Source organism: Phragmites australis, chromosome 6, assembly GCF_958298935.1.
Source record: "Phragmites australis chromosome 6, lpPhrAust1.1, whole genome shotgun sequence".
NCBI lineage: Eukaryota > Viridiplantae > Streptophyta > Magnoliopsida > Poales > Poaceae > Phragmites > Phragmites australis.
The window spans coordinates 13,452,091-13,596,269 of record NC_084926.1 but is presented as its reverse complement, the minus strand read 5'-3'; the positions used below and the strand labels follow the sequence as shown (position 1 = coordinate 13,596,269).

General features: G+C 42.7%; 6 protein-coding genes and 1 pseudogene across 14 annotated transcripts; 2 read left to right on the top strand and 5 right to left on the bottom strand.

The window, feature by feature from the left end:
- Nucleotides 1–40,813: 40,813 nt before the first annotated feature.
- LOC133921778 (BTB/POZ domain-containing protein At2g24240-like) lies at nucleotides 40,814–42,756 on the bottom strand. Its single transcript, XM_062366803.1, has one exon. The coding sequence runs from the start codon at nucleotides 42,264–42,266 to the stop codon at nucleotides 40,896–40,898; it is 1,371 nt and encodes a 456-aa protein (XP_062222787.1). The 5' UTR covers nucleotides 42,267–42,756; the 3' UTR covers nucleotides 40,814–40,895.
- A 2,060-nt stretch (nucleotides 42,757–44,816) lies between these two features.
- LOC133921776 (sister chromatid cohesion protein PDS5 homolog C-like) lies at nucleotides 44,817–52,988 on the bottom strand. 5 transcript variants are annotated; one of them, XM_062366801.1, is made up of 15 exons: nucleotides 52,514–52,987; nucleotides 50,846–51,049; nucleotides 50,591–50,772; nucleotides 49,895–50,021; nucleotides 49,602–49,793; nucleotides 49,164–49,214; nucleotides 48,883–49,096; nucleotides 48,410–48,771; nucleotides 47,817–47,921; nucleotides 47,088–47,170; nucleotides 46,607–46,658; nucleotides 46,413–46,481; nucleotides 46,307–46,335; nucleotides 45,657–45,719; nucleotides 44,817–45,573 (listed from the first exon to the last, which is right to left on the bottom strand). In XM_062366801.1, the coding sequence occupies exons 1-15, from the start codon at nucleotides 52,637–52,639 to the stop codon at nucleotides 45,099–45,101; spliced, it is 2,334 nt and encodes a 777-aa protein (XP_062222785.1). In that variant the 5' UTR covers nucleotides 52,640–52,987; the 3' UTR covers nucleotides 44,817–45,098. The 5 variants fall into 5 exon arrangements, with proteins under 5 accessions (XP_062222785.1, XP_062222784.1, XP_062222786.1 ...); XM_062366800.1 differs by having other exon boundaries at nucleotides 48,410–48,876; nucleotides 48,988–49,096; XM_062366802.1 differs by having other exon boundaries at nucleotides 48,988–49,096.
- A 21,405-nt stretch (nucleotides 52,989–74,393) lies between these two features.
- Nucleotides 74,394–75,377, bottom strand: LOC133921775 (temperature-induced lipocalin-1-like). The gene is made up of 2 exons (XM_062366797.1): nucleotides 74,894–75,377; nucleotides 74,394–74,777 (listed from the first exon to the last, which is right to left on the bottom strand). The coding sequence occupies exons 1-2, from the start codon at nucleotides 75,281–75,283 to the stop codon at nucleotides 74,592–74,594; spliced, it is 576 nt and encodes a 191-aa protein (XP_062222781.1). The 5' UTR covers nucleotides 75,284–75,377; the 3' UTR covers nucleotides 74,394–74,591.
- A 3,322-nt stretch (nucleotides 75,378–78,699) lies between these two features.
- On the top strand, nucleotides 78,700–89,401 carry LOC133921774 (calcium uptake protein, mitochondrial-like). Of its 3 annotated transcripts, none has more exons than XM_062366796.1 (9): nucleotides 78,700–79,204; nucleotides 79,486–79,553; nucleotides 79,646–79,869; nucleotides 80,000–80,083; nucleotides 81,706–81,919; nucleotides 82,766–82,942; nucleotides 83,010–83,129; nucleotides 88,717–88,989; nucleotides 89,089–89,401. In XM_062366796.1, the coding sequence occupies exons 1-8, from the start codon at nucleotides 78,880–78,882 to the stop codon at nucleotides 88,927–88,929; spliced, it is 1,425 nt and encodes a 474-aa protein (XP_062222780.1). In that variant the 5' UTR covers nucleotides 78,700–78,879; the 3' UTR covers nucleotides 88,930–88,989; nucleotides 89,089–89,401. The 3 variants fall into 3 exon arrangements, with proteins under 3 accessions (XP_062222780.1, XP_062222779.1, XP_062222778.1); XM_062366795.1 differs by having other exon boundaries at nucleotides 82,763–82,942; XM_062366794.1 differs by lacking the exon at nucleotides 83,010–83,129 and having other exon boundaries at nucleotides 78,743–79,204; nucleotides 82,763–82,942.
- A 1,378-nt stretch (nucleotides 89,402–90,779) lies between these two features.
- On the bottom strand, nucleotides 90,780–100,794 carry LOC133921773 (uncharacterized). 3 transcript variants are annotated; one of them, XM_062366791.1, is made up of 16 exons: nucleotides 100,591–100,793; nucleotides 99,625–99,986; nucleotides 99,428–99,556; nucleotides 98,781–98,988; nucleotides 98,326–98,472; nucleotides 98,003–98,077; nucleotides 97,754–97,825; nucleotides 97,553–97,624; nucleotides 96,825–96,896; nucleotides 96,381–96,452; nucleotides 95,650–95,721; nucleotides 95,293–95,364; nucleotides 92,499–92,642; nucleotides 92,044–92,115; nucleotides 91,385–91,531; nucleotides 90,780–91,271 (listed from the first exon to the last, which is right to left on the bottom strand). In XM_062366791.1, exons 2-16 carry the CDS (start codon nucleotides 99,832–99,834, stop codon nucleotides 91,087–91,089), a joined length of 1,749 nt encoding a protein of 582 aa, XP_062222775.1. In that variant the 5' UTR covers nucleotides 99,835–99,986; nucleotides 100,591–100,793; the 3' UTR covers nucleotides 90,780–91,086. The 3 variants fall into 3 exon arrangements, with proteins under 3 accessions (XP_062222775.1, XP_062222776.1, XP_062222777.1); XM_062366792.1 differs by lacking the exon at nucleotides 100,591–100,793 and adding an exon at nucleotides 100,293–100,436; XM_062366793.1 differs by lacking the exon at nucleotides 92,044–92,115 and having other exon boundaries at nucleotides 100,591–100,794.
- Nucleotides 100,795–117,178: 16,384 nt separating this feature from the next.
- Nucleotides 117,179–127,242, bottom strand: LOC133921772 (uncharacterized). The gene is made up of 10 exons (XM_062366790.1): nucleotides 125,862–127,242; nucleotides 124,283–124,762; nucleotides 123,902–124,203; nucleotides 122,394–123,122; nucleotides 122,028–122,306; nucleotides 121,612–121,773; nucleotides 120,583–121,518; nucleotides 120,281–120,496; nucleotides 118,465–118,725; nucleotides 117,179–117,869 (listed from the first exon to the last, which is right to left on the bottom strand). The coding sequence occupies exons 1-10, from the start codon at nucleotides 127,141–127,143 to the stop codon at nucleotides 117,519–117,521; spliced, it is 4,998 nt and encodes a 1,665-aa protein (XP_062222774.1). The 5' UTR covers nucleotides 127,144–127,242; the 3' UTR covers nucleotides 117,179–117,518.
- Nucleotides 127,243–133,322: 6,080 nt separating this feature from the next.
- Nucleotides 133,323–134,799, top strand: LOC133920476 (uncharacterized; annotated as a pseudogene).
- Nucleotides 134,800–144,179: the final 9,380 nt, after the last annotated feature.

Below are 144,179 nucleotides of genomic sequence, written 5' to 3'. Positions count from 1 at the left end.
GTCTGGCATTAAGGCTCGACAAAAGCTTGAGACTCACGAGCTAGCTGCCACTTATTAAAATATAAGAGAAGAATAAACGACCATTGTTTGGCTCGGCCCTTTCAATCTGGCTCTGCCACTTATTAAGATATCATGTCATTGCATTTTTTGAAGGAAAATTAGTAACTTTCAATGCTGATAAATTCAAGTACAAACTGCATTTGATTAACTTGATGCATATATCTTCTTTATATATTTTGTTTGCAACTGGATATGCCTAGTGATATGATCATATAACTTGATGTTTTATTTTAGGGGTTATCCACTAGGTGGTTTCGTAAATCTCTTACAAGAACCACAATTTCCGCCGCCATCACCACCACTAGGAGAAAATTTTCACTTTGTTGGAGCTCCTCATAACTTTGCTCCAATATCACCACCTCCACCACCATGTACCAAAGGGACTCCATCACCATCAGCACCATCGGACAAACAAGTACATCACAAGAGAAAAGAAATGTCACCATTGACATTGACAGTGACGATGGTATCGAGGACAATAGGACTGCAAAGAAAAGGCATTGGACACATGAAGAGGAAGTTAGATTGGTAAACAGATCACATAGAACTTTTTTTTTGAAATATGATACATGAAGAGAAATTATGTTCCCTTTTACCAATTTGCTTCTTTTGTATTTTGTAGGTGAGTGCTTGGTTAAACAATTCTAAAGACCCGATAAGCGAGAACGACAAGAAGAGTGATAAATTTTGGGGAGATGTCACTCATTAGTTTAACAAGAACAGCCCAATAGAACGTAGAAGGGACACTAACTAACTGAAAATCCATTGGTCACGCCTTAAGGCATCCATCAATAGTTTCAATGGCTATTGGAGTAAAACAACAACAGTGTATAGAAGTGGGATGTCCGATGATCAATTGATGGATGAGGCACAAAAGATGTATGTAGAAGAGAATGAAAAACCTTTCATGTTGGTGGATTGGTGGAGGACTCACAAAAACCAACCGAAATGGTGTGCATATGTTGCACAAATGGAGAAAGAAAAAACCAGAGCATGACAGGGGGAGCGAGTAACACTTATGATGCTAAAGACCCAAGATGGACAGCGTCCCATTGCGAGAGATGCAGCTAAGGCCCAACTCAATGGGAAGCGTAAGCTGGAAGAGGTTCTGGATGGTATTGTGCTCCTTGGAGAAAACATAAATAAAATAATTGGAGTGCAACAAGAGCATAAGAAGGAGCACGAAAAGGTGACATCATCGGAGAAGCTTGAAATGGCAAGTCTTGCACACATGGCTGCAAAGGAGCAAAAGGAAGCAAGAATGCTTGAAATTTATAATTCACTCCTATGCCAAGACACAAGTGGGATGACCAAGAAATTGAAGGCCAACCGAGAAAAGGCATTGGAGAGTATGTGACTGAAGCTGTTTGGTAACAACGGTTGAAGCAATAGGGCTGCTAAGTAATGTAATTTATCATTGCAATAGGGTTGCTAAGTACTGTAACTTATCATTGCAATAGGATTGCTACATTCTGTAGTTTATCATTACCATTTGAGAACTAGTCTATTGAGTGAACATTTCTTATTATTTACATGATCATGTATGTGTCAGTATACCATGGATTCAGTCGACTTTCTTGAATGTGAAAGCTAAAGCATTCTTCATTGTGTAGCCAATCGACTTTCTTGAATTTCAAAGCTAATGCATTCTTGAATTTGAGCACAATTGCATTATTGAGTGTGAAAGCTAATGTATTCTTGAGTGTGAACACAATTGCATTATTGAGCGTGAAAACTGGTGCATTAGTATGAACATGATTGTAAACTAAACGAATTCTCTATGACTCATATATATTCCTGATGACAAGGCCACTGTTTATATGCATTGTCGATGCATTAGGCGAGTGGTCTCCTTATTTCACTACAAGAGTGGATGCCCTTAATCACTGAGGACTCTCACCATTACAGAAATGTACAACAGCTATTTGCCAATTGGCAAATGGCAGCGTCGCAAACCATCTCGATGAATACTTGAAGATTGGCGATGGTACTGCAATGGAGTCTTTGAAGAATTTCATCAAAGGCATGATTGCCATTTTTGGTGGACAATATTTGAGACGCCCCACTATGGACGATGTTGAGCTTTTGCTGAAAATCCGCGAGAGTCGTGGCTTTCCTGGCATGTTAGGGAGCATTGGCTGCATGCACTGGCATTGGGAGAAATGTCCCATGGCATGGAAGGGACAATTAACTCGTGGTGATAAGAAAGTCCCTACAATAATACTTGAGGCAGTGGCCTCTCATGATCTCTGGATTTGACATGCCTACTTTGGTGTCGCTGGTTCTAATAATGATATCAATGTTCCTAATCAATCAACTCTATTTATCCAAGAGTTGAAGGGGAAAGCTCCTCGAGTACAATACTATGTCAACAGGAATCAATACAACACTGGTTACTACCTTGTAGATGGGCTGTATTCGTTAAGACAATATCCTTGCCCATTACAGAGAAGGACAAGCTGTTTGCAGCAAAGCAAGCGGAGAGAAAGGATATTGAATGAGCGTTTGGTGTCTTGCAATCTCGTTTTTGCATTTTGTGTCAACCAGCTCGTCTATATGACCGAGGAGATCTTGAGAAAATTATGCTAACTTGCATCATTCTTCACAATATGATAGTCAAAGATGAAAAAGAAGAGGATATTGAAGAGAATCTTGATTTGAACGAGACTCCAAGTACATCGATTGTCCTAGCACCAGAACTCCCATGAAGAATGCCCTGCGTTTGAATGAATACTAGAGAAAAATTCTAATATTCAAGCTCGCCCAACTCATATCCAACTTAAAAAGAACTTGGTTGAGCACATTTGGAAAAAGCTTGGGCATGGTTAAAATAATACGTCTAGTTTCAGTTATGTGATTTTACTAATGTATTTCTTTGTTTACCATATAATTTCATTGCACTCTATGCTATATGTAATCTATTCGTACCGTATGAATATTGAAGTAAATTAATTTATTTTAGTTTGACCATATATTTGCCAATGTGAGGTTTGAATGTAAAAGACCGCAACATATCATGTTGGATCGTTCATGAATCTCATAGTACAAACCCGTTAGTACTTGAAGGAAAGCAATACAAGTGACTGCATAATCCATATGAAACATTTGATCATAACATCATACAACAATTTAATGCCATTAGGAGCCTATGAAACATGAAAGTGAAACAATACATTGGAGGTAACTATTTCAATCTTCAAATCAATACTCTCTTTCTTACGTGGCACTCTTGGAAAAACCAAAATCAAACTCCACATTGGGAGTAGTCTAAAGATGAGAGAGAAGAAAGCTTGGGAGTGATATTCAAGACTAGGAAATTGTGTAGCCTGTATTGTGATATATCATAGTATGAAGTATTTGTTAACAAAAAGACACAATATTTAATTGCTTTTGAGACCTAGGAAACAACAATACGATATTGTGCATTATTGAAGTTGTTTATACACATCAACTTAATGCTCTCCATGTAACATGACAATCAAGGATACAGCAATACGATACTGTGCTTTGGGATTAGTCTAGACCATTATATTGTATTGATAAAAAAAAATGGAGGCCATGTCTGCCGTTCTGCTGGCAAATCGGTCAGGCTTTTGCATATTGCACATGTGGTGGAATTAAGAGCAAAAAATCCAAAGGATAATACTAGGGCATTCAATTCATGCATTATCGAATATTTCCTCTTATTCGAGATGTAAGTCATTTTAGGATATATGTTGGCCAAACTTTTTAAATTTTAATCATTAATTTATAAATAATGATGTGGATCGATAACATAAAAATTGTACTAACAGATCCATCATCAAAATACTTTCACAATATATAATTATATTTTTGTTTGAATAACATGTTTTCATAGAAATCACTAGTTAAAGTGTCATATTATAAACAATATCAATATCCAAATGACTTATATATTTAGACCGGGAGGGAGTAGGCCATAAAAGGTTGCTTTTATTTACCAACAGTTTGTTCCAATTAGTTGCTTATATTTACCAACGTTTTTTCCCAATGATGAGCTACAGCCTACAGTGCGATCTACTGTGTGACCCATACGCTGTTTGGGACGCCTAGCTCCGGAATTTTCTAAGCATAGTTCTAGAATAGGCAAAGTCCACCCATCCTCTTCCTTTAGGCTTTCCTATTTTGGTTTGTTCGTAACGGTGATCAAGTGCTCACATGCCTGCATATACGGAGCACAAAAGGGCACTGTCTCCTACACATGGTGTACTGCGGTACTGACCTAAAAGATAAGTCCGGTGCTTCGATGCTTCGAGGAAAAAAACGGCGAAAGCCAGAGAGCTCACTAGCTGTCGATCAGGGGTTGGACAAGGCCAGCTAAACCACTAGTTTAATCCAATGGCATTTGCCATGCTTTATGGTTTAGGCTCTTTTTAAGCCATCATTGGAGCTGAACAAGCCATGTTGTAAATTTAATATATGGTCGACCAGGTTATATTAGTTCTGGTCCACCAATGTTTTTAATTTGTCGAAACATTTGTTGTAATATCATCGTCGATCTAACGGGATTTCGTTTTTTAAGGTAGAACGGGCTAATAACATGACAGTTCATGCACGCACTTTCAGAATAGAATCAAATTTTGGTGAAGACACGATGATCGATGCCACTTGAAATATCACGCCAAGACACGATTAGCTAGAGAACAGCACCAATTAGGGGCCCATCTGCTTGTAGTATAAAACGCTGCATTTGGGACTACTTATTCATGCGGTGCTTTTGGATTGGAGCCAGTTGCTAATCAGTTCCTTGATTAGCCCAAAGTGAAATTAAACCACAGGTTGAGTCCCAAGTCCCATCAGCCACAAGTTGGATATGTTCAGCTATGCAGATTATGTACTATGATTTTTGAGATGTGGATCTGATCGAAACATGTGGGGCTTAAGATGACTACACTTGCTAGTCAATTGTCCCCACACTCTATCAGCTTGTGAGCTAGGGTTGCAGTGTCATTATTATCCACAGTAGTGTCATGGTACTTTTATTTTTTTATTAGTAGAGCTCTCAGAGCAGCTTTTTGGTTGGAATCAGAGAGCTCCGCTAAACAATAGTTTTTAGCTTTTAGCTTCCTGAGTAGAATTCGTGAAAATAATTATCTGAAATAAACTAGAAACTGGAGAGCTAAAAAAACAGTTTCCCCCGATTGATTTTTCACATAGAATCACTTCATCTATATAGTTTATTCTAGAGAATCACTTTCAACCACAAAATCACTTTTCTCAGAGAATCACTCTTCGATCTCCGTAGAGAATTTGAATCATAAAGAGCTCTACCAAACATGCCCTTATATTAAACGTTCCAGATTTTCTCTAATCAACCAGGTGTCATCACAGAATGTGTGGCGAAAAACTACCCCCAGTTTGAACATAGGAATCAATAATTTTACTATAGTAATGCCGCAAAATTCCCGTGTTCGAACAGAGCCTAAGTTCTGACCACAATTTATAAAGCTTCTGTGTTGTAGGTAAAATTATCTTTTAATTTGAGATTGCGAGCGATCTCTCGTAGACTAGCATGTCACAATTAATGACCCACATCAAATTTGGATTCCTGCGGAGTATGCTGGGTTGCACACAGTAGGATGTGCGTTTCGTGGTCCATTCCTACTCTTTCAAAGCAAATAAAATTGAGATGGATCAGCGTGGTCCATCGAACGCTTTCCTAGTATTTCGAACGGCTCGGATTCTAATCAAAGCTCGATCGGCAGATCCCTTTCAAAATCAGACTGAGCGACGAGAGACAACGGACGCATCGATCGCCACAGTCAATGATGACGACGCGAATACTTGTATATATGTATATATATGATCGTGTAGTCTAGTCCTACCTGTATATATGTATATGTACGCTTGCACGGCGACTGCTCGACAAGTGTACCAACGGTATCTTTTTTTTCCCTCTGGAAACACTTAGGAGCTCCTCAAGCCTCTTATAATTTTCAGTATGGAAGAGGAAGAAGAAAAGAAGAAGAGGTGGAGAAAAAATAAGAAGATAGAAGAGGAGGAATAAGAAGAAAGAAGAAACAGTTAAATCCCCTTAAAATTTAACTCTGTATCCGTCATTGATTAGGGAGTTCAGGCTGTATGCAGCCCCATCGAACCCGGCCATGCATGGTGACCGGCGGTGGCGTTCAGGCTGCTGGCTGGGACGAAAAGGGAGTTGGGACAGTACAGTACAGTACAGCGATGATCATATGCGCAGCTGCTATCTTCTCCATGCAAGTTGCAAGTGGCCCATGAATGGGATCAGCTGATCAGGTAAGGCGTAGCGTATCTGAGAGATTCGATCAGCAGCTGGCTAGCTAGCCAACAGGCAACAGCACCCATGCAGGCTATGCAGCCATGGACCAATGATCAGTGCGCTTCCTCAAAAAAGGAAATGATCACTGGTCAGTGCGTCTGTGATTGAACATTGCTCAGGACGGACCGACGGAGCCACACAGTTACTGCTGGCTGGTTCCATTGCGATCTGCTAGCTGTTGACAAACAGTGGATCGGACCGGCCAAAGGATTTTTTTTTGCATGGGTTGATATTCTTTTTCGATGGGGTTCGATGGGTTTTTTTTGCAAAGCAAAGGTTTTTTGCATGGGTTCCATGGGCCACCGCCACTGTTTTTTTTTTTTTTTTTTTGCGTGGATCAGCGGAGTATGCAGCCCCATCGAACCCGGCCATGCAGGGTGGCCGGCGGTGGCCGTTCAGGCTGCTGGCTGGGACGAAATGGGAGTTGGGACAGTACAGTGCAGCGCTGGTCATATGCGCAGCTGCTATCTTCTCCATGCAAGTTGCAAGTGGCCCATGAATGGGATCAGCCGATCAGGCAAGGCGTAGCGTATCTGAGAGATTCGATCAGCAGCTGGCTAGCTAGCCAACAGGCAACAGCACCCATGCAGGCTATGCAGCCATGGCCAATGATCAGTGCGCTTCCTCAAAAAAGGAAATGATCACTGATCAGTGCGTATGTGATTGAACATTGCTCTCAGGACGGACCGACGGAACCACACAGTTACTGCTGGCTGGATGCATTGCGATCTGCTAGCTGTTGACAAACAGTGGATCGGACCAGCCAAAGGGTTTTTTATTTGCATGGGTTGATGTTCTGCCGATATTTGTTTCACCCTAGCTCAAATATTATCATGCTCTCTGAATCCAAATTGTGGCAGTGTTGCCGTACCGCTAGCTACTGTAAAAGGAAAAAAGCCAGATGATTCTCGCTCGTCTTTTTGCTGATGTCTTTGTGCGCAATAGTTGAAAAGTAGGGCTAGCATAAATTCTTGCCTCAGTGAAGGGAGCCTGATCTGAGTTTGGTGCTGTCATTATCTCCACCTACCAAAATGTTTCCTCAACCAGATTCTAGAGCAGCACTGCTTCTCTGCTTCACTGCCTCACTGGTGAGGAGGACGACATCGGTATTGTGCTATTGTCATTGGCCTGGCCAGTGGCCACCAACCATGCGCTGGACCAATGCGAGATTGAAAAACTCACTGCTACAGAACCGATCAAAATTAACACTCTATTACTATCGTTAAATAGTAACCATGACTAAAGATGTATCAGCATAGGTTCTTAATTTTTCACGCGTGAAAAATGAGTGAACACTGATATATCAATATCGGTTTCAGTCACGAACCAGTATTGATAGTCCTTTTCAGTACCGATTTTATGTAACAAATGGCACTGATGGGTTGACCCGACCCGAATTTATAATCCAATCGGATTTTGGCTCGATCGACCTCCTGTCCGGCTCTCTCTCTCTATGTTGTCTCTTCGCGTTGGCTCTCTCACTCCCTTATCTCCTTGCCTCCGGTGCTCTCGCTCTCTGCTGCCTTCGCCTCTCTTGATCACTCTCTGCCTTCTCCCCCACCGACGGTCCTGCTCCTCCCCCCCCCCCCACCGTAGCCCATCCCCAACGGCAACAGAGGCCAGCAGAGGTGGAGGCTAGTGGCGGCGAAGGCAAAGGCCACTAGAGGCGGAGGTAGCCATGGCGAGGACAGGGGAAAGCAGATATGGGGTGGTGGTCCGATCGATTTTGTTTTGATTTGATTTTTGGACTGCAATGTGTATGTGGAGCTCGGTGTGGTGGGTTTGAGCTCAGCCGACATGTAAGAAGGGGGCAAGGGGAGGCGCAGAGGAGGGCGGTGAGGAAGACAGGGAGCTTGGCGGTAGCTGCAATTGTGACAGCGGAGCGGTGGCGACAGTGGCGGTAGGGCAGCGACAAGTTTGAGCTCGACCGATAGGGAAGAAGGGGGCATGTGGAGGCGTGAAGGAGGGCGGTGAGGATGAAGGGGAGCTCCACAGTGGTGGCAGTGGCGGTGGCGGAGCGGCAGCAACAGTGGTGGAGGGAGAGCGGCATTCGAGCCGGCTCGAATCGAGCCAGCTCAGATGCTGCTCCCGCCGTCGCTAATTTTCTCCTTTTTATTCTCTAGAAATGGCAATAGTACTGGGTGGTCAACCGGCACATATACTAGTCAAGTATTAGTGTCAAGTAGAGTACCGGTTGACAAACCGGTAGCGAACCTATTTTTCAACCGGCACTGATATGCCTTTCTGCAGTAGTGTCTCTTAATGGTTTGTATTTTTTTATTTTTTATTGTAAATAAAAAATACAAATATATACATATGTTTTAAAAAATTACAAGTCTAATCACCAGTTGTCGTCCTTCTAATGAGCGGTAGGTTTAAAAAATATATATAATACGTTCTAATGCTGTCAAAATTCAAAACACTATCGAAATAGTCATGAAAATTTATGTGATGCAGATGATTCTATCATCTGGCTCTAAAAAAATTCAGACAAAAACATGATTTTTACAATGACAAACAAAAAAGAGAAATTTTAGAGAGTAATTGTTTGAGCTGAATTTTTTTTTAAGAACTAGATGATAGTATCCTCTACACCATATAATTTTTTATGACAACTTTGAATTTTGATAACATGGGAACACAATATTTTTTATTTTTCAACATATCGCCTGTCCTAGAGTATAGACTTGCAAAAAAATTTAAACTGGTGTATATATTTGCAATTTTTATTTAAAAATATAAAAATAAAAAAAGTTCGCATATAAACAGTTAGGTCATGGACTAAACACATCGTCTCGGCTCGTTTACAGCCCATTCGGCAGATTCAGGTTGTCTTGTCTGCAAAGAGCCCACAATTGGCAGGCCACATGCCGCACTCACCCGCGCCCCCACTCCGCCCCGCACCATGTGGCCCACAATCACATCATGAAAAGGTCACACGCATCAGCACATGTCCCTCGAAGAATTTTTTATATATTTTTTCTTTAATATTTTCAAAATACATGTTAGTTTCAAAAAATAGCAGGTATAGGCTACTATCGCTTGTTCAATGGGTGAGACATTGTGGGCCATAGTGGTCAGTGCATTTATTAACCGGTTACAACAATGTCTCGCCCATTCACTAGGTGAGAACTTAATCTCACCCGGTGAAGGAGCGAGATCTTTATTTCGCCTGGTAAACGAACGATACGTTCGAATTAATTTCATTTACAGTAGAATAGGTATATGTAGAATTTTTTTTAATATAACTTTTGTATACGGCAATTTGAAAAATATTGCATATTATTTTGATGAAAAGTGTTGGTTGTGCAAATATTTGTCCAAACGGCTTTAGGGAGTGCTTCATTTTATTCATAATTTTGGTTTGACGTTTCTTTATTTAGGTGATGTAAAAATATGTGAGTTATTTTTTTATAAAGTGACGTTGGGAGGATACAAAATCTAATTTATCGAACAATAGTAGTTGTGAAGGACAATTATCATATAACGCACCATGGATGTTACATACATTGATAAATATTATATGAAACATGGAGTTTATCGTCACTGCACAAATAGATCATAACTGTAAAGAGATAACGAGAACAAACATTGGTATGTGCGTTACATCTAAAGACTAACCTAATTGTGTGCCTCTATTAAACCTAACATATCTTAGGGAATGAAAATAGGTTAAGTTACAATAGATACTCTCTACTGAGTACACCTAGGATATTTGCCCTTTCGCAGGGCATCACAACCCTCCGCAATAGCGTGGTGGGCTCTCTCACGCTTCCTTTCCCTCTCTACTTTGCGTGCTTCAGCCACGGCACGCTCCTTTGTTGCCTTCCTTATGCGCTCCTCCTCCTGACACTTGAACCGTAGTTCCTCATGCTGTTGCTCGTACTCCCGGCGTTCGTAATCTTGCCTCCTTCATCGCATGCTCATGTTGACCCATCACTTCTGGTCCTCAGTTTGCTCCATATCCAGCCATTCTATGAAGTCACAGATAGGTGAAGGAGACTGAAGAAATGAAACAAGAGGGATAGTGCATGAGATCGTAGCTGAACTGAATGCTTTTATCTCTACTCTTGCCAAACAATTCTCTATCTATGTCGCTATACCGGTGGGTACTCATACGGTCCATGTCGAGACGGGTCGTACTGGTAGTTGTCACACATGAAGAAGCGTATGTCAAAGGTGGAGGAGATGGTTTGGGACTCGCGTAGCCTACAAGAGTCACCAGAAGCACATCATTGGTTCGACCCCCTGAGGGATGAAAATCCCTCAATGTTTCGCGGGTGGTCTTAGTGGAGTTGAGGAAGACATTGCAGTTGAGAGAGCTAAGGAAGGAATGGTTTATCCATGGTAGAGGGTGGAGTTATTTATGATGGCTAGGGGCTGGTGCATAGACTGAATGCATGGGCATGGCTAGGGGCTAGAGCATAGGAGTATCGTGCACAAGAACAAATGAGCAGGGGTTCCTTATGAAAGCTGGAAAAGTTGTGGCAATAATGGTTGACAGAGATTCCCTATGAAAGTTGTTGCTTGATATGGTCATTTCATTCTGCAAAGGTTCAGCAATGAGTTGTTGCCTCTGTATGGAAGGTAAGGAATCCTATGAATGCATTGGGTTTAGAAAAAACGTATTGGTAGAATGATAAATCTCGGTCATTTCAATGATGAAAGTAAAGTACATACCATATAAAGGTCATCGTAAACATTCATTGCATGTTTGTGGCTACAGTACATGAGGCAATATGCACCCATCTTTCCCTTACCCTTGTTGGACCCGAATCTATATCCGCTTGCTATGGAAGGGATTGTGTTGGACTGTGTTGAAGATGAAGTAGCTATGGATGGGTAACCTTATATACACAAGGGGGTAATACTACCATAAACATCTTCTTTGACAACATGGAGTACGGTATGTGGAATAACGACCAGTGATAATTCATTCGAGTACATATCCATACCACAGTTACACTGTCATACGACACATACATAGGAAATTTACAATTTTTGTGGTGTTAGGTATCATGGTCGATACAAAATGTAAGCATAACATGTAGACACGCCTTAGGGAAAGTAAATAGCCAGCCTATAGTGGAGTCGTACCGGAGTCAATCCTCGTCACTTGATGCTTCTTTTTTACGCGCTTATACACGGGCTTCTTTCTCACGCCTCCAATTCAGCTCATCCTCGTCCAACTTCTTCCTTTGATCCACCCATTCCTGGTCCTTGGGGGATATGAAGTCATCGATATACTTGTGAAATGGACACACCCTAGTAGGTGGCTGGACGCGATTTGTTGCCTATGGACGAAAAGTGTTAGTACATGAAGTGAATGGAAAATTGTGTTTTCTCAAAGTGATTACCTAAGAAGATTCGCTCTCTTTGGAAAGAGCATCTATGTTCAAACAATGGAAGTACCTCCTTCCGAAGGTATCCAAGTCATGGGAACACCGAACATTACATGTTTATCCATAATGGCATTCGGGCCTCGACATATGTTTTGGGAGTAAGTGGTTGTCGAACGTGTCCCTGCATGGATCATTTGGTGGATGACCTTAAAATAGTTGCATGTCCCTTCCACATCTTCCTCTTTCCGCCATGCTTAGTGTTAGTTTTGTTCAGATGGTCGAGATGGAGGTGCCTTATTTTGACAAAGGACATCGAAAACTCTGGTAAGCTAATCATCGTGCATCACTACAGCGGCAGGGAAAAACATGTGCATGAGTAAATGCTGCAGTGCCTTATATTAACGAATGTCATCGGATACTCTGTTAAGCTCATTAGTGTGTGTTACTGCAATGGCAAGGAAAAACCTATGCATGATTCAATGCTACAATGCGATGAGGTGATGGCTGGTTGTAGTTCGATAATTGATCTACAACGAGATTGTGGTGGAGATGAAGTAGTCGGTCTGTATGCGAATAGACTTTTTAGTGCTACCCCTAATAGGTCGGTGCAATCTAGTGAATAGACTTTGTCCACTACCATCAGGACATCTTCTATATAAATAGAACTCAATCGGTTCTATAATCAGACATCTCATGACTTTGAATTAGATCGATACAACAGTATATCCTCATCATCTTGATGGTCCCATCAATCCACCACCTCCACACCCCTATTTATATGTCTATGGTAGATATTTCTACGGAAACCACAATGTTATTCCTTGCACATTTTGGACCCCATGTCGACATGGAGATGATGTTGTAGTCTAAGTTTATGAGCATTTCAGTGATGTAGGTCGTTGATTCTTCCGTTGTCCACATTTCATTATTACGAACATATAATACTCAATTTCTTACCTATTTTGTCAACATCATTTATTTATGTCATCTATTAGTTTTTCCAGACGGATGATTGTGGGTTCCAATATTGGATTGACCCGTGGTTAGAACCACATATTCAAGAATACATCTATCACCTGCGCGTCATCATCGAGGAACTGAAGGAACAATTGCACCAAGAGAGAGCTAGCAATATCAGAAGACGCTATATCTTGCCTCGCATGGTGGGTCGGAGGAACAACTGGGAGTAATATCGATGTGTTCTAGTGGTCAGCCGAGGATTTAATTTCATATTTGACTTGTACTATTTTTCATTCCCTAAGGTATGTTAGGCGAAACTTTCAGTTCACCACTAGGGGTGTCGTATATGCCATTGTCCGTTCGGTCGATATTTTTATTTTGAATTTTTATGGAATGGTCATTGCACAAGTCAATGTCAAGTACATGGTACATGGAAGATATTATGACAGTAATAATAACATAGTAGCATGAAGAAAGACAAATGTAACATCATGAAACTAACAATGACATAGGAGCCTTTAGGTTACTTCCCCTCTTAGGGACAAGGCCCTTGGTTGCATCCAACCTTGGGACCCTACACCTCCTCACTCTCACCTGGTTAGCTAAGTACATTAGGGGTTCCAGTGGAACGATCGGCCGCTTAGGCCATCCAATGTGTGGTAGAGTGGCGTACTCGTCCTGGGAGGGTTGTGTCCTCAGGAGTGACGCCTCAAGTAGCTGCGATGCACCGAGCTCATCGCTCTGTCCGAAGATGAAGTCATACCCAGGGACCTAAGTAACTTCCCTGCTAAGCAACTCCATGTAGCTACCTTGCGCTCCTACATCCCGGAGATCGTCGATCTCTACACATGAAACAACGAAGAAAACATGTTAGCACCGATAAACTATGACATACGTAACAATTCGGTATGTATGAAGCAAGTGTCGTACCTGAGGTGAGGATGCGAGAACACGAACGACATGGATCCATGGTGGAAGAGTGTGTCACCCCACTGGCGGCGTAGAAGTGGTCACTGGCACTGGTGAAGGCTGGCCTAGACACTGTTACGCCATAGCGGGTATCACCGGTGCTAGAGAATGAAAGATGAGGCCACATGCCATTGTAGTGTGGGTCACCAGCCCCGGTGAAGGACTCTCGGGCCATAGAAGGGTTCAAAGAGGAAGTCAGAGTCAAAGACGTTCTCGATGGCTCAGCGGCGAAGATCAGGTGTACCGGTGGGTGCAGCGGCTCGATGAACATGGTGGACAAGCATGCCGGGAGATGAGACAATGCTCGTGCTCCTATCGTAATGTCTAAGGACGAACTGAAGCACATTGATCGAAAGACCTTTTCCATGTTCCAGATAATCCGAGCAAACACCATGATCTTCTCGCCCTAGGGATCTCGAGGCCACTATCGAGCCACAGCTTCATCATACGTGCCTCAGCATCAATCTGGTGCAGTACGTCCCCCTGCAAAGAAAAGCTTCATTTGATTACGCAATTCTTTTACCAACAATTGTAGTAAATGAGGACTCATGTAGTGTTATTCGTACCTCAAACGACCACACCTAGTCCCAATGCATTGAGTACTTGTCGCGCACGTGTGTCACGTGCCGTGGAAGCTCGACCGGTGTGTACGTGACCCGAATCCGTGTCCGAGCCACGAACCATGAGATGTACTCTGCGTACGCCTCCTCAGAGTGTGTGTAACACCCTGATGTTCAAATTTATCAATTTCTTAAAAAATTTCCAAGAATTAATTAGTGTTTAAACAAATAGAATAAGATAAAACCTATTTTAGAAATTAAAACCCAAATTGACATAGGTTACATTTTGTTTGAATGCATTCAAGCTGGAAATAGGCAATTAGGGTTTATTTGGTTTTATTTGGATTTGTTTGGTTGGATTTGATTTGAATTTTCCTTGCTTTGATTTGAATTTCAAAAGAAATAGAAATAAAAACGATAAAAGAAAATCTTTCCCGAGCTGTCCTTCCCCCTCTCCTCTTTCTCTCTCTAGCCCAACCCACGCCGGCTCACTTCTCCTGCCCTCCCTCCTGCTCTCTTCCCTCGCGGGCCGCCAGCCACTCGCTCGGCCCAACTTTGCACTAGCAGCGCCAGAACGCGCCTCGCCCGTTCCCATTTTCACCCTGAGTCGTTGTCACATGGGCTTCGCCTGTCAGGTTCATCGTCTGTGAGCCGGAGGAGGCCACCGACAGTCAAGTCCGATTCAAAATATCATCGTTACCAAGGAGTCCTAGACTACCCTGAGCCTTCCCGAGCCCACCTATATATTCACAGCCAAGCCATCATTATTTTCCCTAAGCCAATCCACCAAATTCCAATGCATCTCGCCGTCACCATAGTCGTCGCCGCCTCAATGAAGCTCACCGCCGCACCACTCCGGTGCCCTATATCTTCAGCCGAGCCCACCATAAGAGCCACTGTGATCGCCGAAGCTTCTCCCGCCTTCGCCTTGGTTCCCCGGCCACTGGAGACCTATTCCCCTTGAGTTCTCGAGTGCTCCGCCGCCTTCATTGTCGCCGACACACCTCCGATGTAGCATCGCTCTCGGTAAACCGCAAATCGGACTCCCCTTGCTCCCCTATTCGTTTGTTGCAACTCGCTGTCGAGATCTGACATCGGCGATGAGGTTCTGGTGTCTCTCCAGCGATAGCGCCACCGTCTTCTACCTCGGCGCCACCGTACCCTCTCTCCCCGGCCGCTCGACCTCTCCCAAGCCGCCGGGTTCGAGATCAACTGCCTAGATTAGATCATTTACATACCCCTTACGTAGCCAACCAGATCTTGCCATGTGTCATCACTTATCCCACTCAGCGCCCCTTGCCTCGTCACCAGCCACCTTAGTGCCACATCGGCTATTTTGCCCACATGTAAGCCAGTCAGCAGCCACGCATCAAGGTTTTTCAATATAAAAATAATTTTAATAATCCTAATAATTGATGTAGTTTTGCAGAAAAGCCCCTGTTTAGTAAAAGCCTCATAACTTTTTTGTCGTAGCTCCGTTTTAAGTGATTCTTGTGCTGTTAAATTCATTTTTCCTACCTCTATCTTTCTAGATAGGTTTTGTTTTGTTGTTCTTTAGTTTTTTGTACTATTCTTAGTATGTTTTGTTTTATGCTTTGCTGGTAATTGTGTGATTACACGACAATGCCCCGGATCAGTTTGAGAAACGTCAAGACCAGGAGCTAGAGTACACTGAGAAGCAGCAAGGAGAAGGCAAGTGTCCATGATCATCATGTACCTATGTTTTTAAATGTTTTGTTTTATAAATTACATGTTGTGTCTATTAATGTGACGGGTAGTCACCTATGTTAGGGTTTTCCCTATTTTTTCCTTTACATCCCTTGAAGCCTTGATGGTAGATGATATCAGTCTTTTGGGTAGAATTGCTTAGCCATGTTGTCAGGATGTTGGGAAGTGTCTTTTATAGGATTAGTGGACATCTACAATGGTGATGATGAACTTGTTTTAGTATCATATGTTAGTTAATTCTTGTTGTAAGCCTACATATCATTATCTTTTTCACACTTATCGAGTTCTCCATGTGCTCACCCTTGCTATCTCTCATAATACATATGTTGCTTAGTGGAAGACTTTGAAGACGATAACCTAGTGTACTAGGAGCATATCTTCTGGTCGGTGCCTGTGAAGTTGCTCAGTCGCCAATGCTTCTGTTCCGCTGCCATCATTTAGTTGCTGTCATTTAGCTAATAGGTTGTTTAGGTGAAGTATTTAATGTAAGAGTTAAATAGTTGTAAGTTAAAAATATTGCTTTTATTACTTGACCTATGATGTCCTTATGTGTGTTGAACTTCTTGGACACACATAAGCTGCACTTGTTTTTATCCGTTAAAACTAGATGTGACAGAGGTGGTATCAGAGCCATACTGACTGTAGGACCGCAAGCCTAGTTAGAATGGTCATTCTAAGATTTTTCCTAGTTCATCTAAATCCATAGGAGCTTTTCCTTAGTTATGATACTTGTTTCTTGCTATCTTTAAGGTTAGTTCTTATATCCTATCTTCTCCTTTATAGATGATTCGTCAGCTGCTCACCGCTCGTAAGTCAATTGGAGGACGTCCACCCATTCTTCAATGTGTTCTAACTGAAGAGGAGATTGATGATCCCACTTTCTGCAACATTGATCCTATTCTCGACGTTTACAAGAGTGATGGTCTTCACACTGGACACCTTCCTCGCTTGCTGTGAGGAATACTTTCTAGACTTGGACATACGCAGAAGCCGATCAACAGGGGACTTAAGAAGCAATACTCTGGATATGTGGAATGGAAGGTAGAATTCACCATCTACGACTATGAGTGAAGCGAAGATGAAGGAATGGATGTTCGTCGAGTTGTGGGCATTCACTCAGCAATGACCCCAAGAGTAACCTTCATTGTCGGTGTTTGAGATGCAGCACGTCAAGCCATATCCCTTGTTCGAGACTAATACAACAGCAAGATGGTCAGCTCTCCTTATGCATATTGTCCTCGAAGAACTCATGGGAGTGATGAACCGTTCATGAAGCGCACTTTCGGAGAAAGCCCCAAGCTACGTGAACAAGTTGAGCTCACTATGGCCTTGGAAGATGAGCTGGACTGCACCCTATGGGAGTTAGGAGATATTCGTCAATTCCTTGCCTTCGTCACTTCACTTCTCGGGGATGAGCATGATGCCAACCAAGGAAACCCGCAGAAAGTGAAGAAGAAGCCATGTCTATCCACTCACCCCCGCGCAAGAGGATCTGCCTCAATACCCCCGCCATAGAAGACGAAGGATCGGTCGATTCTTCCTCCTCAGGATCCCGCACTAGATAGGAGTCCCAACATTAGAGTCTTTAGTACATCGTTGTAGTTTCACTAGAGTTGAGCGTCGATGTAATTGTTAAGGATAATAATGATAGTGTGAGAATTGTTATGGTACTAAGTGTGTGATTTGAATCTTTTGTTTACGTGTCGGTGTGTGCTGTAGAATGCTTTGGCACCTTGTCCACAGTCACATCTTTAATATCTATAATATAATATAGTTGGGATTCCTTAGTTAAATCATTTTCTAGTCTTGCTTATCTACTTCGGTCCTTCTTTCCAACCCTAATTAGATAGCTAACACAAGAAGGAGCACCAATACCAACGAGAAGGACAACAATAACCAGAATTCACCCCCGCCTCCTCCAGTGACCTTGGAACAACAGATGGCTATGCAAACTCAAATCTTACAAGCTTTAGCTCAAACTATGGTGCAGATGCAGCAACAGCAGCCAAATCATGTTTCTCATCCCCATCAACCATCAAGATTAGGAGAATTCAAGAGAACTCAGCCCCTAGTCTTCAGTCATTCAGTGGAGCCTATGGATGCAGATGATTGTTGTTGGGATCAGTTTGAGGAACGTCAAGACTAGGAGCTAGAGTACACTGAGCAGCAGCAAGGAGAAGGCAAGTGTCCTTGATCATCTTGTACCTATATTTTTAAATGTTTTGTTTTACAAATTGCATGTTGTGTCTATTAATCTGACGGGTAGTCACCTATGTTAGGGTTTTCCCTAGTTTTTTCTTTACATCCCTTGAAGCCTAAATGGTAGATGATATAAGTCTTTTGGGTAGAATTGCTTAGCTATGCTATCGGGATGTTGGGAAGTGTCTTTTATAGGATCAGTGGACATATGCAATGGTGATGATGAACTTGTTTTAGTAACATGGAACCCTAGGACTTGGGCAAGGATTTGCTTTGATAATGGTGGTTCATGTGGTGGTCTTGCGGATACATTCCAAGCAGTGGTGTTAGGTGTGGTTGGTTATTTTCCCTGTTGGATAGTCTTTGCCCAAGTGTCACATATAAGGACCAGTTCGTGGGGCGACAACCCAAGAAATACCGTACCAACCACAAGGCCGATATGGGTAAGACTTAGCATATTGATTAGACACCTAGCTGGCATTCTTTGGAGTACCAGGATCTAAAGCAGCAAGGGACACCCGGTGAGGATTGCATTGTTGTCGGTCTTCGTGCAGGCATCACACAAGCTGCGGTACGTTATAGCCAGCATAGCTGAAGCTCAGTTGTACTGTGGGACCTCCCCCAGGTCAACATCGGTAACCTCTCTGTCATAGGGGATCATGCTCCTCGATACCATGTTGCCATAGGTCTTGGTGAACATGACCCACCCGAACAACCACAAGAGGTACACCTCTAGGTGGTGGGTGACGTCCTTGTCGCTTGCTAGTGGATGGATATTGTATGCGTATCAAAAAAGAAACAAGTACAATAATCTTCATCCATTAATAACTTTAAGGAGATGAGAAAACAATACAAGACATGCATACCACAAACTAAATGAGAAAAACATTCATCAGGTCGTGCTTCTCGGTCCCTGAAAAAACCCTGAATGGGGATACATCATCCCTTCATTCTATGATGGAGAAATAGACTAGCATCTCGTCGCGCCAACCTATGCCCATGTCCCTAGCCCCAACAATGACACCCACGTAAGGTAGGCCCATCAGGAGCAAGATATCCTCAAGCGTGGGTGCTATCTCACCACACGGGAGGTGGATCATGTGCGTCTCAGGAAGCCACCTGTCGACCAGGACCACAAGGAGGGCCATGTCATAGCTGAACCATGTTGCTGACTATGCGGCTCCAACCAACGCATCCACCTCCACCAGCCGACACAGCGGAAGTAGGCCAACAACACGCAACATGTAAACATAATACATTTAGTGACGAATGTCAATAAAAATCTATATGAAACGTTAAATTCAAATTGAACAAAACTTGGGATCATGTGCTTATCAATCCTCATGAGCTCATCCAACACACAAGCTCGTAGTACTAGGTGATCCTCAACCTGCACCGCGATGAGGTACGAACGGTGCCTAACGTCAAGTTGAGGGTCAAGCAAATCTAGTTGCGCCATATTTGCATGTTCACAAGTTATTTATATTCTTATATTCAAAAGAAACACATAGTAAGAAGTGTCGACTAGTCTAGACCTAGTTTAAACTGGTCTAGACTGGTCCTTATTTGTGGGAACTGAACAAGTAAGCGTCTAATATATAACATGACATAATAGATTGTTCAAATCATACACAAATATGTGAAAAAATCATAACCTAACATGTTACAACCTTGCACATAGTGACAGTCTCAGTACTTAAATAGTAAACTAAAATATTGAGCACATGATTATCCATCACACCACAAATTACAACATTAATCGATCTCAATGAACCGTCTAAGCCGATGATCGACAACAACAAGGATGTTTGCCCTCTACACCAGACACGGAAGGACCTACTTCTACGGGGTTCACACTTGTGACACCTACGATCTTTAAAGTGTGTCATGTTCCATTGCACTTGCTGCACCATTTCGCATGACGCCCAGCTTCTGCTTCATCCATGTCATTCTGGAGCCTCGTAGTCCTACGTTTTCCCTTCTTCTACTTCATCTTTTTAGGGTCAGGGATGAACAAACAATCGGGCCAAGGTTCCCTCATGAAAGAACTATAAATCACAAAACCATACACCTCATGGTTCCAAGTGTCGAATAGAGCTTCCTTCTCGAAGTAGTCGGAGAAATACCTCTGGGTCCTCATTCTCATCACATCACATGTGGCAATCACATAGGAGCATGGCTTCTGCAGTAGCATCAGCTTGTAGCAACTGTAAATGCGTCTACTAATGAAGATGGTGCACTCTTGGATAACTCTCTCACGTTTGCCCTCCCCCCACCTTTCCTTTGTTCGTATCTGTACTGTGCAGTTCCCATGATCTTCACCCAGTGCATCTTTGTCTTCTCCGTCTTCTCTTCCATATACTTGATCATCTTCGTACCGTAAATCAGACGAGCATCATTTAGCACCATGTTTGCCAGTGCACAGTGTTCCCTGAAATACTTGCATGCCCCTTGAAGTATGAACTATACAATCCCTACCAGCAACAACCCCATTCCACCTTTTATCATCCAGTTGTAAACCTTTGCTAAATTTGTAGTTATAATGTTGTATCTATCGCCATTTTTGTCGTAGAGAAGATCACACTTCTCCTTCAGCTCATTCTCAATCAACTCACTAAATGACCTGGTAGATGACCCGTTCCGCCATGGTGATGCTAGCTTCATTGTCCATTGGCAGAGACTCAAGAGGTACTGGTTCGTCCTCTGATCCCCTCATGGACCTCCCTTCACGCTCCTGTTTTTGTTTCTTCATCAGCTCATGTCGGTGTATCAGGAACCGGGGATCCCTGAGTCCCGAGGCCAGGCCAGCCGTTCGCCACGTGTCACCATCCCGCGAGGTCCCTCCTGCGGGATGAGGAAAATCTAAGTTCCGGGAGAAGGTGCTCGGGGCCACAGCCTCTGGTCCCCGAGCACCCCAGTTCCCCGATGACCCGCAGAACCTAAGTTCCTGGAGAAGGTGCTCGGGACCACAGCCTCTGGTCCCCGAGCACCCCAGTTCCCCAATGACCCGCAGAGTCCAAGTACCGGGAAGAAAGTGCTCGGGGAGGTGCCCGGTCGCCCCCGAGCACCCTAGTCCCCCGATGATCAGAAGAGCTAAGTTCCGGGAGAGAGCGCTCGGGGGGCTGCGTGCGGCAGCCCCTGAGCGCTCGGTTCCCCGAGGGTCAGTGTAAAAGTGCTCGGGAGAGAATGCCCGGGGTTGCACGTGGCAGCCCCCGAGCACTTGGTTCCCCGAAGGTTCGAGCAAAAGTGCTCGGGAGAGAGTGCCCGGGGTTGCGCGTGGCAGCCCCTGAGCACTCGGTTCCCCGAAGGTTCGAGCAAAAGCGCTCGGAAGAGAGTGCCCGGGGTTGCACGTGGCAGCCCCCGAGCACTCGGTTCCCCGAAGGTTCGTGGAAAAGTGCTCGGGAGAGGGTGCTCGGGGTTGCACGTGGCAGCCCCCGAGCACTCGGTTCCCCGAAGGTTCGTGCGAGAGTACCCCCGAGCACTCGGTGCCCCGACGACCCAGAAAGGCCCCCGAGGGGCCCGCCGACGATGTGTCAACCAGTCAGAGGTCCGAGGCCGCATTTAATGGGTGTGCGCGGCCTGACATCCTGACATCCCCAACTGCTCTCGCCGCAGTGTCAGTCCCTGCCATGCTTTGGCAGAGAGGCGTGGGGCCATTAATTGCACGGGTCCCGTCCCGTATCATCCGGTGTATCTCGGGATAACGTTGCCAGGATCAAGCCGTTCCGCCTGCCACCCTGCCGTGGCAGAGGAACAAGACAGGGTGGGCGCGCCGGGTGCCTCTGTGGCTCCTCGGTGGGCCCTCTCAACGGCCCCCGGCGCCAGGGCGTCCACAGTGACGGGTGGTCGGACGCGCGCAGCGTTTTTCCACCGCCCCTGTCACTTCACCCAGAGGAAATGATGACGCCTTTCTCAGTCGTGGCGTCTTGAAACTTATGCCCCTTCTTTCCCGTTCGGGGTATGTCGTGGCTGGCGAGTGCATAAAAGGATGGGCGTACAGAAAGAAGAGAAGATTGGACCGAGACATCGGATTGACTCGAAGCATCGGAGGAGAGAACAAGCCCAAGCAATCGACCGTGCCACACTTAGACGAAGAACACCGCAAGCAAGCCTGAGCAGAGCTAGAACAAGGAGCCTCAAGCTCTTAGTTAGACAATATATTCTTGTAACCAGACATATTCCTTAAGGGATCCCCCTCAGGGAAAGTTATTGCATCCATACAGGAGTAGGGTATTACGCCCCCGTGCAGCCCGAACCTGTCTAAACTCCGGTGCATTTACTTCCCTTTGCACTAGGTCGATCATCCCCCACCACCGGCCGTTGCATTTATTTCCACTTCCAATTATTTCTTCGACGAACTTATTCAGGATCATCCCCCCGGCCGAATCTCTAAAAAGGGGTCTCTCGGGATCCCTGCGACAGGAGTTCATCCTCCGACAGCTCATCCAGTGTCTTCCAAAGAGCATCAACTTTCACTGTTGGTTCTGACTGCAAAGCCTCTTAAACATGTTTATGAGGTTCTTGTTCTTGAATTAGCGAAAGAAGTTTGCACCTAAATGCCTCATACACCACCTACTCTGTAGATCTGGCCACATAGGTTCAATCAAGCAATCGACCATTCCATTTTGTAGATCCAGAATTGCCACGAGCATACCAGCATGTCAGTCATATATAAGGCACACGTTTAGCCGAGCACCAAAAATTATCCTCCTCACACGGTACAGAAACCAATACCAACTGGTGGTGTTCTCATTCTCCACAAATGCAAAGGCCAACAGTAGAACTTAATTGTTCCCATCAACCCCAATAGTAGTTAGGATTTGTATCACGTAGTTGTCGGTAAGAGAAGTGTCACGGATGCACAGGATAGTCCGATAATGCTTGAAAACTTTGAAACATGCTCATAATGCGAAGAAGCATCGCTTTAAGATATACTTATCAGGTTTGGACAACAATGCGTACTTGTCAATGTTGTAATATGTCCCCGGTTCCTTTGAGCAATGGTCTGCAGCACGTGTGGAAGATAGTTATATGACGCTTCGTAGCTATCAAACCTCATCTCAATTGCCTTCCTCTTCACCCTCCAAGCCTTGTTGTAGCTGATAGTATACTTGTACTCCTTCTCAATTTTTCTGATTATGGACCCTGGTTCGTAGTTCAGGTTGTTCACAAGTGGAGGCGTACATCACATTGGCGACAAAGGCTAAGGTGATGTTCTTGTGGCTAGGCTCAAGTTCGTCTATCGTGCAAGTGTGGTCGACCATAATCGACACCTCTTAATACTCAACTCACTTACACTTGAAGCCGTGTGTAGCAAACATGCCCTTGGGGATATTGTAGTGACCATATTTAGGGCATGTATATGATTTTGGTGATTAATGATAACATAGTCAATGGGACTAACATGTTTGTCGAGTATATGATTTAGTAGGTTTCATGGATGCAATACATGAAGAAGCTATCAAAGTTGGGATGAAGATTGATCAAATTGGAGAAGTCCCAAAGAAAGTGTACACACTGGAAGGTCTGGCGTAGAGGAGATTATACACGCCGGAACATTTCAGCTCATGGCAACTATACACGCCAGAAGATCCAGTGCATGAAGCCAGTACACGTTGGAGTATTTTTGTCAATGGGGAGAAAAACTGAAGCACGCCGAATTTTCCGGTGATGTAGAGTTGAATACGCCGGAGTATTTCTTGCAGAGAAGGTTGCAAGTGTTGAAGAGTGAACATCAACATGCCGGATGGTCTGGCGCACAGATGATATACACATTGGAGTATTTTGTACAGAGAAGAAAGTGGCTCAGTTGGTAAAAGCAATGTACACACCGGATGGTCCGACAATGGAGCTAGTGAACACGTTGTAACATCCAGTGTTCACATAAAGTTTTAGTGGGGTTCCAACAGCTAGTTTTTTGGATGATGTACATGCGAATGGTTCGGTGTGTATAATGTTGTTTACACTGGATCATCCGACGTATACAGTTTAGTTGAGCCATTGGGGCAATAGCTAGTCCATGGGGTTGAAGCTATAAATACCCCTCCACTCGGCCATTTGATGGTGCTGGAGTACAAAGAAGCTCACATACACTTGATAAGGCATCTAAACCACCAAAGTGTTTAAAGTGATCATCCAAGGCAATTAAGCACATGATTAGAGAGTAATTAGTGCTAATAGCCTAGAGAGAGTTGTGTCTAGGTGTTGCTACCTAGAGAGGGGATCAAGGAGTGATCTAAGCTTGTACCGAGTGGTACACCGACATCTTGTAGTCTTGTTGACCCGCCGACGCCTTGAGCCTTAGTGGCTCAAGATTGTTAACCCTCTAACTTGGTTTGGAGCGGTAGCAAGACTCTTTTACGGGGACGCAAAGACCCTCACTTTGTTGGGTCAAGCTCAGAAGTGAAGATGACGGCAAGTGGCCAGAAGAGAGGCTCATGTAATCAATTACCATTGACATCCATGCCCAACAAAACCATATCAACCATCCCACATTCATGACTCTACGACTGATGCAAATGGACATGAGCATGCTCATGACCGAGAGTGTGGCAATTCGAATTTTTTTTACACCCTGCAAGGGGGTATAACTTTACCCACACAAAACAAGGGTCATACAGCTTGATTGACCACACAGGCCCACCCAAGGGGGTTCCGTGTCAACCTTTTTCATACCTAGAACCACCCTGTCGGAGGATTAGCTCCTGTCGCAGGGATCCCGAGAGACCCCTTTTTAGAGATTCGGCCGGGGGGATGATCCTGAATAAGTTCGTTGGAGAAATAAATGGAAGTGGATGTGAATGCAATGGCCGGTGGTGGGGGATGATCGACCTAGTGCAAAGGGAAGTAAATGCACCGGAGTTTAGACAGGTTCGGGCTGCACGGGGGGCGTAATACCCTACTCCTGTATGGATGTAATAACTGTCCTGAGGGAGATCCCTCGAGGATGTATCTGGTTACAAGAATGTTGTGTCTACTAAAAGCTTGAGGCTCCTGGTTCTTCGGCTAGAGCTCTGCTCAGGCTTGCTCACAATGTCTCCGTCTGTTGGCTTGGTTCGTTGTGGGGTTCATCTTCTTCGTGAGTCAACTTGTGCCCCACCTTTTGTTCTCTCATGTGCGCCGACTCTTTTATGCACTTGCCGGCCGCGACATACCCCGAACAGGAAGGAAGGGGCACAAGTTCCAAGACGCCACGACTGAGAAAGGCGTCATCATTTCCTCTGGGCGAAGTGACTGGGGCGGTGGAAAAACGTGGCGCGCGTCCGGTCACTTGTCACTGTGGACTCCCTGGCAACGGGCGCCGTTGAGAGGGCCCACGGGCAGCCACAGAGCCACCCGGCGTGCCCGCCCTGTCTTGTTCCTCTGCCACGGCAGGGCGGCAGGCGGAACACCTTGATCCTGGCAATGTTATCCCGAGACACACCGGATGATACGGGACGGGACCCGTGCAATTAATAGCCCCACGCCCCTCTGCCAAAGCATGGCAGGAACTGACGCTGCGGCGGGAGTAGTTGGATATGTCAGGCCACGCGCGCTCATTTAATGCGGCCTTGGACCTCTAACGGGCGGACACCTCATCGGTGGGCCCCTTGGGGGCCTTTCTGGGTCGTCGGGGAACCGAGTGCTCAGGGGTACCGTTCACCTCCCCGAGCACTCTCTCCCGGGAATGCCTATCTTTGTCTTCGGGGTACCGGGTGCTCGGGGTACTGTTCACCTCCCCGAGCACTCTCTCCCGGGAATGCTTATCCATGTACGAGCCTTCAAGGAACCGAGAGCTCAGGGGCTGCCACGTGCAGCCCCGAGCATTCTCTCTCGAGCACTTTCGCACTGGCCCTCGGGGAACCGTGCGCTCGGGGACTGCTGCGCGCAGTCCCCGAGCACTCTCTCCCAGAACTTAGCCCTTCTGATCATCGGGGGACTAGGGTGCTCGGGGGTGACCGGGCACCTCCCGAGCACTTTCTTCCCGGTACTTAGACTCTGCGGGTCATCGGGGAACTGGGGTGCTCGGGGACCAGAGACTGTGGCCCCGAACACCTTCTCCCGGAACTTAGACTTTCCTCATCCCGCAGGAGGGACCTCGCAGGATGGTGACATGTGGCGGACGGCTGGCCTGGCCTCGGGACTCAGGGACCCCCGGTTCCTGATACACCGACACACCCACTTGCAATGCCCCTATGGCACCGGGGTTACCGCAAGAGTGTCCCGGGCACATCTGACTCTCCGCCACCTTTCTTCTCCTTTTTTTTCTCTTACATGTCATAGGGCCGCAAAGCAAATGTCAGCATAGTGTATGATATTTGGCTTACCTTACCATTAGATCAGCATGTGGTTAGTACGAAAAATGCTAGAGCCAACTATACCGCTAGACGGTGCTTAAAAAATGCAAGCGGTCTATGGTACCTAGGGTCCTCTCCCAAACTACCCTGAGGAACTCCTCTAGGGCAAAAGACACCCCTAGCACTACCCACATCTCTACTTAACCTCACTACTCATCCAACCATCAAAATCATAATCAATATTTGTGAACAATAAGTAATCCCTAAGCTTGCGAACAACGGATGAACCATTGCTCGATGTCTACCAAGGAACTATGTATTGCTAAGCATTTTGAACGACTCTTAAGTTAGACATCGATAATGTTATCAAGGCTACAAGGATATGGATAATCAACAACTTAAGGTAGAGGTAATGCATCAACATAGGTTTTACTCATAGACGCCTGACATCTATTCGATGTACATGCAAACTTACATAAAGTATAACTTACCAATTTAGACTCCACAATTCAATCAAAGGGTGTAATATGCTTAGATGCTTGTCTTGCTGCTCTGAGGTTTACCTAATACTTCCTGCACAACACTCGCAAAACTTTAAGAGGTTGGCGTCACCTTCACTCGCTTGGATCGTCGGTGCAACGCTCTCTAAATGGAATAAGAATGCATTGCATAAATAATAAACGATGAAAAAGTATGCACATGATGCATGCTTGAATAATACTAGAGTGTCGTGCATTGAAAATATTTGCAAAAGATCACTAAGTGATTAGGGTTTTAAAGTTTGAAACCCCGGACAAGCTAACCTAAGTGCACATAGTCTTGCCTGGCTGGCAGTCAAATCAACGTAGAGGGGCGGTCAGACCGCTGACTTGCAGAGAGTTTCAGCCTCTGGTGGCCAAACCACATGCATGCTGGCGGTCAAACCGGCCCTAGTGGCAGTCTGACCCTTGTATAGGGTTTTCAACTCAAATTCTATGGCCCTAACTAGCGATCAGACCGGCCCTATCATTGGTCAGACCGCCAGACTTTACCGGCAACGCCTTTTACGGGGTCACGGGCGAGGACTCCGATGAAACATTTGATGATGAAGGGTACCAAAATGCTCTATGGGACTAGTGGAGTGCTTCTAAAGTGATTTGGATAATATTCACCAAGCTAAACTCAAAATACCTCATGAATTGGATCTAGGCTAGGTTGAACTTGGGTCTAAACGACATAAGGGTCAAATCAAGCTCGGAAACAACAGGAAAACAGTAGGAAATGCCTCACCTTAGTGTATAGCAGCTTCCTAGCAGATCAATCCACTCCGGAGAAGCCCTGATTTGGAGATCAGGCTCCGGGGTGGTGTGCAGGCTTGAGGTTGGATGAGCGTGCCTTCAGCAAGGGAGAAGAGGGGAGGAGCTCGAGAAAGTCCTCCGGAAGCTTGGGGAGGTTACCACCATCGATCTCCAGTCATTGTGGACATTGAGGTGGAGCTCTCCTTCTCTCTCTAAGGTGGAGTGGGGAAGAGAGTGAGGGAGTGAGTGTGAGAGAGATAGCAAGAGAGAGTGATTGATTCACTTAAGTCGAGCCTTTGCGCTCTGGCGGTCAGACCACTAATACTCCCGGTCAGACCGCAGTAGGTCAACGTGGTAAGCCCACGTGACTGCACACCTGGCGGTCAGATCGTGGGTAAGTCCGGTCAGATCGCGAGGGTGGTTTTTTGCTGAATTTTCCTAAGTGCTCCCTTATCTTCAATCTCCACCTTTTTCTACGTATTTAGGGCTTCTCCAAAGTGATCTAAACTATCTCTAAAATATTTGAAACACATTTTGACTCAACTAGATAAACAAATACGTATAATTACATGCGATGATGATCATGCATGCTTAATTATATAATTAGCATTTTTGGACATGACAAGCTTGGTGGCTCGACTTACGTTAGGCCTTAGTGGATCAAGGGTCGTGATCGGGTGCCGTCCGGACGCTATAACCTACATGGTTGCTCCAACGTGGACTAGGGGTTCCGTTATACCATCGATACCATAGGATATAAATCCCTTGCATCGAGTTTTCTCTCTCTACCTTATTTACGTTTTCGTATTTACATACTTGTAATTTATCTTTTTAAATAGGTTGCAATCTCTTTTGAACGATAGAGTAGACACACTAGATAAACCTAGAGCATATTTAGAAAGAAATTGATATAGATTTATCTTATGAAGTTTTTAGAGCCAATTAGTTTTAAGTGTTCTAATTCACCACCTCCCCTCTTAGGACGTCACCGATCCCTACAATTAGTATCAGAGCCTCGTGCTCTTGATAGGTTTAACTGTCTAGAGTTGTGACGTCTAGGGTTGGAATGGATATCGGTAAGGCTCTACTTTTTGCTGGTACTAACTTTCTTCGTTGGAAAACTCTAATGACTTATCATTTGCAAGTCAAAGGTTTAGATGTTTGGAGGGTCACCGAAGAGGGGATGAGATTGTGTCTCACAAAAAAGGAGAGATAATGCGATGCTATGGCAAAGAGTTTTTTTTATAATCGTGTTTATTCTCTCACCAATCCATATGATATTTGGACTAATCTCATTGTAATACATGAATGCGCAAAAGATATGCGCAATGAAAAATATCATATTCTAGTCTCTAAGCTCAATAGTATAAAATAACTTGCCCACAAAAGTGCTAATAGCATGTACTCACATTTCAATATTCTTATCAATGTGATAAATGGGTTAGGTTTGACATAAATTGGAGACGGTCAAGTGGTGAGAATGATACTTCAAGCTCTTCTTCCAAAATATAAGTTGATAGTCTCTATCATCTACGATAAGAGTGACATCAAGAAGATGACTCTAAGCCAAGTAATCGGTAAGATCACCGCCCATGAAATGATAATGAATATGGAGGTAGAAGCTTCTTTCTCATCCGACGTCAAGAACCTTGCTTTCACAAGCAAGCAATCTCCATATTTACACCTGAAAGAGAAGATGAGGAGGCAAGAGCAAGAGTCAAGTTCAAGTGATGAAGATGATGGAGATGAAGATAAAGAGAGCTATGAAGATGATGAGCAAAGCACCTCAAGTGATAAAGAGATTCATCTCAAGGTCATCAACTCATCTCACAAGTGGAGAAAAATATCAAGACGATCAATGCCAAGATTGATCATTGAATCTCCATAAAATAATTGGTCAACACAATTGATCATATCAATAAAGAGAAGATGGTAAAGAACAAGAGGGAGACAAGAGGGAGAGGCAAATCATTTGCAAGCATAGAAAGATAGGTGAGTGAAGATGACGATTCAAGTCAAGTGATGAGAGCTCTAGCATCCACTACTCTAAGAGAAGCTCTTTCTTAGGGTCGTCGTCACGTAAGTCATCACACAAGTGATTTATGACCAAAGGTATGGAAAGCGATATAAGTGATGATGAGTCTGATGAGGATTCACCCTCTAAAGAAGAACTTTTTGAATTTATAAATGAGCAACAAAGAGTCTTAAAGAAACAAGCTAAGGAACTCAAGAAATTTAATACACTTAAGGACATTCATGCTACCTTTATTTCTAATTATAAATAATTATTGAATAAATTCAAATTTTTAAACAAGAAGCATGAAGAGCTTAAGGCAAAACTTAAGTGCATTGAATCTCAACCTAAGGATCCTTTTAAGTAATCTACATCTCTATTCAATTTCAATGCTAAGGTACATGCTTTCACTTCTTGTGATGATTTGAATTATTTATCTAGCTCATCACTTTGCAATGAGATATGCGTTGAGAATGTATTTGTAGAACCATCTAATGAACTCATTGCACAAGAGAATAATGAGCTCAAGCAAAGAGTAAAGAAGATCAAAGAAGACTTAGCAAGATTAAAGGGAAAAAGCATGTCTAACATCCTCAAAATAACCATAAAAATATGGTGAACAAGCTTTCGGAGGGGTCCACTGTGACATACTTCAAGTGCCATCAAGAAGGTCACAACTCTTTCCAATGCAAGCAAATCAAGGAGACTAAGGAGAAGAAGATGATGAAGAATCTCTCCAACAAGATCTCCAACCTCTACACCAAGCCCAATTACAAGATCAAGATCAAGAAAAACTACTACAAGCTCAAGAAGAATGATAATGGTAAGGTGCTTGCACATATGATTAGGAGAAATGATCGAAGGTGGAACCAACCCATTTGGGTGCCCAAGGAAGTCATCACCAATATGAAGGGGACTAATCGGTTTGGGTTCTAAAGATTACTTGAAGTCCACGGCTCTTCAAGGCACTACTACAGAACACCACATATGTAGCACCCTATCAGTGTTGGTTCCATAGTAATCGGCACTGAAGACGTATCAGTGCTGATTCTTAAACTCCCACGCGTGAAAAACAGCTGAGGATATAAGAACTGGCACTGATACTCAGCGAATCAGCACTGATAATTGTTACTATCACAATTCATCTTAAAAAATTCATAACTTTTTCACACGAAATCAGATGGGAAAAAACTTTATATGAAAATTATAGCTCTCGATGATATCTACAACTTTGTAGTTGAAATTTTTTTAATTTAAGGTCATTTAAATACCCAAATAATTATAATAAAGTTACAGTAGTTGTCGATGATAGCTCACATTAAAAAATTCATAACTTTTACACGAAGTCGGATGGGAAAAACTTTATATGAAAATTGTAGCTCTTGACGAGATCTACAACTTTGTAGTTCATCACTTTTTATTTGAGATCATTTAGATATCAAAATAGCTATTCAAATGTTCGGTCAGAAGATGTCAAAAGGATTTATTTTTCTTCTATACTCACGAACAGACGATAGCTGAGATAGTTAGAGGTGTCATGCGTACGCACAGGCTGTGAGGTCTTGAGTTTGAGTCTTTGTTGCCGTATGCGAGCGAATATCATGTGACTTTGTGAATATTGGGCATGGTCGGGTGGGCAGCCTCTGGTCGCAAAAAAAAATTTGAAACTTTTTTCAGCCCAAAAAATGTTGAATCGAGACCGACTATCAGTGCCGATTGTAGCCACCAACGGCACTGATAGTGATTTTCAGTGCTGGTTTCATACCCAGCACTGATAATCAGTGACCATCAGTATCGAGTAATCAGTGTCGGTTCAAAACTCGTCACTGATGATGATTTTGAACCGGCACTGATGAGGTGTTTTGGTATAGTGAGGATTTGGAGACTTAGTTCACAAGATGAAGTGAAATTTTAAGCAAAGAATCCAAGTGTATAAAATTGGGCATATTGATGAAGATAATGATCATCATATACCCTAATCCTCATCCAAAGGTAAAAGATGTAATGGAACTAGATGTAAAATCCTTTTAATTAATGAGTATATTTGCATTGTCTAGGATTGCATGCACTTATCTCAATTTATTGCAACGTCTAATGTAGGTTTTTATATGGTAGGTTGTTTGTGTTTCTCTTGCTAATCCATGAGCAAGCTGTATGGTTTATTAGTCGTAGGTTCTTTTCATGGCACTAGTTTTACAATTGGTATTCTTTATGTACCATGAGTCCAATCTATAGGATAGATTCCTCATTGTTATCAATGACAAGTGCATATCTCTCATAAGTATTTAACACTTGTATATACGCATTTAAGAGAAGTATATTCTATGGGTTGTGATGTTAAGATTAACATATAGAGTTGTATCTTTTGTAGTCTCATAGAGTAATCTACATGTCCTCGGAGGTATGCAATACTTATTTGTCAATTGATATCATTATTAATTTATTTGTTCATTTAAGCTACCTCCATACATAATATGGTTTAAGCTTCGGATCTTATCATATTATGTGGGTTTTATGGATTGTGATCCATGTATTTTCATTTTAACTAGTAGCATATCTTTGAATTAAACCCCTTCAATCGGTATCATTTTATTGGATCATGGTTCATGAAGCTCTCTCCCATGTTATCTAACATTTTTTCCTTGAGTTCAACATGTGTTAGTAGCCCTTTTTGAATATTGTTAACAAAGGGAGAGAATTTTGATGACCCAAACAAGTGCAAGATGGCATGTCTAGTGGAGAACAAGTAAGGAAGCAAGATGTCTAAGGATGACGAGGTTGAAAACGGGGAGAAGCTCTTGCATAGGTCAAGGGAGATAGTGACGATGGAGAAAGGGGGAGCCACAACAAAAGAGAGACAAAGTGAATACAAAGTAAAGGTAAGAACAAAGGTTAGTTTCCTCACAATTGATATTATTTGTTGTTCTTACCATACATCCAAGCAAAGTGGTAGGGCATTGTTCATTATTTCTGCTATTTACTTTTCGTACTATCTATTTGCCACTTGCTTTGGTTATATTGTCATCAATCACCAAAAAGGGGAAGATTGTAGCAAACATACCCTTGGATATTGTAGTGACCATATTTAGGGCATGTATATATTTTGGTGATTAATGACAATATACTCAATAGGACTAACATGTTTGTCAAATATATACTTTATTTGGTTTCATAGATGCAATACATGAAGAAGCCATCGAAGCTGGGACAAAGATTGATAAAACTGGAGAAGTACTAGAGAAAGTGTACACATCGAAGGGTCTGGCGCAGAGAAGATTGTACGTGCTAGAGCATTTCAGCTCATGACAATTGTACACGCCGGAAGATCAGACGCATGAAGCAATTACACACCAAAGTGTTTTTGTCAATGGGGAGAAAAACCGAAGCACGCCGGATTGTCCGGTGATATGGAATTGAATATGCCAGAGTATTTCTTGCCGAAAAGGTTGCAAGTGTTGAAGAGTGAAGATCAAAACGACGGATGGTCTAACACACTGATGATATACACAACGGAGTATTTTGTGCAGAGAAGAAAGTGGCTCAGTTGGCAGAAGGAGTGTACACGTCAGATGGACCGACGATGGAGCTAATGAACACGTCGGAACATCCAGTGATCACAAAAGGTTTGAGTGAAGTTCCAACAGCTAGTTTTTTGGATAATGTACATGTCGAATGGTCCAGTGTGTACAGTGATGTTTACAACAAATCATCCGGTATATACAGTAAAGTTGAGCCGTTGGGGCAATAGCTAGTCCATAGGATTGAGGCTATAATACCCCCTCCACTTGGTCATTTGTTGGTGCTAGAGTCTAGAGAAGCTTACATACACTTGAGATGACATCCAAGTCACCAAAGTGTTTAAAGTGATCATCCAAGGTAATTAAGCACATGATTAGAGAGTGTTAGTGCTAATAGGCCTAGAGAGAGGTGTGTCTAGGTGTTGCCGACTAGAGAGGGGATCAATGAGTGATCCTAACTTGTACCAAGTGGTACGTCAGCACCTTGAAGTCTTGCTAACTCGTTGGCACCTTGGCCCTTGGTATCTCAAGCTTGCTAATCCTCTGACTTGGTGCAAAACGGTGGCAAAACTCTTGTACAGGGACGTGGTGACTCTTGCCTTATTGGCTTAAGCTTCGAAGAGAAGACGACGACAAATGACCGGAAGAGAGGCTTGTGGTGAGGTCTTTCCCTGGTGGCTTGGTGGCTCAACCTACGTTAGGCCTAGGTGGCTCAAGGGTCGTGACCGGGTGCCATTCAGGATCTACAACCTAGGTGGCTGCTCCAACATGTACTAGAGGTGGTGTTTATGCCATCGATATCACAGGATAAAAATCCCTTACGCCGAGTTTGCTCTCTCTATCTTATTTACATTTCTGTATTTACATACTTGCAATTTACCTTTCTAAATATGTTGCAATCTCTTTTGAACGATAAAGTAGACACACTAGATAAACCTAGAGCATATTTAGATAAAAATTGATATAGGTTTATCTTGTGAAGTTTCTGGAACCAATTAATTTTAAGTGTCATAATTCATCCCATCTCTTAGAACATCATCGATCCCTATACCATGCACCCACTACAGGCAACCCTCTTTCACGCACTTAATATCACATTCATTCTTGCCTGACTTGACAACATAAAACTGTCGATAATGCGATATTGTCCATTGAGTCACAGCATCATTCACGGTCTAACTGGTAGGATACCTAGCACCCTGGATCACCTCGATCTGCTTATACTCCTAGGCCACCTGATTTTCCTCATTGACCATAAGATTGTTAAAGTTAGGATTGTTTCAGTCCGCATGAACATGAGCATCGTCCTCATCATCCGAGATGCCATACTCAGGAGATTCATCAGCCTCAAGATCATCCAGCTCTATCTGTTCAATTAGAGAAGGGATTTATTCCCCATCGTCTGCCTTACTGGTCAATTCAATCGGATAATTCGATGAATGTGCATCATCCGGATCAACATCATCATCATACTTTTCCTCATCACCCTCCTCCTCTGCGTACTGCCCACCCTATATCTCTCAAACTACCTCTTTATTCTTTCTTTGCACAAGCAACATAGGAGGCCAACATCTGTCCACAACATCATGCAGATACCTCTTCCACACTTTATCTTCATTAAGCGGATATACCTCTCAGTACACACCATCTCTTACTTGGTTGCCCACAATGCTAATGGTCAGCTATTGAACTTCAGGGTCTATTTTGAAACCTCACATCAACCAAGCGTACAAGTGTCCGATACTCTTATTCATAGGTCTAGAGATATCATTGTACATTGATTGAAATAAGGACAGTATTGCCCCTTCCGAACCACATACTATTTCACTGTCCCCATAAAATATCCTAAATTGCCATATATCCAATATACCTAGTAACCATTGACAAAAACCATAACATTATTGTGACATAACAGAAATAATTATATAAAACTACATCTGCAATGGAAAATTAATTACAAATATAGCCTAACATGTAATCTATACTGTAATAAAATATTCTCGAGTCGCCACATCAAGCACCTCTAAATCCTACATCTACCACACTAATTATGACTACACTATGTCTAAATCATACATCTAATACCTAATATATGTATAAAGACTACATCTAATTGCTATAATATATGTACAAGCAAGATCTAGTTGCTCAAATATATCTAACCCTAATTCTAAAATTAGATCTGCATTCTAACATATGTTTAATGACTATCCTACCAGGTTTGTAAAAGAATCCTACATCTAACATATGTCAAAACCTAGCACTAGTAGTTATCCTGCCGAGTTTATAAAAAATTATAGAAAAAACATACCTCTTTTCTGTAGCAGAGCTTCGCCGCAAATTTACCCCTCCCCTTCCCTCTCCTCTCCTCTCCTCCCTCCCTCCCTCTCGACTCAGTTGGAATCAAATGGTGCGCTGACGTCGGTAGGGCTAGTGTGGCCAAATTATCTACTCAAAAGATGCAGATTTTGCTGGTTCTAGAGTTGACAGGAAGAGTACCTCTAGTACTTTTCATTTCTTGGGTACTTCTCTTGTATATTAGTCTTCTCGTAAGTAGTATAGTGTCACTAGTCTACTGCTGAAGCTGAATATGTAGCTGCTGCTAGCTATTACTCATAGATTTTGTCGATGGTTGCTACCTTGAGGGATTTGGGGTTAGATTTCAGGAGTGTGCCACTTTTATGTGACAACACCAATACCATAAGTTTAGCCAATAACCCAGTTCAACACTTCAGAACAAAACATATATATGTGAGATTTCAGTTCTTGAGAGACCATAATGAGAAGGGAGACATTGAGTTGAGCTACATAGATACTCAATACTAGCTAGCTGACATCTTTACCAAGCCTCTAGATGCAACAAGGTTTGTCTTTCTGAGGGAAGAGCTTGGTGTACCATCCCTATATTATTGTGTGAGAGAGAGTTACCTTTGCACATACTCTATCTTACTTTTATTGCATTTGCATTGCATAATATTTTTGTAAGATAATCATGTTAGCAAGCTTCACTTATATTTTCTTTGCACTTTCTTGTACTAATTGTGAATTTGTGCTAAATATAGTGGACGTATAACAATTTATGTAAGATTAGGCTCTTATTGAAATATGGCATAAAATCTGTTCAGCAAGCTTATCTTTTCTAAGAATGAACTTCAAATGTGAACATAATCTCTTGTTACCCTTGAGTGTTTGCTTTAGCTTGATCAGTGCTTAAATTAGGGCTAGTTATGTGAAAAGCTTGTGCTATACCGCTTTGTTTAGTTCAGCAGATTGAGGGTCTTTGACCTTTGTCTATGAAAATGTTTAGCCTATGATTAACCCTTGGGAGAGCATGTGCTCTTTTGTGTCGCAAAGGTACAACTTGTTTTGGCTTTGTGAAAAATTGCATATCTTGAATCCTATATTAAGTTAATAAAATGAATGATCAAGTTTTGAGCTAAAATTGAATTCAATACGATGGCTTAAGGCTTCATGCGGTTTGCCAAAGAAGTGAATCCATGGTTTTTTAAAACTCACTAGGATAATTAAATGATCAAATGAGAAAGTTACCTTGTACTTTTTAATGTGCTAAGAATGTTATTTTTCATGTTATCAAACTAAGGTTTGGATTGATATGTGGGTGTTTGTATAGCCCGTCGGGTTGAACTTGGTTGACTAGTTTGAACTTGACATAGCACTAATTTCCCTAATCTTTGCACTGATCGTGAAACTATGGATGCTTTTGTGGTGATATATTTTGGATAATTGAACAACATGATCAAAACTTATTTCACTCCCAGTGCTTGTGACATGAACTCACTTCGAGACTTTGTGCGCCTTTGAGTTATATTGTTTACTCCTCCTAGTGCTTTAACATCTCTAGTCCTTGCAAGTGCTTTGTGATCTATATGTGAAACTTTGTAGGCTTGTATTTCATTTGCACATCTTTTAAATAGTCTTGTATCCTTAATGTTTGCATTGTCAAAGGGAAGAAAATATACCCAAAGATATTATGCACAAATATTCAATAAAGGGGGAGAAAATTGCATTTATCTAGAAATAAAAGAAAAAAATGGAATATGTGCAATCATCAAGAAGGAGCATGTGTTCTTGGGTTTTTGAGTTTTTCTTGCTCTTTTGAGGTTTTTAGTTCGTCTTTGCTTCTCTTAGAGCTTTTGCAACCTTTCTTATGCCAAGTGACATATTTTTCTCTTTCTCGAGTTTTTAGTCATTTGGATGAGCTTATCTTAATTTCTTCACACCAAAATCTTTATACTTTGAGGGTTGTCAATGCGCTCATCAAGGGAGAGATTGAGAAACCAAGTTGAAATATGCATTGGTTTACTTATGATCAGTGATTGATATTGATATTTATTATGGACTAACTGGAATTGGAGTTAGAGATATATGTTTGCTTGTATCATGTTGTGCAGGTGATGGATGTAACTTGGCGGTCAACGGTGGTATGATTGGGGCCAAATGAAGTGCTTGGTGCCGGATGATCAAGGCAGTCGGGCGGAATCAATGGTGATTCTAGCTGAACACGTGGAGGTCAAGCAAAGCATAGAAGGCAGATGGAGACGACGTGTTGATAAAGTCAAGCGAATGGGATGCTGATACAAGTGACAAGGCGGTCCGAGGGATCGGGAGCAGGAGAAACTTGCTAGCAATCAGGATCGCTTGACGGAGTACACGCGTCGACATCGAAGTGCTTGCTTAAGGTGTAAGCAAGGCAACGAGTCACGCTTTGAGAATCATGCATGCATTTTTGTGGTTTTCCTTAAAACTGTAGGAGGACTGAAGTAGTACGTGACACCATCGCAAAGCTTGAGTCAAGGCGAAGCTAAGTCGTGAAGGCGCCCCGGCCGTCCGATGAATGGAGAAGAAAATAGATCAAAATATTCTCGGTGGTAGGTAGAAGTGTATTGTAAGATATGGGTATTTTGGGAAAAAAAACTAAGAAACTTAGAGGTCAAGTTTTCTAGATCTATAAATAGTGGGGTAGGACTATAGGAGAGTTTGAACCAGCCACTTGAGCCCCTTTGCCATCCATTTGAGAGCTTAGAGTTAGAGTTTTAGAGAAGAGAATGATGAGTGCTTAGCCTATGTAATACGTGAGAGTTTTGGAGATAAATCTTTGTAATCCGGCTAAAATAGATCTGCTCTCATTAAGTAATGAAGTTTATGTTTTTGCATATGCTTGAATTACGCTCCTTCTAGTTTTTCTCTATTGGTTCCCTTGCAAGTTTTTTTCTGTTTTTTATTTTCATTTTAGATTTTTGAGCTGAAATTTTAGCACCTTATGAGGTCATTCTTCTTGTTGCTAGAGGCATAAAATTCTCATATACACGCTTATGTGATGGGGTCTTGAATTTTCTTGCCTCTAGACAATTAACGTGGATAGTTTCGTTGCTCGGTGTTCATCTTTTCTTGTTTCTTTGCAAGTTATAATCTTTTGAGTGCTAAGACACATGGATTGATCTTAAATGAAAATTATGGTTCATATATCATCCGTGGAGTCGTGTTGCCTCGATTTTCTCTTGTTAAAGTTTCTCTCTATTTTTGCTTTCGCTTGAGTTTTAAGGTGCGTTGGGTGATCCAAATAGGAGAAGGTTATCGATTTTACAAGAAATTTATTAAGACGTCTATTCACCCCCTTCTAGTGGTCAATCTCGTTCTTACACATAGCTTTTTTTAGGGTGTGCTTGTTTGCCCGAATTTGCTCCAGCCTAATCCGATGGATGCATATAATATCATAGAGAAGCGTGTTTGATTATCCGCTTCTACTATTTCAGCATGACTCGACGGATACAAATATAAACCTTCAGTCTGGTCCGGGAGTTAAGCTCGATTTGATATTTACTCCGCATGTTGGCCCAACAGATACAGACTTTTGTATCTTCTCATACAAGCAGGCCTACTTTATCAGTATCATAAAATCATCTTCATACAAACAATTAATACAATCTTAATTCTTACATCTGCTCATGCAGTCTCAGATTCGGTCGATCAAATCAAAACTCAACTCAAGCTATCTAGATGAATACAACCAACTAAATATTTTTTTCAACAAATATGATTCTAACTCAACTAAGCTATATGATACAACCCTACTTAACCCATCCAAAAAACTAATCACCTTCACTAAACCTATCATTCAAATCCAATGATGATTGGACCCTGCAAGAGTACTGGTCGCAGAGTACTCCTTCAAAGCTACAAGAATCTAACATCTAGTACTGATGGTATAACCAGGGTGCCAGGCACCAGCCTGTCTCTAGAATGTATCAGTACTCTTAGGGTCTGAGCTAACAATAGGCAACAAACACTTCACAGTTTGCTTCTATCCCTGGATTCCGAACCACTTCTGCACACTCACGAGCACCGCCCGGGTACCCATCAACCACGTTAACGATTGCTTGCAAGGCGCCCAGCGATGTGCGTGTCGGTCTGCAGTCAGGACACTGCTGCTACGCTGCTAGCCTCACTTTGCTTTCCTGATCTGCACCTCTCGACTCGTTGTTGCTTCGTTAGTTACCCAATGTAGGGAGGTGGTCCACGTACGACGAGACAGAGATTGATATGCGCAAACAACTTCCACGCACGCCGTTTCTTGCAAGCTCTGCACTGATCATATCCAAGATTTTCAGCAGTAGGTACGACGAAAGGGAGGTTCTACTTCTCCCTGCACACCGCGCGCCACCGTGCCCGGTGCCTTACGTTTCAAGTGAAAGCATGCCGCGAGAATGGTATCAGATGTGTGTGTCCGTAGCAACCATGAAGCGAAATGCTCACCCACCGCCTGCTCCAGTGGCCGGCTGCAGACCGAAGCTGCAGAAGCTGCTCGCTGATGAAACAGGGAGCAGGGAGCATGTTTTGCTGTTCGTCAGTGGCAGCAAGCTCGAGTCCTGTCCTAGGTTCGCTGCTTAACGGTTAAGGTTGCTTCCACTTTTCACGTTATAGTTAAGGTTGCATCAAAAGCATAACACGCAGAAGGGGAATATGGCTAGTTTGTTGCTCATGTGGATCAAGCCCGACTTGTTTAAGAAAAAGTTTGGCAAGTACAAAAGATGAGGAAACAGGGCACCAAGTAGATAAATAGACAATTGGAGCAAAAGAGAGACGTTCTAACAATATCTGTATCTCCTTGATCTCCTTTTTGTTTCTTTCCTCATTCTCGCTTGCATAGATGGAGTGATGGACAAAGACAAATAGGGACCTTGTCGGTTCGGTTTTTTTTCTTTTTTTGTAAGGAAGACATCTTTTGAGTGAAGTTCATCATTTTTTTCACTCAATTGAGTGAATTTCATCATGACAATAATGTGATATGATTATGGCCTCGTGGGACCCTTCTAATAAGTACTGAAGAGATCTTTCGCGCTAACATCTTCACAAATTGCAGCCCAGAAACGACGGGTCATGATTTCGACAGAATGCCAGGATCAGCAACAACAATCTTCGCTGGGTGATTATGAACGTCAGGAGGAACAAAAAGCCGGACAAAAAAGAAAAGAAAACCAGCAGCTGACAACGAAGGCGTTTGTCGAGAATGACAGCACTCCACTGCTATCCATGCTCCTTCCTAGAAACAGAATAAGTTGCGTGACAATGATGAGCAAGTTACAGCGTGTTTTGCTGTCGAAACCTTTGTCAGTAATTCTTTCTCCACTGATACAAGACTAATCCTCTGACTGTCAGATGATCGCCGGCGGCGGCGTCTCCCAGATGTCGAACACATTCTCCTCGTTGTGCAGGGCGAAGAGGCGGTCGCCGCCAATGGAGAAGTCGCAGATGGCGCCGCCGTTGTTCCCCCGCAACGTCGACGTCAGCACATGGTCGGGGCCGCTGAACACCGAGATGGCGTCATTCGTTGACGCGAACAGCTGACCGCCGTGCACCGCGAGCTTCGGGTAGCACGTCTCCTCGCTTTGCACCTTCGTCTTCCTGCTCAAGCTCAGCTTGCTCCGCGACTTCCACCGCACGCCGCCGGCGTTGCTCCGGAGGTCAAGAAACCCGAGGTCGCCGTACTGGTTGATCACGCAGACCGTTCTTTGGTCGTCCATTACGATGGCGTGGACGGCGTGCTTGTCCTCGAGCGATGCCGGCGTGCCGACGTCAGACCACGACCACACGACGCTCTTGTCCCGGAAGTCTAGCAGGCTGATGAAGGAGGAGTCGGTCCGTGGAAACATCGTGGCCACCATGAGCGTGTTGGCGTCGTCGAGCCATTGGAGCTTGTCGGCATCACCCAGTGCGCAACCGGGCGGCTCGTACAAGAAGTCGGCCTGCACGCCGGTGGTGCAGTCCCAGACACCGATGCCGTATTCGTTGAACCGGCCCTTGCAGCTCGCGAAGATGTTAGATCGTCCGTCGAAGGCCAGTGCGCCGGCGGTGAAGGACCTGACCTGGCGATCGTGCGCGACGCGGAAGCGGTGGCGCAGGTCGCCCGTGAGCGCGGAGAAGGCGGCCACGCCACCGTCGCGCCTGCTGGGCCGCTTCCTCGCGGCGACAACGAGCGTGGCCGCGTCGAGGTATTCCGCGTCGTTGATCGGCGCGTGGTCGAGGTACACCGGGCGGCGTTCCTCGAGCATCCAGTTGTACACGCGCACGGCGCCGCCGTGCGAGACGCAGCAGCCACCGTCGGGAGCCGCGCGGACGGCTGTGCCGTCCCCCGGCGCGCGGCCGGACACGGACGCGGCCAGGCGCAAGCGATCGCCGTCGAACTCCCCCAGGCGCGCGGCGCGGACGCGGTCGAGGAGGCCGTAGTAGAGTGCCTCACGGTAGAGCGTCGCCTCGGGGACGCCCGGCGGCACATGGAGCCCGCCCGTGCGGAGCAGGTCGAGCAGCACGGCGAAGCAGGCCGGGTCGCGGTCGATGAAGTACTCGTCCACGCTGTCGCCGCCGGCGGCGGCAGGACAACATTCGTTCCAGGAGGCGTCCAGCATGGCCCCGAGCATGGTGTCCCGCCCCGCGCTGGCGAGCGTCGCGGCCGTCGTCTCGAACACCCGCCCGCCAACGTTCAGCCGCACGCGCCCGCGGCCCGTCGCGGGCGTGCACATGGCCATGCGGAACGCGCAGCTAGCGTCACAAGTTTACAATTCGCGCGCGGCGAGCAGCGTCGGCTGGCACGCAGGAGACGAGCGAGTTTTTGCGCACGGCGCACGGGCGTTTTGTTTGGCGTATATAACGGCACGGCAACCGTGCCAGCTTTTTTGGGGCGGAGAAAAGGAGGCGCGGCAGGTCGGTCAGGTTCTGGTGCGCGACCGAACCGAGGACTTGGTCGTCTCGCGCGAGTCGTCAGTTCGTCACCCCACCCCACCCGCGGGGCAATTAATTTTTTGGGGGCGGTTGTTTCGTTGACGCAAGACGGGAGTGGGAGTGGCGTTCGGGTTTGGGGCTCCGGTGGTGGGGCGGGCGACGGATTTGGTGGGGCGGCGTGAGGGATCACAGGACTGGAGGAGTGGATTTGGGTGCGTTTTCTCCTCGAGTGCGGTGCGTGGAACGCAAATTTAACGAGGCTTTTGCGTGATGTCGCAGTTCCTCCGGCTGCGCTCGCGAGTTTGGGACCGGAACTGAAAGCATGTGTACCGGTAGTGGATTAGAAAGTTATGCAGGTGGGTTGCGTTGGACTTTGGAGACGAGGTGTCGCATTGCACGCTCGGAAAGCAGCTGCTCGTACTCCGTTGTGGTTTAGATCCCGAACCATTCTCGAGCACCACGACACCAGGACTAGCTCGCTAGCTCCAAAAGTAACACCCCTGAAAAAAACCTCCAAAAGAAACAACTACAACCATGAGCAGTATAACTGAATGTTCGTAACCTAGACAAGTTACCAGCAGCAGGTAAGAACGCCTTTTTAGGACGCTGGAATGCTAGATTGAACTTAAAGAGTGGAAATACATAAGGCAGCGAGACCGGAGGATCGTGTAGCAGTAGCGCAATTGTAAGCTACTGCAGTCTTGACTCGGGACTCGAGTTTATAATCCTGCGTAGAAATAGATACTGTAAATAACCAATCTACATTAGCATAATCGTCATCCTTATCCTTGCATAGAAAAAAAAATGGCACTCCTCGCTTGCGTTATTGTCCGTGAATCCTAGTGAGATATTCAACAAGTGACAAGAGCCGGAAAAGAATTCTGCAAGAAAGCGACGGATCGGGTAGTGCGAAACCGCGAAAGGATTGTGATCGAGCTGACCTAGCAGCGCATTCAGGTCTTATCTTGGTCGGCTCCAGTGTCGGATCAATGGATTATCATCACGTCATTTCCTCTTTGAAGAAAACGCACGCGGTCGTATCGGTTTGACAAATGCACCGCGCCACAAGGACCAAATAGCAAAGATGGCGGCCATGCGTGGTGCGGATTTAAAGAGGACGGCGGCCTAATCCCACTGCTAATATCATTGGACTCCTCTGTTTCTAATTATCCGGCGAAGTTGACTCTGCTTTGGAACGCTAATCGACCTGACGACTACGAGATTGCATCTTGATCTTTGACACGAATGTGCCTACACTCCTGCGGGTTGAAAAGTTTAGACCTGGCGTGTGGGTTTCGCTGACCAATTAACAAAATCGAAAGGAAAATTCGAATTGGTCCTTCGACCTTTGGGTATGTTTGGGCTTGTTGAACTGGTCAGTGTTCCTGATATTTTGATGTAATGTGACATGCGGTGACCAAGTCTGCTCCTTTTTTCTCCACTTCTATTGAGAAGGACCAGGTCGATATTAGTTGATCGTTGCTGGTTGACCGGGTTACAAAGAAAAGAATAAGCAGTTACAATGGGGCTGGTGCAGACTGCAGAATCATCCTCTTGCTCTGCTTGCGTGTGTATCATGTTGTGTATGCAACTCCGCATTCTCAAGTTAGAGGAACCGTTTAGCTGGCAAATATATAGAGGACCTGCGTATTCTCATTCCACGGTAGAGGAAAGCGAAAGGCGATCTCTATCTATCGTAGCATCATCCACCATGCAAAGCTTGCTCCTTTTTTAATCATCGTGGACTTCTGGGACCTTTGTTGCGACAGACTAGGATCACCGATCAAGTGGCTCAGCAAACAGGCAAGTAGAAGCGTAGAGCGGCAGCCCTGAGCACCTTCAACTCTGCAGAAAATGACTGGATCATGGATAATCAACATTCGTAACAGTAGAACGGCAGACCTGAACATCGTCAACTCTTTTAGGGCACCTACATATAACTTTCTTTCAGGATAAAAGTTGCAGACAGACAGACGCAGCTTAAGCAAATTAAATCCGGAATTCGATGTACTTAAATTCGAAGAAACTATTTTAGTCGCGGTTTGTAGATTCCAGTCCTTGGCCTGTCCTACCAATACAATGTAAGTAGATGAAACATTGACATTCAATAGCACAGGCAGGCGGACATAGTCAAAGATCCACAGAGGTTAACTGCAAATTATCATCAGAGCAGTCAGTAAGCATGCAGCAAAGAAACAAAAGGGAAAACAAGACTGCTGTAACTTCAGGAATCTAAAAATAGCTTGTGAGATATTGGGAAACCAAAATGGCATTTCTTTGGGTGCAGGGGCGAAGACCAAATGATCATTCAGCTTGGCCACCATCTTTTACGAATGCGCATCTGCTACAAAATCCTCTTGCTCAAATGGCCTATATAAATAGAACATCAGTAAGCTACAACACCATCCGGCAACATGATGCTATGCATCTGACAACAACGAACACAAGTTACGCCTAACATCACAACTATAGCAAATGTTCCTACAATTCCTAGCTACTACATGCCCAATCAGATGACAATTCAAAAGGCAACCGAACCAAATGTTACAATCCATATATGGTGCAGTGCCAACACCTTCAAGATTACGGAGCGAATCTAGAGCGAAACCATTTACAGTAGAAATTCATAGGCAGCTGATTTAAGCCTTTCTTCTATGCTTCTTTCCTGTAGAAGGAACCCCAGATGCCTCCTGCTCTATTTCAACAGTCTTGCCTTCTTTCTCCTTCCGCTTCTCTTTGTCAGTGTCACTCTCTGCAGGAGTACCAGCATTTTTTGGTTTACGACCTGGCCTGCCTTTTCCTTCAGTGGATTTGCTTTCATCTTTTGAATCCTTGCCTTTGCTGCTAGCCTCCTTTGGTTTGCTTGCACTTTTGTCACCGCCATCTTTAGGCAATTCATCCTTTGTCTTCTCAGTTGATCGAGTGGCTTTGTCCTTGGAGCTCTTCTCAACCTCATTTTTAAGGTTACTGCCAGTTTTAGCTGTTTCTTTGACATCCTTGCTTGCGGTTTTAACCTTTGAGCTTGGAGTTGCAGAGCTGTTATTACTCGGTGTCCCATTGCTGGCACGGACACCTTTTGGACGCCCCCTTTTCTTTGGAAGATCCCCTCCATTACTGCCACCATGAAGAAAACAGTAGCCTCAGAAAAGATGTAGGCACAACAAAGTCAACATGGCTTATTTGTATCAATCACTTACCTTTTAGGTGTTTCTGTATTGCCTTCCATCAGTGAATCTCCTTTTCTTTTTCTGCCCCGTGGCCTATTGAAACAACAAGTAACAAAAATGAAATAAACAATACCTCTTAGGGCCAGCAGGGTTGACTCGAGTATCAAATATTTTTAACAGGCTTAGAATTTGAATAGCTGGGCAGTTATCAGGTGTCAGCCAGGGCCTAAGGGATTTGCTGGTTTCCATGAATTGGCTAGGATGGAACATTTCCCTTGAAATAAAGAATTAGAGAGAAGTACAGACCTGTATCTTCAGCAAAACTAAACTCACTGAAAGCACAAGATCGCACTACTTGCACCATAACTCAAAGCTTGGCTACTCAGGAGATCTAGTTATGTGTGTGCACCCGTGAAGGTGAGCAAACATATCAACATCAAGGCTGAAACAATGACCCTATTCTTCTTTTCTGGCAATTAAATAGTTAACCTATTCTGATTTTAGTTTGCAATTCGAGCAAACTGAGTGCATGCATGTTCTTAATGCAGTATGGGAACCTGGTCCTACTGCCTACTGATGCATGAATCAAATATCCAAATCTAGAGCTGTAACTAGCGGCAAAAGTAAAAGTCATTTCGATGTTGCAGATGCAGAAATGGTACAAATATGATTTTCCTTACATGTCAGATGCCACAGCAGTTCCTTTTTCCTGCCAGTGTAAGAAAATTAATCAGGGAACAAGGAAAAACATAATCATAATACCATCATGCAGTAAAATGTGCATACCTCACTGATGAATTCCCACTTTTCATCCCTGAGTAGTAGTACCTCTACATCCCCATCGTCATACGCAACCTACACTCCAAAAATTGGAAGAGTCGTGATGATAAGAAAAACAGGAATGAATAAATTTAATCTATATTAGTTTTTCATGTAAGCTATATAGCCAGTGCAGTAAGATTGTTATACAAAAGATGCACCTTATGCCTTTTAGAAACAGAATCAAATGAGTCAACGACACCTCTGTAGAACCTGCAAAAGATAAAAAAGAAAGGCATAAAAAGATCTGGAAACAATAAAAATTGTAAGCCAACAAGATGTACAGAGCAAAGGACATGCTACAGCAAAAATGAGCCAGATATTTAGTTTAAACAGCGAACAGGACTTTGCAGAATCCAAATGGGATTCATTTGTAAATCAAAGAGACCACCAGAAAGAAAGTTGAATCACCATACAGCAGATTTAGAACTGTTAAAAAATAACAAGTCACAAAAATAAATAAGTAAAAAAATTTGTTGACAAATATCATGTGATGTCAAATCCATTATAACTGCTTCATTTCCATACCTCGATGGAAAACAATGTAACAATGGCTAAGGTTTTCACAGTTAAAGAAAGAAGAAATTAACCATCTCAATGAGATGCAACAATTCAGAAATATCTAATGTTCATTTTACTTACATCTTATCGTCTGGCCACCAGACTTTAATCCTTGCACCCACTAGGCTTCCATCAAGGCCTTTGTTTTTCCTTGAACGAGGAGGCTGTTAAGAGGAACTTAAGAATCAGAAAAAATTACTGGAAAAAAAAGGAACTATAAGAAATGGCAATAAAACAGTGAAAAAACTAAGGTGGCACAAACTCAAAAAACAATGTATGCACATCTATTCAATTAATAATAACATAGCTATACAACCCACGGAAGACTTGCTAGGTATCAGCATGAAAATTCTTGTTTGACTAAAAGACCAATTGACGAAAAACCTCACAATTAACTATAAGCTTTTACAAATACTGTACTAGAGAAAGAAACTTTTTTACTATAGAACACCCAAATAAGCAGACCCTACAAGTTTGTTCCCTAGGGCGTACCATAAAAATCTGATCAAATATTTTTTGTAAGAAATTTATAACATTGTGTTAGCATCAAATGTAGTTAGAAAATAAAGGTATAAACATTTGAACTCTTGCATAGCATAACAAAAGAAGCACAGAGAATAGAATATCGCAATCTCCACAAGACAGAATGATGTACAAGGACTGCCCTAGGCACATTACGTTTAACTTTTAGCTGCTTAATGTCAAGACAAACAAGAGTTTGCTTATGTGGAAGTAATAAAATGATTTATGAGCGCGAAATAAATGTAACGATGATACTGTCTACATCCATAGTTTAGAACATATGTCTACATCTTCAGTCTCTTGTTCCAGCTTCCTCTTAGATGTGCTATTCTCCACACCTTGCCCTTTAGATCTACCTGGCCCCTTGGTCAAAGACTTTGGAGAGACCATTTCCTGTATTGCAGTAAAACAATCAGTAAAGCAAATAAGTGTTAAAAAAACAAATTAAAGACAATATTACATGTACTAAATTCAAGTTGCAATGCATATGAATTCCTCATTGCTCATGTAATTGAACCTATAGGTTTGAATTCCACAAAAACTAGAATCAAACAAGCAAACGAACAGCCATGATTAGCAGTTATATACTGATAGAGTAACAAAATTTACAAATAACAGAATATTCAAAATACAGGTATTTTATTAGACTATTAGTACACAATAGTTGTATCCTTGGTGACAGTAAACTCACAAATATATACTCAAATACATGAAAATATAACTCCAACAAAAATTATAGTAAGGACCCCATAATGCAGCCTAGCAGACATCAGGCCAATGTTTCTCACATTAGCATACAACTACCTAATAAAAGCTTGCATAAAAAAAATCAGACAACATTAGTAATTGAACATGAAACATGCTAGTATCAAGAGAATCACCTTAAGGCTCAAATCCTTGGCAGGATCTTCCTCGGAGAGGGTTTCATCCTTCTGCTGTTTTGAACTGCTCTTTTGATGCTTCTTAGATGATTCTCCTTCACCAGCCTTTCTTACAGAAGACTTGACATCATCCTTAGCTGATCGTTTTGTTAACTTCCCTGCTGAATCAGTAGTCTCCTCGACCTTCTTCGAATCTAAACCAGATGGTTGGTTCTTTCCAGCAGCCTTCTTTTCTAATGACTTTGCTCCAGGAGGTCGGCCTCGTTTTGGTTTAACAGGTGTGGTATCAGCAGGCCTTGATGTATCATCAGATGCTCCATTGACTGCCTCTCCAGATGCTACAAGAGCTTCTTTCTTAATATCTGCATTAGAATGTGAAGTTGCTTCAGGTTTGTCCGACGGATTGAGCTTAAGATTTTTGTCTGAATCATGGGCAGACGACTTATTGGGCTTTGCAGGAACGGATTCTGCACCTTCAATGTAGCCAGATTTCAACTGATCAGCATCTACTGTGTTTTCAGCATAGCAAGGTTGTTCGTGCTTCTCTTTTTGCGAAAGTAGTCCTTGATTAGACTCACCATTATCAGATGGAGTTGCACCGCTGCCAACAGCAGTACCCGGTGTACCATTCATCGAAGTGCCATCTTGTTCAGGACAGCTAACATCTTGCTCCACCTTTGAAGATTCCTGTGAAATAATATGCATGCTGGTGTACTATCAACCATTTCCATAAACAGAGAAGTGCAGAGCATACCTGAGGCAACTCATCAGAAATAGTCCTTTCAGAAAGTTTGCCATCATCCACCTGACATAAAGAAATTAAAAGTACAGACAGATGGATCAATAAAACACCCTATGTGGTAAATAGTTTTTTAGTATTCAGACACCCAGGTTTTAGCATGAATATCTAAGTTCCTAGACAAGGATTCAGACTCCACCAATTGAAAGCAGTTAAATACATACTACAGGCTAAAACCAATCACAGTTTCATCTTCTAAGTCGTCCATTTTAATATAGTGAAGTGAATACACACACACACATTACATCCATATCTCAAACAAAACAATGAAAAAAAAATTTAAAACAAGTTTGTCTATTCTAGCACCTGTAAGAATGATATGTCAGTCCTTAAGCTAACAACAATGCAAACATCTCCAAAAGATAGTTGTTGCATGCTAGTAATTTAACTAACCGTGTCCTTCCCAGAAGGATCAGCATTGTTATCTTCCTTGTCATCAGAACCCTCTTCACAAACTGATGTGACAATTTGGCTGTATTCGTTTAAGGAAGTGCCTTTTAGTAATTGCAGAAAGACTGGCTTTAGTTTTTCACGGCACATGCCTATCACCTTCTCAGCAAGTACAAAGGATGGTGAAGAAGATTCCTGGGAAATAAAACCAAAGTAACTAGATCATGTAAATCCTTTCCTTTTGCAATGGATGTAAATCTATATTGCTGGTGTGAAGAAAGTTTAGATGAACATACCTTTTCTTTTTTCCTAACATTCTCGAGTAAACATGACGCAATCTGTGGTTGGACATCCTCACTCTCCACAATTACCAATTTCATTATTGTTTCCATGCAGGATATGACAGCCTCTGAATGTTCAGAACTGAAATATGAAACAGAAAAAAGTTCAGGACTTGTACAAAGAATACAACACATACATCTGAAATCATAATGTATTACCCACCACAAAAAATATTAATTATAAATAGAACAACCGCGGTAGTAGCATACAGGTTAGCTAAGAACAATGTAAAGACAATACATTTATCACTATTACAAAAGCAGAGTGTGAATGTGGACCTCCCAGCCAGAGGAATGGAGCATTGATGATTTGTAAAATCACAATCATTTTAATATTAGCAGTTTAGCAAGGGCTAGCAAATTTACATTCATAATGCTTTAGTATCTAAGGGTAATATTAAATTAAATATCAAGAGTAGATTAGTTCCATAGTTTAAATTTCTTGTACATAACAGATACAGCCAAATGTTGGGAGTTATCTGATATTCTTGTTTCTTAAGAAATCTTTCGGCTAAGAACTATGTTAGGCAAATGAATTGAACCCTTGTGCATGCCTCCAAGATATAGCTTAGCAAAAAATATTTTTGACACATCAGGAAAATCAGCACAGAAAAAAATGATGAAGCTAAGACAAATGAAGAGGTTTCTTACGAGACAGTCCTGACGAAGTGATGGAACATATCACGTATTAAATCATCACATTCAAGGTCTAGCATCACCACGCAGGACCGGACCTTTGCTACGGTATCAAGAATTGAAGCCCTCCTTCTGAAGAAGGGGCTCTCTATGTCATCAAGATCTTGGAAGGACCCAACAATTACAGAGAACACATCCTGAAACCAAGTTACAACATGTCAGGACACCAAATACAACAGAAAATTATTTTAGTCAGAGGATACACTGTACCTTCATCGCATCATCGTCATATGGAGCATCAGGTGCTGTGATTCTAGTGATCTCAGAGATACATGATGCCACAGCAAGCCTGACATTTGGATCAGCAGAACCCAGCAGCTCTTTCTTGACAAGAGCTTCAGTTGCTGGTCGAATAGCATTCGATGTGCTCTTAGGAGGTGCCTGCTCCACTTTAAGTAAACACTCCTCAACTTCCTGCATGAACAAACAATCAACTTGACGTCTTGAATATTGATCCAATCAGAGAACCAAGCCTAGGCTGGTATGGCAGCTGGCATGATCAGACTCAACATTTACTCGAATACTAAAAGTACAATCATTCCCAGTAAACTAAAACTGTAGAAAAAATATATCAATGACCCAGCACAAAATACTTCACAAATCACTGAAAATAGTTCCAGCTTTTGCTAAAAATGGGGGAAACGGGAAGGCTTTGAAGCAGCAGAGACTAAATAAGCCAAAAGCTAAACTCTGATCTGATCAGCATCTCAATCCCAGTCACCAATCAATACTAGCCAAGAGGTAAGATACCAACGCCATCACTTTGCCATTAATACCAAGCAGCCAAATCAAAACTAAACAAGCAAAGGGACATATCCCAGACGCAGAGCCCTAACAGAGAGAATCAAAGAAACCTAAGCTAGAACGGCAGCTGGCATGGTTGGGCTCAATATTTAAGCCAATTCTAAAAAGTAAAATCATTCCTAGAAAAGTACACCTTGGTAACTCTGTATATCAATGCTCCATCATAGAAAATACTTTAAAAGCGCTGAAATAGTTCCTGTTTTGGATGGAGAAAAAAAGTGACGAACTTTGGAGCAGCAGAGAATAAGATCCTGTTTGGCAGCGCTCCACCTTCCAGCTCAAGCTCCACGTCAGATTTTGATATTGTAGGTTAAAATAAAGTGGTTTAAGTATTAGTTTTAGTCAAAAATAGAAACAAGATGGCTCATCTAAATATCTTCAATGTATCTCCAACTCCACAAATTTTTGGAGCTAGGAATACCCAGCTCCAAAAAAATTGGAGCTGGAGCCCTGTCAAAAAGGGCCTAAATAAGGCTGAAGCTAATCTCCAATCCGATTAGCATCTCAACCTCAATCCAATCAATCCTCGCTAAGACGCAAGATAATAAGAGACCAACGCCTCAACCTTTCCACTCATACCAAACAACCAAATCAAAACTACACAAGCAAAGCAACATAACCCAGAAGCAGAACCCTAACAGAGAGAATCGAAAAGGCAAACCCAGGCTAGAATTGCCAGCTGGCATGATGGGTCACGACATTTTTTCAACTGCTAAAAGGTAAAATCGTTCCTAGGAAATTATACTTTAGTAACTCTGTATATCAACAATCCAGCATAGAAAATACTCTATAAAGCACTGAAAATGCTTCCTGTTTTTGCTAGAACGCAAAACTGAACGAATTTCAGAGCATCACACAAGAGGCAAAACAATCCTAAAGCTAAACCTCAACCAAACTAATATCTCATCTCCAATCCAACCAGGTGCGTGCCCAAAGCACCGGCCCTTCCACTAACAATATACCATACAACAAAACCGAAACCACAAGCAAACGCGACCTATCCTGGAAGCGTAACCCTAACACATACATAATAAAACAAGATGAGAGCAAGCGCTGGGCGAGGAGAAGTCTCACGTCGAGGAGCTTGAGCAGGTCCTCCGCGGCGTCGGGCGGCGCCTGCAGGCGTTCTCCGACCTCCCTGAGCCGGTCCTCGAGCTGCCGCTGCTCCTGCTCCCTATCGGCGGCCCCGTCTTCCGCCATTCCCCGGCTGAATCGGGCCTCTACACGCGCGGATCGAGAGCGCCCGCGCGAGATCTACCGCCGCTAGGGTTTCCCCTCGCGGCGCGGGGGGCAGGAGGCGGCGTCGGCGCCCCGGTCGACGAGGAGGGAGAGGGGTTTAGGCGGGGTGACGCCGGGATAGCGGTGGAGCGGTGGTGAGTGACGAGGATTTCCTCAGCTGTATTCCCTCCCCCTCTCTTCCACGCGACGCGAGCGAGATTTCGGTTCTGTTCTGTTCTGGCCTGGGCTGCGCTGGGGGCGTGAGGTGAGTAGGGCCACTAGGCGAGGTTTGGAAGAATCGGCGGGCGATTTATGGAGAGCGGGCGGGCGGGTGGTGGTTTGGACGGCGCACTTCGGCGCGGCCTGCCAAAATTGCACACGCCCCCGAACGGACGCGTCGGATGGCCATGGAATTCTCTTCACCCGGGCGGCCTCGCGTCCGGGGGCGGCCTCGCCTGACCTGGCCCTCCGCGAGGGGCGCCACCTCTCGCTCCGTGCGATCTCGGCCGTCGCTCGCGTGGAGTGGGCGGTCCGATGGCTGCCACAGCGCTCGCTGTGGCCGAAATGGTAGTTCGGCCTGGGTTTGGGGCTACGCTCTACGGTACTTCTCCAAGCAGATCTTGAAGTACTAGTATGAAAAAAGAAAGTAATTTTGTTCACCTGGTCAGAGAAGGCGACGGTGATAGCGCTTATGGGATGAAATAGCGGCGTCGCTGGTGGTCTATGAATCGGAGAAGATAACTGGACATATCGTCGGTGCCGGAGAGGATGAAGGACAGGAGAGATGTACCACTTAGAACGATATGTCGAGAGATACGAGAATACCATTTTGTGACCATAGGTATATATATGTGGAGGCATCAACGGTCCATTGGATTAGTGAAATCCAACGGTTACGTGTTACTCTGTGTAAAAAGTGATAATGCACGTAGTTTTCGTCTTATATAAATTCATAATAAATAGCATGCTTGTTTTGTAACAATAGATATGCATCTATTAGGTATGTCTTCTATGTCGTCACATGCCAACAGCACCACTCTGTTTCTTTTACAAGCATTGGACCATTATTTTGAGTTTCAAGACTATACTTAAGGAGAAATCAAAGTCTTTTATATATCTCGCGCTAAGTCCGGAATTCATCGTCCAATCTCAATGAGCACGACACAATAGCCATATGGCGGCGTGTCACATGATGGAAGATCAACAAACAACAAGCAGTATTTAACGGGAATCTATAATATTTTTTGAAATATTTGGAACCATAGGAACCGTAGAACCTTCCAACAAGAGCAGCTCGACGTCACCGATGTAGCTTTACAAACAAAAGGAGGACATCGGTGAGAGAAGAGGGGCTTCCGCGGAGGTATGACAACATCTTTGGCGTCTGTTCTTGAAGGCCAAAGTAGGGTGCTGTTTTACTAAGCAGTACTTTGCTTTCTCTTGTTGTTATAGAGTGTGGCCCTATTTCCCCGCTTTTTGTAGTCATGAACGAGGTGAGGAGTCCTAGCCTTCACTTGTTGCTCCTATGGCAATAAACCTTGTAACATATTTATGTCCTCTTTTAATATAAAACCGTTCGAGCTCTTGCCGTCTTTTCAAGAAAAATAAAATCACCTAACACCATCTAGGTCACCTAAGGCTTAATTAGATGTGTCCAGATATCCTACATTTTACATTGACTTTGTATGCCCTTCATGTGGAAAGTCAAAATGATATTGGTCTCTATCGTTAAATTTTAAATTTAACCACACGTCCAAAGTGCATACATTTGTGACAAAAAAAATACTTAGAAAATGAGATAGTATGGCAAGCTTGTCAGTTCTTGGAAATCAACATTATTCAGCGTTATCGTCTTAACAAATTAAATACTGATATATTTTATCTACTTCCTTTCAATTTGATAGTTTGCCTCTCAAGTGTGAGGTTTGTTTGTGTTCTTGGACAACTGTCCATCATATTTTTTGTTTTTAGATGAAATCATATTTTTTGTTGCCATGAAAACCTTAGGTGATTCCTCATCCTCCATGTAATCCAAAAGTTAAAGAGCCCTGGTTATATGGAATTTAAAGAGAGAGAGAGAGAGGGGATATCCCTATATGAAAGATGTTGAACTCTGAGAAAAAGGAGAAAAAACATACTGAAGATTGGGCTGGCTCATCACCAGGTTGTGTGGGATGGGTGGAATGACAGGCCGAATAAACCATACAAGGTAGGTGGGCCATTAAATGGCCCAGTGGGCTTGCTACAAGCTACGCTATGTTAACATGATCGTTTGTCAATATAAAGTTGAGATTTATTTAGGCCTCATCAGATTTTAATTTGGGGCTTGTTTGGAACGCGTACCCTATTATGTGGCGCTGAGAGAATCGGTGATGTTCTAAGAGTGAGTGAATTATGATACTTAAAAATCTAAATTAAATTGGCTTTCAAAACTTTACAAGATAAATATATCTTAGCTTCTATTTAAATGTATTTTATGTTGATCTAATGTGTCTACTCTACCGGTTAAGAGGACTGCAACCTACTTTAGCAAAGTAAATTGTAAGAACGTAAATATAGAAACGTAAATAAGGTAAAGAGATAAATTTGAGATAAGAGATTTTTATCTCGTGGTATCTATAGCATAAATATCACCTATAGTCTACGTTGGAGCTCTACCAAGAATATATTCTCGGTGGGCACCCGGTCATAACTCTTAAGCCATCAAGCCACCAAGGTAAGGTCTCACCACTAGCCTATCTTCTGGTCACTTGCCGATATGATCACTTCGGAGCTTGAGCCACCAAAGCAAGGGTCTCTATGTCCCTGTACACGTGTCTTGTTATCGCTCCACATCAAGTCGGGGGGTCAACAAGTTACCGTTGAGTCACAAAGACTCCAAGACGTCGACGTACCGCTCGGTATACAGTTGGATCACCCCTTGATTCACTCTTTAGGCAGCAATCACACAGCAACACTCTCTCTAAACCTATAAACACTAATCACTCACTAATCTTGTACTTAATTATCTTGAATGATCACTTTAAGCACTTTGATGGCTTAGATGTCTTCTCAAGTGACTATGGTCTTCTCTGGACTCTAGCAGCATGTCGTACCTTTAAATGACTGAGTGGAGGGGTATTTATAGCGTCAAACCCGTCAATTAGTCGTTGCCCCGATGGCTCAGAAAAACTGTGAACACCGGATAATCCGGTAACAACAGTAGTACTAATATCGGATCATACGGTAAGTACAACCTCAGAAACTAGCTGTTGTAACTCCACTCAAAGTCTCTGTGAACACCGGACTATCCGGCGTAACCGTCAAACCATCATTGGACTACCCAGTGAGTTATCTTGAGCTAACCGAGCCATTTCATTTTTCTCTGCATAAAATATTCTAGTGTGATCCTCTGGTGTACACACATATATCACCGGACCATCTGGTGAGTTGATCTTCAGTCTTCAACATTTGAATCCTTCTCTGCAAGAAATGCTCCAGCGCAATACTCCGGTGAGTACATCTCCAATCACTGAACCTTCCGGTGTGTTGATTTTCAACTGCATTCTTCTGGAAATGCTCTGGTGTGTACTGCTTCATTGAGCACGGGATCATCCAGTGAAGCTATCCTCATCCTCTGTCAGAAATGCTCTGTTGTGTTCTTCGGTTCATCACCGGACCTTCCAGTGAATATAACTTCCTTGAACTCCACTGACAGAAATACTCTGGTGTGCACTTAGACCTAACAATAGACTGTCCGGTGAGGCTAACAGCCTCTGGTCATAATGCTCTGGTGAGTGTAAACTCCTCTGCACCGGACCATCCGGTGAGTTAAATCTTCTTATGACTTTTCCAATTCAATCAAATTTAAGTTCGGTTGCGGTGGCTTCTTCATACATTGTATCAATTAGACCTATTAAAACATATACTTGACAAATATGTTAGTCACATTAAATATATTATCATTAATCACCAAAATCACAATCATAGCCTAATAATGTTATTTTTGCTACAATCTCCCCCTTTTTGGTAATTGATGACAACACAACCAAAGCAAGTGACAAATAATAAATAATACCAATTATAAAGGTCGTATATGTCTAATGTGATAAAATATGTTTTATGTATGTTATGCATGCTTTTGAGTCAATGTCGGGTCTTGTATAGGTAGAACCTATGTTGATGCATTACACCCTATCTTGAGTTATCGATGATCAATATCCTTGTAACCGGGGTTTAACTTGTTGTCTAAATTGAAGGTCAATCAAAATGCTTAGCCATGTATAGGTTCTTCGGTAGAAGTCGAGCGGTGGTTCAACCCCTTCTCGCGAGTTATAGGCCTAATTACTTTCGCAATGATAATAATGTTGGGTTTATAGTGTGGGTTGGATGAGTAGTGAGGATGAGGCGGGTTGTGGGCGGTGTTAGGGGTGTTTTCTCCTGCCCTGATGTGAAGTTCCTCGGGGTAGCTCGGGAGAGGAGCCCGGACACCGTATGACGCTTGTGTCATTTAAGCACTGATCATTATTGCAGTTGGCTCTAACACTTTCTGTACCAACCACATGTCGGTCTAATAGTATGACAAGACAATTTTCTTACGCCATGCCGACACATTCCTTGCATCCCTATGACGCGTAAGAGAAAAATATTAGGAGAAGCAAGGTTGCAGGGAGCCAGAGGTGTCCGGGACACGCTCACGGTAACCCCGATGCTACAGGGGCATGTGCAAGTGGGTGGTTCTGGGTATGAGAAAGATTGACATGAGTACCCCTTGTGTGGACCTGTGTGATCGCATGAGCCATATGGTCCTCAGGTCTTGTGGGTAAAGCTGTACCCCTGCAGGGTGTAAAAATATTTTGAAATGTCACGCTCTCGGTTATGAGCATGCTTTTTCCCATTTGCAGCAGCCGTAGAGTTACAAATATGGATTGAGGCGGTTGATAGGTTTAGATGGTTTTTTACATATATTATTACTATAGTTTCTTTTACATATATGTTCAGTTGAGATTTATGAGCTAGAATGCTACTTTGGTCTAACATAGATGCTCACACATGTTCATGTCAAATTTGCTTTCGCGTATGAATTTTTTTTAACCATGTGGTCGTATTCTTGCTAATATCCAAAGGAATAATCATTGGAGTCGGGTTATCTATAAGTACCCATTATGAATTAAGTTTTGCGAGTATCTTTGTACTCACGCTGCTCTTTCAGGTGCTACCGGTGGGGAGGGGTTGGTTTTTGGCTACTTCACACCCGCCAAGGGTGGTGGCAGGCATGAGTACGTAACTGCTCGGAGGTCGTGCTTTTATGATGGAGCCTAAGGGCATATGGTTTGTCGGAGGATGAACTCCTGTCGCAGGGATCCCGAGAGACCCCTTTTTAGAGATTCGGCCGGGGGGATGATCCTGAACGAGCTTGTCTGGGAAATAAATGGGAACAGAAATAAATGCAGTGGCTGGTGGTGGGAGATGATCGACCTAGTGCAAGAAAGATGGGTGCACCGGGGTTTAGACAGGTTCGGGCCGCACGGGGGCGTAACACCATACTCCTGTGTGAGTGTTATATCTCTCCTTGAAGGGAATTCTTCAAGGATGTATCTGGTTACAGGGGCGAGCTGTCTACAGAGAGCTTGAGGCTCTCGTGTTCTAGCTTGGCTTGAGCTTGTTTGTGATGTTCTTCGCCTTTTTATCTGGGCTTCGGGTGCTTCTTGAGGGTTGTCGGGGCTTTCTTGCCCTGTTCACCTTGTTTTCGGTCTGTCTTTATGTGTTCACCATCCTTTCCTTTTATAGGCACGCCGACCTCGACTTATCCAGAATGGGAAAGAGGGGGCGCGAATGCCAAGGCACCACGGAGAAAAGGCGTCATCATTCCGTTTTGGCTAAGTGACAGGGGCGGTGGAAAAATGCGGCGTGCATCCGACCACTCGCCACTGTGGATGTCCTCCGGCGCCATTAAGAGGGCCCACCGGGCAGCCACAGAGGTGCCCGGTGCGCCCACCCTGTCTTGTTCTTCTGCCAGGGCAGGGTGGCAGGCGGAGCGCTTCGATTTTGGTAACGTTATCCCGAGGCACCCGGGTGAAACCGGACGGGACCTGTGCATTTAATGGACCCACGCCCCCCTGCCAGAGCATGGCAGGATCTGACACTAGGGCGTGGGCAGCTGAGAATGTCAGGATATCAGGATGTCAGGCCGCGCGTGCCTATTAAATGCGGCATTGGGCCTTTGACTGGCTGACACCCCGACGATGGGACCCTTTGGGTCGTCGGACGATCTTGCGCAAACCTTCGGAGCACTCTCTCCCGAGCACTTGGGGGAGACCTTCGGGGAACCGAGTCCTCGGGGGCTGCCACGTGCAGCCCCGAGCACTCTCTCCCGAGCACTTGGGGGAGACCTTCGGGGAACCGAGTCCTCGGGGGCTGCCACGTGCAGCCCCGAGCACTCTCTCCAGAGCACTTGGCTGTTTGGATCATCGGGGGACTACAGTACTTGGGGGTAGGCGAGAACCCTTCCGAGCACTTCCTTCCCGGTACTTGGACTCTGCGGATTATCGGGGAACTGGGGTGCTCGGGAACCAGAGGCGGCGGCCCCGAGCACATTCTCCCGGGACTTAGCTTCTTCTTATCTTGCAGGGTGGACCTCGCGGGATGGTGACGCGTGGCGGATGGCCGGCCCGGTCTCGGGACTCAGGGACCCCTGGTTCCTGATACACCGACATGGTTCTATACTTATTTTGTTGTATAGCCTTTAGTCTTCTACTGCGTAGTTTTCTTTTATTAGTTAGGAGTTTAGTTGGTTTTTATCTCCTCCTAACTCACTTTTGTTGGAATTTTTAAGAAATTATGGATGTTTAAGAACTTATAATATAAGTTTAATTACTCGCTCTTTATTAAGCTATGTTGTGATGTTAAATGTTGAAAATATATGTATTCCAATTTTGGGTACAAAATACGTGCCAGAACTACCGAAATGTTAGTCCAGATATCATTATGGACGTGACTAAGTAAATGATTATCCTAATGACTAATTGAAATATTGTTTGGACAGTTACTTACAGCGTGTATCAGAATTTGGTTTAATGAAGTAGCCTAAAAATCCTTCGGATATAGGTTAGCAAGTGTGTCAAACCCACTAAGCAACCCACTAAAACTCCTTCTTGCTAATATATATAAACTTGTTATACTATGCCTCTAAGTGTAATGCACCCTTTATTGCTGCAAATAAATTGTTTGTGTTTGCATTGTGTTAATTCTTACTTCAAAGTCAGATGTTAATCATGTTGCATTGATGCATCCCGATAGCAGCAAATATCGAGGGCTCAACCATTACAAGATAGGGGCCTAGTGTCGAGACCGGTTGAAGAAACAAACCAATCTCATATATGTGCAGAGCCCATAAATCAATCCCAACAAATAGTGGCTTCATTGATGATAATCATTATAATATCCCTACTTAATCGAATTAACCGTCTTACAAAAGTGATCTTCAAGGATCGAAGAATCAAATAAACTATGCAGCAAATCCTAAGCGTAGTCTTCATATTCACTGATAACTCTACAGGGAAAAGTTGATGTAGAACACCTCACTAGAATACATCCTTCATGAAGTCTTCCAATTCTTGCCCAACTGTGTGTTTGGTGATAGCAGGTGTGAGCACATGTCGTACTCAGCAAGTTGTGAAAGAATAGTATGCATATGAAGGCTTTAACAAGAATATGGTTAAATGAGTCTTTTGCATAAAACATCATTTAAGTAAAATAATTTGAAAAGCGATATTATTTAAGTGAATAACAAGAGAAAATACCCTAAAATTATACATTTATCTTAAGCTAGCCATTTTCATATTTTTCACACATGCTTCTTCTAGCTTCGACACATTTGTGACTAACCTTTTCGTAACTCAAATAAATATGTTAGTCCATAAATTTCTTATTGTCATTAATTACCAAAACACGAATTAGGGGTCTAGATACTTCAATACTGCACACTACCGAGGTGTGTGGCCAGGAGATCACTATAAAGCCTTTACAATGCCCCTCTCAGCACATGTCTACCCGCTAAGGTTTCACTGTCGCGTGATTCTACCTCAACAACGGAAGCCCCCTCTTGCGCCTTTCAAATCCTAAGACATCGTCCATTCACTGCTCTTCTGTCTAGTGTATACTATGCTGAGAGTAAGCAAATTACTTGGCTAAGTTCGTCCAATACCAGGCTTGTGATTGTACTGTAAACACAGAAAGGTCACCCCACGAACCAGTCCTTAGATTTGAGCAAGACTACAACTTTCCCAACCATACATCTTATCATACCACATGCTCAAATCCCTATATCATGTTGCTACAAAAATTATTTTATCATTATTTCATATGACCATTATCAAGTTCGTAGAACAATTATCATGATTACTATCCCAAAACAAGACTAAGCATCATCTACGCTTCCATAACCTAAAACCATACTAAGGCAAGAATGATAAGGGAAAACTAGGGTAACGCCTAAAACATGGGATTCCTAACATACCATTAGCATGCATGTTTGTAAAATAAAATATTTGTAAAACTAAGATAAATATAATCACGAACACAACTTGTCTTCACTCGACTTAGTTGGGTCTTCAGCGAAGTCCTGGTCTTGAAGTCCTTCTAGCTCATTCAGAACGTTGGCGTCTATTCACGAAAATAAGCGAAAAAATAACACATAAACACCAAGATTCAAAAAGAACCAAATATCACACAACAAACATCATCACATATAAGATCGCGCTTTTCCGGATAATTCGGCGAAAGAACGAGTCAAAAAGGAGCTACGGTTAACAAGTTACGATTTTCTAAAGATCAAAACAGTACTAAAAAGATTAACTATAGATGAAATTATGTTGCTAAGAAGTTTCTAGAATTTTCCAAAATCATCTATGATTTTCTAGGATTTTTTTCTAGAATTTATTAGCATTTACTTTAACTATCTACTATATAAAAAATTAAATATAACTAAAGACATTATAAAAACATTATCAAAAATTAATTTCCTAATTATTATTATTATTTCAATTATTTTATATTGTAAAACTATTTATTGTGCAATATATACTAATTATGATGTCATCATAGCAATAAAAGGAATAAAAGAAAAAGAAAAGCATATTGGGCAAGCTGACTGGACGGTTTGGCTGAGGTGGCTTGACACATTAGCAGATTTGTTGGCGTGGCAGGATGACATGGCTTGCTAACTTGGCTGAGAGCATTGATTGGATTACATATGGACACGTGGTGAATTCTGATTGGTTGACGAAAGGGTATGGGTTAGATCTAATCGTGGTCGTTGAACTCGGATCAGACGGTGAAGGTCAGATGGCCAGAGCGAGAGTGACCGGTGGTAGAGGGAGCTCGAGCGCGGTGGCGATCTCGTCGGAGCGTCGTTGGAACGGCGCTCCGCTAGAATATGGTCGACGGCAAGCGACGCAAAAGCATCAGGAGAGGATGAGCATCTCACCTCGGGCAACCGAGTGGTCGGGGAAGTGGCAAGGCGGCCTAGCGACGGTGTACCGCAGCGTGCGACCTTCGGGTCTTGTTGGCAACGGTGCTCCGGTAGCCGGGAAGCAAGGGCGAGGGTAGAGGAAGCAATCCGGGGTCTTGGCAGCGCTCTAGGATGCTTCAGAGATGGCAAAGCGGCATGGAGGCGATGAGCTCAGCGAGATTGGCCAAGGAGCATCAATGGTGGCTTGTCAATGAAGCTAGGGTGCTATAGAACTGCCCTCGCCTCGACGAGTTAGGGAAAAAGTTTGGGATGATCTGGGAATGGTGTAGGGACTACTATATATATGCGGAGAGGGTTAGAGAGGTCGGGGCAAGCTCGGGTAGAGTTTAGGGCAGCGGCGGCCAAATCCGAGTCAATCTCCTCATTTAAACCCATTTTGTTGTATATAAAGCCGACAATAGGTCACGGGGCTCTCATGGACTCGATTCGAGGAGCTTCTAGATGGTCTATCATCCAGACGAGGTGCGGATTAGCGTGGCTGGCTCGGTCTTGTGAAGGAAGCGGACTCCGGCGTGAGGTGGAAGATGGGCATGACAGGCGAGGCCGACTGGTCAGTGGCTCGGAGTGGAGGCAGATCAACGCGGTGTGCTTTCGACAAGAAGAAGCGACAGGCGAGGGCCGCTAGGCTGAGGCGCGCGCCAAGCAACCCAGGAGAGGGAAGCGCTAGGCTGGCTCTAGCCCAGGTGGGGAGAGAGCAGAGAGAGCCAGTTGGCCCGGCTTGGTCCAGGCCGAGGGAAGGAGAGGGAAGAGAGAGAGGTGGCGGGCTAGGCTAATTTGGTCAAGTGGGCCGAGAGAGAAGAGAGAAAAAGAGAGGAAGATAGATGTTCTTCGACCTTTTCACAAAAGAGCTTTCTATTTTCCTCTCATGTATATACACGTGTATATTTATACATACAACGTATATACCACATATATAAGCTTATATTGGCTCACAAAAACAAACAATCAAGCAATCAAATATATACACATATATACATTTATATATCTATAAATATTCTTTTGTAGGAAAATAGTCCTAAGTGTATATATGTATTTATACACATAACACACATACTCACATATATGTGTATATGCATAAAGGCACACATACACACTTAGGAATTTAATTTAGTTTTTGTAAGACTCTTTTATTTTCTTTGAAAAATGTTTTTAATTTTCTTGGTTTTGAAAATTTGGGTTGTTAAACCTGGTATTTTCCATACGGTGATGATGTGGAAAGTGAATATGTTAGCAATAACATATGAACATCCACTATACGATGGTAGTTATGGTCGTCTACGCATGTAGCGATTACATGGGGTGTCTCGTAAGGTGATGGCATGGGAAGTGAATACATGGGCAACCATGTATGAAACGTCGCTTGTGCAGCGAGTTGCACAAGCACTGTTCGCGCAAATACTTATTATTTTTTGTGTGAAGGGTGATATATGTGATTGTGATGTTTGTGGAGAGTGATACACTCAAAAAAGAAATGTGTAGATAAGGATCGAGCATACTTTCACGTTCTATCGTTTATGTTGCACTATGCCTTTGAACATGCATTTCCCTTGATATCTAATGCCTTAATGTGCATCACTTGCGAATGATATCTGACTAATGTTGTTTTGTGATGTCAGACTTTGACTTTTACCTCTTTTCATCTTATCGTCACAATAGTATGAGTACTCGCGGTAGTGATCTTCTTGAGGGTTCGAATGAGAATAACCCTATGCCGCCTTCACTGCCGAGCATGGCGGAAGTACTAATGCAGATTGAGCAAAAACGACAAGCACAAACAGCTCTCCTCAAGGCCCTCGTGCGCAACTCGGTCCCTCATGGAGGAGGTGGGGCCAGGCATCGAGACGATTTTGCTGATTTTCTTCGGACTCAGCCTCCCACGTTCACGCGTGCTGAGGACCCGCTCAATGTGGATCATTGACTTTGCACTATCGAGCAAAAGCTCGCTCTCATTCAGTGCGAGGACCACAAGAAGGCCCTCTTCATCACCCATCAACTCCAAGATGCGGTCGATGCATGGTGGACCAACTACTTCGCCATGCATGCCACCAATCACTGCATCATTTGGGTGGAGTTCCGCTAAGCCTTTTGTGACTTCCATATTCCCAAGGGGCTAATGGAGATCAAAAGACGGGAGTTCCTGGACCTCAAACATGGAGGCAAACATACAATGGAGTACGTGCGGATGTTCAACTACCTTGCACAATATGCGTCGGATGAGGTCAACACTGACGAGAAGAAGCAATATTGGTTTGTGAATGGCCTCTCCGCCAAGATGCAAGATCGGTTGTCGGCGCATGAGTTCGCCGACTTCAACAAGTTGGTGAGCACCTCCCTCATGGTTGAGTTCAAGATGAAGAATCACCATGAGGAGAAGAAACGCAAGAGAGCTTTGTTACCTTCCGTGGGTAGGAGAGAAAAGCCTATTCACCCCCCCCCCTCTAGGAGAGAAAAGCCTATTCACCCCCCTTTGAAAATTAAAACTAAAAACATCGGATTAAATTACCGGATACTCTGGTGAAGTCCGGATACTCCGGTATGGTCCGGAGTATCCGGTCTAGTCCGGAGTCTCCGGCCTGACAGGAATTTTCAGAATAAATTTGAACTAAAGACCATAGCTAGATTCTAAGAGTTGCACTAGGACAAGTAGATATTACAAAGCTAGAATAACACTTAAAACTAGCAAGATTGACACTATAGCAATTTAAATGACAAATTACCAAATGCACACGATAAAGTATGTTACGCAAATAAGAACACGAGAATATATCCCGGAGTTCGGCCACCTCACAAAGAAGTGCCTACGTCTCCGTTGAGGAGCTCACAAAGAGCCGGGTCTTCTCCAACCCTATCCTCTTCTAGCGACCACAAAGATCAAGCTAGAAATTCTTACTCAATATGAAGTTGCTTACAAACTTCCCGAGGCACACCACAATTTTTGGGTGCTCTTCGGGCGACTCCTTTTCTTCTAGAAGCCCAAAGCTTCAAAAGAGATGATCGCAGTAGATGCTCGATGAAGAAATCAATGCCCAAGTGGCTTTAACCCTCTCCAAACACACACTCTCAAATTTGTGCAAATTTTGCTCTAGAGATGATTGGAGGGGCTTTGAATGCTCTTAAAGTGCTCAAGAGGTCTCAAGAAAACCAGCCACAGCAAGCACTAAATGCTATGGAGAGAGGAGGCATTTATAGCCCTCTCTCACAGACTAGCCGTTACTGTTTTTGTCAGAGCTTACCGGAGTATCCGGTGTACACCAGAGTCTCTGGTCCTAATTCCAAAAACGGCGTCAGAACGGTCACGAACGTGTCAGAACTAGCCGTTACAGTTCTGTTTAATTACCGGAGTCTCCGGTGAACACCGGAGTCTCCGGTCCTGACAGATTTTCCAAAACAGACTAAGTCCGGAGACTAGCCGGATCCTCCGGCATCTCCAGGTACCGGAGTATCCGGTGAACACCGGAGACTCCGGTCTTTATTTCTTTTTACCAAAAAGATTAAATGCTAACCGAGAGCCTCTGCCGAAGTCTACCTCGGAGACTCCGACTGCACACTAAATATTTTACCGGAGTATCCGGTGAACACCGGAGACTCCGGTCTTTTTCTTAAAAAAGATTAAACCGTAACCGAGACTCTCTGCCGGAGGCTCTCTTGGAGACTCCGGCTGAACGCTGAGTACCGGAGTATCCGGTGAACACCGGAGACTCCGGACTCTAAAGTTTTTTAGAAAGAGTTTCATGTCCGTGAGTGAATGTGTCTCTCAACTGGGTGGTTCTAAAGGATCTCTTGAGCATTGAGACACATTCAAGCAATTAAATCCATCCATCTAAGAAAAAATCTATCCTAGACTCAATTTCAAAAGTAAAATGAATGTAAGCCCTATCTTGTGCCCTTTGTTGATTCTTCAATTGTTTCGGTGGGCGTCAAACGTCATTTACCTTCACAGCTAATGCTTATACCTGTTCAATACTCGCAAAGCATGTTAGTTCTTTAATCGTTTTGTCATTAATAAGCCAAAACCCACTTAGGGGGCCTAGATGCACTTTCAAGGAGTCCTCAACGTACACGTACGGGGAGCCAACCTCCTCCATCTCACGTGGTGACTTCGGCTGCCCCACAGTCAATGTGGGTGGTGTGATGTCCATCTTTTTCCTCTTCGCAAGGACTGCCTCCACGACTCGCATGATCTCAGGCAAGTGTGACAGGTGGCCCCAGTGACCCTTGCTATAATTGTGGACGTGTTGGACATTTCGCACGGGAATGCCCCTTCCCGAAGCCTGGAGCCGCGGTGACTGCTCCAAGGCCACCACTACCCGCGCAGTTCTCTCATCAAGTCTTGAAGGCTACGCAAGTTCCTAAGTGTGGCCGAGTAAACCATGTGACTGTCGAGGAAGCTCGAGAGGGTAGTAGCATGCTCGTTGGTACGCTATTCGTGAATTCTAACCCCGCAGTTGTTTTTTTTTATTCTGGTGCATCTTATTCATTTGTCAAGGAGAGTTATGTCTTAATTCACAATATAGTCACCAAGACTCTACCTTCATCTTGTTCCTAAGGTTAAGGTTGTCATTGAAGGATTTCTCGGTGAATATGATCTTGCTTGATATTAGAGGGGTTGACATCATCCTAGGAATGAATTGGTTGACCCAATAAGGTGCTCATATTGATTATGCAAAGAGAATTATTTCTCTCAAAATTTTGAGCGGTGTTCGAATTTCCCTCCATCTTGGAGTGGGTGGTTCCCACTTATATGCCCTGAAGGTTGTCACCACTACGGACCTCCTACGTATTCCCGTCGTGTGCGAGTTCTCTGACGTCTTTCCAGACGAGTTGCCAGGAATGCCGCCCAACCAAGAAGTGGAGTTCTCTTTTTAGTTATTGCCTGGCATCGCTCCGATCTCGAAGAGGTCATATCGAATGCCTCTAAATGAGTTAGCAGAATTGAAGAAACATATTTAGGAGTTGCTCTCGAAGGGCTTCATTCGTCTGAGCTCCTCACCTTGGAGATGCCCGATACTCTTTGTGAAGAAGGATGGTATCTTGCGAATGTATGTTGATTATCGTCTGCTCAATGCTGCCACGATCAAGAACAAATATCTACTCCCTCGGATTGATATTTTGTTCGATCAATTGACTGGTGCTCGGGTTTTCTCTAAGATTGACTTGAGGTTGGGCTATCACCAGATAATGATTCGACCGGAGGATATTCCAAAGACGGCATTCTCCACCCGTTATGGGCTTTATGAGTTTACCATCATGTCTTTCAGCCTGACAAATGCACTAACATTCTTTATGTATCTGATGAGCACGATCTTCATGGAGGAACTCGACAAGTTCATTGTGGTTTTCATCGATAATATCCTCATCTACTCCAAGACCGAAGAAGGACATTCTGAGCACCTCCGAGTTGTTCTTGGCCGCTTTCAAAATCACAAACTCTACACCAAGTTTAGCAAGTGTGAGTTTTGTCTCAAAGAGGTCACCTTTCTAGGTCATGTCTTGTCAGGGAACCGAGTTGCGATTGATCCGAACAAGGTGCAGGATGTGCTCAATTGGGTGCAGCCCAAAAGTGTCACCGAGAGTTTTCTCATACTTGTAGGTTATTACCGCCGGTTCATCGAGAACTTTTCCAAAATTGCTAAGTCTATGACCGAATTGTTGAAGAAGAATGTCAAGTTCGAATGGTCCGAGGAGTGTGAAGCGCCTTTCTAGACTTTGAAGTCTCGTCTCATCATAGCGCCAGTTCTAGCACAACTGGATGTTCACAAGAGCTTCGATGTCTATTGTGATACCTCTCGCTTTGGACTCGGTTGTGTTCTCATGCAAGGACACATGGTTGCTTACGCCTCACACCAAATGAAATGTCATGAAGAAAATTATCCAATTTATGATTTATAGCTTGCGGCAGTTGTACACACCATGAAGATTTTGCGATATGATTTGCTAGGAAATCCTTGCCATATTTATATGAATCGCAAAATCCTCAAATATATTTTCACTCAGGATGATCTAAACATGAGGCAAAGAAGATGGCTCGAGCTGATCAAGGATTATGAGCTGAAAGTTCACTATCACTTGAGCAAGGCAAACGTTGTCGCAGATGCCTTGAGCAGGAAGGCTCGGTGCAATTGCTTTATGATTTCACCTGAAAATGCCACACTTTGTGAGGATTTCAGAAGGCTTAGGTTTGAGATGGGTCTGGAGGGACTTCTTGCAAGTTTGGAGATCAAATCACCCTCCTGGATGAAATGAAGGAAGCTTAGAAGACAGACAAAGGCATGAAGAAGATCCGTGACAAGATCAAGGAGGGACAAGCCAAATGCTTCACCTTGGACAATGAAGGTGTCTTGTAGTTCGTGAAGAGGCCAGTGAACTTTAAAGTTCTGGAGCTGAGGAAGAAGATTCTGAATGAAGCTCATGATTCATTGTTATCCATTCACTCGGGGAGTACTAAAATGTACCAAGACCTCAAGTTCAGATTCTGGTGGACTCGTATGAAGCGTGAAATCACTCGATACGTTGTTGAATGAGATTTTTTTCAGAGAGTGAAGGCCGAACACCTCAAACCGACCGGTACACTCCAACTATTACCTATTCCCTCCTGGAAGTGGGAGGAGATCGATACGGACTTCATTACTGGATTGCCTAAGACATCTCAAGGGTAAGACTCAATTTGGGTTATCGTGAACCGGATGACTAAGTCAGCTCATTTCCTTCCTGTCAAGACCACATACTCAGTCAAGTAGTATGCGAAGCTATACCTCACTAGAATTATTTGCTTTCATGGAATCCTGAGGAACATTGCTTCCGATCGAGACACACAATTCACTTCTCATTTCTGGAAGAGCCTTCATGAGGTCATGAGAACTGAGCTTTTCCATAGCACCGCATGTTATCCTCAAACCGACGGTCAAATAGAGAGGGTGAATCAAGTCCTGAAGGACATGTTGCGTGCTTGTGTTCTCACATATGGAAATAAGTGGAAGATTTTTTGTCATTTACAGAACTCTCCTACAATAACAGTTATTAGTCGAGCATTAAAATGTCACCATTCGAAGCTCTCTACGGTCGAAGATGTAGAACGCCATTAAATTGGTCCGAATCCGATGAAAGAGCTTTTCTAGGCTCGGATTTGGTCAAAGAGGCAAAAGAACATGTCCCAACCATTCATCAGCATCTACTCACAATTCAGTCTCCTCAGAAGAGCTATGCCAATCGTCAACGGCATGAGCTGGAGTTCAAATTTGATTTTCTCTATCTTAAGGTCTCTCCTCTCGGAGGAACACAGTGTTTCTAGATAAAGGAAAAGTTAGCGCCTCGTTATGTTGGCCCTTTCAGGATTATTGGCCGGCGTGGTGAGGTGGCTTATCACCTGGAGCTACCTCTATCTCTCTCCACTGTGCACAACATCTTTCATGTCTCACAATTAAATAAATGTCTTTAAGTCCCCACCGAAGCCATTGAGGTGGTAAATCAAGAATTACAGTTGGATCTTTCGTATTGCAAACATCCAGTTCACATCCTTGATGAAGCTGAATGAAAGACACTGCACAAGTCGATTAAGTTCCTCAAGTTTCAATGGAGTAATCACTCTGAGGATGAAGTGATGTGGGAATGTGAAGATCGGCTTTGTGCCGATTATCCGGAGTTTTTCTCCAGTCAGTAAGTGTTACTTTAGTATTATTCCTCACAATATGGCATATCAATAATCTCTAAATCTTTCAGTTACTGTGCAAATCATGAAGTCCTTAGAGCCACCATACTCTTCCCCAACTCGTACCGAAGCTTAGGACAAGATTCTTTTAATGGGGTGGTTTGTCACATCCCAAATATGTAATCACATGACTAAGTCTAATCGTACGTCATTATCATCGTGCCTAAAATTGACCAATTTATTTTATCACACTAGAACACTTCATTTGGAGTCAATCGGTTGAGAGAAAGAATTTCGGGAGAGAAAAGAATCAAATTTGCTTTGGAAATGTCTTGTCTCTATAGCAAATGGGGTCCACATGTGTTGGCCAACCACTCCCTCACCCACTCCCCTCACTCTCTCTCCCTCCCTGTGCGCCCACTCCCTCCCAACCGGCCAAGGCAGTAGGGAGCTCCCCCTCCTCTCACTCCCTCTCAAGTTATGTCACTCCGCACTCAAACTCCTATCTCTAGAAGCGAAGCCGAGGTACGCATGTGGTATCCACGCGATCATAAGCTCTTAAGCTTCTCATCCATCCAATTCATTTGCATTTTCCCGAAAGATTCAAGCCGTTCTTGATGTTTCTTGGTGTTCTTGGTTGAAGCGTGAGAAGCCACATATTTCTTCCTCTTCCCGTGCGATTCCCCTATTTCCTTCATTACCCAATGATCACTAACTTTCACAAGCACTGTGGGTAAGTCCCTTAGGCTTCCCATGGCAAGAATGAGTGAATTAGTTAGTCGATTTCATATTTGAAGCTACAGTTGAAAATGTCTCAAGTTCTTGAGCTCAGGAGTGATTTAGAGGGATTTGGGTAAGATTTGGTTTATGAATCGTGTTGCTAGGGTGGTGAGTGAGTTCTAAACTCTATGAACTATCTCAAACATTGGTGAGGCTTGCAAAGCAATTCAGTCAAGTTCTCCCAGTAGAAATTGCTCTCTGTCCCAACCCGGATAGTACGTGTAGCCCAGTGAAGACCCCGATGATTTGTGCTAAACAAATATTAGGGTTTAGGGTGCAAGTTGAGTCTAGAACATTTTGTATAGTGTATATGTATATCTATGTAGGATATATTTAACATGCGAATCGAATCGATAGAGGAAAATCATCGAAAGGCTTAAGTCTGCCCAACCCAGAGGTTCCGGGTACCACCCAGAAGTTCTGGGTAGTTCACGATGTTTTTAACCAAGCACCCTCGCTCGTAGCCTCACTCAAACATTCTGACCTAACCTGGAATATCCAGAATCAGCTCGGACCTTCCGAGTTAATTCAAAAATGGCTAACCGAGAACCCCCATCTGGAGTACAACCTGGAGGTTCCAGAACCCGGATGTTCCGAGTTCAACCCGGAGTCTCCGACCTCCTGTTAGCTTGCTGAAGTCGTTTAGATCGCAAAGTTTGCAAATATTTCGCATGTCTTGCACTTTTGTTTTGTTGTTATGCATATTGTAGCATACATTGTTGTACTTAATTCATACTCATCATTGCATGTGTTCTTCTTTAGTGAACGAGAATCCGGAGTGTGACGCGAGTGTGGTTGAAGTTGACACTAAGCCACACAGATTCTATGAATTCTGTGTGGGTAGCATCAGACAACTGCTTGAGCAGTAAGACAAGCATCTAAGCATGTTTCTCCCATTAATTTGGATCATATGTGTCTAATGTGATAAAATATGCTTTATGTGTGTTATACATGCTTTTTAGTCGATGTCGGCTCTTGTATGGGTAAAACTTATGTTGATGTATTACACCCCCATCTTGAATTATTGATGATCCATATCCTTGTAATCAGGGTTTAACTTGTTGTTATCAAAATTGAAGGTCAATAGAAATGCTTAGCCATGCCCATGCATAGGTTCTTCGGTAGAAGTGGGGCAATGGTTCAACCCCCGTTCGCAAATTATAGACTTAATTACTTTCACAATGATAATAATGTTGGGTTCATGGTGTGGATTAGATGAGTAGTGAGGATGAGGCGGGATGTGGGCAGTGTTAGGGGTGCTTTCTCATGCCACGATGTGAAGTTCTCCGGGATAGGTCGGGAGAGGAGCCCAGTCACCGCAGGTCGCTTGCGTCGTTTAAGCATCAATCATTATTACAGTTGGCTTTAGCACCTTTTGTACTAACCACATGTCGATCTAATGGTAAGACAAGCTGATTTTCTTACATCGTGCCAACGCTTGCCTTGCGGTCCTATGACGTATAAGAGAAAAAGAATAGGAGAAGCAAGATGGTGGGGAGCCGGAGGTGTTCGAGACATGCTCGTGGTAACCGATGCCATAGGGGTATGTGCAAGTGGGTACTTCCGGATATGAGAAAGGTTGATATGAGTCCTCCTTGTGTGGACATGTGTGGTCGTACGAGCCATATGGTTCTCAAGTCGTGTGGGTCTTGTTCCCCTTGCAGGGTGTAAAAATATTTCAAAATACCGCGCTCTCGATCATGAGCATGCTTTTGTCCACTTGCAGCAGTCGTAGAGTTACGAATGTGGATTGAGGTGGTTGATGAGTTGAGATAGTTCTTTACAGATATTATTACTAGGGTTCCTTTTATATATATGTTTAGTTGAGGTTTATGGGCCAGAATGTTACTTTGGTCTAGCATAGATGCTCACATGTGTTCATATCAAATTTGCTTTCGTGTATGATTTTTTTAACCATATGGCCGTATTCTTGCTAATATCCAAATGTATAATTCTTATAGTCGGGTTATCTACAAGTACCAATTATAGATTAAGTCTTGCGAGTATCTTCATACTCACGTTGCTCTTCCAGGTACTACCGACGGGGAGGGGTTAGTTTTTGGCTACTTCGCGTCCGCCGAGGGTGGTGGCGGGCATGCGTAGGCAACTACTCGAAGGTCGTGCATTTGTGATGGTGCCTAAGCGCATATGGCTCTGTCTTTCTTTTGTTGTATCGTATTTAACCTTCCGCTGCGTAGTTTTTTTTTTGTTGGTTAGGAGTTGAGTTGATTTTTATCTCCTCATAGCTCTTTTTTGCTGGAAATTGTGGATGCTTAAGAATTTGTAATATAAGTTTAATTACTCATTATTTATTAAACTGTGTTGTGATGTTAAATGTTGAAAAGGCATGTGCTCCGATCTTATACACAAAACACGTGTTGAGAACACTAGAATAGTATTCCAAATAATCATTATGGACATGACTACGTAAATGATCGTTCTAATAATTTATTAGAATACTATTTGGATGGTTTGCATACACACCCACCCATTCAACTTGATAGCTATGATTATAAGATGTGTGCGACTGTGCACACCGGCGGCCATGGAGAAGAGGGCGCACACGATGTTGTTCCTGTTCCCATGTTTAGGACACATCAACCCGACGCTAAAGCTTGCGGAGCTGCTACACTCACGCGGGGTGTGTGTCAACTTCATCAACACGAAGCACAACTGCAAGCGGCTACTGTGGACCGGGGCAGGGACCGCAGGCAGCCTGCGGGGGAGGGAGGGGTCCTTGTTTGAAACCATGCCGTGCCAAAGCCTCGGCTCAGGCACATCCATGCTTATCGGGCCATGCTCAGTCCGAGCTGAAACTCTTGTGCCTCGTGCTGGCCCATTTGGTCCGGCCCACTTGGGAAATTTTAAAGTGGTTTAAGTTTCTATTTTTAGAATAAGATAAAAAATAAAATGACTCACCCAAGCATTTTCGATGTACTCTACAACTCCAGAAATTCGTAGAGCTGTAGCTGTGGTTACACTTATGGTATTTTAGTGAGCTACCTTGTTTTTATTTTTAACTAAAAATAATAACTTAAACTATTTTATTATAATCTACCACCTTAAAATCTAAGGTGAAGCTGAAAGTTAGAGCTACGCTACACGTGGTCTTAGGAGCAGTCAATTCAACTCGCTACAACGAGTAGGAACAGCTCTCCATATCCCATGTCTAGCTAGCCTTACACCACTAGATCTGGCTCTTCTTCATTAGATAAAAGTGTAAGTTTGTAGCTTAGAATCCTTTTAGGTAAACTGTGCTCATACATGATTTCAGGGATTCTCGAACTAAACTTTGATCCTCCAGCTTCAGTTGAGCTGCACATGTCTGTAAAGTTCAAATAATCAATTGAGCTGCACATATATGTAGAGTTCAACTCATTAGTCAGCTCCATATTTGGTCATGTTATAAAACTAACCGAGAGTTGAGAGGAACAAGTGTAATATCTGAAGAGAACTCATTTGAACTTACTTTAAAAAAACTGCGACTTAATTTTTAATTCAAACCCCCTGTCAAAGGTATGCCTTGCAGGTTGGTTCTGCTCGTCAAACTCGTGGGTCTTTTTCCAGCTCGACCATCTTCGACTTGCTTCCCACAAGCCCAGCAAGCAATGTGAGCCAGAGCTACGTTCGACCACTTCTTCAACCGAGCAAAACACTTGATGATCCAAATATTTTGACTGCACTTAACCTAAAACACCACTTATTTGTACTGTAATTGGAGAGAGTATAATCTACTTTGTTCAATCTTCATAGCTCTACATAACCAGCGAGCTAATTAAACCATTAACGAAATCAAGTACTACATCTTAACTCCATTTTATCCAAGCACATGTATAACAGAACGCGAACAGGTCTCGGTACACTAACAACAGACATGCACCAATTCTACAAGAAGTTTTCTGGACACGATCAAGTCCCATTTATTCGCGCCGCAAATTCTACAGATCATTAGATGCCGCACTAGCTAGTATTAGCACCATATTGAACTTGATCGATCATCATTTCCCAATGAGCGACTTGAACCACCAGACCCCCTTGGTGTCGGTGGGCGCGGCGTCGCTCTCCGGCGGCGGGTCGTCCTGTGGCGTCCTGTGCAGCTTGCTCACGTCGTAGCCTTCCTCCTTGGCCCTCTCCACCAGCTGGCTGTACACCTCCTCATCGATGCTCGTTTTCCTGCACAGAATCTACACACGCGCATGCGCATGCAAATCAAGATTGATAAGCACACAGCTTATATATGCCCCCATGTTCACGGGGAATCGAACGGTTTCTTATGAAATTCCTGCGTGGTATAGCTTACCCAGAGGTTCTTGCGGCGCGGCTCGCCGACGAGCGCGTACTGGTAGTCGTCGTCGACGTAGAGCACCCAGTAGTCGCCGACGACGGGGATGATGGGGAGGAAAGGCGGGAGGTAGAACTTGACCTTGAGCTTGGCTTCGTCGCTGGCCGGGTCGGCCTTGTAGGCGGTGCCCTCGATGTAGTCCCGCTTCCCCTTGCTCCACGTCTCGTTGAGCACGTGCACCGTCGCGCCGTCCTCCTGCAGCGCGTAGGTCGCCCTCGTGTTCCGGCCGTCCCGGGGCTGGAAGAAGGACGGGAACGACGCGATCTCGTACCACCGCCCCATGTACCGCGCCACGTCCAGCCCCCGCACCACCGCCATCTCGCTGCCGCTCTTCTTCGCCGCCGCCATTGTCGTCGTCGATGGCTAGAGGTCGCTGGTTACTGCGTGAGCTTTGCCTGCGACGATCTTGGTGGTAGGTGTGCTGAGGCTGCGATGGATATATAGAAGGGGAGAGGGTTTTGGGCTGGTTTGAAGAGGATAAGGTGGTGGTGCGAGAAGAAGGACGTGGAGGGCTCTGGAACGCTTAACGAGTGTTTGTTTGTTTGCTTGCTCAGGGACGGGCCCGACCAGGCTATACGTGGAGAGGCTTGTACGCGAAGCAACGTCCACGGTTCATTTGGCAAGCGAAAATTCTACTAGCTCTCGTAAATATTTGAGCTATTAAAATCATTCATTTATATTAAATTTATATCTAAGTATAAAAAATATAAAATAAATATAAGAAAATCGACAGATAAATGTATATTATGTAAGAGAAATAACCTTATGTCTACGTCCCCATGTAGAATTATCTTTCTCAGCTTGTTGGCAGGCAAGAATCCTACGAGAAACTCTAGCGTAATGAGAACACGAAGAAAGTAATCCGCGAGGCCGCGACATTACCGTGTCTCAGCATTTGAGCTTTCCCGGCCATGTCCTTGTCCATGGAGGGGACAGTCCTGTTGGCTTCGTCAGGTGAAGCGTGCCACTGTTATCGATCAGTTATGTGCTAACTACGTATTCCTCTCAGTCGGACAAAGGTTTCTTGCACGTTTACATAGATTCGGTCCTTCTGGATGCTGAGCTAGCTCGTCGCAGTTTCACCAGGTGCAATCTTTGCAATGTAACGAGGGGATCGGGTCACGGGAGGAAGTCTGCCACGCCGGAGCACTGTTGTGTCACCGCTCGACGTGGCTCCGTGTCCCGGCTAGCCCAACACGTTTTCCCTCTGTTACTACAGGTTATACACCTGAGCCCTTTTAAAGACGCTAAGGACCTTTTTTTTTTTAGATGCGAAGGATCTTTTTATGCAAAAGAAGAGCAATGGTAGGCCCACTAGAACGAGCAGTAGACGACGTCGATACCTGATACTGCTGTCAGAATTCAGAACATACATCAGTCGAGGGTTTACAAAATCGTTTGGCATCCGAAAATTGGGATCCAACGATTTTCCGAAATTCATGAAAACCAGAAAATTCAGTCAAAATTCGACGACAATTCGAACAAATTCAGTCGATCAAATTTGTAAATCGGAAAAAAAAACTCATCGAGTCGAGTTAGCAAAAACTAGTCAAATTAAAAAAACGAGTGAATTCTCCGATTTACGAGTTAATTTTCCGTATTTTTAACAAATTCGTCGAAAACCGGTTGAATTTCCTGATTTGCTGAGCCCATTTCTTGAATTTCAGTAAAGTTAAAAAATAGTTCAACCTTATAAAATTGATAACTAATCCATCTAATCTTCAAATCAAGTGAAACAATTTTTGTTGGTTTTTTTAACATGATCTACATGATAAAAGTATTTATACTCATAAAAAAGTTAAATATTTTCTGTGAGAAAATGTATTTCCTAAACCTAGTTAAATGCATAGTTAATTATTCGCTAATATAAAAATTATGAAACCAATTTTTTAGTCTTCTTACATGATCCTATATCTTTTAAAAATAAATGACCTCATGAAATAGTTATTTTAACATGCAAAAATAGTGAAAATATGTTGTGACTAGATTAATTCATAACTAACTCATCACACCTCCAAAATTAGTGAAACTATTTTTATTAGTTTACTTATACTATGATTTATGTAGAAAAAATAATGGTAGATATGAAAAAGTTAATTACATTGTTTTTTCTTAACATATTCACTTTATGCTTATGAACTTTGTAAAAATCATGGAGAAATTAATACAACTCTAAATGAAGTGAAACCAATTTTAAAGATCCTCTTAAGGTACTTCCTATATATAAAAAATGTATTTATATGTCAAGATTTTCCGTAACGTGATGGGCCAAACCATCATATTCATACAACCCATTTTAGTATTCATGCAAATGATATTATTTTTGAAAAAATAAATCACATGAGGTCTTTGAATTGTCTCTACTATTTTTATTTTTTTGTAATTTTTTTAAAATAAATTATTAATTTAAATTTGAAAACTGATCAATTTTTAAATACAGTACGAACCGAATTTGCCGATATTTGCGAACACTGAGCGTTTTTTGATGATTTTCCAAACCCTGTATCAGTCTGCAGTTACTAACATATCACCCTTGCTCACATAAATCGTGCATATCGTACTAATATGCACACTTCTACAAAGTCATCTAGACAAGCAGACGCACTTCCAAAGTTTGGTATGGAGTAAAATGCATGAGATCTTCTCAAACTTATCAAGCTATGTCATTTAGGTCAATAGACTCTCAAATTATAGATTTGTGTTATTAATATTACTAAGTTGTGCATACCAGGTTCATAAACCTTCACGCCCCTCTGGTGCAAACGTGGCGTGCCACTGGGCGCCTTCGTGGTGTGACAAAAAATTTTAAATCAAAATAATAGAAAAAATTAGAAAAATCAATAAAAATAAGAAAAAATAAAAAAATATTAGGAAGATCGGGAAAATAGAAAAATGGATTTGTTAATAAATAAATAAATAATAGAAAAAATAGAAAAATTAGAATAAAAACCAAGAAAAATCAGGATGCATGAATATGTCACATGCAAGAAAGAATAAAAATTTGAAGAGTATGTAGGACGTGTTGCACGTGGTCAAGTGACATATTACGCTATATTGCCAGTTAGTAATAAACATGCTAGAAATTCCTAATTATTTTTAAAATCAGTACATACAATATTAAATAATACAACACATCATATTCTATAACACATTTTACTTTTAGAAAGAAACTAACGAGTGAGTCTATTACTAATTGATAATATACGGCAATGTGGTCTTAGTACACTCGTCATCAACTCTCACCCACTATCGTTCTTTTCGATTCTAGAGCTTCTCATGCATTTATAAAGATGAGTTGTGCCATACGTCATGCTTTCACGAAAGATATTCACACTCCCTACCTCATAGCCACACCTAATGGAGAGATATTTTCTTAAGCACATCGTCCGGCATGCACAAATTTTCATCGATTGAGTCATCTTCCATGCCAATTTAATCATGACCGACTCATTGGGATTATATGTCATATTGGAAATGAATTGACTAATCAAGAGTGGAGCCATCATCGATTGTGCCTAAAAAGTTATCACACTCAAAGATTCATGTGGTGTCTGAATTCTCCTCAACCTTGATGAGGGTGGTTCCATCTATATACCTTAGAAGGTGCCATGACTACATAGATCCATGCAGTTTCTATGGTGTGTGAATGTTCGGATATATTTCTAAAGGAATTCCTAGAATACCGCTCAATCGGGACGTTAAGTTTGCCATCGAACTAGTAAATAATAAAGAAACTCGAAGAGTAGCACTGTCCTTGCACGCCTACAAACCCGGGAAGGCCCTTGTCGCACGGCTGGCCACGAGAGGAAAAAGAAGGGCAAAGCCCAACAAAGCCGGCCAGCTACTCTCCTATTCCTTCCCTCCCATCGCGGCCACCTCGCCCCCGCGTCGCCGCTTCCCTCCTTTCCCTCCTCGCCGAATCGAAGCCGTTAGCACCGACCGCCATGGCCGCTGGGTTCTCACGCGCGTCCCGCCTCCTATCCGCCATCGGTCTGCTCGGGCCCCCCCGAGCCCGCGCATCCTCCTCCTCCTCCACAGCCGCCGAAGCGCCCCGCCGCGAGGCGAGCGCTTTCGCCGTGGCGGCCGCGGTGGCTGCCGGGTCGGGGCTGGGGATATGGATGCTGCCCTCGACCCCGCAGCCGCTGGCAGACTCCGGCCAGGTGGCGGACGACGCCGCCGCCGCCGCAGCCGGCGGCGGCATCTTCGCGTCATTCGGCTGTGCCGGCGCCGCGGGGGAGCTGGAGGAGAGGCGCAGGTTCCTGTTCGGAGGTGAGCCGGGCGCCCTTGGTTCCATCCGTGGTGCTATACCCATTCTTGTTGTTTTGCGTAGTAGCTATCGTAATGTGACGCGTCCGTGCGTGTGTATTTCTGGTCCTTTTATTTTTCTGTTCTGTTCGATATATTTGTGGACGAAGGACTATTTTAGCACTTCTTTTTTCTCCATTAGAGCGTTCCGCAATCACGCGAACGTTTCTAGCAATTTATTGTTTCATTTTGGTTTGATCGAATTCATACAAACACAATGATATATATTTCAAATCCTCGTGCAGACTCGTATCGCCGGAGGGTGTTCTTCAACTACGAGAAGAGGATTAGGACGCGCAGCCCTCCGGAGAAGGTATTCGTGGCACGCCGCATTAAGTATAAACACTTTGCGTCTTGTGGCGCGATAAATTGCCGGCATTCTTATTATGGTGTTCGTGCTCCTAGATCTTTGAGTACTTCGCGTCTGTCCACAACCCGGAGGGCGAGGTGTACATGTTACCTACGGACTTGATGAGGGCGGTTGTTCCCGTTTTCCCTCCATCCGAGTCGAAAATTGTCAGGGAAGGGAGACTGAGGGGGGAGCGCCACACCGGCGAGCTACATTGTGCCCCGTCGGAGTTTTTCATGCTATTCGATACAAATGGGGATGGACTCATCTCCTTTGCTGAGTAAGTGGGTTGTGACTTCAGCCGAAACAAGTGCTTGCCATTTGCACGCCGTTCTGTATCGCTTGTGCAGTTTCCATATGTATAAGAAATTTTATCCATTTGTTTAAGTTGCTAATGTTGCCTCGTGCAGGTATATCTTTTTTGTGACATTACTTAGCATCCCTGAATCAAGCTTCAATGTGGCTTTCAAGATGTTTGACCTTGACCACAATGGGTATGTTATCTTCTAGTTCCATCTACTGGACCTGATTTTAATCATATTCCTATTCTCTTGAGTTTGATATGCATCTGCTCTCTACCTGTTTCATAAATTAATGGGCCTCTTAATCATTTTACTATTACAAACATGCTTACTTACAGTTGTTAGTTTTAAATATCTGGTCTGGAAGTACTTCTGTCCAATGTTCACCTAGACGGTTGTCTAGCGCGTCTAGACGATAACTAGACGCTAGTCGGCCGGTTCGCGTCGAGTTTAGGAGTGTGTGTGTGTGTTGGGGGGGGGGGGGGGGTAAACACTGAGCATCTAGACGGTCAAACTTGGTTGTAGGCGGTCTAGACGCCACATTGGACGCGCCTAGGCGGCGACGTGCGCATCTAGACGGCCGGGCGGGAAACATTTTCGGCCGCGCCCACGACCCACTGCCACCAAATAAGTTTAGGGTTTGGACTGGAGGGAATCGGCCAATCCATTCCCAGTCCGCCACCTCTCCTATTCTCCTCTCTTTCATCCTCTGTCTGCAATCACTACCGTAGCGCCACCGAAACCAGTCCCCTCCGTCCGTGTTGTTGAGTCGTTGCATGCCTATGCCCGCGCTGAGTGGTATGCCTCAAATCTCACGTGAAAATATAGTATGGTAGTATGGAACATATAGCTATTTGTTTGCACAGTTGCCGCTACAGTACAAAACGTCTAGACCGTCTAGTTATCATCTAGATAGCCTAGACGCTAGTCGTGGGGTGACCGTCTGTCTACGTCTAGCGTCTAGGTGAACATTTCTTCTATCATATAATGATAGTTGCACGATCGTCATAGTTGACGACATCTGTGGATAAAGTAACCCCATGTTCTCTTCTTTTGCGATCACCTGATCAAATTTGCTGTATAGAACTTCCAATGTGCTCCACTGGCAAACAACTGCCTCCATATTCTTAGCAGGGGTTCAAAGCAAGCACTTGATTTTAACAAACCTCCAAAGTGCCTTGTCATGCTAGAAGAAAATTAGCACATAGAACTAACATTGTTGATTTCTACCTGTGCAGAGTGAGTCTGATATCTAATATTATTAAGAAATCCAGGTTAATTCAGGAGTAGTTACTTCGTGGTTCTGGTATAATTTTCTTTTTTTCCACATCATATATTATACATATGGTCTAAGAGTCTTGCAAACAAACATGACATTTGGCGCTAGTGGATAGTTAAGCCAATGCAAGCCTTTAGATAGCAAGTATGTCAATAAAAAACTGTCACTGCTGCATGCTTTAGAATCCATTTGGAAGAAAATCAGATAGGGTATAAGAAAAATCTGACACTTGTTATTTGACTTCTGCGCTATTTTTCTTTTCCATTTAAACTTGACTGTTTGCTGAAGCTATTAAAGTTTTTTTTTTTACCTTTTTGTATGGGCCTTACAGAAGGATGCATTTAAACACTGTATTATTTGTGCCCCATTGTTGTTTACATTTGGCAATTCACGTGCAGTTGAATTTGTCATCCAGAAAAAGACCTGCTTTATGAGCATGTCCAATCATGTCAGTTGTTAGTAAGGGTATGAACAAAATTCGGCTAGCTCTTTATCTGTTATTTCCGTGTTCTCATTTGCTACTCTCTCTTCACAGGGAAATCGACAAAGATGAGTTTAGGAAAGTAATGACATTGATGCGGTCCTATAATAGGCAAGGAGCCGCCCACAGGGATGGGTTACGCTTTGGACGTAAGGTTGGTCAGCCGGTGGAAAATGGTGGACTGGTTGAGTACTTCTTTGGCAAGGATGGGAATGAACATCTACACTATGATAAGTTCTCTAAATTTTTGAAGCAATTGCATGATGAGGTGATTTCTTTTTTCACCCTTTCTTTCATTAATGTAATTATGACTCCAGATTGCGTTTGTGTTGATGCAACAGTTGAGAGACTTAATGAGAAGCTAAATAGGTGTTGTGCATCATGCTACCCCATTTTGTGTGCATTTGCTTGTGGATATTCTGCAGAGGCACCAAACATCCAACTTTTTATGAATATTGTTCATGCCATAGTGCCACACAAACAGTTTTGAGGCTTTATTGTTGTTTCTAGAAAGAATTGATGAACATGAGTATGCTATATATATAAGTTTGCTGACTAAAACTATATGCATAGAGGTTATTTGGTTTGTAATTTGTAAACTTGCTCAATAAAAGCAGAATGTAGAGAAATCGGAGCAAATTGTATGCACGAGGGAAGGGCTGCAAACGCTGAAAAAGGAGAAATAGGAGAAATTGACACCACTATATTCCAAACCCTTCCAAATTATTAACACACAACTTGTGCTGAATTCGTTGTTTCATATTTTGTATTGTATTGTCTTCGAGAAATAAAACTTTGTCAAGGTCAAAGTTCAACATTTTCACTGTGCATGCGCATCAGTCTCTTTTTGTATTAGTGTAACTAGTGAGTAGTAATGTATTGCCGTTGTATTCTAGCTTTTAAGTGGCATATGGGATCCTTGGGGAACTTATATATGCTTCCCCAGATCGACATTAGTAAGCCGTGTTGAAAGGTTTGAGTGAAAACATGGAAACTTTTCTGTGTTCCACAAGCCTACATTAATGGATACACTGAGTGCCCCCCCCCCCCCTCTTATTATCTCTGGGCTGTGCTGCTAGAACATTCTAACTCACTGCTTTTGTTGGATTAGCAGATTGTTCGCTTGGAATTCAGTCACTATGATGTTAAATCATCCAATACAATACCTGTGAAGGACTTTGCATTATCCATGGTTGCTTCTGCTGACATGAATCACATAAACAAGCTGTTGGACAGAGTTGATGATTTGGATGACAATCCTGATCTCAAGGATTTGCGCATTACCTTTGAGGTTTGACTTTTTGCTATCCTAATATCCTTACCATGTGTTGTTTTTCAATTATTATTTGGATTTTCAGGAGTTCAAGGCTTTTGCTGATCTTCGGCAAAGGCTGGAACCGTTTGCAATGGCTATCTTTAGTTATGGCAAAGTAAATGGTTTGTTGACGAAGCAGGATCTAAAACGTGCAGCAACTCATGTAAGGTCTTCCGCATGTGCTCTTATATCTTTTTTGTTAGGAATATAGTCATTATCCTTTACGTATAGGTTACTAGAGCCATTTTTCTGTACTACAAGACTACTTATCCTGTACTCGCTCATGTACTCTCTCTATATTACCTCCTGAGAGGAACCGTCCAGATAGTATTCTGGTTAATCATTAGGATGATTATTTTTCCATAATCACGTCCATAATGATTAACCAAAATACCACCCCGGTAGTCCCGGCATGTGTTTACTTTCAGGATTGGAACACACGTTTACAACAAGCACATTATCACAAGACATAATAAAGAGCGAGTAATTAAATTAAGTTACAAGTCTTTAAGCAATTTTAAACTTTATAACAAAATACATAAACCGATATTTTTAGAGTAGCTACGCAGCGGAATAAATTACATAACGATAAAAGATAGGTAACGCTATTTGTCCTAAACCACCACCTCAAAAGATATCTCATGAGTAGTTGGCATCGCTCCTGCCCATCGCCAACATTGGCGGGCGTAAAATAGCCAAATACTAGTTCTTCCTCACCTGAAAAGCAAATAAAGAATGCGAGTACGAAGGTATTCGCAAGACTTAATCTATAGTGGGTACTTATAATAATCTGATTCTAAAGAGAATGCAATTGGATAAATTAGCAAGGGCTTGATCACAAGGTTAAGTGATTTCATAAGCAATGCGATTTCAACTCAAGTGTAAGCATCTATATCTACCCAAGATACCCTTCTATCTTAAGATCATCAACATAACATAATTGTAACTTGTACCATATCAACTCACCATCAACAACACCATCCATTTTCCGCCATCGAAACTCTACGATTGATGCAAATGGAAAGAATGATGCTCATAACCGAGAGCGTGACAATTCGAATTGATCATACACCCTGCAGGGTATATCTTAACCCACGCGACACAAGGAGCATTCGGCTTGTGCTACCCGCTAAAGTATACACAAGGGGGTACTCGTAACAATCTTTTTCAATTGAGCCCCGACCGTTTGAATATGCACCTATAGGTGCGGAGGTCCACTAGGGCTACTCCCGGAGCACCCTAGTTACGTCTAAAGGTGTAGAGGCAGCTAGAACTACTCCCCGAGCAAACTAGATACACCTACAAGCCTATTATACCCATAACACCTTTACGACGTTACCTCTACAAGCCTATTATGCCCACGACACCATAAGTCGACAAGCAAAACGATCACAGCTACAAAAGATATTCGACTTATCTTACCATTATGTTAACATGTGGTAAGTACAAAAAGTGCCAAAGCCAACTACAACAACGGTCGGTCCTTAAACGATTCAAGTGAGCCTATAGCATCGGAGACTCCCTTCTCGAGTCATCCCTATTGCCTGCTTGAACCTCGTCTCCTCCTTATTAACTTACACATCCCTCCATCATCGTTATCTTTGTGAATAAAAATAAGCCCTAAGCTCGTGAACGATAGGCGAAACACCGCTCGACTTTTACCGATGACATAAGCCTTGCTAAGCATAACATATTCATTTTAAATTAGATCATTAAGTGCTATTCCCCGGGGTTACAATGGATCAAAGGATAACAATACCAAGGAAAGGTAATGCAACAATTAGGATCTACTTCCAAAAACCCGATCTCAACTATCATGCATGACATACATATAGCATACTTTATTAAATTAAAGACAATATATGATCCAAAGTAATGGGTGTAACATGCTTAGATGCTTGCCTTGCTCAAGTGTTTCACACAATATCACAATCAGGTTCCACCTCAAGAATACCCTCGTCGCTCTCCGGTTCGTCGATTGCAAAAAGAAAGAACGATGCATCACAATTAACGTGACAAAATACTATGGTACATGCACCAAATGCCATGAAAATATAACAATAGATGAGATACTGAGTAAAGAACATGATGCAACAAGAATCATATGAATTGAAGTGCGAAAGCTCATGCTCTAAAAGATTTATTTAAGATCAGTTCAAAAAGGACTATAATTAAGCTAGCTATCAAGATTAAATGAGCTTCATAATTTAAACAACACTTTCATACTAAAGTATATTTTTTCTAGATAGCACTGATCATAACATAAATTTTCTAAGTGTTTTCATAATTTTAGGATATCACATTAATTAACTGTGATTTAATTAAGCCGAAATACATTTAAATAATTAATTAATTATCAAAAAGTATTTCTAGAGTTCTAACATTTTTAACATGTAGTTCATACTTATACGAAACTAACGCAACTGATCTTATGATTTTTAGAGTTCGTATAAATTAACTATGAAATTTACAAGGTATCAGCAAAGTAAACAAAAATGAAGAACCTCTGATGAGAGTTCTTTGCTAAAAATTTCTTGGATTAACCCGGAACCTTTGAGTTGTAGAAGAACGTGAGTTTTTCGACTATTCTTCGATCGATTCGACTTGCATGTTAAAGTCTAACCCATATAAGCATGTATTGACACTAATTCATGGATTCTAAACCTTATATACACACTCTACTAACACAAATCACTAGCTCTTGCTCATTCAAATATCTCATACTAGCTCCATTTCATAAAGAACGAAGTGGTGCTTCGCAACCTTGCAAACATAGCTCCAAGACCTATCAAAAACAAACTAAAACATGCATTCTCCCATGGGGTCTTAGGATACTTACCTAAGGTCCTTGCGGTGGTTGATGACCTTTGGTTGGGAGAGAAATCAGAGAAGAAAGCTTTGGAAGAGGGAAACAAGCTGCTGCAAAAACAGTGGGGCAAAGGTGACGAAAATGAAATCAGAGAAGAAAGCTTTGGAAGAGGGAAACAAGCTGCTGCAAAAACAGTGGGGCAAAGGTGACGAAAATGATTTGCCAAACGTTCAAATCTCACACATGTGAGAAACTTTTGAATGGATAGAGAGCTAGAGAGGTGGGGAATGTAATGGTAATACATGCATACTTTAAATCCAAATGCTTAAGGTGAGATTTTTGGGTTGAAAATGAGAGAGAGGTTGAGGAAGAGAGGAGAGCTGCTCCTGCTAGCTGTTTGGGTGTGGGAAAGGGACAGAGTGAGAGTGAGAGAGTGGAGAAAAGCTGCTGCTGCTGTCCAAGAGAAAGGGAAGAGGTGGGCCCTATTTGCAAGTGAAACAAGTTCATTTTAGCTGCACTCTTATTTCTTTCTCTCATATTTCTCCTTCTCTCTTTTATTAACCCAAGGATACTCTAGTGCTCCAATAATTTTAGGAAAATAAATGCGCAGCGATTACAAACGAGATGAATCCATTTTATATAGATTCACCAGACACGTCTATGCGAGACCTTAAACTAATGAAAACTCTAACACGGGTTATAACATAACTCGAAGAAATTTTTAAACAACCATATGAATTAAAAATACTCAACAATGCCTAACAATTAAACATGATGTATGATTATGTAAATACATGATTATGAAATAGGATGTGACACATCTAAGGGCTATTATTGAATACAAATTGTTATTCCTAACATGATATTAGAGCTACGTTTTTAGGCGCAACAACTCGTCCCGTTCTAGATCTACCCACCAGTTGGCTTCTTCCCCGTCGGCTCTCTCTCTTTCTCTCTCTCGTGGCACTGTTCATCGAATCGATTTGCTTCCTCGTTGGCTTCTCTCTCAGTCGCCTACTCTCTGATCGCATCTCGATCCTTTGCCTCCTACAGACTCGGATCAGAGCCACCGGTCAGATCCATTCTTCTCTGTAGCCAGCTGGATCTGGCGCAAAGCTGGATCACCACCGCGTGCCCATCCTCATTGTTGCCTCCTCCCTCTCGTCCCCACCGGTCCGATCCATTCTTCTCTGTAGCCAGCTGGACTGGCGCAAAGCTGGATCACCACCGCGTGCCCATCCTCATTGTTGCCTCCTCCCTCTTGTCCCCACCTCTCTCCTTGAGCTACACCGTCGGCGGCGGCAGCCGGGGGGACCTCCATCCGCCTCCGATTCGGATTGGGATCGGGAGTAGGGGAGCCAACGACGGAGGGGGAGCTGGCCCGACTATCAGAGGAGCTCATCTCGGCTGGCCTGACTATCAAAGGAGCTCATCTCGACAGCGCTCGACCTTACCACGTCGCTGGACGTCTCCCAGGCCTTTTGCGTCGCTAACGACTCTGACGTCGTCTAGCCGTGCTTCCTGCCCCGCGATCTCCCGTCGCTCGCCCCTGGAGAGCTCTCCACCGTGCCGCCATCCGAGAAGGGGCGCTTCCTCCACCTCTCTGACTGCCCCGCCCTCCTCATTGACGGCCTCACTAACGGTCTTCCCCGCCTCCTGAACAACTCGAACCGTGTGTCCTACATGCCCTCGACTACCTCCTCGTGGTCTGCTCGACCTCGGCTACTGTTCATCATCCACGCAGCTCTCTTCCGCTGTCGCGATTTGGAGATGTTGCTGCTTGAGTCTGCCAGGGACAATGAGGTTGTGTAACGGAGGAGGGGCTGATGGGCTTGTCCCGTGGCATTGGGCCACGCGCCTGGGTACTGTGCCTTCGAGACTGCAAGGCTTGCCATTCTGCATTGGTACATTTAAGGTTGTGAAAGGAAGGTTGCAACAGAGATGAAACTTGTGGGCTGCTCCTTATATGGGCTGATCCAGTTGTGCCTTGTGGTATTCGGGCTATCAATCTCTTGTTGCATACTGCTATCTTTTACTTTGTTGCCATTGCTGTTGTTGTGCTAGTCGTCGTGTGGTGTTGCTGCTGTGCTAGGTTTGTGCTACTGGTGCATCTCTACGTAGCTTTTGTCTCCATTGCTAGTATCTCACCGTTGCCTGATAATGTCTTAGTCTTGTATTAGAGTCTTTGCTATTCTGCTGCGTCCATCCAAATTTTAGTCTCCTTTTGAGTTCGTTTATGCCGTGCGAGTCCACATATTCCTTTTCAATTAGTCAATTTCTTTTGTGATTAGCTAAATATTCGTCTTTGTTTAGTTAATCCTTTCTTGTCATTATTGATGCAACTGTGTCATGTAAGTCTTTTCGTAGCGTTACTGGCAACTTCTTTGTTGTCTTACTACTCATTGTCGCTTTGTTGCGATTCTCGACTAAGGGCATTCATTTGTTATCGTCATCATGAGTTTACTTGTGTGCTTTGTTTTGCACTTTTTTGGCTTGATTCGACATGATTACAAGACTCTGCTCTATGATGGCTTTGAAGAAACATTTTTTTGATGTATTAGTCTAAGTTTATTATTTAATGTCATATCTTTCAAATGCAACACTATTGTATATGCCTTGTATTTGAGGGGATGCTAGGAATATAGAGTCATTATTCTTTACGCATAGGTTACTGGAGTCCTTTCCCAGTCTTACTAGAGTTCTTATTCTGTACTCCCTCATGTACTCTCTATATATTGCCTCCAAGAGCTACTATTGAATACAATTTGCTATTCCTAACATTTTTTATATCAGCTATAGTTTGATAGAAGTATATCCTTATAAGTTTTTTATGAGAATCACAAGCTCATTCTTGTTCTCATTGTGCAGTGCTGACATTCTCCAACTATCCACATAATTATTAGTTCTGTTTTCTGATTGATTTCCTTGTCCTGCTTCATAGGTTTGTGGAGTGGATTTGACCGACAAAGTGGTGGACATAATTTTCCATGTGTTCGATGCTAACCGTGATGGTAACCTAAGCTCAGAGGAGTTCCTGAGGTCATTGCAAAGACGAGAAAATGATATTCGCCAGCCAGCAACTTCCGGTTTCTTAGGTGTGGTCTCCTGCTGGCTGAATTGTACAAAGTGTTCTCTTCAACAGATGCTGTTCTAGTAGAATCCTTTGATGCTCGCAACACAGTTTTTTGCTGCCCTTGGTTGCTCTCTATTTGATGTACGTACGCCAAACTCACCTCCTATGAAGTTAATTCCCCAAAAGTTAAGGGCTATCTCAAAACATAATCTTTTTTGTGATGTTTTTGGTTCTGTGCAGGAGTTGGTGAACGTGATCGACAGCATAGAGTTCTGAAGACACGATTTTGTTGTAAGTATTACCCTGTGTTCAAAGTTGCCCAAATGCTTAGCAGCTGTAAGGAATACGTTTCGTTTTAGCCCAAGGGATCAGATGACATCTCTCTTCACTGACGTTAAATGACTATCTGACTTGGAACCTCGCTACCTGTTTTGTTTTAGTTATATACTTGATGCTCGTATTCTGTGGTTGGATAATCACACTTTTATATTGTCGACCATTTTTTTTCTGCTTTGAATGAATGAATGATAATGATGATCAGTTGGCAAATTAGTTCGTGGTAATAATGAGTGGAAAAGGTGTTGTGAGTTGTGACGTAATAGATCTCCAAGATTCCAACAGTTTATTTAGTATGCCCTGTATATACCACCAGGTCACATTTTTTGGCATGGCAAGCAACTGGTGACCACGGGCTCGTCGACGCCCCGGCTCTCAGCCATGAGCTGCTCTGCCCGGCTGAACCAGCGCCGCGGGGCCTTGCGTGGGTGGCCGTGCACGTCCACAAACCACTGTCACTATAACTAAAAGAATTCGGGCACAAATTTTAGCAAGGATAGGCTGGACATTCCAACTGAATAATTTCAGCCGTTAGATCATGATTGAGTGGGTCTTCAAGCCGTGGGAGCTTCCTCGATCGCGCCCACGCCTGCCTGTGCACGCCAACAAACGCGATGCAGATTTGAACAGAGAATAGCGGTACATGCAAGTGATGCTTGCGCGTCTCGCGTACCGTGTTGACTGCAGGTTGCGTGCTCGCCGGCAGCTGCGACGCCTTCTGGGGCTCATGCGGGACGTGCCGCAGGAAGTGCTCGCGGCGGCGCTCTCGGCTGCCGGCCGATCCGGTGCCGCCGGAGAAGGCCGGAGGCAGCACGACGGTGGCGGCGAGGAGCGGCACCGCGATCGCAGCCACGCGGCCGCCGTTCTCCATGGAGGAATGGGGTTCGGGTCCGTGAGCTGCTCCGCGATTCTAATCCGTAGTCTTGGTTTTCGTGTAGTCGTCTCGATTTAGTGTACTAACAATGTGAACGGTTGTCTACATGAGATTTTGTCTATAGATTGTATTTATTAAAAAAATATTTAGTCGATTATATCTGTCTAGACAGTGAAAATAGATTTTCTGTTTAGTTAATTAAATCTTAAGGTTAAGAGGGGTATGATTTGTAAGCTCACATGTACACGTAGATACTATGCAATTGTATCCGCTAGCCAAGTTGTACGAGTATGATTTGTGGACTCGCTTGTGTTGCATGTCGATCGACCCAGTCCAAACCGGCCGTTAAATCCGCCGTCTTCGATGCGTTTTGAAAGGTACATTTCGCCGCGGGTTCGTTGTAACGGCGGCAGTTGCGGGGCGCATCTACGCCCGAGATCTGCCTGTCGCGCTGCACCATGTGCCACCTCGGCAATAGCAGGAGCTAGCTCCCCGGGACCCTGCTAGGCAAGCCTTGGTTGAACCTTGCGCAGCACGCCCTACACCATATACAGCGAGTTTTGTTGATGTTGAGTTGAGCAACTATACTGCCAAACTCTGTTTCTGTTGCGATTAATGATCAAGATTAGCTAGGGTTAGCTAACTTTAACAAATTTAGGTCAGTTCAACCTAATTTCGTGTTCTGCAAAATATCGCTGGGCCAGATCAGGTGGTTGGCGTATTCTTGGGAGCACAAACCCAACTCTAAACTCCATTTGTAACACGGGCATATAGAGTTCAACACACATTAGCATCCCAGATGGCGAGGAAGCGCTATTTAGCTTCCCGTCGCGCCTAGGTGGGTGCAGAGAGCAAAGCAACTACCAAATCTCCAGTATCTCGAAACGAAGGGCTCCTTGACAGCACAAGACCACCACACGCTAATAGTAATACTAACTCATTTCCCTACATTGCAGGCTCTTCAAATATATCTACATGCCAGCCTGCTCCATCCTGATAATTATTTACAGCAGGCATCGGGAGCGAAACTACTCAGGCCGCACGCTGATTAGATAAGGAAGCGTCGTCGCCTGGAGCTTCTTCATCTCGCTTGCTGTGACTCTGCTGGAATCCAGCGACAGCGAGCGGAGATTCTGCAGATCCTTCAGGTGCCTGAGACCAGCATTGGACACCCGGGAGTTTGAGACGTTCAACGAGGCCAAAGCAGTCAAGCCTGTGAAACGGATGGCCATGATACTTTTGAAGAGAGCGCAGATACACAGGCAAGCAGAGGCATAACAAAAAGGAATGACCGGATGAGCTTATGTTAACACACAAGAACCGTACCAGAAATCAGCTCCAATGTTTTGTCCGTCAGGTTAACATTATGAGAAAGATTAAGGAGCGTCAGAGCTTTCAGATCCTTGATATTGTTCACTCCAGCATCGGTAATTGACCCACCACAGACTTCAAGAGACTGAAGATTCTTAAAATCTGCAATAGCAAGAATCATGTCAAGTGATGCGGCCTGCTCGACTATAGAAAATGGCACTAATTTCAAACAATATTTCTCCAAAACGATTTTCAAATCGGAAACAAGGATTCCTAAATAACACCACCTAACAAGATAGCCTACACAACAAGGTCCAGCCATAACCAACTATGTACAGGGCAACTAGTTCTATCATTCTGTATTATATGACCTCAACAACCAACTTACAGCAGACATAGACAAATCTTTCACAAAGATTGCCAAGTTTGTTAAAACAGCGTATGTTTCATGAACTGTAATAAATTATCCAATTTGTGTTGAGTTCCATGAAACTGATTCCCCAAATAAGGCTGGTATTAGTACTAGATACTGAATCACTGTATTCTTTAAGAAGATTCTACACTGAAAAATCAAACTATTAACGATGAGTAGTCTCTGGATAAAGCACATGCAAAATTTGTAGCTATGCACAACCAATCCCACAACTAAATACGATTTTGAATGATGCTCTTACATCTGAAGCAGTTTGTGCCATAGTCAGTTATGCGAGCTCCAAAAAGGTCAAGATGAGTCAAACCGGTGAGACCTGCATTACCCCCATGAATCAAACTTAGTTATTATCAAGTGGTATTGGAACCCAGTTTTGCAACAACTCAGATCACCAATGGAGAATTCATATATAACAACCATGCAAATTGATCGAGCCAAATATTCCTCACATTACAAATCCTAGCTGAGGCAACAACCAATGGATAAAAAATTGAGCCCAAAAGAGAACATGTAATAAAATTTCACAAACTGATAAACCACAAGAGCACGCCAATGCAAAGTTCAGAATGTGACGGACTATAGTCAAGATATCAGTGCCAACTAGCACATATCAGTATAACACCTCTGTTCATTATCATTATTTTACTATAAACGGAACAAATAAGGATCATTCATGAACAACCGCTGTATGATACATACTTGTAAGTGCTGCCAAGCCAACATCAGTAATCTGGTGATTGTCAAGATTAACTGACTCGAGTGAATTCAACGCAGAGATCTTCTTCATACCAATGTCCGTGACAAAAGTAAACGAGAGATTGATGCTTTGTAGATTGCGAAGACCTGCAAAAAATGAAATTATGGAAAGCTTCCTAATCAATATGTTTCCCATGCCCATTGCAAGCAGAGGCATATCTGGCTAATACAAAACAACTCCAAAGGGCTTCTGATGCAATTTAGAATTAGCATTAGAAAAGATTTATATGGGGAAACAATACAGTTATAGACTCATACTGAAAGTAGAGCACATCTTGACAAGTTGCTCAATAAAACATTCACGAATAGCACACATAATTAGAACATGAAGGTAAACATAGAAATTCTGAGTCTTTAGCTTCAGCAAAAGATTCAGAAAAAACCATTGTATCCAACAACCATAACCATGCTACTCGATATGGTACATGTAGAACAAATAAAAATATGCATAATAAAACAAGTAGAAGATGCACTTAGAACTCCAATATACACATATATCATGTTTTTTCAATTGTCACACAGTTTCCATATAGTTTTTCTGATTGTCACAGTTCCATACAGCAACTTTGCCTCATCCACTACTAAACCATTTTTTTTCCTTTTGGCGAAAACACACATTAGTACATTGGTGTCAATTGTCAAAGCAGGAAATCCCAGTCTTATACAATCAAATGTCAGATTTAAATTTTATCAAGAGTTCTACCATGTCTAGGGTTCCATCACATCAAACTGCTAAAAAGTTCGATTATGTCTCTTGGCCATTTTTATTGGAGGTTCTCCATCATCTTGGCTTTGGACCAATTTCGTGCAATTTGATGTGCAGCCTATTATCTAGTTCCACTACTAGAGTGCTGCTGAATGGTGTCCCTGGGGAGGTGATTTTTCATCAACGGGGTTGCGGCAGGGTGATCCATTGTCTCCGATGATGTTTATTTTGGTCATGAATGTGCTAAATGCTTTGATTCATCAAGCTAGCACCGAGGGATTGTTACAGCCGCTATCTACAAGGAATCTGCAGCACCACGTGTCTTTGTCCGCGGATGATGTAGTGATGTTTCTTCAGCCGGTTGCCGGTGATTTGGAAATGATCAAGGTCACCTTGCAGCTCTTTGGAACAGCCTCTGGTCTCAAAACAACATTCAAAACAGTAGTGTTTCGCCAATTCAGTGCAGTGATGATCAGATGTCGGTGGTCCTAGAGTATCTTCCATGTGAAATCAAGGCTTTCCCTTGCACTTAATTGGGTCAGCCGCTCTCAATCAAGAAACTGACAAAAGCGCAGCTCCAACTACTAACTGATAAGATTGCAGACAAGCGACCCGGATGGAAGGCAGTGCTGATGACCCGAGCTGGTCATTCGGTTTTAGTTCAGGTGGTCATGACCTCGATCCCTATATACCATGCCATCGCTTTGGATCTTCCCTCCTGGGCAATCAAGGCAATTGACAAACTCCGTTGCGCTTTCTTATGGAAGGAAAAGGAAGAGGTAAATGGAGGGCATTGTTTGATCGCCTGGCGGAAGGTTTGTTGCCCACGCAATCTTGGATGCCTTGGCATTCATGATCTTACTTCTTTGAGCCAGGCTTTATGTATGAGATGGTTGTGGTTGCAAAAAACGCAGCCGGACAGGCTGTGGGCTGTCTTCAAGTTGTCGCTGCACCCCAATGTTCAGGCCTTGTTTGTTATCTTGGTGATAACCACTGCTGGGGATGGGAGTAACACTATGTTCTGGACCGATAGATGGGTGGATGGGAAGGCGATTTGTGACTTGGCCCCTAACCTATCAGCTCTTGTGCCCAAGCAGATCAAGAATTGGCGCACGGTGCAGGAGGCTTTGATTGACCTATGTTGGGTCCTTGACATTCAGGGTGCTCCTTTGGTGGCTGCCCTCTCGAGTATCTTGACATTTAGGATTTGATCTCTAACATCACTCTATTGCTGGGTGTCCAAGATGTGCATCAATGGCGGCATTCGGAATCCGGCTAGTACTCAACTAAGTCAGCATATGTTGCTTATTTTCAGGGTGCTACCCTTTTTGCACCTTGGAAACACATGGAAATCATGGGCTCCGGCGTGCTGCAAATTTTTCTTATGGCTTGTGGTGCACAATAGATGTTGGACATCATACCGTTTGGCGCGGAGGGGACTACCACATCATGTGAGCTGCCCTCTTTGTGATCAGCTGGGTGAAACAATTCAACATCTCCTAACGGATTCTCTTTGCTAGACAGGTGTGGTTCTCCCTATTTAGGTGGTTTGGTGTGCTTGATGTTACTCTGCAGGCCAGCGACAACATATTCTGCAATTGGTGGGTGCAAGCAAGCGCTAGGGTTATGAAGCCAATGCAAAAAGAATTCAATTCCTTGGTGATTTTGGGCGCTTGGCTGATTCGGAAGCATCACAGTGACTATTTAATGGTGCGGCTCCGAGTGTGCACGCCGTCCTCCAGAAGGCAGGTGAGGAGGCCCAAATGTGGGCTGATGCTGGAGCTAAGGGGTCGGCACTGCTGCACATCGCTTCGTACTATTATGTCAGTTCCTTAGGGGTCGTTTCATTCTTGTGTCAAAGGTGCGCTGATTTATGTAATACCAGGAGTGTTTTGTGGGTGCAAGTGTGGCTTGCATGACTGTTTTTTTCCTCTCTTAATGCAATGATGCACAGCTCTCCTGCGTGTTTGAGGAAAAAAAACTGCTAAAAAGATGGAACTAAAAAAACTTATGTCAAAAGTCAAGACGAACCGGATAGATGTTGGAGTCCATTACTTCCAACTTCAGTATCAGAAAGCTCCAAGCTTTGTAATAGCACAAGGCCTGCATATAACATAGGCTCATACTGTCACATGCAAAGAAAAGCAAAGCATACCCTTGATTACAATCAAGTAATGTTCTAAAACAACTTTAAGTGCAATCGAAGGGGCAGTTATTCATAGATACAAGCCAACATAAAACCTGAATAATATATATAGTATTTTTAAACAAAGAGCAGATCATTGATGCTAATTAACGAGCAATGGATAGACAACACATGAAGGTGGTTGAAAGAATGGTACTTAAAGTGCTGTAGCAGTCTGAGGACTTATGAAAAATGTAATTCACCTTTCAGATGTGATAGGCCTTCATCACCAATCTTGCATGAATCCAAGTTCAAGGACTCCAAATTGATTAATTCTGGAAGCAACGAAGGAGCACAAGAACTTAACTTTTACCACATCAAAGTTCTACTCTATAATGATTTTTGGTTTCTAAATATCTCTAAAAGCAATGAAGCGTAACAGGGAGATCATCAGTCAACAGCAACAGGCATGACACAAAAATATACCCGTGCCTTGTGGAAATCTCATGCCACAATTCTATAATTTTGTTTTTGAAACAATTTTTTGCCTGTGATGCATGTATTTTCTAAAATTTACATACATAACAAAAGGATTAAGACCCTTTTTGAAGGAAAATAAGTTTCAGCACTTTGATATTCAAAACACCAACAATTTTCCATTTCCATCACTTTAAGATAAACATTATTTAGCGACATCAAGGGTATTTCTGTGCTTATCGATCAAGGCATAAGCAAGATGAAATAAAAAATGGTAGCAGTACATTTTATTAGCGAAGAACAACATTCACTCAAGCCCTTGAAAGAAAATATCACTACTAGATAATCTAATGAGGTGATACTAGTGTGCAAGGTCAAGCGATGCGTGCACTTAAATAATCAAGCAGATATGAATTTGAAACATGCATTGTCTATGACTCTTATGTATACATTCAAATCTAAAAAAGATAGATGTAAGTGCTGAACAACATTACAACAAGATAGCCATAGTCTTTACCTTTCAGGTGCACCAAACAAGCATCTGTAATATAGTTAAACCCCAAGTTTAAAACCTTCAATTTCTTAAGACCTGCAAAGCAGCAGTAGGCAATGAATTAAACAACTACTAAGCATGACAAAAAAAAAAAGCACAGCAATGGCTTAAAGCAGTTATCATGGCAATATATGCTCAGTGGCCAACTAAACGAGCGTAACTATCTCAACTCAACAACAAATACAGGTAATCATTTACTATGGATAAAAAAAGGTGAGAGATTCTAAACTACTTTCGTGTCAGAAACAAAAGCTTTTTTGCAACCAATTGGTGTCAGTCTATCATAAACATCCTTCCAGCTTCGATGCAACTTCCTTCCATCTTGTTCCTTAATATTTTTGTGTGAATACTGTGAAAACTGCACTAGTCCACAGTTCAGAAAAAGTCAGCAGGCGGCATTTCATTTACCTTCAAAATTTTCACAGCCTTCATCGTAGATACCACACCGATTCAGATTCAACAAAACCAATGAAGCCAATCCTACAAAAGCGAATGATCCATGAGGTTATGATATCTTCCAGACCAAACCAACTACTGCTTAGGGGATGCATTTAACACCTACAATGACAACCCAATAATTGGACCTCAACAGGTTACCAGGCACACATGGTTGAAAACTATACTAGTACCAACGACCCATATAGATCAAAGATCAGTGCAAAACAAAGCATAATTAGGCAATCAGGTCTCATCTGCAAGAGCTGAGTCCTAAACAAAGCTATTTAGCTCTGCATTACCAGGAGACTTCATTTACAATAAACAGAATAAATCAAGCATGCTTAAAGTGAAACCTAGCACCTTTTGCTACCTCTGCGAGAAATGCCTCATCCATCTACACATTGTTCTGAAAACTCGACATTTTTTTTGTAGCAATATTTATCCAATGATTGGACACTCTTTCATACAATCTCTTATGCCAGTCTCACATAAATCAAGAGCTTTAGTGCTACATAATTTGAAAGAAGGGACGAAACTAAAAAGAGAAAACATAGGAAATCAGCGCCTTAACTGAGGTGACACAGAGCTCTGAGAGCAGATGACCCAAGCAAACAACGGAAAAAATATGAACCTTTAATAGACGTCAAACACTATTAAAACTCGGTGGCACGAGACACTATCAGGAAAAGATGCAATACCTGAAATGACTTCCAAACAAGCAGCAGTCACTGGGCAGCCTTCTAGGTTCAAGTGAGTGAGCTTCGACAAGCCTTAAGAAAAAAAATGACAAAAAATGGAACCTGTCAAGCTTTAGATCGACTTAGAGAGAAATAGTTAAAAACAGGTCATCAATAGACATCAAAACACTAAACAAAGCACAGATCTGTGATCCTGTTTACCTCTAAGATAAGATACACCCAGATCTGTGATCCTACAACATGACAATTGCAGTTCTTTCAAATTTGTAAGATCTACAAAAAGAATGATGTTTGTCAGCCTTGCAAAGATGAAGAATTGGGAAGGATATCTTAGATCCTTTTGCTGTTAAAAATAACACTATTTTAGTTTCCATTAAGATAAGTGGTTATGTCTGACAGATACCATATGTTATATCAGAGGGAAACTCAAACAAATGAATATGCTATTACCTGATAAATACTTGATATCTGAATCCACAACATTATTGCAATATCTCAAATTCAGTGACTCCAGCTTTTTCAGGTCTGAAAAAAAAAAATGCAACTGGTATATCAAACTAACAATTCGAGAAGTAGTCAAATTTAGAGACAATAACTGCAACTGATATACCAAACTGACAACTCGAAAGTAGTCAAAGCTGAGACAAGACAAGATCGGTAGTGAGGATCAGAGAGCATCACCACATGGTGAAAGAAAAGAAGACTCCAGAGGATCAAATATAGCTACCTACAGAAGCATGTAAATGAAGTTCAGGAAGGACCAGAAGAGGTACCTTTTAAGTGAACACAGCTGCCATGAATCTTTAGGCATCCTTCAAGGTCGAGATTTACCAAATTAAATAAACTTGCAAATGCTCTCATTCCTTCAGCAGTAACACCATTACTTCTCTTCAAACTTAGGGAAGTCAGGTTTGAAAGCCCTGCAGATTTAGAAGAATGAAGATTTATTATAACAAAATACAAGTTTCAAAAAAAATAAAAAGTTAATTGACTAATAGGTTAGAACTCAACTTAAAAAAGGGAACATTGTATTGGAAAGGCTACCAATAAGCCAAGGTAAGGGTCAGGGTTGAACTTATCAACATAACGGAGTACGACAACGAGCCGTTCCAGAACCAACTTGATTGTAATGGATTAGTCTTGCAGGACTGGCAACAGTTTTAAGTTCATTCTTAAATCCTCCCAAGACGAGGTCATCAGAAAACTCGGTAAGGAACAAGTGACTGACCTGACAGTATTCCTAGGCCATGTTTGGAGATTTGATCACAGTAATTACATGCCAAGCTTTGCATGTTTGAGCAATCTCTAAGAAGATATATCCCATTATCAGTTACTTCAGAGCAAGAAATATCAACAGACAACAATGATTGCCTTTGAGACGCCACTACTTCCATCCAAGCATCCTTCACTCCAGGGTACTCCCCCAAGCAAATGTCCTAACAGTGAGACATATGAAAGAACAGTTATCTCACAAGTGAACTGCCATCATATTATCATACACCAGACACCACAAGAATCATTCTGAAAATGTACATTGGCAACAAAAAGCTACTGTGAGATGACATTCTTAATAAAAAGTAGATTTCAAATTAGATGTGTTTAAATACTTAGTCAATTTCCAAATTAGGAAAGAGCAATTAATCAACTTAATAGAACACAAATCTTACTTTGATGGAAGCAGTTCCATTTGCCACTTGCTAAACAGTACTGGATTATTTCTATTAAATTCCACCTTTAAAGTTTGGCATGTATCTCACGGGATCCAATTGTTGCTATACTTGTTAGCAAGCTAATAATTATCTTTTTTTTCTGGAGGGAAAACAGTATGAGCAAGCTCCTACTGGCAAGCTAAACTTATTAGAACTGAAATCTTACCTGCAGTGTACAATCCCGAAAAGTTTCAAGCGATGCCTCTGTAAGACAGTTTGATTCTACCAGCTCATTGAAAATCTGCTGGCTGAGATCCCTCGGCAGCATCATGAAACTAGAATACTTGTCGATATCCTGCAAATACTTCTGGTTAGAAAGAACATTCCGTATCAAAATTCAAACACATGTAGCCACAATACTACCTTGCAGACTCTAGCCACACAAAGCTCCATGAGGGACGGGCACTGAGTGGACCCTTTCCCCTGCCCCTTGCGGGAGACATCAGAATTGGTGTGGGGCAGTGCAAGCAGCAGCCATTTCAAGCTGCTGGTCTTTGAGAACCTTGGGGATGTCTGGAAAGTGTCGCCCTCATCCACCAATTGGCTTCTCTTCCTGGAGCAGACACCACCCATGATTGAGGTGCAAGTATTGAACAAAAACCAGTCACTTTCTTGGTATCAACGATTTTGGTTCTCGAAAACTGGTAGCTGCACTGCGACTGTCCTATCATTCATTTGTGGCGTAGTTAGAGCCCAAGGCAGCCTTAGTCACCTCCCACTCCATTCTGCAACATGAACATATTTTTAGAGGAATCGACGGTGGCTCAAATACCCACCTGATGCAACATGAACATACCATACGGTTTTTTAACTTTTATAATCAGTGGATGAGTAATCTGAGATAAATTAACCAACAAACAAGATAAAAATATGTTAATCATGCATCCCATTGTATCCTAACTGACCAAAAAACACAATCCCAAATAAAATCGAAACTGAGAGAAACTAACAAAAAAAAACCATCACAATTTCACCGGTACTATCCTATAGGAAACCATATTCTAAGGATCGAACAACAGTCCTGCATGTACCCAAACAACAGAACTCCGGCTAAGTAGCACGCCCAGAAAATTTCACAGAACACCAGAGCGATCGAACTCCAACCCAAATTCAACTGAACTCAGAGCCGATCAACAACCTCCCAAACGTCACCGACCCTCAAATTAAAAAATATATATATCAAAACGATAGATAGATTAGCCCCAACAAAAGCGCAAAAAGTTCACCAAATCGAGGGAAAGGAACAGTGCCCAACCACCCCCTGCACCAAGCCCCACAGTAACATCAAACACCGAGACACCACCCACCAACCGGGGGCGGAATTCTCACCCACGGGGAGACCAGCGAGCCGCCGCCGACGCCACCAACCCAAGGACAGCCCCGGCTAGGGTTTATCCCCCTCGCGCTTCAACCCCACAGCTGCGACTGCGAACGCGAGAGCGAGAGGGACAACCAAACCGCGGCTGCGCTCATAAATATCTGACTAGTTTTCGCGGGGGAGCGGAGGAGAAGGGAAGCGAAGGAATAGGAAGGGAGAAAATGCAAGTGGGGTGATGGGGGGGGGGGGGACTGTCACAGCGAGAGCCGGCGCGGCGCGTGAGGTCCACGTGTCCCGCGGGGCGACGCATCAGTTTCGCTGACGAATGGGCCCTGTCTGTCGGTTCGAGTGGCGATGGCCCGAGGCCGGCTTGTGGGTAGGGGAATGGGTGTAAGGGTGGACCCGTGGAGCGGAAGGGATAAGGCGAATGGGGCACGCAAGTGATCGGCCGGACGGTAACCCGCTGATTGTGCGGCCGTAGGTGTGGCCCTTTTACTATTGGCCGGGCCCCTTCTAAGATTATTTCCAACCATATTCTCTTCATTTCGTTCTCTTCCCGATTCCCTTCTCCGTTCTCATTCTCTTTATTTTCTCTCATCTTCAACAGCTTCCCCTCGAGAGGAATCGTGAAGGGAAAGGAGAGATAATCCTGTCCTGAAGGGAATGGCCCCGGGAATCCCGTCGTGACTGGAACCGTGAAGGGAAACCGTTGGAGCGCTGAAGGGAACGAAAATCCCGTCGTGAAGGAATTTTGGTCCCTGAAGGGAAACCGTTGGAGATGGTCTAAGAAGTGCATATGGGCCCACAATTGTTCTTCTTGTCATTGCTGTATTTTGCAGGGTAAGTAGCAGGGTCAAAATTCAACGGTAACCAAAAAAATTACGATAATCGGCTATTTCGATCCGGCTCGATTTTAAAAACCGAACGGTAACCGAATTTAAATTCAAAATATTCAAAAAAATTAAAAAAAAATACTAAAAAAATAGACACAATTCTAAGACTTTCTGTGAAAAAAATTTCAAAAATAATGTCATTTGCATCATATTCTATCGAGAGGAAGTTTGAAAAAAAATGAAAAAAGTGAAGCGTGCGACTCAGTTATTAACTCATATTAAGGAAAAGTTTAACATGCAAACACATATTTTTCTTGTATAGAACGTATCTTAATAGGATCTTTAAAATTGATTTTACTTTATTTAGAGTTTTATTAATTTTTCAATAATTTTTACAAAGTTCACAAGCATAAAGTGAATATGTTAAAAAACATCATTATAATTAATTTTTTCATATCTACTATTATTTTTCCTATGTAAATTATAGTATAAAAAACTAATAAAAATGGTTTCACTAATTTTTGAGATGTGATGGATCAGTTATGAATTAATCTAGTCGCAACACATTTACATAATCTTGCATGTTACAATAACTAATTCGTGAGTTCATGTATTTTTAAAACACATAGGATCATGTAAGAAGACTAAAAAAATAGTTTTATGATTTTTGGATTAGCAAAGAGTAAACTATACATTTAATTTGGTTTAACAAATATATTTTCTCACAGAAAATTTTGAACCTTTTTATGAGTATAAATACTTTTATCATGTAGATCATATTACAAGGAAACTAACAAAATTTATTTCACTTGATTTGAAGCTCAGATGAATTAGTTATTGATTTTACAAGATTGAAATAATTTTTGAGTTTTTTTTTGAACTCCACTGAAAATCAAGAAAACCGAACGGTAACCAACAAAATCGAACGGTTAACGATAATACAAAAAATTCGAGAAAACCGCTCGATAAATCGAGAAAATCGCTCGGTAACCGGTCCACCATCAGCTAAAATCGTGATTTTTCTCCCAAGTTTTAAATTTATTTAAATGAATTTTTTCCATTTTTTTTTTTGAAAATTCGAATGGTTACAGCGGTAATCGTGCTTTTTCGTTTACCGCCAGAGCTCCGGTAACCGAGCTCCGGTCGGTAACGTAAACCTTGGTAAGTAGCTGCTAAATACTCGTGGGCCACTGGAAAATATTTGCATTCTGTTTTACTGTTTAAATTTTTGTGACCAGATTTGAACGTTTCAAAATGGCATGCCAAATCTGTCTTTTGAAGTAGGTTGGAAACTTTGCATTTGAAGTATTATGTAAATTCCTTATAGCATACGGTAGTAGATACTATTACACTTCAAAGCTTATTTAGTTGTCAAAATAATCCTTTTTTCTTATCAAACGGAGCTGCTAGATTTAACTAGTCACTGTCCCCATATACAGTACCTCGGTACAGTAACTGTAGGACCCACCGGAGGACCCACGCCTGCGCGGCCGCGGATGATCCGTGCTGCTGTAGGGTGGGCCCAGAGGACCTGTTGATTGTACGCGGCCTGTACTGCAGCAACCACGTAGCACATCACAAGCAATCGCAAAGCAAACAGCGCGAACTCGTGTAGAAAGAAAGGCAGGGTCGGTGTGTTTGCTTCCCGCGTCTCCCCCGTTTTGGCCGGTGGATAGGTAGAACCCTGAAAAAAAAACTCGTTTGGTTATATTTATTTATTATTATAGTCTGGTTTTTGTAAGTATAAGGGTTTGTTTATTTAGGTATTTGTTTTCATGATTTTCTGAGGAGTTGTGATTTTTATTTATCCAAAGATAAAGTTATTTTTGAAAATATTTAATTGGTTTCTATAATAATTTTTTGATTTTTTAGCATGTAGCTTCTCAGAAAAACATCTCTCAGTGAGTTTCTTAGCTTTAATTTATTTTTCTTAGAAGCAGCCTTCTAATTTCTCTACAAACCACTTCTACAGATCCCTGTTTATTCTGATTTCTAGCAACAGTAGAATTAGAAGTAGAAGTAGAAAAAAGAGCCTAAATATATGTTTTTATTTTGAGTTGGGAACAAAGGTTGATTCGAGCTTCAGTCTATAGCTTGACCTCATAGATACCGACTCTGCATTCACTCGTAAAAATAGGTTTATTTGTTAATATCATAAAATAATTTTATAAGAGTAACCAATTACATTTTTAATTTTTATATTCATTTATAAGGTCTCAAATTCAGTAAACCAAATAAAAACTCAACTCAAGTTCAATAAACCAAATAAAAATTTAATTCATTCAAATCGATACAATCAATCAAATACTCCCCTTCTAAATAAAATTTGTTCATAACTAAACCCATCCAAAGAGTCTAGCCACGCACGCATATACATAGTGCTGCCATTCAGAGCTCCAAAACGCCCGAGACGGCTCAGCAAACTCGCCGGGGCTGGCTCAGGAAAGTCGAAGGAGCCCAGAAGCTTCGATCGGCCGGCAACGGAGCGCTTCCATGCTCCCCCGGGAAGGCACGACGCGACGACTCTTGTGCCACTTTTGGCGAGCCGCAGAACCGATTTCCCACTACGTGTTGATGACGGTACAAAGTGGAGTAGTAATTGCTTTCTTCGATGCGCTTGCCGTTCACGTTTACCCAAGCATCAAACAAATCACGAGACAGAAGCATCAATTTCAGCTCTCAAAGTATTGCCGTTGCCACTACTATCACTCCTGTCCTGGTACCAATCGTCCTCACACCTGCTTTCACTCTAGTAGCGAACTTCGTGAGCACGGGCGAATCCCGTAAAGTATCTGAGCCTCTAGATGGTAATGCAAAGAGATAGAAGGCAGCGACTTTTGTTTTGTTGTGAAATCAATCAACCACCGACACAGTAACTGCCGCAAGTTACTTATCGTATCTACGGAGAGTTGCTCATTTAAAAGCGATAAAAATTAAAAATAGATAATATATCAGATTATATTAAAAAAGTCAATATGATATCGTATTTGTAAATATAGCATGTATATTTAGTATTTTTTTCACTGAATACGGATTTTCGGTACACCGTGTACCGGAAAAGGATGGATCCAGACGATTTCGGCACCTCATGTGCTGAACACGGCACTTTGCACTATATTCGGCACATGAGGTGCCTAAACCCCACTGTATTCGACACATGATGTACTAAATAAGATGTACAGTATCGTATTCGGCACCTCATGTGCCAAATATAGCTGGGTCCTACCGCATGCCGCTCACGTTGCGCTCACGTCGCGTCTTGTCGCTGCTTTCGGTGTAGGTTATGACAAATGGGGGTTCTCGTGCTGCTTTCAATGCTGAATAAAATAAGGTCGTTGGCTTCAGTTGAGAAACAGCAGCGCGACAAGAGAATGGAACAATAACACGAGCAACAGTGCAAGAAGAGAAAGGGAGTAGCAGTGCGAGCAGAGAAGGAGCAACGCGAGGAGCAGCTTCGAGAGCTGAACACTTCGAGAGCGCTCCCTTTCTTTTAGGTATGTACTTAGATTACGTATTTAATTAATACTTAGATTAGTAATAGTAATTAGATTAACTAGATTGTATCATCGGTTCAATTACATTTATTTAATTATATTAAGTTGATAAATTAGAGTACTTTGATTATTTGCTTAGTTATTCAGTAAATATTTATTATTATTATTATTAATGTTTATTAAATATTTAATTATAATAGTTGTATATTAATACTTAGTCGATGTTCATTAAATATGTTAATTCAATGTTAAATATTAATTTTTTTCATTTGAATTCAATATTGATGATTTAATTAGCATCGTTAAGTAATGTACTATTTAATTTGTATGGTTAATTTACTTATTATTTATCATTAGACGTAATTAGTTACGTATCATACATATATCTAAGTAGTTATTTTATTATATGTACATTTATTTAACAGATATGGTATGACTACCATATTTATTATGAAGAATGTCTCGTTGTTTTGTACGGGAGGTTTGTAACAATTCAGAGCTGCCATCATATAGAGAGTACGGTTGAGCTACCTATTGACCTAGATGGCCTGAATCACATGTTATGAGCTTTTGCGTCTGAACTAGCAGTCTTATATTGTTGTTCTAGGGGGTGTGCGGTCACAGCTTGTTCAAAATAGCCATTGCCCATACGTTGTTCGAGATGTGAAGGAACAATGCATGAGCTTTGTACTCACGCAAAGCATTGAAAGCGGAACTTTGAAATAGAGGTGTACGTAAATATAGTGTCACGACTAGTGCAAGATAATACAATGACTAGCGTGGAAGGATCAGATTAGCAGGTGATGCATGAAGAGGAGGTAGGGCATGTCGGGGAGGACAGTTCTGGTACAGAAGGAGCTGGAGTGCAAGATAAAGCCGATGGTAGTGGGGATGAAGAAGTTGCTAACAATGATAACCTGATGCCAGCGATCTAGTACTTTCGTGGTGTTGGTCTGCTGGATTATGTCATCGTTGAGTATAACACTTTATTAACTAGGGATACTAGAATAATCACATCCAGGTCGGACAACAGTTTCGTAATAGGGATAAGGTCATCCACTTTATTAGCAACTATGCTGTAATTACTAGAAAAGAATAAAAGTACGTCCGGTCTAACCCTACAGAGTATGAGATCAGGTGCATCAAGTAACCAAATTGTCCTTACTTCATATGAGCACATAAGCCGAAATATGAGAATTATTTTATGATCAGTAAACATACCCCACATACATGCTAGGAAAAGACTGTTAGAAATATGAGCCACAGTGTTGATGCGATGTTCATAGTCCAACTCCTCATCACCCTTATTGGCACGAATATATATTTGTCGCCAAAATTGATTACGGAGGAAGTACAAACTAAGACGGGTATACTGATCAATTACCATATCGCGTGGCGAGAAACAGAAGTCGTTAAAGATGTTGTTTGGAAGCTTCAAAGTATGCTCTTAGGCTATCGCAAAAGATTGGTATGACGAATTTAGCGACTTAATGAGCCATGATGGATGAGCCAATCAAGCTAGATAATGGGTCATACAGCACCACTGACCAATACCTTATTAGGTTATTCTGATCCTTTAGGTAATGCATCGAAGCTTTCAGACATTGCAGGCTAGTTGTATGTGTGGATGACACATTCTAAGCGGCAAGTATCATGATACCATTATGACAGTGATGATGCAAAAAATCAGATAATTTCTCTTGCCTTTGTAATGGTTGAGAGTGAGACAAATGATAGTTGGTTGTGGTTTCTCACCTTGGTGAGGACACGTGTTGTGGACAATAGGGAACGATTTTGCATCATCTTAGACTGCAACAAAGGCCTTCTGCATGTGTTGAACAAGCTGCATGATAACCACTACTTCATTGCAGGGCCTGATGTAGAGAGAAGTTGGTGCATATGACACTGAGGCGTAAACCTATAAATAAGGTACCGCAACAAGTCTCTTGTAAAGTGATTCAAAGGGTTGTATCTTCAGAACCAGCATGCAAAGTTCAACGGGATATAGAGAGAGTTAAATGAGACCACTCGCAAAATGATGGCAGAGTAGCAAGCACAAGAGGACCATCTGCGAACTCAAATGGTGAGGGGCTAAACTATCGTTAGTCGTTCACGTGCTATATTTAGCCAATGGATAGTGGGAAAGCTGGCGGAGCGTTGGATCATAATATATGACACTGACAGTGCCAGGTTAGCACATATCATTTTAATAATCGTATTTTACCGTTTCTTATACAAATAGCCCTTCTAAAATTATTTTATTCCATGTTAGGTATACCATCATGATAACGAATATAGTTGAGGTGTTCAACAATGTCTTAAAGGGTGTACGAGGCCTCCTGCTATGTGCCATTATTGAGCTCACATTCCATAAAATGGCAAACTACTTTCGAGACCGTGGTAATGTTGTTATGAAGTGCAACACATGGTTCACTCCTAAGGTGGAGAAAATCATATTCAGAAGGAGGAACAAGACACACTTTTTATCGGACCATGATTTATGACCTGGCCAACAATGAATTCGAGGTCATGTGTTGCCGTAGGTATGCTTCAGGGTATAGTGCAAGGGACGTCGTGCAATAATATCAACTTAGACCTCACGAGGTGAAGTGCACAAGCAATAAGCCAAAACTGCACCATATCTCGTGCTACCATATCTTCGCCGTTTGCAGGGATATGGACGACAATGACGAATCACAATATGTATCACTGTACTTCACGATTGATGCATTGAGAAGCGCATGGCTTCCAAAGATGTGTTTCTTTAACATCAGAAGCAACTACAAAGTGATTGATGGGCCTAAGTGGTTACCTTATTCCCGAGCACGACACACGAATCCTGTAAAGCCTAGATCCACGAGGCTATAAGGTGACATGGATGTAGCAGATGTTGACGGTCTACACAAATGTAAAATTTACAAACAACCTGACCATGATAGGAGGACTTGTCCGACCCAACAATAAACTATCATGCCACTATCGTACTATATTGGATTAGAGTTGTTGCAATTTAGTTTGTTTTATGAAGTTATTCACAGACATGATTTGTATTCTAAATTGTTATTCACCTATTAGTTGTACTACCTATTTTATAATATATCATAAGGCACATCACAGATGATATTTTTTTATTGAACCATGAAGTTTGAAATTATTTTCATGGCTCATAGTGTTCTTCCTGGCCTTCTTCAGCAGTGCTACGACGAGAACGATAGGGGAATGATGATTTTCATAGAGTAGCAGATACAACGATTATATATGCTTTTTAATTACCATGATAATTTGTTACTTATTGACAATATGTATTGGAAACTTTTGCAATTACTTCTGTTGCATGCCTGGAGTCTCTACACGATTAAAGAGTTAGACCCTCGATTCCACGAGTCACTCGCACGGGCAGGACTACTGCCTTTCGCACTCATGATGGTTAGAGCTCCCATGGTGAGCGGTGGCAGGACATCTCTCCCGCCGATTGAGACAACACTGCTCACAAGTCTCGTCGACCGGCGGCGTTCTGAGATGCACATGTTTTACTTTCCTTTTGGTGAGATGACCATAATATTAAGGGATGTGGCCATACTGACAGGGTTGCTGTTGGTGTATCAGGAACCGGGGGTCCCTGAGTCCCGCGGCCCGGCCAGCCATCCGCCACATGGCTCCATCCCACGAGGTCCCTCCTAAAGGATGAGAATAGTTCAAGTCCCGGGAGAAGGTGCTCAGGGCTACAGTCACTGGTCCCCGAGCACCCCAGTTCCCCGATGATCCACAGAGTCTAAGTACAGGGAAGAAAGTGCTCGGGGAGGTGCCCGGTCACCCCCGAGCGCCCTAGTCCCCCGATGATCAGAAGAGCTAAGTTCCGGGAGAGAGTGCTCGGGGCTGCATGTGGAAACTCCCGAGCGCTCGGTTCCCCGAGGGTCCGCGTAAGAGTGCTCGGGAGAGAGTGCTCGGGGCTGGACGTGGCAGCCCCCGAGCACTCGGTTCCCCGAAGGATCGTGCGAGAGTGCTCGGGAGAGAGTGCTCGGGAAGGTGAACAGTACCCCCGAGCACCCGGACCCCGAGGACAAGGATAGGCATTCTCAGGAGAGAGTGCTCGGGGAGGTGAACAGTACCCCCGAGCACTCGGTGCCCCGACGACCCAGAAAGGCCCCCGAGGGACCCGCCGATGAGGTGTCAATCAATCAGAGGTTCGAGGTCGCATTTAATGAGCGTGCGTGGCCTGACATCTCCAACTGCTCCCGCCGCGGTGTCAGTTCCTGCCATGTTTTGGCAGAGAGGCGTGGGGCTATTAATTGCACGGGTCCCGTCCCGTATCATCCGGCTTGTCTCGGGATAACATCGCAAGGATCAAGGCGTTCCGTCTGCCGCTCTGCTGTGGCAGAGGAACAAGGCAGGGTGGGCACGCCGGGTCGCTCTGCGGCTGCCCGGTGGGTCCTCTCCACGGCGCCCGTTACCCGGGCGTTAATGGTGACAGGTGACCGGGCGTGCGGCGTTTTTTTCACCCCCGGTCACTTCACCTAGAAGACATGATGACGCATTTCCCAGTCATGACGTCTTGGAACTTGTGCCCCCCTCCTTCACGTTCGGGGCATGTCACAGCCGACGAGTGCATAAAAGAGCCGGCACACAGAAGAGAAAGGGCAATCGAAAAACAAGAGAGCAACAATCCAAGGACAAGGAAGACCAAGAGAACCAATCCAACGACACAAGCCACAAGGTACAGTCCCAGCCGAAGAACAAGGAGCCTCAAGCTCCTAGTTAGGCCCATATTCTTGTAATCAGCAACATCCTTAAGGGACTTCCTCAGGACAGTTATTACATCCATACAGGAGTAGTGTATTACGCCCCCGTGCGGCCCGAACCTGTCTAAATTCCGGTGCATTTACTTCTTCTCGCACTAGGTCGACATCCCCCACCACCGACCGTTGCTTTCACTCCATTTATTTCTCCGACGAACTTATTCAGGATCATCCCCCCGGTCGAATCTCTAAAAAGGGGTCTCTCGAAATCCCTGCGACAGGAGTTAATCCTCCGACAGCTGCCGACCAGGGGCACCATGTTAGTAGTTTCGCGACCAATAAATGAGCAGTGGAAGGGTTAGATTGAGGGTGCAATTATTTGTTATGTAATGCACTTTAAATGTTCTAGTGTTATTCAAGTTTCATTAAACCTTTGTATCTGGTAGGTTTAATGTGTAATATGACATGAAGTATGTTGGATTCTCCATGTCCTAGATTCATGGCCTGTCACAGTTTGATCTATTACCATCAGATATGGGCGATGCTACAGTTATGCAGCACTATAAGGTGTATATGTATATCCTACTGGGAGACATTATGTTCTGCAATACAGAAAGCGATTATGTTATCCTCTATATTGTATGGTTAGCGAGTCAGCTCGTGTCACGTCCTTATGAACCGACATCTTACAATTAGAGATTTGTTGTGCTTTCTGCAACCTACAGAGGATTATGTGTTGTAACCCAGCGATCAAGGAAGAAGGGATTTGTTATAGGCTACCTACACCTCTTACAACTATGGAGTTAGGAGTACCTTCCGGTTTGTGGGTCTTGAGTGAGCAAGAGCTACTATCTAGTCCTCATCTCTGACGGTGTTGCAGTGACATGAGGTCTACGATGGAGTATCGGTGGATCCATGTCAAGCTGAGATGGAGTTAGCGGCAAGACTATAGTAGCTACTCCTAGGTGATCTCGTGAAGTGGGATCCATGGTGTATATCATGAGTGACCGATATTGCGACTGGAGGGTTCATCGCATATTCTTGTTTACGTGACTCAGGTTTATGGATGATCAGATACATCTTGTTGCACATGAATAATATGGGAGCATATTATCCTAACCATGTAAAGATAGTTCAGGTATCGATAGGTGGTGCCAGTACCTTCCCCATGATATCATGCTGAACAATACGACGACACCACATACTGGTAGTACCCTTCGTGGTACCATCCGCGCACGCGTACCACCTTACTCAACATACTTGTAGAAGCGCCCCCCAGACCCTTCCCCGAGGATCATGCCAGCCTTCTTCATGTTGTGGTAAGTGATGCGATACTTCTAACGATTTTCATTGGTTAAACCTCAGTATTATTGATATGACCCTCATCTTATATAGATCTAAGAGGCGTACAAGATGCATATGTAGGCGGAGCAAGCTTATAGGGAAGCAAGCAAGTCATCAACACAAAGGGATCGAAACCCTCTCAAGGACTACATAAGGACGAGAGGATCTCGTTTGTTGTCCACTATATGTGGTCTAGGTGGTTGTGCTCCACGTTAGAGGGGGTACGACATACTATCCGTGGATCCGTCCTATGCCTCCCACAACATGTGCTCGTCTAATGCCCATGGGGAACCCGTTTAGGCACAGTCGCGAGAGGCATCTTCAGTTGCAGAGCATCATGTGTCACGTTCCGGTGCTGAGGCAGAGCAGTGCACACAGGCTCCTAAGCCTGAGTAGTGTACACTGGGTTCACAGCCCCCACAGTGGACACAACCTCCTCAGACTACGATAACATATCCACCTGTAGTATCAACTCATCAAGATGATATCATTGACTGCACACAACAGAGGCATGAATGGAGCGACACGCAAGATTTTAATCGGGTTGATGTAATGCAAGCCGTCAACTTCACCGAGCTCCTCAGCGGATAGTACCCTATTATCCCGATACATCTAGGATTCACAGTGGTACCAGTAGGGTGAGCCTTCAGCACACCAGACTCCATCGGAGCAGATGAGGGTCATACACCCGCCAGACGCTTACATTTCTGGGGATTGCGTGCGGCATCGTCATCGTTGAGTAGCTAGTGTTGTTGTTCGGTACACTTGTACTTGTTCATGACACATGCATTATTCGCTTTATTGTTCTAGTCATCTCTAGTATGTCTTATTCAATGTATTGTTAATGTAATAATTTTTAATTTATTTAATGTTTATCAAAAAATTATTGCACATAATTTTATTTATTAGTTATTTTTAATCATTGTTACATATTAATTATGATATTTAATATTTTTTAAATAATCAGGGATTCATGCTTTGGTATAGAGCCAAAACATTACAGTCAAGGATCAACAAATCTATAACAGGATCTTCTAGAACATGTTTTTCATGAACACCTACAATGATTGATATAACATTTAATGTCTCATTGCAGATTGTACTTGAAGGGAAGGATGATCCCTTCAAAGAGAACAATCTAATCCAAGCTGTGTCCAAAGTGTATGCAAGACCCTTCTGTTCTGCATTAACCGCTCCACTTCAATATGTAATCACCGACGACCTAATGGCCCTCTTGCATGAGCGGCGTCAAAGGTATCTCAGGGTGTGCGAACTAGCCTACCATCCTTCTGTACTAGATTTCTCTATGAGGCAAAGAAAAATAGTGATATTATCTTATCAGTATGCATCCCATATTCAAGTTTGTTATTTTCTATTTGGTCACAATACTTATCTTTTTCTATTGATTTAAATGCTTCTCTTTTGCGTTAGGCATTTCGGAAAGACACAGAGTTGATCAACAAAGACATCCTAGACTTCTTGGTAATGTATATGCTCTTCAGCGGGGGTTTGATGTATAGTTCGCGTAGAAGATGATGAAGACCAGTGAACCTAAGGGGTACAAAGGTGCCCTCTACTATTTAACTAGAAAATGACGAGGACGGTGAGGATGATGATTTCATACCACCAATGCCTCGACGTTCCCGTAGCAATATAGGAGAATATTCAAGAAACACTGTAAGAGTACGTTTATGTACCACATCGAGAAGGCGTACAACCAACGAGGAAATTGGACGTGCCCCTACCATGATTTCTCAAGATGACAACGACGACGATGACGATGTCATGTCACAACCACCCCTCCCTCTGAGGCCTCCATCTCCTAAAGACACTGATGAGCTTAAAAATGATAGTGAATTTGCTTGTACCTATCCTTACAATTTTTCATCACCACCTTGGAGATGACAACCATCTTACCCTGATAGCATTGACTGACACAACTGGCATTCTTCCGCTAATTTGCGTCACCACTTTGTACTGTCATCTTGAGATGATCTAGATATTCAACAGCTGTGCACTATACATCTTGAGATCAATGATACAAGGCTAAGTATTAAAGCTACCCATAGCCTTTGAGACTACATGGTGAATTAGGTATTTTGAAATATACATTTAAATTAGCAAATAATTTCTAATTTTGTCGAAAGTTAACAATTGATAATATTAATGTACTTAGGCTCAAACCATGAGATATGTTCATACTATGGCCTGACTTATGATTTAGACACGAAGTGACCACGCGACAGAGCTTGATGCATAAAATGACAACACATCTATCCTGACTCATGCTTTAGACACAAAGTGACCACATGACAGAGCTTGAAATATGAAATGACAACACTGCTGTTTCTCTCTCTGTCGGCAGACGCTTTCCATAGACGTGCAACAGGATTCCCTGAGATCCACCCTGACATCGCAATAACTCTCACTTGAGCGTGCATTATCTTTGAGCAACACAAACTCAACTCGCATCTGCTTTTGTCCGATGCGACGAGTGAAATCAAGGCTAAAAGTAACTTAGTACTTATATGCAAAGAAAAAGCACTAATGGAAGTGCAAGCTCATCAATACTAGTAGCTGCAAACTGAGAGAGAGCTAGAGAGAGGAAACATGCATGCTGCCGCTACGGGTCATGTATTAGATGGATGCATGCAAGTAAAGTTGAGATTTGCTTTCCGTCCCATATCTAATGTGAGTGTAGCTAGCTGCAGGTGGTAGGTACATACTCCTAAAATACATTCCCAATAGGATCAAAATGTGTTTTCATCGTAAACAGAATGAAAATAATGAGATGGTGACATACAAAGTGGGGGTAGACTACCCACAAGGATATACGCAGAGACCCGATATCGATTTTGATGAAACTTATTCTTTGGGGATGAGTGGAGTAACGTTTCAATATTTAATATCTTTGGTAGTTCAAAATCAATGCAGTTGATGGATGTAGTGACCGCATATTTATATAAATAACTTGATTGTGATATTTATATGTAAATCCTTGAAAGACTTAAAATCCCAAATCCAAATATAAATTTCAACATGTATTGTGTTAAACTGAAACGTCATTATATAGCTTGAAACTGTCGAACAGGATGTGGTACAACCGATTGAGTGAGTTTCTTCTGCAGAATGGTTACTCCAATAATGGTTACTGCCCATGTGTATTTATAGAAATCCTCAACAAAAGTTTTGTATCATCTCAGTGTATGTTGATGATGTTAATATCATCGAAAACACATAAGATATAAATGAAACACACAATCATTTAACATAGGATTTTAAGATGGAGGATTTGGGCAAAACCAAATTCTAGTTAGGTCTTCGACTTAAGCATCTTCCATCAGGAATAATTGTGCACCAATCTGCTTATATCCAAAAGATACTTAAAAAAATTAAATATGGATAAAACATATACATCAAAGACACCTATGGTCGTTAGAACTCTTGACATATATAAAGACCCATTCAAACTTAAATATAATGATAAAGAGATATTGGGACCTGAAGTCACGTATCTCAGTGCTATTGGAGCGTTGATGTATCTTGCAAATTGCAGCAGGCCTGATATTACATTTACAGCGAATTTACTTGCTAGACGCAACATAGCTCCATGGTACTAAAGATCTTAGCTGATTCTATCAGAAAAATCAAAATATAACTATGATTAGATACATTTATGTTGGCTACCTATCATATCCTCATAATGTCATATCTCAAACAAAATTTGTATTTTCAGAGAAACAATATTTTTATGAAAGTTATCTAAATAGGCCCTTGTGATTACTTACACTAATCATTATGAAATAATCGTATTATATAAACAATCACAAAATTGTATATAGTTTCGTAAAATAATTAACCACATGTAACAATCACGTGTATTATTGTATTAGCGTCACTAACAATTATCTACAAAGATAATTCAGCTTGTTAACATGTATATCTGATTCGATGGAAGGGATGCATATTGGCTTTTGGTTCGAAAATCCTATTTCGCGTGACCGTTAGCACTCAAGTTGTGAATGACTGTAGTATGGGCTCATGCAATTTTTTTCAAAAAAATTTCTCAAACTTTTCTTGCTAATTTTTTCTCAAACTTTTGAGCAAAACTTTTGTGTACAAATTTTTTCTCAAAACTTTTTTAGTCAAACTTTTCTCGTACAATTTTTTCAAAAACTGAAAAAACGCGTTAGGGATTTTTTTTTTAAAAAAAGAAAAGAGCAGAGGCTGTCGGGTGCGTTCGCTTGTCGCGCGCGCGCGCTAAATAGCCTTTTGGTTGGACCACGATGCACGGCAGCGCCAAGGAGCGGATGGAGCGGAGGATCCGCCTGTGCCTTGAGCTATGTGGGCGATGGCGCTTTTTCGATTTGCTCGTTCGTGGTCCCGAGTTCTCCCGCGAGCTCTAACGTGTGCCCGGTGACCTCTCCCGTGTCCTAATTAACCCATCCGTAGCCATCGCTCGTGTCCTCCTCGACACGTCTCCGAGCTGACTCACGGACACGTGAACGTACGTGTGTCGGTTAAACTTTGGACACGTGTTGGAGACGAGTCAGTGACTCACATCTGTCCATGCTGCTCTCTTCTTTTCTGGGACTCTCTGGCCTTGCCGTTGTCCCTCCTTCCCCGTAATCGGCTGGGATGGCAAGGACAATAATGGTTCTGCTTCTGCACAGCACAGAGGTGCCGGGATTTTAGATAAACAACACAGCGTGCCGTTTTTTTGAGACAAACCGGGTTACATTAGATCGTGAAACTTACAAGGAGTTTCCAGTCTTCTTTGTCATTGACGATGGAAGCAGCGACTACAGCTTGAAGTCGACACCTAACTTGATGAAAGAGCTTTCAAAGATGCTTTGAAGGTTTTTATTGTCACAAGTAGCATATTGAAAGATATGCCGTTGAAATACTGTATGCACAGGCACTTCACTACAACCGCCGGCCGTAACATCTTCGAGGGATAGATGATCTGACACCTCAAGCATCGTAGGCGTTCCCGAATTGACGAATAACGAAGCAAACCAATATGACTCTCACCCAATCGCTCTCAGGTAGAGCCAACAAAACCTCTGCTCGACGAAGACATCGACGCTGGCGTTGCCACCAACACAAAGCCTCCACATTAGCTCGCTTGGAAAAAACAAAGCCCTCCTAGCAACCTTGACGGAACACGCGCCTAGACTGACGCATGCACCGAAAAGGTAACGGAGGAAACACATCACCGGAGCTCTAGCCAAAACATCCCTATCACAAACACATACGCAAATACAACTTTTGCATCTCCCTCTAAGAACAACACCGTAGAAGACGCTGATACCAGAGAGAAATATGCAAAATCCTATGCAAAATCAACAACTGTTACTCAGTTAGGATTCACCACGAGTAAAACCTCCCGGAACCAACCCCTTCACTAAACTACGAACCGAAAATTACAAACATAAAACTACTAAACCACAGCTTAAACAACCACTAAACTACTCTACTACTAACCTAAAACGCTAGGGGCCGAGCCACCCTCCAGCTCAGTCCAGCGCACTGTGTAATCATTCTTGATTACTGCCGGGGCCTCGGCAACCCCACCCATCACCGGCCCAACGAACGTTAGTACGGGCTAAACTCGTGGCTCTCCCCTCTCCGGGCTCTCGTGAAGAGCTCGTCACGCGGAGGACCCGTCAAGCCGGTTGGCCTGTTAACTCAGAGGCCGAGTTCCATATCGACGCGATCGCGGAGGCCCACTGGCGCGCGCAAGAGGGACGGCGCCGAGAAAGGCGGGAACCGGCCGTCCTGCCGCACAGGTACGAGTTGGGATCGAGGCCGTCCGGCGGACGCGTGGTGCCTGCCTGCCTCCGTTCGAACGAAGCGCTTCCGCGTTTCCGGCGCTCAACGGACTGCTGCCGCTTTCGCCTGTGCAAAGGTGAGGGAAAGGCTTGTGCCAGAGTAGTTTTGGCCCTCGCGTCAATGCCATGAGCTCTGCTTCAACAGACCTTGTCTTGCATTTCCAGTCTTGCAATCACGGCTACATCCTTCATTTACTAGCCTCGATCTGGTATGCCTGTCCTGGTCTCGTAACGTCATTACAGGAAGTTGCTGAATTGCAGCACCTTAGAAGTACCTCACCAGAAAACGTAGACGAGAAAATCGGGGAAAAGGGAGGACCAAGACATGAGAAGTAAAATGATGAAATAACCGTCGAACTCGTTAACATATCGCACTTTCCTTGAAAAAAAAAACTCCAATGCTCTTATAAAGTGAACAAGCTCAACCATTCCCATAGCTCTCCACTTGCACCTGATAGTTCCATCGGATTTCTTGATTATTACAATATTATTTCATACCGAAGCCCTTTACGCTCATGTAATACCAAGCCGACGGCACTACCGATCACATACAAGCGAGAAAGCCAGACGGAAGGCCAAGAACAAAAAGGCTATCACGTTGGCTTGCTCAGTGGCTGCAAAATACGCCCAGGCAAATTTGACCCATTGAATCAAATGCACAAAATGGACATCATCTTCCACTTCCAACGTCTTCTCACTTAGGTTGGATTGAACCAGGGGCCCGTCACACTGTTCGTGTGACCATTCCCATGGATTCCTGCACCATTGGGTGCTATCGGGGACGTGGGGATCAACGAGGATGGCAGGCTTACTGCCATTGAAGGAGATGAGGAGAATAAGCCGGGGATATGTGCGAGGGAGGGGCCACCCAAGAGATGGCTGCAACCTTTCCTTTGCTGAATTGCATGGATCTGTCTTAAACTCTGCTCGTGGATGTTTGCAAGTGCATCGAGCTCGTTCAACGACAAAGCTTCGACACCAACACCATACAGTGGAGCATGCCGAGCCATCTCATCTTGGAGTGATGCTTCGAGTGTCCGAATGTATTGCTGAAAGAAGATGATACATCAGTAAACATGATAGTTTAGCTGTGATCCAAAGTTCTAATAATATATGGGCAGGACAAATACGGTGAAATTGCTCATCATTACGAGCACCATGGACTGGTTAAGTTGCCAAAGTCTCATAAGCTGCGCATAGTAGCTAAAGGAACATGTACATATCATGTGGTAATGATATAGATACCAAAACAAGCAAGTTACAGATTCCAAATCCACCACAAAAGTTTGCTAGTTCACAATTTCCTAATCACTTATGTCCATGTAACTCTGCTGAGCATTTAATTAGATCAACTGCATCTAATGCAAGATTCATTTTCAGAAACATATTGGCATACTATTCGAAGTACCCATTTAAAAATCGATGTGCAAAACACAGGCAAGATTGTTTTAAGTATATCATATAGTTCATGGACAATTCCCTCCAAGCATATGATGCCCTTGACTATATTTTTGTGGCAAAATAAAAATACTCTATGGAAACAATTGTCATCTTTTATAAGGCATTAGAGAAATAATCAAAATAGGTTTAAATATAGGACTAACAGTTATTGTGGAAACATAAAAAATTAGCAACATGGAGAACCTGGCAAACTTGCAGTTTCGACTCCATCCCATCAATGTATGCTTCACAACGAGCAATTTGCTCTTCTTTTTCCTTTTTTTCTCCCTCAGTTTGCCCAATTGTCTGTGTCAGCCTTCTCACTTCATTCTCAAGTGATTTTCGAATCTCTTCACGAGTCAGTGTTTCAGCTGCATAACGTTTTAATTCATCATCGAACCTTTTCCTTGAAGCTTCAGCATTCTTCAACCGTTCTGCTAATGTATTTTTCTCCTTTGTCACTCTCTGCAGCACATAAAAATGTTAGTTGTTTGTAAATGTATGGCATCGATCCTGTTGATATCATTGAAATGTAACAGCTACATGAAGGTAAGGATAACTTTAACAGGAAATGAAGTCAACATTGCTTCATTTAAATACATATAATATCTACAGTTGGTATGAGTAACTTCTAGCGACATAAATCTACAATAAAACTCAAGAATAAATCAGTAAAATAACCCCACATTATGTACATACACCAACACATTCCATAGATGTTAATCCAACATAAATTATGATTCTTAAAGAAAAAGGCAAAAATCAGCAGTCAAGCAGTATGCGACCAATAACCATCACAGGTTTAGAAGAACACTCGATTAACCTTACAAGGTGTGTCTGAAGCAAACATCAATAATCTCAGCATGAACCAAGATCCTAGAGGAGCTTCGCATATAAAAGATAGAACTACTACCGACTTGCAACAATTTATGAAGGAGTGATAAATTACAAAAACCGTCTTATAAAAAAATGCCACCCCAGCCAAAATTGGGGAATTGGCTGGTTCCTGTTGCTGCTCCAGTTGGATTTTGTCCCCTCAAATCCCACCCCACCCCAAAACCCACACGCACACATATTTTCTTCTTTATTTCTTTATTCAATTTTCCATAACACTTAGCAATGCATTTTCATCCAACATAGATTTAGATATGGAGTGCTAAAATGCACCTGGTCCCAGCCAGGATGGCTGCGCATCAGCAAGCTAAGGGTGATTATTCAACCCTGCTTGTGGCAACTTCAGAGCATAGGTGGTAGGTGACCAACTGAAACTACAGCCGTAAGTCTTATTTTAAAAATAGCAAGTGCATCTGGTGCACTTTTATCCAACATCTTAACCTCATAAGGCATAAACTTCGTATATCAGAGTATAGACTTCTTTAGAGTAACTGAATAGCACATATCTACAGTAATAAACTACAATGGAGGGGGGGGGGGTATTGGGCTACAACATATGATGTAAGGAAACGATCAAATAACATATGTTCTGAGCATAGGTGGTAGTTGACCAACTGAAACTACAGCCGTAAGTCTTATTTTAAAAACAGCAAGTGCATCTGGTGCACTTTTATCCAACATCTTAACCTCATAAGGCATAAACTTCGTATATCAGAGTATAGACTTCTTTAGAGTAATTGAATAGCGCATATCTACAGTAATAAACTATAATGGAAGCTGGGGGGGGGGGAGTATTGTGCTACAACATATGATGTAAGGAAACGATCAAATAACATATGTTCTGAGAATTGGTATCATAATCAAGTTATCAATTGATGACAAGAAACATCACAGATGAACAGTTTATTTTGATCAGCATAATCACATTTCAACACACAAATATGGAGTAGGCAATGTTCACCTAGACGCTAGACGTAGATAGACGATCACCCCATGACTAGCGTCTAATCGTCGTTTAGACGCGTCTAGACTGGACGCCAAGCCCTCGACTAGCGTCTAGTCGTCGTCTAGACGCGCTAGACGACCGTCTACGTGAACACTGGGAGTAGGGTTAATATACTTCTACCTTTAGTTCTTCACGTTTCTGTGCTTTCACCATCGATAGTTGTGTCTCTGCATCATTAAGACGATCATGGAGATTCTTCTTATCAGCAGAGAGCTTTGCAATTTGCTCATCTTTCTCTGATCGCACCCATTCCAACTGATTCTCAATCTCCCGCATCTGATCAGAATGTATCTTCTTCTCACGACTAAAACAATCCTTCTCAGCTTTTAGCTCAGACTAAAATGATGAGAAATCAATAAATGTTAGGCTAACAAACAAACAAGAACAACAGGGTTAACAGCTGAATCGCAACAAAGAAATACCTTAAGACGGCCAATAGTTGCCTCCGATTCAGTTAGTCGTTGGTTTAGTGCAACCTTTTCGTTGGTGAAATTCGTTTGTTCCATTTCCATGTCCTCCCGCAAACGGATATTTTCATCTTCAGTAGCACATATTTGGTGCCAAAGATTTGCACGGTCAGCCTGAGCAACTTCAGCAACCTCACGCATCATGTTCAAAACAGGTCTTGCGACCCCATGCTCCTCCTTAACGAGAAATACCAAGACATCCATATCTATGTCAACTGCTCGGCAGTTATCTGACGTATTTGTTGATCGTTCAACTAGGCCCTTCAGAATTCTATATCTATAATGATCCTCAGCATAGATCTTAAACATGATAGCATAAAGCATCCGCATGAAGTCTTGAACCTTCGCTTCTGTAGATAGAGATAATACCTCGCCAAGTGCAAGGACTGAAGTGAAATCATTTTCTTGGACAGACAGAGGTTCAAACTGCCCATCTAACAAAACTTGTTTGTTCTGTGAATCATTCACAACAGACCCAGACTTTAAACTTAACATGTGAGAATGCCTTCTTTCCAGCACCATGGCTACTACTTGTAGACCAAAGGCCCCTCGCAGTAAAGCCCTCTCAAAAATCTGTGCAACTTCAACAAACAATCCAGGTATTGATAACATTTCTATCAGTACAAAAACATCTGATAGATGATCTCTTCCATGCACAGCTTGCTCTTGACAAGAATACATCCCTTCAGACGAAAGCCCATCTGTAGTACAAGTACTACAAGATGTTGTCGATGATACACAATTGTTTTCAGGCTCACAATCAGAATCAAAATCCTTCAATATAGCTTCAGCTACATCTGGCTGGCTTTGAATTGTTTTAGACAAAAAGTCAAGCACGCAATGTGGAACTTCAGTCCCCAGACCTTTTAATCTCCATCGAACAGCTCTAACCTTTGGAAAGCAAAAACAAAGCAGTTACTAATATGAAAACTGAGAAGATGCTGAACAAATAGAAAACTCAAGAAGCGTGAATGGTAAACATACCGCTTGAGAAAGATGCTGACACTGTGATGCCGCCTTGAGAACATAAGTAATGGCAGCTACAAGAGGCTCATCGTTTGAGTCAGACAACAATTCAAGTGTGTGAACAGATGCTCGTTTCCAGACATCACTTCCAAATTCTAACTCAGAAAGGGCACCGAAAACCTGCCATGATTAAAATAAAAACAGAACCATATCAGGTGTCAGTTATTCACCTTTATATTTACTGACCTTCTATATCAGCTAATTAGGCATGAAAGCTATCCAGCAATACAATCATATTTTAAGTCAGAAACTCACAATACAGTAGAACATATGCAGACACTTCAGCTACTCATTCCAAAAATAATGTAAGTGATATGTTTTCACACAATGAAATTAGCCAGAAACATAGAAATAGCCTAAGGATGCAAACTTACTGGTAATCTCAATGAAGGATCTGCATCTGGCTTTTGAAGATGATCTAACAGTGCACAAGCTGCGAGGGAGTGTTCTGAACCATCAACCAACTTTGGTACGAGCGCAATCAATTCTGTCTGGAACTGTTTTGGAGCTTTCTCTAGGACAACTGCAATCTTCTGGACAGCTTGAGGCCGCCTTCTTGGTTCAGGGCATCCATGTGGGACGGCACTGTCCAACACCCTCAATGAATTAACAATCAATCCTAACAGTTCCTCTGATTGCTCTGGCCATTTTGACTGAGGAAAAAAATTGGCAGGATAACACATCAATAAAAGGAAATGTGATGATAAGGTTAAAAAAATATAAGAAACCTCAAATTATACCCTGGAAGCCTGCTCAGAGCCTTCATCTGCTGGCAAATCAGTAGCAGATGTTTCCGGAGGAAAACATGAACGTTCTAGAATATTTGCAGTAATTTCATTTGAAGCCAAATCTACATCTTGTACAGCAGGACTATCTTGAATATCATCACTATTAGGTTCTGCCCTCTCATACACATTAGTGCATGCACATTCTGTTAGTTCACCTTCAACACTAAGTTCTGGTGGAGAGCTAGCCCCATTTGAATCAGGAGAAGTTTTAGTGCTTGCCGAGGAACCATATGTTGATCTTTCTTCTGAAGGCTGGCAGCATTCAACCATTATATCTAGAAGTAAATCTATGATAGCCTGCTTCAAGACACTAACCCCCATCAACAAACTAATGAGACTTGTGGTGCTTGAATCACACTTTGAAGCATCTTTCTTTCCACCACTCTTGGTGGATACTTTGGTCGGAAGAAGCATACGCTTAACTTTTGCTGGGTTATCCAGATAAACACGCAGACCAGTAAGGAACCCAGCAATCGCACTAGCATCCGTTAGGATTTTCTCTCTTAAAGTAACCTGCGGTTGAGTATAGTTATCTCCATATGTAAGAGAAAAACCAGCTATGGAGAGGAGGTTCCGGAACATATCTTCCTCATCGCCACTCATATATTCGCTATCTTCAGAATCAATAAGTTCATCAGGGTCTGTTGACAATTCATCATGGTCATCATCTGAAGCCAAAACCTGATAGACAAGTTAATTAATTATGAGCCCAATACGAAAAGAGCATTGTCTACCATATGAGCACATCTGGTTATCAGTTCTGAAAATGTGCCATGAAAACAATATAGTTTGCTGTCAGAATATAGCATAGGAAGGACTATAACACGTGAACAACTGCAACTTACATACAAATAATGCTATCACCCATAAAATCCTTCGAAGATGAGAAAACTAAAGTCTATTTACTCAACAATGATTAATTAATCCTGCAGATATTGGTATCTTCTCAAGAAAACCCCATTAACATTTATAGGACATCCCATTGCTTTGAGTAAACTAGCAGATAAATGCAGGCATCAATGCAATAGTTAACCAGGCATGTTGCCTATGGGCTATAGCTAGGCCAGCGCAGAAGTCCTCAGTAGCATCAAGCACAAAGTGTAATTAAAACATTAAACAAAGGGTCAAAAAATGGCCGGTTCAGCATTGATGACTACCATGTACAGGACTTTCATCAAACATTGCAATTCATTCATGCAGAATATTCACATGCTTAAAAAATTATATGAGTTCATAGGGCTCCTAACATTGGTAAAATTGATGTCTTAAACTGCACTGATCAGTACACAGTTTGATATGCTTAATTAGAGTACATGAAACAGTCACATTTTTTTTGGTTGGCATATGCTGTAGCAAACCAACAAATTGCTACTTATCAACAATCTCCTCAAACTTACCTCCACCGATACATTACAAGCACAAATAGAAAAGTCATGAATAAAAAGTGGACCAAACCTCACCTCAAGATCAGAGAAATCAAACCATGGGCAACAGTCTATGATTTCACAAACAAAAACAACAGTGTCCCGGACAAGAAAGCCGGCATCAGTATCCAGCATGTCTGAAACCTTCATAAACTGGAGAACTGAATTGTTCCACGTTTTCGTGCAGATTGAAGATTCCTTGCACACAGTTTTTGCAGAATTCTTCTGGTTAATTATAACCATCTTATAGTGGACCCAAAAGTTCTTATCAGGATCACACCCAGATGACTGATCACTCTCCAGGTATATACAGATCGTATCAAACGATTCATACACACCTGCAAGTTGTAGTGACGTAAACACAAAATATGAGTTTGGTACAACTGTACAAGAAACAAAAGTATAAACTTCTTTTACCTATCCGCAGCTCACAACCCCCAGCTTGGAAAAAATTACTAAAGATCTTTCTGGTCTCCATAATCTCCTTAAAGGACAAGAAATTTTCCACTTTCCATGTAAATGACGGTCGCTTTGGCAAAGTTTCAATCTGATATCCAAAACTTGAACTGCATATTTCAGAATCTTCATCGCTAAGTTCTTGCATAGTTGCTGTTTCCTTCAGAATGAGAACCTCTGCAGAAAACACAACAGTATCCTGTACAAGAAAACCTGCATCCTGATCAAAGAGGCTGGTTAATGTCACGAATTCACGCCAACCCCAATCCTTCGCCGACTTAGAGTAACGATTCTGAGACTCTTTCATGATCGACTTCTCCTCCACTTTCTGGTTGATGACAGAGAGACGATGGCTCACAAAGCAGCTCCATTCACTGGTTGTATTTCGGGGATCTGTCACTTCCAGAAACACAGATAGATGGCATGGCGGTTGAGATTGCCCTGGTTGCAACAACATAAACAAAACCAACCGAAAGAATCAGTACCCATATTCTAAGAATGCCCAGATATGCAACATTAAGAAGTAATCATACTCAAAGGTTACTCAAAAAGAAACTGACCACAATTTGCTTGCTGAAACCAAGTTCAAAATTCAAACCGACTAAAAGTTGGGGGTTGCCAACAGTATCATTTAAATTCAGTAGAAATGTATACTCAGTGATAGCAGTCACTGCACCAAAAATAACTATGTACTTAGTCTCCTATAGTGATTTCAGTATCGAGGTAATGAGCCCCAGGAAGTCCAAGCTGCAGCTGCATATGCAAACTCCATATTCTACTTGAAAAACGGAATTTGAGATTATTTCGCTAGTTCAGTATGGTGTAATCATGAGTCATAACTCTTGGATAAGCGCAGAGCATAAATCCATTATGTTTTGTGACCTCGAGCAGAAAAGGGAATTTTGCAAAACTCAAAAGGAAAAAAAAAACATTTCACTCTGTTACTCTATGGCTGCCACTACATGGGGAAAAAGTGAATGACAATTGTCAGCGACATCCATTGGTTTTATGCCGCATGAATAAGCACTTTATTAGTAGGGATCATAGATGAGCAGAATTTTTGCACCAAAAAAGATCATCTGTAATGCTGCATTTATATCAATGGATTTCCTGATCTAAAAGGATTAATGAAACTATTGCCCATGTGTTCATTGATTGACTGATTGGTATGCTAGCTATTAGCTATTGTTTGTAACTACAAACAACAAGTGTTGATTTATATGGTGAAGTTCCATTTTTTCATAACAAATGGCAAAACTATAGATGTGCAGTTGTTAACTTCATTTGTCTGGATTTCACCCTTCCCATTCCCAAATCCCAATTTAATCAAGCGCCTCTGACCCTTGATTCACACTTTTTCAATTTTTTAAGTACATAAAAGATCTGTGCAAATCATTCAGGTGTACACATGCCTAGTTGCCTATAGCTTTTTACCAAGTTTCACTCTCTATTAGCAGTTTAGTTATGTCAGAACGAAATCCATCATGTTGATTTCAAAGCTACCAAATGAATCTGGAGAAACGTATGCGTTAATGCTTACCACGTGGATAAACAATAAGACGGCAGTCCCGATTCCCAACTTGAAACCGTCTGCTTTTGATACACAGACCTGAGATCTTGCGCTTCTTGAGAAGCTCCTTGAGTCTTGTGAAGCACTCGATCCTCCACACAAACTTCCCAAAGTGTCCATCCGACTTCCTTGCCCCAGCACGCCCACCACCAGCACCACCTATTCCCACAACCATCGGCAAGCTACGAGTGAATGAGTTTGACTCCTTTATCACATGCACTGAGGCACTAAACACCACAGCTCCATCAACCAGGTATCCGCTGTCAGCAGCCAAAAACTCATCCATCTTGATGTAATCGCCCCACCCAAGGCTGGCATTGTCTGCCCCAAACCGACCATATGAGTCCTTGTGGATGTGGTTCCCACCAGACCTCTGATTAAGGATCGAAATGCGGAAAAGACACCAGCACCCACGATCGCCGTCTGGCACACCACTCCCTGCACCACTTGACACCAATGCTGATGCCGACGACCCAGAGACTGCCTGCACCACGGGCTCCTTGCTTTCCAGACAAACCGATAAATGGTCTGCGTCAGACACATTACTCTGGTAGACACTAATCCGGAGCCCGCAGTCGCTCCCGCCAGCGGAGGCGGCGGCAGGGAAGAATTCTGGGCTCATGATCTTCTGTGTGCGGATCATCTCCCTGAAGAGGCCAAAATTGAGCACCTTCCAGGTGAAGCGGCCGTCGGCATCGGCGAAGGAGGCGGCCTCGGAGAGAACCGATATGTCGGCAGCAATGACGAGTGCGTCGTGGGGCTGGAAGAGGAAGGCGGCGGCGGCGGAGGGCGCGAAGTCGCACCAGCCGTGGGAGCGCTTCTTCGACGAGAAGCGGTGCCACGAATCGCGCCCCAGCGACTTGGCGGGATCGGTGGGGTGGACGACAGAGAGGCGGTAGCTGAGGAAGCAGTCCCATTTGGAGGAGGTGGTGGTGGTGGTGGAGGACGACGACGACACCGGGGTTTTGGGGTCGAGGACCTGGAGGTAGAGGGATAGGTACCCCGGCAGCGCCTGCGTGTCGCCGCGCGGGTAGAGGAGGAGGCGGCAGTCGAAGCCGCCGACCTCGAAGTAGCGGCTGTAGAAGGTGCGGGCGCGGGTGCGGGGGAAGTCCGGCAGGGTCCAGCGGCACGAGGCGGAGGCGTCCGAGCGGCGCTCGACGTTGAACGTCGCCAAGGCGGAGTCGGACGGGGAAGGGGAAGGGTCATCGGTGGTGACCGCCGCGGCGGCGGCGGCGGGAGTGGTGGGCTTCATGGATTGGGGATTTTTTTTTTTGTTTGTTTTCCGGGGTGTTTTTTCCTCTCTTTTTTCCTCGGTCTTGCGGAGGCAGGCGCAAGGCTTGGTTGAGGAAGGCAAGGGCCGTCGTAGTCCTCCCACCGCTATTGCATCGGGCCATCGGCGATTCGGCGTACTGTTTTTTTTTCCTTTCCATTTCCTCCCTTCCATTCTTTATTCTTCTCAATCAATAATGCGATACGAAATAAATGAATCGTTCGCGGAGATTTACTTTTCACACGCTTTTCCTAGAGTAAATCTGCATATATGAATAGAAATGAGAATTTAATTGGCTGTAAGTTGAAAAGTTTATAAAAATACAGTGTTTTTCTTAGCCCTGGTATCAATCGATCAAAAACAAGGGGTGGCACTTAGCCTGGCTGAGTGGCTGGGCCAAGCCTATGGCCACACCTATTTTACGTGCCAAATATAGAACACTTCTTCCTCTACTTTTATTCTATCTAAGAAATTTTTTTATAATTTAAATAATTTATCTATTTTTACTATTTATTCTCGTCATCTAGCCTTCTCATCTGGTTACCGACTACGTATATATGACCTATTTTACTAATAAAAATAAAAAAAATCAGGAAAGAAATTAGTAGATAATTTTCTCTTCCTTTTCCGTATCATATTTGAAATCAAACCACTATATCACTTCTGACATATTAGTTCGGTGACGTTCACATAACGCATCCACATCTTTATACATTATCGCATTCAATATTTATATTTTTATTACAATTCAAACACTTAGCTAGTCATTCATATTTGTGACTTGCGCTGGTTGATAAATATTGTCTTTTCCGTAGCCCATCTAGAAATTGTAACTTTTGATAAATGTTAGATGTAACTTCAGTATAATTTGGCAAACATTTTCTGGATTTTCCGTTGAAGTATCTAATTACTCACCAATTTTTGCACCTATGTTTTGTACAAACGGAGAACGTAACAAAAATGAATAAACAATTCATTTGAAGTTAGGTTCTAAAATGCATTCAATTCGCCTTATAGTCACTACGTCAAAAAGGCAAGTCTGCCTAACTTTTGTTGCAATTTGTATTCGAACCTTCGACATATCCACGTGTTGGGTCTTTAGGGGAAAAAATCCACGTGTTGCACCGTCAAATTTTATTTTATTTTTTGCCAGGTGTCACGTACTTATAAACCTATGAAGGTACGAGTTTGAACTGAATTGATCCCAAACTCTAGACCATCAAAGAAACATTAAATACAAGTCGTGCCATTTGCTATTGATCAAATAATAGTAACCTCAGCAAATCCATCGACGCCGTAGGACTATAACTATATTCTATTTAACTAAAAGATTCCCTTATAATGAGCCAAGCTAAGCGGACCCAAAATTTCACTAGGAAAATGGTTGCAATCATGCTTTATTTTGATGAAAATAGCTTATGCAGTCGAAAACCAATCTATCAATACTTCTCTTGGTTGTCAACCAGAAACTTCCATTCTAAAGTGATATACTGCCATAATGTTTCACGTATTTAGGAGTGGTGCAATGGACCTGGACCTGGAGATAGAATTGCACAGAACTACCCAGCCCAAGACTATGGAATCAAATGCCAAAGTCAGAAAATAAATTAATGTAGCTTGAGGTTAGCCTACTATATTTGTTTATTATTTGTTTTCAGTGTAAATACTTTATTATTTGTTTTCAATGTAAATACAGGACGCTAGGCCCGTGCTAATGTCACGGTTCAGAACCTTTTATTAACCTTATCGGGTCAAAAGAACAAGAGAACCATACCAAAATAAAATGAATTTTTTTGTTGGTCGAAGCCAAGTTTATGTTGTATTCGCCAACATTTTTCATGTAATGAGGCGAAAGTAGATACGACGACCATCTTATAAAAATTAATAATACCTGAAGTGTTGGCAGATAAAATGGGCGGAAGGCCATGATCCTTTTCAGTAGCAAATGCAATTTTCCTTTGACTAATAGTTCATAAACAGAAAAAGAAACTGATAAAGTATAGCTTATGGGGTACGACAAAGACAATAGAGTCAAAATGTCACAATGACTTACAGAGTAGAATTTTCCTATAAATTGGTAAACATTGATCCTTTGAGAGCCTTGTCATATTCAATGCTAGGTAGAAGGACACCTTAGAATAGTTTCGGGTAGTCTTTGCCTGGTTGATAAAAGAAATTGTCCCTCAAAATGAATACTCGAAGTCCCCTATAGAGCTGAAAACTCTCCTCGAAGAGTTCTAGATTCTCCTAGTATATCCCAATTCCTCGAACACATCAATTCTACATTACTGAATCACCTTTTCAAAAAAAGACCTTAACGACCATTTTCCTTGGAAAGAAAATTTTAAATATAGTTGTAATTGAGCCCTGTTTGGATATCATGGTTTCTAAAAGCTAAAAAGCGATGGTATTAAGAAACTGCATTTCTATAAACCAAATCCTTGCAATATCTCGATTTTAAAAAAATTCAGACGAAGTTTATAAAACTCCAAAAGACTACAATTTTAACAATACTATGGTTTACAAATACAAAATTTGCTAGGTATAAACACCTCGTGGTTTCCTGAACCAAAGTATTTTGTAAAACCAAAAATACTTTGCATCCAAACAGGCCGAGTTGTGCAGTTCCTGGCTTCCTGCTAACCAAGCCGAACGGGCTTCCTGCTAACCAAGCCGAACGGGAGTGGAGTGGTAACTGAACCGGAATAAAACCGAACTGTCTGTCTGTGCATTTCAGAATCCAGACCGAACAAAACAGGTTCAATCAGGGTGTTTTATGGAAAACCAAGAGCCCTACAACGGTTTAGGTAGTGTTTAGTTCCATATACACGGTGGCATATGTATAAAATGGTGTGGGATATGCTGTTATGCCTATATTTGGTTGGATGAATGATACTAACTTGTTTAGGATAGGGTGATATATATTTAAGAATATTTTATTAAGATGTTGAACCATCCTATACGGAAAAATTAGTCGAACGAACTCGTATAGACTCTGTCAGCTCCTGTAATTATATGTACTTAGTGATAATTAAAACAATTAGCTATGCATTAGTTAAATTAGATGTTTTTAGACATAATTAAGTACTATTATAGATAATTAGCGATGAATATTGTCATGTTAAATTATAATTAATTATAATTAGTGAAGATTAATACTAATCAGAATAATTTGTTAATAATTATAAAATTATTATATTATAAAGAAATTAAGTTATAAATAGATATAATGCTTATTTTTTAGCAACTAAACATATTTATATGTACAGCCTATATATTCAACTAAACACTCTCATATACTGTTTCATACATCGAACCAAATATATTACTTATACCATCTTATTCCGAATTATTTCATCCATAAAAAATAAACTACATATCATTTACCTTCATAAAAAACCAAACACTACCTTAGTTTGGAGACAGTAGAATGGAAAGGATGCTGAGGTTTTCCTACCCCCACTCTCTCCCTCTCCCTGCCCTGTTATACAGCAGCCACGATTCGTTGTGCCTCATCGTTGACAGGTCTCCTTCCACCGAAGTATTCTCTCGTCGAGAGGTGCCGCCCTCCTCCCCTTTCCCGCCCTCTACGGGTACTGCGATAGCGTGGAGTGAAGATCCATTCGGATTTGGATCGGCTTCTTCGTTTGCTGGTAAGCAACCCAGGTTTTACTTGGACGGGTTGTTCTAATTGTCGGTTCTGTTCTCAATCAACTCAAGTCTTTCTTTCCTTTTCTCTCCGTTCTGTTAGATGTGGATTTGTCTGCTGGGTGGTGCCCTACTAATCTAATCCATATACCCCATAGTTCGACTAGGTTCTTCTTCAGACATTCCCCATATATGCAGTATGCCAAGTAGTCTTGACTCCTGAATCATAATTGTTTTTAGAGTCAGTTACCACGAAGTTCCCCTTGTTTTTAATTAGAAAATTGTGCCACTTAGATGTAAAAAGAATTTATGGTCTATCTCCATTTTACATCTTGCAAAAGGTAGAATTTACTCTATTTGTGCTCGTAGTCCAGCACCAGCAAGTTGCAGAGTCATGAAACCAAATGATTAGTGGATCACTTGAATTGCGTTCTGTTTGCCCTGTAATCTTACCTTCATCCATGTTGCATGGGGTAATAATCATTGTTGGTCCGTGACAGCTGCCCGTTATATCGATCGAGAGAGGGCAAATCGGGTTTACATGTTTACAAATCTTGTGACTACAAAGAGGGATATACGCGTGGTAATAGTTGCTCTAGGTGAGTCGCATGGGCCAATGCCTATTTTTTGCATCCTATTTGTTCCTTCCTCACATCCCATGTAACTAGAATGAGCAAGATACTATAGCCTTTCCTTTGTTGGCCCATATTGTGTGGTAACTGGTAAGGACGCCCGCTCCTGAATTGTTGTGAACAATATGTAGTCATGTACTGGGAGGTTTCTGATTCCAAATCAACCCTAAACCATGTTGTTGACACTTTTGGTCCATTGGCATTACCATCTCTGGCTCTCGATGGTTTGGGTGTTTTGTAGTCGTCTTCTGCATTGCAACATGTCTAAAGTACATAGACTATTTTGAGTGATAGCCTGTGTGAAGAATTTGCACTTTGGCAGCGGATGTAGTCCAAAGTGTTGTTTGCATCCTTGTCACTGTTGCACCCAGAAATTACGCTTTGCAGGATGTCGAGTAGACTCTGCAGCCCTGAATTTCCATGGTATTTGTTCCTCCATCTTTGTTTATGTGGAGCTAATCATTTGCCATAATGCTATGGACTGTTGAATGCCTTGAACCATAATACTTGAATGGATGTCGATATCCTTTATCCACACGTCATTTTGCTAGGCACCATCATGTTGTTTAGCCAACTTGAGTTCCAAAACTTGCTTTTCTTCCATTTCCAATTTTTATGGATGTGTATGCATAAAAAAGCAGTGGCGTACCTCATCACACGGATTTTTCCATGCTTTCCCTAGGCTTTTCTTCCGAAGTCCATTCAAGACATATCTGACGTAAGCAAAGTACTATCGCAAACCTTTCTAGGTGGAGAAATTTTTCGGTCTACACTTTATTTTCCTGTTCACCTAGCATTGAGGTTCTGAAATGGATTTTCTGCCTGACCAAAGGAATTGTCGTCTCTTACTGTCAAAGCTTTTTAGAACACTGTGGATTGAGAGCCGTTAGTAAGTAGACTGGCTGGGATGTTAACACAAATTTATCGAGCTTTGCTCTTCTAACTGGTGTGATAGGCATCCCTGCCATCCCACTAGTTATGCAGCACCATTTAGTTTATGGAGCAAGATAAAATTAATGGCAAGATTGATGATTTGGAGTGGGTTGATTGCTACGATGAACTGGTGTGGTGAGAGTCGTTCGTCATGCCAGAGACCTTTTCCATGCTGGTCACGTTTGCCCGAGAAGCTATTGTGTACTCCTGAGAAGGATGTGGTTAGAAACCTATTTTTATCTAAGAGGTCTAGCATAGTCCCATCTAACTGAGTCAAAAGTTTTGGAAATGTCTAGCTTTAGTAGTAGCATCGCCTGTCGGGATTCATATGGTGAAATACCTTACAAGATTTTTGACATACATTTTAGTTGTCGTGGATGCTTCACCTTTTGATCAAAGTTCTTTGATATTTGAGACAAGCGTGACTATAAACAATGTTAAGTTGAGAGTGAGGACCTTGGAGAGTATCCTCGTAATCTTGGGATTAAGCTTATCAGCATGTAGTTGTGGACCTCATTTGCCCCTTCTTTTTTGGGGACACGAGCTATGCTTGCAATGTTGAGACATTGGTGGCTTCCTATTCTAAGGTCGCAGAAAGTATTGAGAACTGTCATTTTGTCGTTTTTAATGATTCCCCTGCAAGATTTCTAGAAAGCATCTATGCAACTGTACGAGCTAAGTGCTTTATCCCCTAGTGCCTGTGAGATGGCTGACAACACGTAATATTGTGTGAATAGCGCATCTAGGGACTGTATTCTATCATCATTGTTGGTTCTTTAACATGTTAATATGTGATGCTATTGAGGCGAGGTAGGTTGTGTTCCTTATGTTTCATGCTTATGGAATTTTTAGATTTTGTGCAATTATTTATCTCATATAGTTATGACTTTTATATTCACAACTGTTTGAAACTTTTCAGAGCAATAAACTGTCATGCCACAGGTAGAAATGGCGAGTACAGCATGCTTTGTGATTGTTAGTAAGAATGGCATCCCAATCTATGAGGCTGAAGTTGGATCTGCTCAGAAAGTATAGCTCTTTTTTCAATACATTCTCCCTAGGATTAATAATGTCGATATTGCTTTTTACAGCATTATTCCATATTATTTCTATTGATATTGCTCTTGACGATATTATTATTTATCTCTAGCATTACTAATTCATAGACAACCACATGTCAGAATTTCTATCGAATCATTGTTCTTCGTAGAGATTAGCTATTGTGAATATGCATGTGCCACATCTTGTGTATGACATAAGAGGCATGGTCTTTATTTTATTCACTTTTCCATTTAGTTAATCTGATCATCTTGTCATAATATGTGTAAACATATTTTATTTGTTTCAATATGATGTCTGTTTGCTCAGTCCCAATGTGATCCTTCAATTAATTTTCTCTTACATAAAGAAGATTTAGCTTATCAGCATTAGTTCATTTTGCATGCTGCACTAGATGTTGTTCAAGATGTTGCATGGACTACAAATGCGATGTACGTGGCTGTTGGACTATATTTTATGATTTTTCTTCCTTGTTTTTTGCTTCATTTAATTCATTCATCACTTTCCACACTTTTCAGGTTTCTGAAGTCAGTTGATAGATTCAACGACCTTGTTGTGTTTGTTTATGTAACTGCTGGTCCTATCTGATGATGATATGTTTTGTTTAATAATTGATATAAACCTTGTTAATCAATATACAGAGAAGAAACTATAAATGCTACTAAGCTAGAGAGTGATTATTCTGTCTGCACATTGTTGACAAGAATCACTATTTTTCCCTTTTGGTAAATGATTGAACCATGTTGCAACAGGGAAGTTTAGGCATCCCATTATATTTTACTATTACTAGTAGCTTTATTATTATTATAGTTTTTCCATCATCTTTTTAATTGGATCCTGTGGGTTTCATCTCTAGTTTACCTAACTTGCTTGGGACTAAAAGGCTTTGTTGTTGTTGTTATTCTATCTTTCTATCAACATTTTCTTTGTACTAGACTCTCAGTATTTTGCTTCCTGAACGGACAGTGTGGCACGTACTAGATTTATGTTGCTTCATGACGTAAGGAGCGAGGATGAAATAAAAAATTTCTTTCAGGAGGTTCATGAGCTTTACATCAAGGTAAATACTTAGCTAGCTATATTCTATAGCTTCTGTTGGACCGCTTCTTCATTCCACAGCTTTCAAAAGCAACTTTCTGATGGATATGCAGTTATAGATATCATTTTTTCCCTGCTACTTCATTTGTAAAGTTGCTCATTGCAGTCCCACATTCTTCATTTCTTCTTTCTTGCGCTGTAATGAAGCTCAGTTTGTGATTGTTTTGTTGTGCAGATATTCCTCAATCCACTCTACTTACCCGGCTCTCGCATCACATCCCCCCATTTTGATACGAAGGTAAGGGCTCTTGCAAGGAAATACGTGTAGCATACACACCGGTGAAGATCCTGGTTTAGTGGCACATTGTTTTCTATTTTAGTTCCTCTTGTAACTCAATGAATTTGTTGTTTTCTCATCATCTTCTTAGTTGGATCTCCTGAGTTTCATCTCTAACTTCCCTAATTTGCTTGGGACAAATGTTTTGTTGTTGTAACTCAATGACTGATATATCCTGAAATTCCCTATTCCCCTGTACCAAACAATGTTGCTCAACCAGGGCTTTGATTCCTTCTGAGATCTTTCCTGTAGAACATTGTAGACAACAAAGTCCCAAATTTTCACCTGTTCGCCTTTTCCCCCTCCAACCCCATGAACCTGACCTTGCACATTGCATATTACTATTTACTACACATCACCATGATATCTGCAGCTATAGCCTATACCAGGTGTTGCAGTTTTCACAAGGTACTAACCAAGGGCTGTAATCCTTCTATCCCTTAGACCAATTTTAGCAGACTATCCATATTTCTATTTAGTTATCCATTCTAAAAAATTCCCCTCTATTTCTATATACTTCAACAGACTAGCTAAATCTCACTCTTCATATCTCATATATTATATTTTACTCGCAACGGTTGTTTCTTACACCGGTTTTATTCCAACGATTATTTTGTTCAATGGCTATATTTCAACGGTTATTTTGTTCAACGGCTATATTATAACAGCTAGTTTTTTCAAATGGCTATATATATGGGTAGCCCTCAGGTTGCTCCTCCTTCAAATCATTCTTCTTCCTCTCTGCTACTCCTCCTATATCGGTTCAAAAATGAGTCATCGCGGATTAGTCATACCAATGTGTGTTGGATTCGTCGTCATCAGATCATGACGATAAAGTGCTTCTTGTTGCAAGGCAACTAGCCCACCAAAAACACCAGCTCGGTAACACTCGACACCATGGAGGTTTTGTACCTGGACGGTAGGAACTTCAACGCGATAGAGTTAGAGGGCATGCAAGACTATACCAAAATTATTTTTTCAGATAATCTAACATACGGCCCAACGTTCTTCCGTCGTAGGTTTACAATATATCCATATAGTTTTGTTCACCTTGTTTGTTGGACCTCCTGTGCTCATTTTTCTTTTCACCACAAGTTTAGAATGTCATAGCCTCTATTTTTGCGTATTGCACAAGCCGTAGAAGTACATGACCCCTATTTTGTGCAGTGAAGCAATGTAGCTGGACAACTTGGATTATCTCATTTGCAGAAGATTACTGCAGCTTTACTTCAACTAACTTATGGAGTACCAGTGGATGCTACGGATAATTATGTTCGTATTGAAGAAAGTACCGCTATAGAGAGTCTTAGAAGATTTGTCAAAACTATTGTTGAAGTCTTCGAAGGTAAGTATATGAGATTTCCAAATGAGAATAATACATCTAGATTACTTATCATTAGAGAGCAAAGAGGTTTCCTTAGAATGCTAGGTAGCATAGATTGCATGTATTAATATGGCACGGTATGTATACCGGCTATGTGCACGAGCCTACAATTATTCTTGAAGCTGTTGCTTCATATGATCTTTGAATTTAGCATGTTTTCTTTGGATTACCCGGGTCTCACAATGATATCAATATCCTTAATCGTTTTTCGCTCTTTGCAAAGCTAACCGAAGGTCAAGCTCCACAGATGAATTATACTATCAACGACCACAACTATACAATAGGATCTTACCTTACAGATATCATTTATCATATATAGGCAATATTTGTGAAATCAACTGCATCTCCTCAAGGGAATAAGAAAAAATATTTTAACCAAGCTCAAGAAGCAGCTAGTAAGGATGTGGAGCGAGCATTGAGTTCTATAAGCTCGTTTTACCATTGTTCGAGGACCAACTCGGTTTTAGAATAAAAAAACACTCGGTGACATCATGATAATATGTATCATCATTCATAATATGATTGTTGAAGATGAGATGGCAGAAGAACATGACTTTTATTACCATAGAATAGGAGAAGAAGTGATACCTTCTTATAAACTTACGTCTAAACTGAACAGTTCATTCAAAATCTTAGATCCATTAGATCTCAAGATGCTCACTCTCAGCTTCAAAATGATATAGTTGAGCACATGTAGCTACGTTATGGAAAGGAGTAGTATCTTGTAGTTATAATAATGTATCTGGTTCTTGTATCTTATATTTTCGCAATGTGTGCAACATTTCAATAGTTCATCTATGATCCGTAACACATATGATCCGTATGTAACTTTGGGTTGTCAATAAATTTAGAAATTAGTACATTAACTTAGATGAATATTTATGAATATTTCTAATTTTTGAGAATTAAATTTATGCCTAAAATTCAAGCGAAGTAAAAATAGTCAAATTTGAGAAATTTTCATTAAAAATTTATAAGAGATTTTTAGTTAGAACCAGTTAAAATGGATTCTTTGTTGTTTATTCTATAAACACAAAATTCAGTACGATTTTAGGCTCTAAAAATTCACTTTTTGAATTTATAAAAGAGGGGGAAATGAATGAAGATTTAAAGCAATTTGGCCAACTTGCTTTCTACTGTAGGGAACTGGAACAAAGCGGGCATGCATGGCCTGCCGCAAGGGTCAGGCAAATTTGACGATAGCTTCACGCTAGATAGCTATGCTACAGTGATACTTAGCTTGATACCGAGTCTGCTAGATCAGTGTTTTCACCGACCATGGCTAAATATGCCTATAGCGAGCCGTGTGGCGAGGCCGCTTGAGCTGCTCTTAGAAACGCTCGCGATAAATAATGGAATACTACTAGCTGCCAATCAGAGGATCTCTGTACGGTCGATAAAATCAATCCTAATTAAACTCTCCAGTAATTACAAGGATGTGGAGCCATATTTAGGACGAGTTGCACGTCTAGCGCTTTTGATCTGTTCTCTTGTAAGTTGTAAGGCAGCCCTTGTACAGTCGTAATACTTGCTTGGCAAGCCCATCTTTCTGAATCCACAGCTGCGCCGTGCGGCACAGCAGTAATGCGCTCGCCGAGCTGTCCTCGCGAGCCGATCTTTCTGAATCTGTGGGCAGCTGCTGCATCAAATCAGGAGCATCCAAATCCGGGGCAAGATCGCAGAGAGATTTGCAGCACCAGACGCCACGTTCCAGGTCCAGCAGAAAAAAACCTAGGAGCTGCCAAAAAGTTCATCCTCATCCAGGACAAGGAAAAGAGCAGTAGTGGCCTAGCCTTTGAGATGCTGGGATCACTGCCGTGATTCGATCACAGTTCAGGATTGGGGGACGAGCAACAGGGGCCGTTGAAGATTAGGTGACGGATGACAGAACATGGCGTCACACAATGAAACGTCAAGCTCCAATCCAATCGCAGTTCAGCGAAAGCATGGGATGGCTAGTATGTGCTAGTGGATCTTTCACTGTTGGAGATCGTTATCTCGCCCGATAAGTACGGGCACTACCTCGCCCATTCATGGAAGGGATGGATTAGCGAGTCACGTCAGGAGATCGGGGATTTAATAACAGCAAGGACTAGATTGGCACTGCCATATATTTTTTCCTTAAAGTGAGTTAAAAGGTCAGTTTTCAAGTTGCAACACCGAAACGTTAAAAGGGGATGCTTTCAGGATGTCAGTCAGTACTGAGGAAATTCTTCACAAGAGATCAAAGGATTGTCTCTCTATCATCCAGATTATCCTATGGAAAATACAAAAGAATTATGCAACTAATTACACTTTCGGCTTGACTTCATCTTCAGCTTAAAGCCCCATGAAGCTTAGGGTATGTTTGATTCATACATTTTTGTTTTTATAAAAAAAAAGTTTTATTAACTCTTATAGTCACGTCAAGATGATACAATATATAAGAGCTTACTCTTGACTTCTATATAAAAAATACAGATAGCTAAAAAAGGAACAAAGAAAATCAGAACAAAACTAAAACAAAAGAAAGCATGTCTTCAATGAGTCGATTACGGTGGTGGAGCTTCAATGTGAAGGTTATAGCGTCACCCAAACTGGGTAAAGAGCTCCCTAGCCACTTGCTCTAAGTGTGCATATCTAGATGTAATAAACTAACAATATTCATGTTGTTGCATCACCAACCACATACGGAGCCAATGAATACAAGTAAAGATAACCTGCAAAGGAGAAATATGTTTTCTTCTGTTAAAGATAATGTCGTTCCTGCATAACCATAGCGACCAACAAAAATAGACCACCGCTACCATCTTTCAAATTTTTACTAAGACCACATAGCCAGGTTCTAACACATGTTTAGTGCACTTCGTGGTTGGTAAAATTTTTGTTGTTACCTGGACTATAAACCATGTTGAACAAGCAAAACTACACTCAAAGAAGAGATGTTTAATTATCTTTCGTTTGTGACAGCACTGAAGTAGGCTTGTGCGAGTGACTGATGATGGTCGGTGAAGCCTTCAGCTGCAGCGTCTGGCCAGCTGAACTCGCAAGGCTGTGCTGATGAAGTGGATCATCCAGCCCCGGCTGCAACCGAGCGTCAGCTGGAATGGGGGTCAGCTCGGCGTGGCGTGCCCCAGCCCTAGCCACCAGCGGCATGTGGGGCAGCTGAGCTGCAGCCTTGGACGGCGGCATGTGGTTCATACATTTTTTTTTTAAGGAATGGCATTAATAATGTCAATGTTATTGAATAAGAGAATTGATCTTGTTTATAAGGAAAACTGGGTAAAAAAAACCTTAACAACTGACTGGCTAAAAATCGGTAGACAACACTGAGATGATAATACGATCTCAACTTGAACAAAACAATGCCCACACGAAAAGACATAACCAGACAAATCCAATCTAACTCAACTCACGCGCTGACCAACCAAACAACTGTCTCACATACAACTCAAATCGGCGGAGCCATGCTCTCAAGCCGCAACTCAGTCGACGAAGCCCTGCTCCCACGTCACACCTCTCTGTCACACAAGTTGGCAGTGCGTTGTTTCAAAGGAGTGCGCATCGGACCAGAACGCTGTCAAGAAGCACCAATACACGATGAAGAGCCGCATAGAATAAAGGATGTAGGGGTAAACCTACAGAAGAAGCCAGCGGATTAGCCAAAGAGAGTAGAGGCTCCTCGGAGCGACGCCTTCAGGAAGGTAACGACAAAAATGTCACCGTCGCCCGTTCGGACACCCGAAGAGGGTTTTCACACGGAGAAGCATCTAGGGTGGAGTAGTCATGATAATGCCGCCTCCAAGGAGGAAATGGCGCCCGAGGGTGTCAACGACATTGGCATCAACTGGGTCGAGCTTTCGCTCACAGCTCCCCACCCCAGAAACCTGCACGAAAGGAAGCGAACCCACAGCCAAGGCAACAGCCGACACCCTTGCCACCGCGCCAGCCTGGTGAACACGAAGCTCCCCCGTGTCCAACTTGCGGAAAGGAGGAGACCAAGCAGGGGAGGAGCAAACGAAACGTCAGAACACTGGCCTCAAACCACCGACGTGCCATCGAGCTCCCCACGGGCCAAACCGAGAGAAGAGAGGTTTGACAAGGGGAGGAGCACCATTAGCACCCAAGGTCAGAGGTCAGGTAGCTCAAGACAAAAGAGGTGGCTAGGCTCGAGGCCGAACAACGGCCAAGATCGAGGCCAACAGCCACAGCAGATCTGCCGACGGGCTAGAAGGGCTAGCAGGAGTATCAGAAACGACACTTGGCCGGCCACCACGCATCGGGCCGCCCACTGAGCTGTGGATTGAGCCGTCGGACTGCCTACCATGCCGCCGGACCGCCCACCGCGCTGACGGGGGCGTGGAACCGATCGACGATCCGCCCACCACGCCGCCGGCGGTCGGAGGACAAGAGCTAGGCGCTGCAGGAGCAGAACCAGGTGGAGAGGGCGCGCCTGAACCCGACTGACGCCCGCAGACTGGACAGCGATAAGGACCCAAGCCTGGCAGGGCATAAATCGAGCTAGGCCACGCACAAGCCCACGACAGTGACGCACCAGTGCACCAGCCACCAAACAGACCAGTGCGACAGACACAACCCCAAGTCACGCCCGCACAAGCCTGCCGTCGCCAAGGCGCATGAAACCTGCAAAGCCAAAGCAAATTTGGCGCAAGATGGAGCATGCGCAGGCCAGCGTCGTGCCGGAGCAGACCACCACCACCGCATGGATCTGTCGCCAAGCATGTAGATCCGGCCAAAAGACAAACTTCGATCTAAGCTACCAGCACCAGGAAAAGGAGCGAAGGAGGAGAGGAGGAAAAGAAAAAACATGTCGGCGCCACTTGGAGCTGCCGCCGTCGCAAGCGAGCGATGGCAGCAGCGGCCACATTGCTCAAGGCAATCTATGCAAGGCTGGTAACAGGTGGTTCATACGTAATTTTGCCACGACTAGTCTTGGTCAAGTATGGTTTATCCTAAAAAATATGACAAATTAATTTTTAATCACATGTGATAAAATTAATAAAAAAAAAAGTATGATATGTGAGTCAGGAGCCCGAAAACAAAGGGTGGCATCTGAACTCATTTCCAGTTCTGCACTGACGTAGAATCAATGTATCAAAGAAGCCAAACTGAAGCTGTCTGAAACGGGCTTAGGTTAGCACAGATGCAACCTGCCACTACTGACGTGTGAAACCCGTGGGCGACACCTCGTTTCATCTCTCGTTGATAGAACTAAGACTATCTCTAACTATATTTTCTTTATTTCGTTTCGTTCCCAATCTTTTTCCCCGTTCTTATTCCTTTTATTTTCTGTTATCTCCAACAGCTTCTTTTCGAGGAGAATCACGAAGGGAAAGGAGAGAAAATACTGTTCTGAAGAGAATGACTTTGAGAATCCCTTCGTGACGGAAACCGTAAAAAGAAATTATTAAAACATTAAATTAAATAAAAATCTCTTCACGATAAAAATCTAAACCTAAAAGGAAGCTTAGGGTTGGTCTAACAAATGATGCTGGCTTTTGACGGACGGGCAAGATCGGGTGAGGCAGGCTGCAATGACAGATCTTAGCGTTTTTCATACCAGAATCTCTGGAAAGGACTTATCGTCAAGGTGGCCCGTGGAGCATTGTTGCTACTTGCTTGACATCAGCATCACACATTCAGCTCGTCGAGGTGGCATAGCAGGACAGTAAAAGGGCATTCGGTATAGGGAGTTAACCGCAGGATGGCGAACGGCAGAAACTTTTGTGGGGAAAAGCTGGATTGTACCGGTAAGACTGTAATAAGGTTGACATTTGACGCCGAGGAGATCGTTTCTTTTGACACTACGGCAGCCGCTGATGGTGAAATTCCGTTTGGTAAGATTATACACACCCAGTTCACTGATTTTTCTTGTCAGCAGTTGCAAACGGAAGACATCGTGTGCAAAGGGTTTGAGTCGAGCAAAGTACAGAGCGCAGTTCAGAGCAAATAACAAAATAGTATAAAACACATGCATATTGTTTGGATTTGAAAAAAGAAGAAAGAAATCTCACTAAAAAACTTAGCATTGCTGCCCACAGTAACAGACTAGCAGTAACCTTTAAAAAACAAGTAACAGTAGTACGAGGATCCACTTTACAAACAGAGCAAATAAAGGGGAAGGTAAAACGGAAAAGGGACTAGTTCTTGGGGGGAAGTTTCGGTATATACTGTTGAGAAATTACTGAAACAAAAAGGGCCGAACTAAAAGCTCCTCCCTTTTGTGTTGAAAGGCTGCCCAGCTAGACTCGTAGATTCTTCAGCACTTCCAATCTCCAGAAGAGCTTTGCTGGAAGTAGAGTATATATATTACTGAAAGGTACATGCAGGAACTAGAATTTCCTCCTGTGACGCTCACCCTCGGAGACTCCCAGCCCTATGTTGTTGAGGGTATGGGTCTTCATATTGAAAAAAATACTTTTCCGATTCCACTTCAAAGGAACAAATATTCTCTGAGATGACGTGGAAATATTTAGGTCGTAATACAATCACAATGTTGCTACTCCGGGATCAAAATCGTGGGAGGCTGGGAGCACTAGGCAAAAGTTGCATATATAGTACTAAAAAAAGTGGCAATAATGTCTACTCCGGCTGAGAGCTAACACCACCCATGATCACTAACAAACCGTCAAAAAGGTGATCCAGGATTGCAGAAGATACTCAAAAAAGCATGCCCCTGAAATTTTTCCATCCATCGTCATTGTTTCCGTTGGCCCATTCTATAGATAGTAGCAATCCTGAAATCGTTGAAACGCCACGCCCCCCTTTCGCACGCAGCGTCAAGTTGTCGCGTGACGAGCTAGCCTTTTCTTTTTCCTGCTAGGTTATCCCACCCATCGGAAGGAGTCGCTGAATCAGCATATCCTTTCCAATCTCGGAACACGGCGATTCACGGTCGATCGATGCGGCGGTCTAGATGGTTTCTTTCCCAGGCAATGGAGCCCCTCTCACCCACCCCTTAAATTTTTACCATGCATGGAGAGGAAGAAGAAAGAGAGGAGAGGGAGATGCTTTAGTTCTCATGGTCAGGGAGTTACTATTTTAGCTTATTGTCGATGCTTTGATCCTCAGATCGACATCGAACGGTTATTGTCTTGTCTTCTTCCTCTAGCATCATCGACTGCTTTATTTCTTCATTTCTCTTCACTACACAGCAACGCTTCGAATCGTTCCTTTGCCCCGTCGGCCTTCTTCATCTTTGGCGGCGTCCGCGCTACCGTCCCTGCTGCGCTAACCTAGATTCGTTGGGTGGTCACCCCGCCTCCTCCGAAACCGTCCATCCTACAATTTTTCGTCGATCGCATTCCCACCGCCTTGCCACCCTCTCCCCACCGCTCCACCCCCACTGTTGGGCCGCTCTGCTGCCCATGCCTCCCTCTAAGCCCACCAATGAAGAAAACCTCTGCCCGAAGCAAAACCATCGCTGTCGGAGTTGAAACTTGACGTCAATTGAAAGATTTATGTTTTTTAGACGATTGGAAAATAGGTGTAATTCTTATGGTTGTGGATGTGTTACAATATGAAAAACTACACGTGGGATACACCATCAATCGAAATAGCCTTCGCAAAACTTTCGTGACTGAAACTTGAGCCAACTTTCACATTGCAGCTTGATATCTCAAACCATATCCTTCCATTTTTATTTGAATGTAGATGATGAAAGAGAGAGAATGCTCATCCCCCTATATGAGACAGAGGTGGGACTTGGCTGGACCAAACTGGCACGGCATGGCTCCGCCACCTCGTGCCGAGCAGACTTAGCCTGTTTAGCCCATCGAACTATGCCGTGTCAGTATAGCAAACTAATGGTTAGGCTCAAGCATGGCTCATGGCATGTCGTGTCATCACCATATTATACCAGTTCAGGTACAATCCTCGCATTTATGAATTTATATACAATTATTGTTGCACCCTTAGTCATCATTAAGGGTTTGGCTATCACGATAAGCAAATACGATTGTTATTCTTGATGAACGGAGACAGTCAT

Bases quoted from the DNA above. Each gene is read 5' to 3' on its own strand.
- LOC133921778 (XM_062366803.1), bottom strand. From the start codon at position 42,266: ATGGCCATGTGCACGCCCGCGACGGGCCGCGGGCGCGTGCGGCTGAAC.
- LOC133921776 (XM_062366798.1), bottom strand. From the start codon at position 52,639: ATGGCGGAAGACGGGGCCGCCGATAGGGAGCAGGAGCAGCGGCAGCTC. The intron at 46,482-46,606 runs GTGCATCTTTTG...TTTGGAGTGTAG, and splicing joins CTGTTTCTAAAAGGCATAAG to GTTGCGTATGACGATGGGGA. The intron at 45,720-46,306 runs GTAAGGAAAATC...TTGTTTCAATAG, and splicing joins ACTGCTGTGGCATCTGACAT to GCCACGGGGCAGAAAAAGAA.
- LOC133921775 (XM_062366797.1), bottom strand. From the start codon at position 75,283: ATGGCGGCGGCGAAGAAGAGCGGCAGCGAGATGGCGGTGGTGCGGGGG. The intron at 74,778-74,893 runs GTAAGCTATACC...GCGCGTGTGTAG, and splicing joins CGCGCCGCAAGAACCTCTGG to ATTCTGTGCAGGAAAACGAG.
- LOC133921774 (XM_062366795.1), top strand. From the start codon at position 78,880: ATGGCCGCTGGGTTCTCACGCGCGTCCCGCCTCCTATCCGCCATCGGT. The intron at 79,205-79,485 runs GTGAGCCGGGCG...ATCCTCGTGCAG, and splicing joins GCGCAGGTTCCTGTTCGGAG to ACTCGTATCGCCGGAGGGTG. The intron at 79,870-79,999 runs GTAAGTGGGTTG...TGCCTCGTGCAG, and splicing joins GGACTCATCTCCTTTGCTGA to GTATATCTTTTTTGTGACAT.
- LOC133921773 (XM_062366791.1), bottom strand. From the start codon at position 99,834: ATGGGTGGTGTCTGCTCCAGGAAGAGAAGCCAATTGGTGGATGAGGGC. The intron at 99,557-99,624 runs GTAGTATTGTGG...AAGTATTTGCAG, and splicing joins GTGTGGCTAGAGTCTGCAAG to GATATCGACAAGTATTCTAG. The intron at 95,365-95,649 runs GTGAATTACATT...TGTTATATGCAG, and splicing joins AGGCCTATCACATCTGAAAG to GCCTTGTGCTATTACAAAGC.
- LOC133921772 (XM_062366790.1), bottom strand. From the start codon at position 127,143: ATGAAGCCCACCACTCCCGCCGCCGCCGCCGCGGCGGTCACCACCGAT. The intron at 122,307-122,393 runs GTATAATTTGAG...TTTTTTCCTCAG, and splicing joins GCTCTGAGCAGGCTTCCAGG to TCAAAATGGCCAGAGCAATC. The intron at 118,726-120,280 runs GTAGAAGTATAT...TATGTGCTGCAG, and splicing joins AGAAACGTGAAGAACTAAAG to AGAGTGACAAAGGAGAAAAA.